The sequence below is a fragment of the Melanostigma gelatinosum genome (assembly GCF_949748355.1).
Source record: "Melanostigma gelatinosum genome assembly, chromosome: 14".
NCBI lineage: Eukaryota > Metazoa > Chordata > Actinopteri > Perciformes > Zoarcidae > Melanostigma > Melanostigma gelatinosum.
Genome location: NC_136647.1, coordinates 18,089,679 through 18,204,133, shown reverse-complemented (window position 1 = coordinate 18,204,133; position 114,455 = coordinate 18,089,679). Strand labels below are relative to the sequence as shown.

The 114,455-nt window shown below is 43.8% G+C and overlaps 2 protein-coding genes across 2 annotated transcripts; both read left to right on the top strand.

Moving 5' to 3' along the window:
• Nucleotides 1-5,053: 5,053 nt before the first annotated feature.
• On the top strand, nt 5,054-52,957 carry atp2a3 (ATPase sarcoplasmic/endoplasmic reticulum Ca2+ transporting 3). The gene is made up of 21 exons (XM_079284172.1): nt 5,054-5,377; nt 19,523-19,540; nt 19,805-19,887; nt 23,742-23,846; nt 24,367-24,505; nt 28,767-28,847; nt 29,066-29,151; nt 29,461-29,925; nt 36,902-36,990; nt 37,769-37,871; nt 39,760-39,891; nt 41,318-41,434; nt 41,564-41,782; nt 42,372-42,707; nt 43,389-43,609; nt 43,715-43,917; nt 44,400-44,485; nt 44,839-44,972; nt 45,606-45,723; nt 48,790-48,907; nt 49,220-52,957. The coding sequence occupies exons 1-21, from the start codon at nt 5,260-5,262 to the stop codon at nt 49,264-49,266; spliced, it is 3,018 nt and encodes a 1,005-aa protein (XP_079140298.1). The 5' UTR covers nt 5,054-5,259; the 3' UTR covers nt 49,267-52,957.
• A 5,675-nt stretch (nt 52,958-58,632) lies between these two features.
• Nucleotides 58,633-112,109, top strand: camkk1a (calcium/calmodulin-dependent protein kinase kinase 1, alpha a). Its single transcript, XM_079283507.1, has 17 exons — nt 58,633-58,816; nt 83,751-84,229; nt 88,476-88,523; nt 90,273-90,326; nt 95,713-95,764; nt 96,446-96,579; nt 100,477-100,513; nt 100,900-100,921; nt 102,513-102,601; nt 104,061-104,260; nt 105,384-105,437; nt 105,693-105,766; nt 107,127-107,214; nt 108,676-108,804; nt 109,620-109,723; nt 110,992-111,039; nt 111,362-112,109. Exons 2-17 carry the CDS (start codon nt 83,804-83,806, stop codon nt 111,432-111,434), a joined length of 1,632 nt encoding a protein of 543 aa, XP_079139633.1. The 5' UTR covers nt 58,633-58,816; nt 83,751-83,803; the 3' UTR covers nt 111,435-112,109.
• Nucleotides 112,110-114,455: the final 2,346 nt, after the last annotated feature.

Genomic DNA, 114,455 nt, shown 5'->3' with positions numbered 1-114,455 from the left:
GATAAGCACATCACATGCTGTACTGTCAAACCTTGTAGAAAATATTCTCAAGCACTCATTTTCAGAATAAAAAATATGGTCAGCCCATTGTATGATCAATCATTTATATTTAGAGGATTTAGCCTCTCACACAAAGGATCAAAACTCATGTAGCAGCATGATGGTAATTTGTAAATGATGGTCCCATTTAGAGTAAAATAGACCATAGAGCAGGGTATGCTTTAGGGTAGGGCTACCTTGTGATTGACAGGTCACTACAGAGCCGTATACGGCGCCCATCACTCCTACACAGTCCAAATATGATAACTTCAGTCACTGGTTGCAAAAAAAACAAGATGGCGACGGCCAAAATGCTAATTCGAGGCTTCAAAACAGTAGTCCTCAAACCAGTGGTGTCACGAAGACAGTCAATGGTCAAACCCTATACGTTCAGGGCATTATGCTCGTTGCAGAGGTCTGGTGAGCTCACTAACTTTCATATGCTGCTGTCACACTCGTCGCTGTGTAAGTTGAGCTGGTCTCCAATGACGAGACCAAGCGCCAACCAGCGTTGTTTCACCCTGTTCCGTTCCATCTGAAGAAGATGTCATTCGCTAGTTCCCAGTAATATTTAACGTCATAACTAAGTCAAAGAGCGCTTGACCAACACTTCAGCGGCTACTCGCCGACAAGCAACTCTTGTCTGTTTTGTTGCTCTTGTCAGTCTTTGTGTGAACACAGCACAGCTCTACACCTCCGGATTTCTTTCATTTTTAAACTTGTAGTCTAGTCGTCACATCTTTTCACAGTAATAGTCCTCCACCTGTAAACAGCTTTTGACTTGTAAAATCGGTAAACAAACTTTAGTTCTGACCAGAAACAAAAATCATGAGCGAGCACTGACCAAACGAGGAGCACCCACTCGGAAAACATCCTCAAAATGGAGCCTTAAGCTTCCCGACTGGCACTCGTTATGATGGAAAGCAGACATCCACGAAAAGAAAATGGAAAGGTTAGAAGTACTGTAGCTCTGTATTTTCAGCGCAAAACACTCCGACTGCTCCTGACGTCTCTTTTCACGCCGCTGCAAGTAATGAGGCAACTTGCCTTGCCAATTGTGCCTAATTAAAGGTGTTTGATCACATCAAAATCTTTCACATGAAAATAATTGTTTCTTTGTGTGACATTGAGGTAATTAAAGTACCTCCTCTACTGTCTTCTGCAGCACACGGATAATCACAAGGTCAGATTTGTCTCCGGCTTTCTGCAAGGGCAGTACTAAGACTGAAGGCTAACCTTCTCCAGCTTTCACTGCATCTTAAATGAGGGAAATTACACAGATGTACTGTACTAATTCTCTCTGATGCTTAAAAGGGTATACCTCTTTAATACCGGGCAGTGAACGCGTTTTACTGCTATTTATAGCACGCTCTGAGAACTGTATTTAAAATATTGAGTTGGTATTGAGACAGCAGACAGTTGTCCCCTGACATAAAACATTTGCCTTCCCTTCCCGGGGCTGACAGGCTGTGTGGCATCCTGCCGCGCCAGACTGTGAAATGATGTGCAGAGCCCCGAACGAGGGAAGAGGGGAAGGAGGAAAGGTGGAAAAGGGGTTTATTAATGGCCAGGCGGCTGGGTGGGGTTTACTTGCCACTTGGGCTGCTTGTCAGGTACAGCTGCTCCAGACTGTGTTTTGTTTTGTTCGACTCACGTCTCCTTGATTCAAAGTCAATGGCAGCAGCAGCTGTTCCCAAAACACCAGCCTCCTGTACAGGCAGCGGAGAGATTTTCAATGCACCGAGCTCTGAAGAAAAAACATTGAATAATCTTGCTTTCATATCAAATGTAAAAAACAACAAACTAAAACAGGTGTGCAGGGAATATCACGTCTTGTCTTAGATGGAGGTGCAGTAGGTTTGTGACGCATCACGTGCAATGTGGAGGGAAATGTCTTCTGTTTTTGTTTTGTTATCATGCTTGGAAGCCCACGGCTCATTTCCCTCATGCAAATGAGAGCTGCGAGCAAAAAGAGGGAAGGCAAATGCTATTGGAAGGCTGACAGCTCGTGTGGAAAATGTTGTGCGACTGGCGCTGAGACCAGCACAGTCCCCCAGTGTGTGCCACTGAGGGGAAAGAAGGAGTGAGCCATAGAGGGGTGGGGGGTCGGGGTGGGGATTTCCTTTTTTCATGTGAGCGTTGGCATTGAAGGGGTTCTCTCAAAAATGTATGTCACCGAGGGGAGGGCTTCCAAACCATGAACAGACACTGAAGACGACAATGTCACTGACCGCGAGCGGCGAGGAGAATCGGTGGAACCTGTGGTTGTAGCCAGTGAGTGCGAGTGTCTGCTGCTGGGACACGAATAGCTGCTGTGAGGTCACATTTTTACAAACTAGAGAAATCTTTTGGATCTGAATATTGACGCATAGGCGAAGATGGAACCTCCAGAGCAAGTGACTTGTGGGCACTTAGCATCCAAGTACTTCATGTAGCCAGCTACCATCCTCCAGACTGCAGTTCTGGAAGTTACGTAAGCTCCAGATATAAATACTTTTTTTTCTTCTTCACTGTGAGAGAAGAGGCCAGCTGTGAGCGAGGACAGAATTGGAGCACCTTGTTCCTTTTATATTGTGTGCACCAACGAGGTCCCAGTCCAGCGCCCGTGATTTCCAACAGTAGACCCATTTCAGCGCGTGCACACTGTGGGGAGATTGTGCCGCAGTAACCTCACACTCAGGATAACGCGACGGAAGAGAAATCTGGAAAACTGGTTTCCTTACTTGCTTTCAGTTTGTTCCAAGTCAAGGTTGACTGAGTAAACTCATTAGACGACTGCCACTTGAACTGCTGATTTCCCCCCTGAGAGCCAACTCCACATGGGGCTCCACACGCATGGAGCATTTTAAATCGTTTAATAAATGAACAATACAGCTGTATGATAGTTTGAGGCAGGCTTTGGGAACCATCATGTTATGAGGATGAGGGTGCAGCTACACAAGCAGCCAAGACACAAAGTAAAGTATCATTCAAAAGCTTAAACCAACAGGATATTAGACAGAGGGAGAGAAGGAGTTCAATTGGATCATAGGCGCAGAGGGCGGGATCACACATTGTGTGACGGATGTATTGGTTGGAAGTTTAGGTGCACACCTTCATGTAGCATGAGGTCACCTTTACCGTTTTCCGCTCAGTGACAGTTTTCCAGGAAGTTGAAGGGATTCAAATGTGAAACAGCCTTGGGCAGTTGAATGCGACTGGTGTCACTCTGAAAGCTGTTGGGTTTTCATCGATGAACAGGAGGTGCAGAGAGAGTATTGTGCATCTATGTGTGATGACTGTGCTGTTTTACTGTCCCATGGATGAATGTTTATGTTTTCTATTTAAAATAACATATTTCTAGTGGAAATCAATTCATTTACTCAAGTACTACACTGATGTACATTTCTTAGCCATTTCTACCTTAGTTGAGTATTTCAATTTCATGCTACTCCAGTACATTGATCTGACTGCTGTATTTAGGTTCTATTCAGGTGAAGAATTTACAGTAAAGCTATGGTAAATTTATAAAATACAATTTTAAATCCCCTTTAAAAAAAAGCAGGTTCTAGTTACTACTACTGCTGCTGCTTCTACCACTTATGCATTGGCAATATTTTTAATAATCACCACAGCTTCCAATTTCGAGTATATACTTTTACTTTTGATTCGTTAAGTGCATCTTACTGTCTGTAGTTATACTCACTATGAGGACACTTTTTAATTCAGGACATTTAATTGTAATGGGAGTATTTTTTGGATGTAAACCATGAAGTAATGATAATATTTTAGCTTGTTTTAATATGTTACACACATAACCGTACACATATGAACGTACCTGTAATTCCTACAGTTAACAATCACTTCCTGGGTCTTGATGTAAGCTGTAGAGTAAAGTCACTGGACTTCCTGGGTTCAGGCCCGGCATCCTCTGAAGCAGTGGTATCCAACCTTGGTTCTTTGGACTCGGAGGCTGTCTCTCAATACCAGGACGGCCCACGATGGACCCGAGAAGGGTGTTCATGTCTCCTTGAGAGAAAGGTCTGCAAGACTGCAAGGACGGAGAACCCATGCTGCCAGAGTTTGATACATTCTGTTTGGTTGCCATCGTGCAGCTCATTCCACCAACGACAGGACAACATCACCGTCTGAGCGTGTTTGCGTCACATTTATTTTGTTTTTACACGGATGCTCATTGTATTCATCCTATTTTCCTGTTCAAGCGCTGCATCCATGTAAATGAGTCAAATAAAAGCACAAGTAATAAAACTATCTCAGGTACATTTCAGGAACTTATTTTTATTTTCAAACATCCCAAGTGAGCTATTACTCTTATCTCTTGAGCGCACGGCTAAACGATGCATGGACAAATTAGCTGATGTGCGAATCACATAAAGTCAAAAACACATTGCAGTGATCACAGGCCATCTTAATGTAAACATTTTCTTTGCGAACTCAACAACGAAGCGGCAATCAAACCCAGTGCTTTCACTCAGTTTGTGTCAGCTCTAAGGACGACTGATTGCTGTCTCTGTAAGCTGCAAATAAGTCAGTCTTATTCGGTCTGTGGTCTGAGAGCAGCTGAAACTGGCCTCATTGATTTAAGCTAATCCTTTGGCAGCTGGCCGCAGGGCTGCTTCCCAAACTCACACTCAAACTATCCTGCCGCTGCACCGCTCTCACATCAACAGCAGGAGTCTGGGTGTTAACGGTGACCTTGAGCAAGGCACTTTGTCTTCGTCGTCGACCCCCCCCCCGTCAGCTCCAGGGGCGCTGATGAGTTGACGTCTATAACCGAGGAGATAATTTCCCCACAGGGAGCAAATAAAACGACGTCACGTAACAGCACAAACACGACGGAGCCGCGTGAGTCCAGTCGTTTAAAAAGGCAGATGTTTGAAGTGGCCGCACGAGGCACAGGTACGGCGTAGCCAATGGGAGCGCGGGGGGGGGGGGGGGGGGTTCTGAACAGCGAAGAGGCGGTCCGCCCCGGCGCAGTGAGCGCACACCTTCAGATGGAGATGAAGTAGCAGCAGGAGCAGCAGCAGCCGAGCAGCAGAGCGACAACAGCGTCTGCGCCGCGGATCCGGAGTGTTTTTTCTTCAGGTGGGGGAACAGGTGACGGAGCGGACCGACAGACACTCTCAGCCGCCTCGACGTGCATCGGTGGAAATTACTGCGGCTTCACCCCCAACCCACCCGCCACAGTAGATGTCGATCATCTAAGGCCAGTCCGCCAAGATGGAAAACGCGCACACTAAATCGGCGACCGAAGTTTTAGACAACTTCGGCGTGAACGAAAACACCGGGCTGACTCTGGAGCAAGTCAAAGTCAACGTGGAGAGATATGGACGGAACGGTGAGTAGCAGCCCTATGTTGTCTGATTCATCCTCATTTTGGGTCAAAAGCTGCTGCGTATATCACGCTGCGCGTATCGATTCGTTTGGCCAGGAAATCCAACTGCTGCCGTTATATTTCAGGCTGCTGCGAATCGTGCGCGTAAAAGAAAACCCTGTTCCCGCTTATGCACAGTCGGAAATGTTAGTGGCACGTTCATTGATGCACACGCCTGTATTTAAATCATTCCTTGCATATCACAACGGTTAAAGTTAGAGACACATCTGGGGGGGGGGGGGGGGGGCACATCGATGCAAATAAAGGCTTATTAATTAAGATCAATTAATTCATCCGACTTATTTAAATTCAGCTCGTCCCCTGAGGTCGCCTCCTGTCAGGTCTCGTTTGAAACTGCAATTGGCATCACCCGCCCCAAGGTGTTGACACAGTGATGTGACATCCCTGGCTGTCATGCATGGGGATCAGGAAGTGCAGAGCAGGCAGGCCGCTGGAGTGGAAGAGGATGTGGCTGTGAGAATGAAACGGATCCTCTTGAACAACCTGTTTTCACTTTCAACAGTTGTTCCCCACACATGGCGTATAGTTTCCGTTTCAAATTACGAGATAACAGAGAGAAGTAGCATGATGTCGAGTCAACTGACATGTTTCGAGTAATGAGGATCACAGAAGAAGTAAACCTCAACTGTCCAAATATCAGTGCAAGTTAAGTTACTTTTGAAGCAGGTGGCTTTCAGGTGAGGATCAAGTTTCTCTTGAGCAGCGGCTCTCACACAGTTCTCTCCCCCCCCCCCCCCCCCCCCTCCCCCCTTACACTGAGCTGGTGATCAATAAGTGTTGTAGTGTTGGGGCCCGGACCACCTGGCATCACCACACCTTTCCCTCCCGGCCTGTCATTTGCATGTGTGGCCAAGCTGCCGAGCAGAGCGGCACATTGTGCCAGTCAAACAGTAGCCCTTTTGTTGCAGCAAGCCGCTCTACCCAGGGGCCTGTGATGACTTCATGGAAACAGAGCAACGTCTTGCCACAAGATAACATCTCTTTCGCTCTTCGCTGTGAACTTCCTGCCTGCCTTGTGCACAGCGCATTACAGATGCATGCCGGAGGGAGGGAACACCCCCCCCCCCCCTCTTTATTTTTTGCCTTCTGAGGGTTATTCACTATAGCTGCTCATCCACGAGCCAAAAACAAAGGGGAAGAAACTGCATGAAATTTGCATTGGTTTGTTTAGTATTTTAGTACATGCCATCGCAGGCTGCTAAAGGTCTCTTTCCCCTCTGATCGCAACCCGCACACCTTGTGTTTTGTTCCAGGGTAGCATCCGTTTCAGAACTGTTTGTACGCTTACCTCTCCCCCACCGGCGCACAATGTTTTGTGTCTCATTACCAGCAGGACCATTAGCCTAAATCAACATGTCCACAAATACAGATCTCCGCTGTGCGTCACAAACACAGTTTGGACACGACAAGGCGGAATCATCACGCTGCTCCGAGGAGTCCGTAGGAGGACGATGTGACGTGTTTTGGCTCACACGTGACAATCCTGGAAAGGTTTCAAGGCGCTCGGTCGGCCTCCAGATATCTTGGATGGATGAGTGGTTTCTAAAAACATCTGGACCGTCTTTTACCACAAAGCAGTGTGTGCGCCGCAGACAGAAGACGGCTGACCTCTTATTCACCCCTTTCATTTAGAGTTTTATTTGTTACCTCATCACAGGAATTGCAAATTTACTGTTGGGAACTACAAGCACCTCAATTTACAAGGCAGTTTATCACTGTGATTGTGAAATAGATGGTTCTGATGTAGTGGAGGAAGTCACAGGCCTCTCTCTCGCTCTCTCTCTCTCTCTCTGTGTGTGGGGGTGCATCAAGAATGTTTGTGGTGTTACAGCTTGTGGTGTTTGATGATTGTGTCCTGTGCACTCACACACCCCAATTTATAAAGCACAGTCCATTCACTTTCAGGAAGGACACATTGTCCTCACGAGCAGTCGGCGTGTTTTTAAAGAGGGGGTTGACCTCTCCAGCGATTCTCAAAGGTGGTGAGGAACAGGTGAGGGGGTGTCTGGGGAGGAAGGGCCTCTTCACAAGAGCCCGTTTCATTTATTGAACCCTCCTTTTTTAAAACGTTTCAGAGACTTTCCTACTTCGTCAGACTTTGAAATATTAAAGTGTAGTTAAATTAGGAAGCATTATTGATCAAAGCATGTCAAATAAATCCCCCCACTTTTTTTTAATTCAAGAGCATTCTTGGTTGGGAAATTGTCCATTTGACACTCCTTTCAGGAGAGGGAGGGCTATTGTGCAACGTATTCTGGTTAAACAACCCAGCGGTGCATGCCGTTGCACCATCAAGATACAGTATCCAATGTTAGATAGCTTTCAGCAGTATCAAAGACCATCTCCACCACAGCCACAAACCAACCCGCATCTTCATCTGTGGTGCACTCTGCACACCAGCTCCACTGAGGCTCTGTCCATCCCGTAGACATCAAGTCATTTGTATTATTTGATTGATTCGATTCTTAGACGAAGTGTGGGCTTGTCTCCCCCCCCCCCCCCCCTTTTTAAGCTACAGAAACCGTTCAACTATCCAAATGTTCAGCTCCTTCAGCTCATCTCTGCTATGACTTTTTCTATTTCTAACTTTTAGACTTTTTGAATTATTAAGCTTTATATTTTCAATGGGAGCTCTATGGAGAATATTTTCAAATCCTCAAACTTCTTCAACTTTCAAATCCTTCAACTTCCTCATACTTTCAGCTACAGACACCATTTCAACTTTCAAATGTTGAGAAAACCCTGAACTATTGCCAACATGATTCAGCTTTTTGATATCTTTTGAACTGCAGCAATTTAACTTTTATGATTTTTCAGCCCTTTTCTGACTTTATAATGGGTGTGTATTGCGCAGCTTAGAGTGCGTGATGTCACCGCTGGAGTGAAGAGCAGCTTGAGATTAAGCCACATTTTTTATACTACAGACACAATTTGTACAGGATCTGTTCTTCAACTCATTCTTCCTCTCAATTATTAATATCGGAGCAATAGGAGCTACGGTTATGGGAGTTTTGATGATTTGTTTGAGAGGTGTTTCCCTGTTTTATCTCCATGAAATGGCTTTAGGCACACAGGTGTTTGCGATTGAGCCAATTAGTGATGTTGATAAACACACAGACTCACAGACACACGCGCACATACACTCCTCTCCCTCTCTCTCTCTCTGTGTCTCTCTCATACAGTCATTCAGGTCTTATGCCGTGTTCACACCGGTCGCGTTGATTTTTTGACGCGCGTCGAGATTACATACAAAGTCTATGCACAGACGCGATGAGACTGGCGCGCCGCGATTTTGCGATGGCGCGTTGGACGCGTTACTGCAGTGCGGTGGACGCGTTGGACGCCGCAAAATCGCCAACGCGCGAGTTGAAATTTTTCAACTTCAGCGACATAATCGCGTGACGCTGTGGCGCGATAGCCTATCAGCGTTGAGTTGCTCCCCCTGTCATCACTGGCTTCCTGCCGTTGTTGAATCAGGAAATAAATCCTGTAGCCGTCTGTGTTCACCCAGAGCGCTACGATACCTCATATCAACAGAGACCGGACCAAACTATGCGTATACATGTGTGTGTGTAAACCATACGGTACAAACAATGAATAGACGCTGCCGTATTTACGTCTACGTGACGTTATTGAGTGCTGGTGGAGCTGCTATGATGTTAGCATAGCCTAGCACCGATCCATCCTTGAGAAGACAAGTAGCCTACAAATCGGCATCATTACGTAGTTATTTCGGAGTCCCTTTTTGTCGGTTTATTGCCATTGAATCACAGCCAAATCAGTTTATTTTGTGTTCCTACAGCTGTAGTAAACAGCGACCGGTGGCTTGCTAGACACAGTGAATACAGCTCGATACAATCCACGGAGCTCCTCTGAACAATATTATGAACCAGACATGACGGCGTTTGGCATTCCGATGTTTGAGGGACTTCCACAACACGTACAAAGCAGCAATTGTCCTTATTCCTTTCACGGTTGACAGTGGAAATAAATGGCGGCCAGATGGAGGCTTCCAGGACGATAAACCACGCCCCCTCTCCGGCGCTACGTGATTTTGCGGCGTTTGGTGTGAACACGACCGGCGGCGCGTTGGACGCGATTGTGCAGTGCGTTGGACGCTTTTTTGCAGTGCGTCAAAAAATCAACGCGACCGGTGTGAACGCAGCATTAGGGATCTTTAGAAGTCTTTCCCCCCTCCTTCACCCCCCCCCCCCCACACACACCATTTCAAAATAAAAGCCCCACAGAATGAATCCTAACTGAAATGCTTGTGATGAGCCTGTCATTTAATAACCGGTTTGTGTTTATCTAACATTATGATTCTGTCTCCTCACCCCACACCCCATTTCAAAATAAAAGCCCCAGAGAGTGAATTCTAACTGAACTGCTTGTGATGAAGCCTGTCATTTAATAACCTCTGTTTATGTGTGTCAAACATGATGATTATGTCTCCTCTCCCCCTCCCTCCCCACCCAGTCCCACCCTTTCAGAATATCAAAATGTTCAGCTCTTTCAGGAGAGGTGTGATATGACTTCATATTTGTAATCTTTCAACTTTTAGAATTATTAAGCTTTTTGCAATTTTTAAAAAATTGGATATCTATTTTCAGCAATGTTTTTGAGATTCCTTTCAGCATTCCAACGCATTTTCAGCAGGAAATGCATTTTCTAGTTGGGTGATGCCATCCTCTGTAAGTTATGCAATGTACCTGCACTTCCCTCACGCTGATTTCTTCCACGAATAATGATTACAACCTCCCCTTGTGGGATCTCGCTCTGTCGTTTCTCTTCCTGTTCTGCAACTCGACTGATTCGCTCCTGCGTTTGAAATACGAGTTGTTCTGCCGTTGCCCCCCCCTCCCCCCCCCCCCTCCTCCCCCCTCCCCCTCCTCCACACGGTGCACATTGCAGCACACTCCTCAAGCCGGGGTTTGTCGGTCTCCACAGCCCTGTCGCACGTTTTGGTCCAGTTGAACTGTGGTAGCAGCATAACAGTTTTTGTGTGGGCTGAAAAAAAAAAAAAAAGGAGAGTTAAGTTGTAGAAAAGTAATTTGAAGTCCTCTGGGTGTTTAGTCACTTCCCTGTCCTTGTGGGATGTGTGTGTGTGTGTGTGTGCCTGCCCAGCCACCTTCAAAGGAGCTGTGATCCTGTTCTAGCTTGTCACTTGTCTTGCCCGCCTCCCTCCCACCTCTGCATCTGTCAGTCACCATCATCATGCCCTTATGGTGAGATGAAGTTGAGTCACCGGGCTCTAACGCGCGGCCGCCTGCCGACCGCAGAGGAAAGGGTTTCAACCCAAAGGTGTACGTGTATGCTGCACTACGTGTCTGAGCTGGTGGCGTACCGCGAACTGAGCATGTAGTCGCCTCAATGCATTCAGAGAAGAAATGTGAGGTAATAACAGTGAGCCGTCACGTGTTTGCGTCTGATGTGTAAACCTGTTCCGCGTCACTTGGACAGGTTTGGCCAAAAGAAGGCGAGTAACAATGAGCCATGGTATAAAACAGCAAATAACATGAAGAGACAAGAACATTATTGTTGGAATGCTGTTAAGCATTCCAACTATTGTTATCCTGTTTCTTTATTGTTGGAATGCTGTTAAGTTCTTCAACTCATTCTTCCTCTCAATTATTAATATCGGAGCAATAGGAGCTACGGTTATGGGAGTTTTGATGATTTGTTTGAGACGTGTTTCCCTGTTTTATCTCTATGAAATGGCTTCAGGCACACAGGTGTTTGCGATTGAGCCAATTAGTGATGTTGATAAACACACAGACTCACAGACACACGTGCACATACACTCATCTCCCTCTCTCTCTCTGTGTCTCTCTCATACAGTCATTCAGGTCTTAGGGATCTTTAGAGGTCTTTCCCCCCTCCAACACACACACACACACACACACACGCCATTTTAAAATAAAAGCCCCACAGAATGAATCCTAACTGAAATGCTTGTGATGAGCCTGCCATTTAATAACCGGTTTGTGTTTATCTAACATTATGATTCTGTCTCCTCTCCCCTTCTCCCCCACACCCCGCACCCCATTTTAAAATAAAAGCCCCACAGAATGAATTCTAACTGAACTGCTTGTGATGAAGCCTGCCATTTAATAACCTCTGTTTATGTGTGTCAAACATGATGATTATGTCTCCTCTCCCCCTCCCTCCCTCCCCCACCCAGTCCCACCCTTTCAAAATAAAAGCCTCATGGATTAACTGTATTTCAACGTTTAGCTCAAAATTAGGCTTTTTTGTTGAAATAATGAATGCTCTTACTAATACTGCGACAACTACTACTACTGCTAATATTTCTATTATTACTACTACTACTACTTCAACTTTTGCTGTTGCTACTATTACTACTACTGCTATTACTACCACTACTATTATTACTTATACCACAACTGCTATTCCTGCTACTACCAGTACTAATACTACTACAGCTATTAGTATGACTGCTACTAGTACTACTGCTACTTCAGAAACTGACTTTACTACTACTACTTATTATACTACTACTGTTATATAAAATACTACGACCACTACTACAGCTATTACTAAGCCTACTGATACTACTTCTTCTAATTACTAATACTTCGACTACAACTTCTACTACTACTGCTACTACAAATATCACTACTGCTACAGCTAGTACTTATTCAAATGCTACTAATACTTCTCTGCTAATAATACTTCTACTACTACAACAAATATCACTACCGCTGGAATTCTTTTAAGCTACAGAAACCGTTCGAATATCAAAATGTTCAGCTCTTTCAGGAGAGGTGTGATATGACTTCATATTTGTAATCTTTCAACTTTTTGAATTATTAAGCTTTTTGCAATTTTGAAAAAATTGGATATCTATTTCCAGCAATGTTTTTGAGATTCATTTCAGCTTTCAGCATTCCAACGCATTTTCAGCAGGAAATGCTTTTTCTAGTTTTCTTTTGATGCTGTTTCCTTCATGATTTCACAGTGAATAATTAAACATGTAATAATGCCAAACTTTGTCATTTATGTCCACATTCTTCTACTTTTCAAATTGTTTTTTTGCTAATAGTATATTCATCTTTTCAAACCAGTCATAAAATCTTCATAATCATAAAATATCTTTTGTTTGTTCAACCTTTAGGACCAGTGTTTGTTTCAAGAGTCCTCCCAGACTAAGACACCATTAACATGTTAAATACCAAAAATTGTGATATTAACTTCATTGAAACTCAAACACAAAATAATGTGTTTGTCTCTCAATACTTTCCAACTTCCACACACAGTGTGTGATACTTATAGTCCCCCTGCTCATTTGTACCTGCAGAAGATGTAAAGCTCTCCAACAGGTCTTAAATGTATAATAAAACATAGACCCTTTGGTTCTCAGCAAACATTACTCAAACAGGAGTAAATGGCGCATTTTATTGGAGAGTTGGGGCATATTTCCAGTTGTGGATGTGGAGCTCTCGTGAGTATTTACAGTTGTGTGGGGAGTAAAGTTAATAGAAGCCGCGGTGCCCAGGTTTGTGGTAATGCTGGAGCACGTGTAACAGTGTGGCTCACTGATGTGTTTTTATCGATTGCACAGAGGGATCAGATGTATCACGCTTTAGCTACACAATGCTAGTTTGTAGACTCGGATTCGTTGTTGGTGTCAACAGACTTATCCTTTAATATAAATTTGAGGAATTTACTTTTGTATATGCACGCTCAAAGTGTAGGTTATGAAAGTAACACCAGCCTTCACAGCGACATGCGTCTAGTGTTAGTGGGTGTATGTGTTGTGCTTTATTTATTTATTCATTTATTTATTTTTTGCCATTTGGAAAATAGTTCCGCAGTTTGAAATCGACACGAGTTGACTGGCCTCCACTGCTGTTGGGCTCAGATTGGTAACGTTGTACTGTACCGGGCATTTGATTGGATACCAGTGTCGCTCTGGTTTCTAAACCTAGAATGAACCCTATAAATAGCATAATGTTAACACGGATATTTCAGCCTGCCGATCCGGGGGATCGGACTATTTTTCACTACGTTCAGCTTCTCCCATTGGCTTAGCAGGTGGCCGGGTGCCATCCTCCCCGCTAGCCTGTTGGGATGTTAAAAGAAAATGGTTCTTCGCACAGCTGTGACCTTAAAGAGGAAGCGCCCCGACGAGATACAAGCTCTGTGCTAATCACCTCATGCATGTCCTGCTCAGTTGACAGGCCCTGTTCCTTTTCCTCTGTAACTCGCCAGCAGAGCTCATCGTACTGTTGACTGCTCAAATGTGGAGCAAAGCGATTATTTTGGGGAGCTTCAGAGTGTTTACTCAAACCTGAATCTAATGTGCAACAAGCAGCAGACTGTGTGCCGTTAGAGACCAGTGAAGTGCAATGTTTGTGGCAAATGGAATTTCTTATCAGATTGACCAAAATGTGTTGATTTCAAGATAAAGTATGTTTCAATAAGATCCGATCTGTGAGAATATGCAGCTCAAATATACATGGCATGCACAGGTAAAATGTCTCAGATGCTCTCACAGGACGAATATGAGAGTGATACAGCGCTTCAATTTCAGCACGAGCTGTTCTCTGCAACCTCACGATGAAAAATCCAGACTTTTTTTAAAAGACATTTCCCCCTGACCACAGCCTGATGACGTCGGAGACGGTCCAGCCAACGGGCAGCCGCAGCAGCCATTGAGCCGAATCTGTTTTTAATTGGCTAGAAAAGATGAAAAATATCCACTTTGAGACTATTCTCTATTTCTGACAGTCTTTCAGAGACGAGCCTCACAACAGAATTTATCTCTATGCAGCTTTGACAGTTGATGTCGTTTCCTCTCTGTGCCCAGCATGGAGAGAAGTACAGGTTGATCAGTTATTTAAACACGCATAGCTGCTGAAATAATCGTAATGAGCAGGATAGCTCACCATTCTTCTTCACTTGGTTTCCCCTGTGCATGCTTATATAATTATTTGCCTCTTTCTGAAATGAAACCATTATTTCCTTTTGTTTGTCAAGAGTATGCAACACCATGCTAAAGTCATCTCCGCTTGGGAGTCTGGATGTAACAGCAGGTTTTAAATATTTGCCGCATGTTTGTTGGGAAAATGTAACTGCAGCTTGAGGCTCATCCTGTTGCAGCGAACTGTGAAATTCGACTGTGGTTTTAAACTGCTTCTTAACTCGTGCGTTGCAAACGCCCGTTCACTTCGTATTACAAAATCAGTAACAAAGAACCTCAAACCTTTTGCGACATTGTAGGCAATAAAAGGCAGCTTTATTTATACAGCACATTGCAAACACAAATTAAATTTCTGTACGTGGCAATCAAAAGCATTAGAATGACATTTACAAACACTAAGCAATTAAATCAATCTGGCATATTGGCAGATACAGATCCCTTTGTTGTTTGATTATAGCAGCTGGTCTAAAAGGCCCCATCCGGCCCAAAAAATCATTTCAACCGCTCGGAAGTCAGTGTAAACCATCAAAAAATTACTTTGTTATAGTCATCATAGTGTTCATTTAAATTATTAGGACATAAAAGATTGGTTTTAATCCATAAAAATACAATCTTGCCATTAGTAGTTTTAATGATTTATTATAAGCTGTTTGGAGCTAAGTGTAAACAGGTTCATCTCTAATATCTATTTATGTTGCTCCTATTTATTGATTTATCTATTAATGTATCTCCTGCAACCAACTAGATTTATTAAAGTTTCTCACAACCACGACATTTTACACATGAACACATCATGATTACGTTATTTACGCAATACCGTTATCAGAGATCGGCGACAAGTAAAGCATGACGGCGATGTACTGATGGCATATTTTACTGAACGATCGTCAGTAGAACTTTATTTCACACTGATTGTTAACCTGAAACTGTAATAAATCGGCGCTTCACACGCGTGCCGAACCGTGAGGAGGACCGATCCGTACGGATCACGCATCGGCAGTGGTCCGTTACACAACTGTTAGCCAGCTAACAGGCTAAACTGAGATGTTTGAACATGGGAAACATTCTACCTGCTAAACATCAGCATGTTAGCATTGTCCTTGTGAGCGTGTTATCATGTCTATGTTGGCATTTATCTCAAACCACCGCTGTCAGCCTCACAGAGCTACTAGCGTGGTTACAAACTCTTGGTTTGCGTCTGAAATTCTCTGCTAACCTGCTGTTTAATACGCTAAAACAAAATGTGAGTTGTGTTTTTAGTCTGTCCCTGACATTAATATGAAACTATATCTGGGGAAACATTACAGTATGCAAAGAGGATACTACGCCGGCATAAATATCCCGCAATGCGGTAACGAGGTCAACTTTTATAATACGTAATGGCGGACAGCTGTAACGTAAATAATGCTTTAGTGTAAGTGAAAGATTTCACTTTGCGAGGCGTAATATAAATTAGTTCAGCTCACGAATCATTGTTTGGTCACATGAGAGTAGCAGTAATTACGGTTCAGTGCGTCCGAAAAGATGCAAAGTATTGTTTCGTCACACAAGTGTGATCGACGGTACACATTGTGGACGCTGCGTTGTTCTTGGTTTGTCTGGTTTTGAGTGCAGCAGCTTTAATCCAGTGTGAGGGGTTTCCGGGCCTGTAATGGCTGGAGAGTAGCTGCATGTCGTTATGCTGCAGAGGAATGATTAGCGACTAGTTGGTACCACTTCCTCCTCTGCTGCAGATATTCAGGGTTAGCGCTCAGAAGTCTGCGGGGCTTCCGAATATAGCCGCTGACACTTGACATGGCTGCGTAGGGCTTCCTCAGAGAAGGGAAGCCTTCCGGCCATCGTACAGACATTTATGTAAATGGCGGAAACATTGACTTTGCCGGCAGACTATAGACGTCTCTTCAGGCAGTTATCTGCAATGCCTTCTGCGTAGCAGAGATAATACGGTTTGGGAGGTCGACTGGGGTGCGTTTATAATTCACATTTGATACGGTTAATGCAGGCAGACCTTCCGGTGGGAGACTACATTAGGAGAGTGAGTGGATACAGGAGGCTGTAGTAGACCATGACATTAGGAGTTTCCATCATGGTATTTATAGGCCTGTTTTACATTCTCATGGTCAGCGGTACCTACGCCTCCCTGCTCACACTTAACCAGTCCGAGTCGGCGCTGCGTCAAGGCCTCGTTGATTGCATTCGTTATTCCTGGTAAATTGTGACAGACACTGTCACTTTACCTCGCTCGCTTTCAAGGAGCCTTCATGAGCCAAGTCGCCATGGTAACTGCTGAAAACTCTCATGTTTGTAGTTCACACAAGAACTCTGGCTTGTTCACACCGCTGAAGCAACGCACTCAGACGTGATGTGTGGTATTTGGGGCCCTGATGGTGCCGGCTGTAATTTGGTAATGGACTCGGTCAGACTAGAGGGAGGAGCGTAATAGGAGCTTGCGGTGAAACATTTCTTTTTATTTTTTTTATTAGCAGATAGTTCGCAGAGAGACAGATTAGCCAGTTTCTGGCTTTTCTTCCTGAACCTCTGGACACAGAAACCAGCTCCCTGCTGTTGTTGGCAACCGTCTCCAGGAAGTGTCTCCCTTCTGCGAGTAAACAAGCGCTTTTGTTCATTGTCCAGTCCGGGAGGGGGGAGGTGGGGGAGCTGCTACGGGGACATAGAGAGAGAGAGAAATGAAGTCAGTATTCAGGAATGTGCCCGGGCAATCCTCTAGTTGACACAGCCCAGATGACTGTGAGGGAATCCTTTGCAGAGGGAAGCCGGGGAACTCCATTCAACACCTCCAGCCCTTTCCCTCCTCCCCCCCCCCCCCCCCTCTTTCCCCTTCTGCCCATCTTGTCCTCTCAGTCATTCCATCTTTGTCTCCAGCATTCGAGTCGCAGCCAGCCTGTCTGCCATAAAAAACATTATACAACCAGGGAGGCTGACAGTAATGGGGAAACAGGCTCATGTCTGACTGGTGGAGCATGGAAAACAGCAGAGCCCACTTCTCCACATTTCTGCTGCTGCTGGCAGAGTGCAGCCAGGAGTCTCCAGACAGCAAGTTTGAAAAGCTCTTCACAACGACTCCTCAGCTATGATTGCGCAGGCCGGGGATGGTCATTCATGGAGACGCTCTCTGCACAAGGATCAGTCTCTCCAAGAAGGTTGTTATATGAGACCAATGATATTACTATCATGTGCAGGTTTGACTTTCAGGGAAAGTTCTGGGCTGAAATCCCTGTATAAGAACCTCCTCTGTTCTTTTAGTAGCTTGTTTGTACTGCAACGATCAGTTTCACTGCCCTGGGTTTTGTTACAAGCCAAATTAGGAAAAGTTATTTCACCTAAAATAAAGATTTGTATTTTTTTTTTTTATCGCCTTCGGGCGAAATTCCCTGATGGCCTTTGCAGTCTTTTGACCACCGAAAAGCTGTGGAACGATTCCAGAAGTCATGATGCCAAACAATCTTATATTTTCCGCCAGTGGCATGAGTAACGTGAGTTTGGAAGGACGCAGCGGGTTCACGTCATGGCCCTGCCTCTCCACAGGCTCACGTTTGATGCTTGTGCAGCGCGGTCTGAACAAAACATGCAGAGAAACACGAGGTTTCCGCTGTTTAAGGAGAGCACCGACGTTTCCACAAGGGAATGATGAAACGAAACACAGACTTTGGCAGCAGACAAATGCCCAAAATTGGGCATTTCGGCTGTATGTTGTCGTCGCTCGTCGAGCTCTTCAGATGTGATGGATGCCGTTTGCTACATTGGGCCTGTTCGGTCGCTGCTTGCCGTTGGACCTGACAAACGCAGTGACTAATCACGCCCCTGTCCCGCTGCGGTGACGCTGATCAACAGCACTTGTCAATTGGAATGTTTTTTTTAGAACATGACTGATGTGTTTTCTACTCGCACCAGTGACTCATGTGTGTGGTGGGTGTTGTGTTCTGCTAATCCAACCAGATAAGATGCTCAGCTTGCCCCCCCCTTCACAAAAAAACAATAAATATACAGCTTTTCCTTTCAAATGACAGATGATGTGAAAGAAACAAGCGGCGTGTTTTGATTCTTGGGTCTGTTTTTGTGGGAACTTGCCCACATACTGATGTAAAGCAAAGAAAAAGGGAGTGTTTACCACTGATTGCTGAGAAATAAACTCCAACGGTTTTAGAGACTGAGGCTGCAGCATGAATGTCAATGACATCACCACAGTTGTGATTAAGGTTGCCTGGACAATCTAAGGAAGGGTCGCTTTATTCTAAAAGCAATTTCAGATAGGGCTCCAACTATTGATTATTTCTAATGTTTTATCTTTCAATTATGTTTTCAATTAATTGACAATTTAAAAAAGAAAAAATAGCCATCACAAGTTCCCAGGACGGGTCTAAGAAACGTCTTCAAGGTGTTGATACACAGTCAATTTTAACTGAACTAATCTGCACGTTCTGACATTTGAGAGACTCGAACCAATGAATGTTTATCTTTTTCTGCTTGATATTATAACTAAATGATTGATTATCAAAATGGTTGCTCATTCTGATTGCGCTGACATACAAAGAAAATATTCCTGGTACAGTATACCATTTAATAGAAAACCTTTGGCAACATAACCTGTTAAGCAAATGGTGATTATTTTTCGTTTAAGTGAGTAATATGAGACTGGAAGATTTTAGGGATTTAACAATTAGTTGACATTAGAACAAATAGTCACATTCATTTGTCAGAAATCGCTTACTTTGATAATTGATTCATTTTCAGTAATTTCGTAACGCAAAATTACCCAAAATCCACAGCTTCCAGTGTCTCAAATGTGACTATTTTCTGTTTTTCTTTGTCTTCTATGGTATGTATGTATGTATGTATGTATGTATGTGTACACACGCACGCACGCACACACACTTTGTCTCGATAGCATACCCTGGTAGTTAAACATGTCAGTAAAGATACAACAGCAGATCATGATCTGAGCGTATTCTCATCATAGCCAAGCAGAACGACTCTGCAGGGCAATTAGTATTGTGTGCATGCATCTCAATGTCAGACTGAGTTCATCAAATGTATTAACTGCTGTTTGTCTTTCTCCTCCACCCTCCTCCCCTCCAACCGCTCCATTCGATTCCTTCACAACCGACGTGGTGTGACACCCACAGAGCTCCCAGCTGAAGAAGGTAAATATTGATTTTTTTCCAATGCTCTTAAGATCCTCCTCCATACGACCCGATTAGGTGTTGAGCCAGGATCTTTTCTTCTTTGTAGATCCAGGGCTAGACTTTGGGAGTGTTTTGTATTGTCTTAACAACTTAAACTACAGTCAACACATCGTATAGATCCTCTTTCACCCTAAAGTATAACGAGTCCTTACAGTAGACGCCTTCAACTTTTCATTGTGTGTGTGCTTGACTCATAAAGTTGTTTGTTTGTGCGTATTTCAGGCAAGTCCCTGTGGGAGCTGGTGGCGGAGCAGTTTGAAGACCTCCTGGTCAGGATCCTGCTGCTAGCTGCCTGCGTCTCCTTTGTAAGTACGACCCAGCGAATTCAAAGATGCCGTTGGCCTTCGTCTTTATTTGTAATCGTGATGTTCTAATGTCCCACTGTGGGGATATGAGACCCAAAATTGGACACTGTCCAGGAAATTGCCACCTAATAGGCTTGCTCCATTAGCTTTAGGCGGCTTTAGTCCCCTATTAGAACACTGCTCAACCTCGTTTGTGGTCCGTTTTCATGTGGAAACCTGCGTATTACAGGCTTGTCAGCCCAGTCTTGGTATGGTTTCAGCGAGGGGAAACGGGCGGCGCACCTCTGCCGAGCTGGAAACAAAACTATCAATCAAAACTCCTGCGCTGCAGCGACCCCGGTTGCAGTCGGAGGGTGGTGGAGGTCTGAAAGGGGTTTGAGTGGTGGAGACTTTTTTTTTTTCTTCTTCATTACAGCACCGGTGTCTCAGGATGGAATTGCTGTTGCTATTTCTGAAAGTAGGAAAATTGCTCTAAAACTGTACATGACACAACACATCTCCTCCAGCCGCTGTCGTGTTAGCAGGCGTGGGCTGTAAGTGCAGGACTTTGGCGTGCGGGCTCCACTTTTCTTCATGTAAAGCGGGCTTAAATAGGTTGTTTATAGTGGAACAAGGTGCCTGTTCCACTGTCTCTCAGACCCCAGCGCTGTACGATGTCGTCGCTGCCTGGAGTGGTTTCAGCTCGGTAACTAAAGCGAGCTTCCTGGTGACCTGATATGACCCAAAATCACATGCACTCCAAAGCAGCTTGTTCTTAATCTCACACATTCTCAGGGTTTGTCTGGTGATACTCCTACAGTCTTCTTTAACCTTCTAATTTTCTATTTGCTCTCTGTTTTGAACGTCACCAGGGAGTGGCACAAGTAGAGAGAACTGCAGTAAACTTGAACCTGGGACTCATTTGACTATTGTTTAGAATATATTCAAAGTGAGCTGATGAAACTCTCCCGCCTCCTTTGCATGACACAAGAGCGGAGTTCATCATCAGACAAAACTGGTCAGGTTAGACTACTTTGTGATGTACAACATGATATAATTTACAGCAATGGGGGGGATTCGCAAACAATTCGGTGAGCTGCATATCATCAATGGTGCCTCAATTTATCACACCAATTATGTCCTTCTATAAATGATCTCTTTTCATGTTGCTGAAGCCACAAGCAGCCCCCTCTCTGGCAGGGCTTCACTCGGGCAGAGCCTCACAGAAAGCCACACCAGCCACCTGAAACAATCCGTGCACTTCCTCCCTTTGAGTTGAAGCAAAAGAGAGGGCCGATCTTTTATTTGGTTTGCCACGTCACTACGTGGAGTCCAGTAGGGGAGTTGGGAGTACAGGAAGGAGCTTAAAAAGTCAATTGACAATTGAATTGGACTTTTAGCCTCCTTTGTTTACAGTTTCATTCTTCAACAGGTGACCTTAAGAGTGTTTATTTCCATTTTGCTGGGCACCGTGCGCTTTTCCAAAACATTCATCTTATAATGGACCATCTGTCTGCACGTTTCTCAGCGTTGAGTTATGTGTGCGGGGTGTGAAGTGTGCAATGTTCAAAGCTATACAGAGAGATTTATTTTGGTAATGATGCTTTGATTTGGAAGAACATTAAATGAGCTTAAGTTTGTCTTGGATGGCCAAACGCAAAGGCAGTTCAATTTCCACCAGATTCCCTCGATGACTCCAAAAACCCAAATGAGATCCCGCTCGTCTCTCCATTTGAATTCCTATTCAGCGTGAAAGTAGCAGTTAGGTATTCAGACTCCTCTCTAAATGTGTGCTGATTGTGTGAAATGTCTTTTGAGCCGTCCTCACTGAGAGGACTGCCATTGTTGCCCTCCAATCTCAGCTGAGTCACGGGAGATTTGCCGTCCTGAATGATGGGGAATGATGAGCTATCGACCGGGCTCTGCCCGAGCTTGACGCACAGCCTGCCGCTCAATACACCTCGGAGACCGTACCCTTTTTTTATTTGATAAGCCCCATCAGATCGTGGAAAAGTAGATCCACGCTATGATCTCCCCTTCTCTCTCTCTGCTGCTTTTGCTGTGCAGTATTTTTAGTTTCAGCGACGAAATGAAAAGAAACAGGCGTCTACGTCATGTCTGTGTTGCAGCGGGCATCTTTTTGTGTTATGATCTTCTAAAGAGTCACTTTAATGCTTGTTATTACAGCAGCTGACATAGTGGCTGCCATCTCCGACACCTTTGACACCTCAGGACCATTAGCATTCAGCTGCCGTCATACTTCATCTGTCTGTAGAGAAATGGCAAAAGTATAGAGTGATTGTATGGTGTATTCTCAGTGGAGATATTATTGGAGCCAGTGCAATATACGAGATTAGGAGCTTTGCTTTTGCCTCTCAATGGCTCTCAATATGGCTACGGCTGAGCCAGCGGCTAACAGTGCTAACGCCGCTAACAGCCGCTAACAGCCGCAAAAGTGCTAACGGAGCTAGCGGCGTTTAATTGAAGGGGAACCGGAGGGTGGGTGCCATGTGTCCATGACACCGCTGTCGATGTGGACACACACACAAAGATTAGACAATTGGTACAATAGTTTGCTGCTATATTAATTACCTTATTGCTTATGTTATTATGTATGCCAGGTTGACTTGACACCTGCCTCTAAAGTAGTTTGGGAATTTGTAGCTTTTTTGGTGCATAACTTTAAAAGCAGCTATAATCAGTTTGTTTACGTTAACAATGGACGATATGACTTATTTTAACTGAAAGTAGCAACAAACTCGCAAAGAGTTATCACCCGACTCAGCAGTTCTGTAGAGCTTCACGGCGTCTTTTCAGCTTCTTGATTTCAGGTTTCCGGACCGCAACTTTTCTGTTTTGATTCTCTGTTCTTGTGGGCCGCAGAAAGCAGCGGTTTACAGCAAAACGTCTCCTCTTTGTGGAGTGCAATTGACCCGTGAGACATGGCTGCCGCCTCTCTAGCTTTGTTTGAGGGTGTGCCTCAATATGATTATTTTAAAGCAGGGGTATTTGACTAGAAATTAATTTCATGTTTGTTGAACTGTCCAAATTCTTGTGGCTGCCTCAATATTTCAGCTGTCGACTGTCTTTTTCAAGCCTCACATCCTGGTACGCAGTCCTCCGAAAAGACACTGCACCACAGAGAGAAGTAGATCTCACACGATCCTTATGTAAATAGAAATTTGTGTGTGATTTTCCTACCGTCCAGGAGCTTTGGTGCACTGGATCTAAACCGTGCTACATGATGGGCTACACGAGAGCTGAGTTCATTTAGAGTAATCCCTCTGATTTTAATATCTCAAAATGATCTCGTTTCCTGCAGGATTTGATTAGTTTTTCTTTCCCCTCTCATTTTAGGCATCATCTTGCTGCTCTAACCTTTTTCTTTTTTGAAAATCTTTTCTGAATAATTTTTTAATTGAATTTCTTTTCCTCATTTTATAAGTAGAATAAATGTAGTAATACAGTCTACTGAGTGAAATGCATAAATGCATTGAACTGCGTCATTTAGTTTTTTTACATTAGTTTTTAGTTTCCTGCTGGATGTGAGATGTGTTGGCTTTTCTTGTAGTGTTTGCAGCCTCTAAACTGTGGGTAAAAATGTACACGGTATTATAACTGTGAAATTTAACACCGTGGGATACCACGACACCGGTGTACCGGTAGACTGTAATGTAATGTAAGTGTAAAACACACTCACTGAAACTGCTGCAGCTTCTCTTTCCAGATTTTCAACGTTCAAGCACTTTTTTTTTTCTCTCCCAAATTGTGTTTCATATCGAGCCATGAAAATGTATTTAACGCAGCCAGCATGGGACTTGAGTTGCAGTACAAAATGTCAGTGTTAATGTTTCGTGTACTGTATGTTCATCTAGGTGTTGGCTCTGTTTGAGGAGGGAGAGGAGACGACCACCGCCTTCGTTGAGCCGATTGTTATTCTTCTGATCCTCATCGCCAACGCTGTTATCGGGGTCTGGCAGGTGAGATGCACTCTTCAGCCCGTGTCTCTGTGCAAAGTGCTTACGCGCATGAGTAACGTTGTTTCTCTCCACGAGCCGTTCACATGGTTACAAGGGCTACCGACACCGTGAAGTCGAAACATTTTATCCTGGCCACCAGCTGTTGGCGGATGCATGGGATTCACCTTTGGAGTCTTGTTACCTGTGTGCTCTGTTTAGAACTTGCACCACGTGCCAACATCCAGACGTCCAAACGACACATTTTCAGTCTCGTCCTCGAGTCCAAACATAAACAAACCAGGGAGCTCATGCAAAGGGCCCATGAGGGAGCATGCATTTTTGATGCAAGTGTCAAAAATGGAGAACCTGGGTGTGTTTTTAAGAGGGTTTCCTTTCTAAAAGCTTTGTCTATTGTTTGCCTTGCATGCTTTTTTTATTTTTATGATTACTCTGAATTAACCTGCTTGACCAATATTAGTTGCCAATTTACCGAGAGGTTTCAAAATTGTCCTCTCTCGCTTCGTCACATCTCCCTGCGCAGGAGCGGAATGCCGAGAATGCCATCGAGGCCCTGAAAGAGTACGAGCCAGAGATGGGGAAGGTGTACCGCATGAACCGCAAGGCTGTCCAGCGGATCAAAGCCAGAGAGATCGTCCCAGGAGACATAGTGGAGGTGGCAGGTAAGCTGCGGCCGCCGCTCCCAGCAGCCCCGATCTTACCGTCTCTCACCCAGACTAATTCACACTTTGTCCACCTCCGGTGGACTCTCGCTGCTGTCACAGAGCTGCCTGCGCGGCGCTGCCACCGCCACTGACATGCACACACTCGCGCAGCCTTTGCCACCCATTCATGAGTCTGGAAACACTATTAGAATAACTCAAACTGGATTACATAAGAGTATTTTCTCTGGATTTGCAGGTGCCAGCGCTGAAATCCAGTTTTGTGTGTGAGGTTCTGTGTAAGTGGCTGTGGTCACCACTTGTATTTAAGGCCCAGTTTAATTTTCCACAGCTTCCCCCCCCCCCCCCCCCTTTTTTCCCCTTTGCTTTCCATGCTCTCTGTCTCACCACCTGGACGTTGCTGAATGTTTGTCAGCTCCCTCCACGTTACACACACACGCACACACACACTCCCCCTACTGTAAACTCACCCGTGTGTGGGCAACCTCATCTAAAAATAGTCCTGTTGTCACTCTGGTTCCAGAACATCTGTGTGTGTGTGTGTGTGTGTGCGCTGGAGTTAACGTGCGAGTGCAACAACGTTCGCCATCAACATGCCTGTTTTTTGTGTTTTTTGATGAGAGGGTAATCCTCTGGTCGCATGGTTGGCGAATCGTCTCAGACAGCTCGGGGGACGCCTGGGAAAGCGGGGAGAGCCCTAGATGTGTGTGAGAGAGATCAGAGCTCATTCATAATCACGGCACGGAGAGGACGGAGAGAGATTATACATGCTGCATTGGTTACAGTGACGCCTTGGCGCTGTTGGATTTAAAAAAATGAAATCATCCGACCAAGTAACTACCACGGAGGGCTCCTCACACCGACTCCCTCTTACGTTTACCAAATTGTTTCCCCTCCAGAGAGTCTAACTGACATTACTTTCTTGGGAAGAAACTACACAGTGTGTGTGTGTGTGTGTGTGTGTGTGTGTGTGACAGGTAGCACTTCCCTGGAATTTTGGGCTTGTTATGGCCGGTGTCCTCAGCCAGACAAGCCCGCACAGGTAGCGAGCTCCAAAATGTATGCTCAAGAATCCCTTTATAGTCTGACCTAAACTCAGATATGTTATCGTGAACTTTAAAGGTTTAGGATGATCGAGAGACGGCACTTGTCTATTGTTGGCATTGTGCACTCTATTTTCAATGTACAGCATCGTCTGTCTGATATTTCCTTTTGCAGACAGAGATGGCTGGACACGTACGTGCGACACTTTCTGCTGAAGACAATAGTTAACGCTATTTCAGATCATTCCAAGCCCAGAATGCATTTCCAGTCAAAGTTTACTATGAGAGGAGGTATGATAGAGGTGCCGTGCACACTGCTGCATTTATTTGTAAACTACAGACTGGCATGCATCAAGCTCTTCGTTCGTTCTGTGTGACATAACGTTGTTGCGTTGCAGTTTTAAACGGGAGTAAACGGCTTAGAAAAATGTGTCAGATCGTCAAGCACACCCTCCTGTTTGAAGCATGTAGGGATACGGCGACTAAGAGAACGTATTAATATTTTCCTGATTTCTCAGGCGTTCCAGTCACTCAGATTAGCCTGAGGTTATTCCATGAGAACTGCACACTAGGGGGTAAAATAAACTGTATAAAGAGCTGTCGGAAAAGGACTCTGTTCACCACAAGTGCCTTTGAGGGGAGAAAAGAACATAAATGTATTTACAGACGTTTCCACTGCTGCTGCCTTCTTGGCGGCACGCTGCCGGCGATGCCAGCCACGCTTACAACGCAGTTGTGATTTGCACCTCCACTGGAACTTTGCTGGTTAGGGAGTGACTACAGCGGTCAGGAACTCTTGGAGGGTTTACACAGGACCTGAAGAGATGGAAACCTGCACCGAGCCATTCCCACTCACGAGTCACGGTTAGCCTGCACGTGAACGAAGACCTCTCTGCCAGGATATGATGCAGAGAATTTGTTGTAAGTCCAGTTTTACCAAATGGAAGGAGAACTCCGGCTGGCCACGCCAGCTGACCTCATTTGTTTTGATCAAATTAGCATGTGCCGCATTTCCATTTCATTCATTCTGAGGCAGATGCTAATAATAAGAAAATTCTTCTTCTTGCTCCAAAGCATGACAAATGTCTGATGTTTTAAAGTCTGTTCATCTGAAGTCAACGCGGCTGTGGTAGGATGCGTTTCTCTTCCAGCAGATGGGAGTCAGTGGGAGGCCCGTGGCAGAAAGTGGACGGGGGAGCAGGAGACTGTGGGTAGGCGTTTGAACAGCCTCTCTCTTCCTGCCTTTGGCGAGTCCTGCTACTGTGAACCTGTAGCCCCCGGCCATCTCCCACACAAACACGGCTCACACTCTCCCCCTCCGCCTCTCACACTCTCGTTCTCTCACAACTCATGGGTGTCAAGACGGAGAGATGTGGAGGAACATGGACGTTGGAAGCACTGGCTAATTCAGGGACACGCGGTGCGGCCTCGTCTTCATCACTCCGTCTCTTTCACCATCTCCGTCCCGTCAGGATGGACCCCCAAGGTCACAGAACGTCGAGCGGCTGTCAAGAGAAGATGATGGAGCTCTGAGAGAAGCGGCGAAAGATCAAGGAAGAAACGCTCTGAAGCTTACCAGTGTGAGATCACGTTGAAAAGTTTTCACTGTGAAGTGGACTGGTACGGAAGAAATACGTGAGGGGTGAGGTGGGGGCAGGAATTCAACAAGATATCCAGCCATATTCATGCTGAAAAGCCACAGTAGATTATTTGTCATGGTCTACTGTGCTGGAAAGAAACAAGTGAAGAATATCTCACCTGTTTGGCGCAATTTCCCACTCCTCTGCTCTGAGATCATTTTCAATGGCTACATCAAACCATCCATTCTTCACAAGCTCTCTCAGTCCTGCCATTATTATATCATTTCCATGAAACGTTCATTGTCTGGCTCTAATAAAGAGGAAGCAATAACTTTTTTTTGTTTTGGAGCATTGGAGACTTATAATGGTCCGGCTATGAAATATGGGTTTAATCTACGGATTTAGTAATAAGCAGACAGTGAGACCGTGGCAGCGAAGATGAAATGCAGGCTTCAACTGCAGTGTATGTGTGACGTATGTAAGGAAGTGGTGTATCACAGGAACACAGAGTCAAGCGAGAACAAAGAGTTCATTTTTTTTTTTTTTTAAGGCAATGTGACTCCATCAAGGTTCTATTGAGCCATTGTTTACCTGCAGCTTGAGCTCCAACCAGCTGACGTGTCTGCCCAAGGATTTATTGTTTGAACACGGACATTGGATATGGTGTAACTAAGTGTTCACCTGCTGCTACACTCACAAGCACAGTTGGGCTTCCCTGAGGGACAAACCATAGTAGAAGTGCATCTTCTCCTACTAGCTAGGATGGTCTTCTGGTCATTGTAAGCCATGCTAGCTGTATGGCTCTATGGATGGTAATGTCGGCCCGTCGGTACGTCCACCACTTTGTTCCGGACTGAAATATCTCAACACCCATTGAAAATTTGGTCCAGATATTTAAGGTCCCTAGTGGATAATAACTTGATCACCTGACTTTACCACATCCTAAATTGTACTGTGAGCTAAGTGCTAATGTTAGTATGCTAACATGTTAAAACTAACGTGTTATTTAACATGGTAAAACGTATACCTGCTAAACATCAGCATGTTAGCATTGTTTTTGTGAACATGTTAGCATGCTGGTGTTAGCATTTAGCTCAAAGCAGCGCTGCCACAGAAAGCTTGTTGAACTTAAAGGGCCAGTGTGTAGTATTTTGCAGCATCCAGCGGTGTGCAAATTGCAACCTACTGAAACTTCTCCTTTGTGCGAAGCATGTAGAACGAAGTTCTAAGCCACGAAAAACACAACTCATTTTCAGGTGATTATACACTGAAGAAAACATACTTATCAATATTGTATTCCATATCTGCGAATGGAACCCCCAGTCTCATTGACTTGAAATGAATCACACATGTCCAGCTCAATGTGTTTACATTTTTTTGAAAAACACATTTTCAGAAATCTGCTCCCTGTCAGATTGTTGTCTTACAAAGTTTCTTCTAAGATATTGATGAATGAACTTCAAAAGGTCATGGCTCAGCCCAAAACCTGCGACCTGCGGCTATGATTTTTAGCATTTGAGCTGCTTCTTTCTGTTGAACGAACAAGGGCTTGAACCCAGAATGACCGCTTGCGGCTGTATCTAATGTAATATCTTTTTGTAATCCCAGCCATTTTTAATTTTTTTCTTGTTTCATCAGTTGGTGACAAGGTGCCTGCTGACATCAGAGTGACCTCTATTAAGTCCACCACCCTGCGAGTGGACCAGTCCATCCTCACAGGTATTTCACCATCTCTCTCTCGTCAGACATCAATCAAGCATCTTTATGCACTTTGTTTAAGTTATACACTTTGTTTAAGTTCGTGTCTGTGTTGGTTTTTCCTACCCCTTTAGACTTTAAACTTTGTTTGGCTCCGTCCTTGTCGAACCATCACATTGTTGGTCGTATAATCACCTGTGGCAATTCCAGATCTAATCCTGTGCAATCTTTCCTTTTAGGAGAGTCTGTGTCCATCATCAAACACACAGACCCGGTTCCTGATCCCAGGGCTGTCAACCAAGACAAAAAGAACATGCTGTTTTCTGTAAGCGCATCCCCCTGCAGCTCGCAGAGTCATGTTTATCGTCCGCCTTCATATCGGAGATTGATGTCTTTATTGGCACAGCTATACAACCCTGACGTTTAGTAGCGTCGTTGAACTTAATGCTTTCTCAGAAAGGTTACGTCCCTTCTCTGGCGATGTAAAGGCAGCGTAATGTACGCATGTTTGATTCATTGCCGTTTGAAGGAAACTCTTCTGTGCTGCGAATGACTTGCAATATTTTTCACAGATTCTTTCTGCTTCACTTTCCAGCACTTATTTCTCCCCCTCGTCTTCTTCTTCCTTCCTCAGGGCACAAACATTGCAGCGGGCCGCGCCATAGGTGTGGTCATTGCAACCGGCGTCTCCACAGAGATCGGTAAGATCCGTAATCAGATGGCAGCTACGGAGCAGGAGAAGACGCCGCTGCAGCAGAAGCTGGACGAATTTGGGCAGCAGCTCTCTAAGGTCATCTCCCTGATCTGCGTGGCCGTGTGGGTCATCAACATCGGCCACTTCGGGGACCCCGTCCACGGCGGCTCCTGGGTCAGAGGGGCCATCTATTACTTCAAGATAGCCGTGGCCCTGGCTGTGGCCGCCATCCCTGAGGGCCTTCCCGCTGTCATCACCACCTGCCTGGCCCTCGGCACGCGTCGCATGGCCAAGAAGAACGCCATCGTTCGCAGCCTGCCATCGGTGGAGACGCTGGGCTGCACCTCTGTCATCTGCTCCGACAAGACGGGCACCCTCACCACCAACCAGATGTCTGTCTGCAGAGTAAGTGGCGACGCTTTTGTTTTTTTTTGTTTTTTTTGACTGCTGGTCATGCAGTTTTGCATTCATTCAGCTCAATTAGTATTTCATATCCACATCCTGTCGTTTCATTGCCTCTCCATAAAAAGCTTCTGGGAATTTGTACTTGAGTCAGCGCGGAGCAGGGGAATTCTGGAAAATCCTTGTGGTGTTGTAAAGTTCTCCTCTGTTTGGCCGGTTTGAGATCACGGCTTGTGGAGCAGCACAGGCTGGCATGAGCCGGCAGCTCCAGTATATTACCTGATCCGCTCACACAAGCACAGTGAAGGCTTTCCAAAATGTCACATGGCCTGAATAAACACAATACAAGGATCCATATCCTGAACTGTCCTGTAGGTTTCAGTGTATGAATAGTGGCTATATAATTACATTAGACGACACGCACTGAAAGGTCTTATCCACAACTACTCGCTGGTGGTTTTGTGGCACATGGCCTCACCCTTTCCTTTGTCTGTTGTTGTGTGTGTTGCCTGCAAGCCGTCTTTGCTCCAAATGCAGAGTAAATGCCAGCGCTGCTGTTTGCCTTGGCTCCTGTTCAGGGCTTTAGCGCTACACGCACCCCCACACCCACACACCCACACACCCGCACCCCCACGCACGCGCACACCCCCACACACACACACCCGCACCCACACACACCCACGCGCACACACACACACCCACGCACGCGCGCACACACGCACACACACACACACCCCCACCCCTAATCTCCGTTAACACCTCTTGTCCTTACTTCCTTGATCTCACCCCAGCTAATGACCTCAGACGTTCTGGTGGCCATAATTAAAGCCATGTTCCATCAAAGATAGAAAATCTGGAATGTAGTTTATGTATTACTACAAGGAGTTATTAATATTGTTAAAATTCGGACAGTTGTTATTAGGTTTTTATTAATCGCAGTCTTGCTCTAGAAGGTGCTAGGATTTACCACATGTAAACCCAACCTGAACCCGACGAGCATAAATAAATCTTGAAAAAAGAGAGAGCCGATGCGAATAGACCCGAGGATAACTGGACCCAATCCAAAGTTGACACGAACAGCTTCGAAGGAGTGTAATATTGTCCTAAGAATGAATGTCAAGTCATAGGAAATTTGTCTTTAAAAGCAAATTTATATATTTGTAATGATGTTTCTGTTTTCCACCTCCTTCACCAACAACAAAACATTCTGCAGCCAACTTTGGAAGTGACATAAAAATTTTGTTAAAGGCAAAATGTGTTTCAAAACACTATTTCAAATCAAATGTTTAGGTGCTGCAGATATGTCCTGGCCAACATATCATATTCTATTGAATTGAGAAAACGTCCCCGCAAAAGTCAAACCAAAATCATTTCAATGGGTTTTTAGAATAATGTAATCAAGTGATTGTGATGAAGAAAATCATTTTTATTTTATTTATCGCAATACTTTTTTTCACATTAATTTAGCCCTAATCAGAGCTGATACTCTGGTATTAATCGACATATTACTAAACCAACCCAATTAGCCTGAAGATTAACTTGGACCAGGTCCACCTCCGGTTCCAAGTCTGATCCTGGTTCATCAGAGCCCATGAAGACAAACGTGACAAATTAACTTGATAATGGTTATTGCTAAAACGTGGTGGTTGTTTTTTTTAAAGTAATATAGTCCTGATATTCAAAGTTTATGCAGAGGCTGCATGTCGTTTGGACATAACTTCCTATAAAAACCAGTAGAAACAATATTTTGACTTCTGTCTGTGTATCCATTTTATTTTCTCACTGTCTCAAAATGGAGTTGGCATCCGAGGACTGTGCACTTCCTGTACGGCAGGCGCTCTCGCGGTATAAACGCCCCTCCCTCCCTTTTGCTGTTTGATGACGCGGAGTGTCTGCTCGACTCATGCGTAGCGGCAGGGAGTTCCCTCCAGCAGGAGGGACACGGAGCAGTGATCTCACCACAACCCCGAAACCCTCCCAGACAGAAAAAGAGCAACGGCAGGCTGACGCTGGCAAATATTGACCTTCTGCTTCCACCTGCACTCCCCGGCCTGCTGCTCTCAGCTCTCTGGTGGAAGATAAGGGGGGAGGGGGAGGCTCATACTCTAACAAAGACAAATCAAACTTCCACTTTGCAGTTGTTGTTTTTTGTCATGGTGTTTCCCGGAGATAAGTCATTTTTGTGGTTGCATAGCTCGTCCCTCTTCGTGTTCGTTCTATGCTTGGACGGCTGTGTTTGCTCTGTTTTTTTTTAATGCATCAAGGTTTAAATACCCACATGAACGTTTGCCCAGGCTTATCCATCTGTGCTTATTCTTGGACTGGTCTCCAGCCAGAGGCCCTGACAGCACCATGTGTCTCCCCTGCCTCGGGGCTATCCCCATATCTGCAGGAGTTCCAGGGATTCCCCCTCCGTATCCTGACTTCCCTTTTCCACACGCACACACACACACACACACACACACCACTCCCCCGACACAAGCTCAGAGGAAGTGAGTAGAAGAATATAAACTTGTGCCACTAGCACTGAGTCACATGGCTCACACTGTGCCGTGTTTCCTTGGAGACCACAGCGGATCAGTTATGGAGGGCAAAGTGACCACGGATGAAAGAACAACCCTATTTTATTTCATAGGCCCTGCTTTGTGTGTGTGCTGTACGTGCTTTAGTAGAAGTTGTTTGGTCCCTGAGTCGTTATTGTCGATCTGTTATGGAGCGAGAGCGTGTCAAGCCTGATGACCTTTGTGAAATTAGGATTTGAGCAGAAGGGTGAGGTTGTTTAAAAGTTCCTTAAAGGGACAGTCCATCGCAAAATGCGACGAAAAATCAGTGAGTGGAAATCTGGTGATTGACTCTCCTCCAACCAAATACCAACACAACAGAACAGCTGGTGCAGGCAAACAAACACGTTGTTTCAGACACAAGTCAGGCGCTATAATGGGCCTTTTTCCATTATGCCACGAGTGTGTGTGTGTGTGTGTGTGCAGTTTTCCACACAACAGCAGGTCACAGTAAATGTGGTTACCTTGCCTGCAGCTCTTCACCTAACGGCTCATTGTGGCTGCTGCTGGCTGTCCCACTGCTCCCTGGGATGTTTAACTCTGTCACAAATGACCATGTCCTGTGTAGACATGTTTTTGATGAACAATGGTGGTCAGCACAAACCTCCATCACAAATACGTTATGTTTTCTGTGACTGCTTCACACAAAAGATTTTTCACAAACCATGTTTCACCGGTTTTATGTTTTTAATGTGTTTTAGCAGGGAAAACGCAGTGCTGAGCCTGCTGTATTTCCAAAGTTAGTTTGGTTCGTTGATTAAGCACAAGCAAGAATATGTATCATGTAATATTAATATCCGTGTAAATATTTAAACAATCCAACCTCTGTTTTGACACAGGGTCGCTCAATTAATGTCTCTATAAATGCAGGAATTTAGCGAGCGGTCGATTGCCTGAAGGCTCTTACCGGCTCCAGTTTGGTAGCTTCCAGCTCTGGTACTAGGGCTGGGCGATAAATCGATTTAATCGATTAATTCGAATGTGTGCTTTAAGGCGATGTGTTTTATTGAAAATCGAGAAAATCGCCCCCACCCCTCCCCCCCGTTGGGTTCCCGTAGTAGAGTGCGCGCGCATTGTTTACAAACTAAAACAATGTCACCGCCGCCGCCGCCGCCACCTCACAACAACAACCCAGCATTTTGGAGACATTCACCAACTGTACTCCGCATGAGAAGAAGAGTGCCCGGTGGAAAGCCATCACGGATGCAGTCGCGATGTATATCGCAAAAGATATGGTGCCCATATACACCGTGGAAAAGCCGGGGTTTATTCACCGTCTCAAAGCTTTGGACCACAGGTACGTGCTACCAAGCCGTAAACATTTTTCTGACGTTGCCTTGCCTCGGCTGTACAATAGTACACGCCAAAGGATCTCTGCGGAGCTGGAGGGGATGTCATTCTACTCCGCAACAACTGACCTGTGGTCCAGCAGGTTGACCCAGACACCGATCCACTTGACTGGTGGAAGCGTCACCAACTTAACTTTCCAAGGCTAAGTACTTTAGCAAAGAAATACCTCTCTGTGCCAGCTACAAGTGCCCCCTCTGAGAGGCTTTTCAGTGTGTGGGGGGGGGGGGGCATTGTTACATGCCACCGTGCATGCCTGAAGCCAGAGGTAGTAGACAGGCTTGTCTTCCTGGCAAAAAATATTTAGAAAAAACATGCACTACTGTTTAATACTGTTGGTTATGTTGTGAATGCACTTGATTTTGTTTACATGCACTTATTTACTGTGCAAAATATGTTATGTTGATGTTAGATCAGATGTTGCACTTTTGAAAATGTGAATGTTAAAGGGTCATATACATTTTATTTCATGCTGTGTTTGTATCAGTGTATTCAGTTAGAAAAGCTTACTGTAAAAAGTTACATTTGCACAGTTGTTTACAATGGAAGGCTACTATTTAATGCCATTTAATGTTATGTTTAATTTAATTTTATATTTAAATGATTCAGGCAAACAAAAGAGTGACCAAATACTTTTTGTATACTACAGGCACCTTTCTACAATGTTCAGGTTTTGTTTGCACTTTATTTTTATCAACCTACTTGGGAAAATCATCACAAAATAAAAGAAAAAAATGTTTTCAACAGCTTCTGTCATCTGCAAAAAATTTTGGGGGAAAAAAATCGATTTAAATCGTGAATCGGATTTTTTGTAAAAAAATCGGAGATTTTTTTTTTAGGCCATATCGCCCAGCCCTATCTGGTACTGTGTTGGGCAGAGAGGCTGATTTAAATGGCATCAATGATGCTGGGTTACATGCATGCTTTGTTTTCTGTGAATCCCTTGTGCATACTTCACCGCTACAAAAACTACTGCAGTATATGAAGTTGTTCTTATTTATTTATTTTAACAGAAGGGGAATCAAATTGTTGGCTATATAATTGAATAAGCTACCACTTCAAATCTCCCTCTCGAGAGTGCCATTGTTTCCTGCAGTTAAAGAAGGAAAATGTTGAGGTCAAAAATTACAACTGCAAAATTGCATGTTTTCACAAAAGCTATAATCTCACAGGCTGTAATCATGATTTAGCATGACCACGATTGACACTCGACTACATCAGGACACTAAATGCAGTAACCCTGTTGCCGCAGTGAGTTAGAAATAATTACTCCATTAAAAGGCTAAAACCTACCCTTTAGGCTGATGTGTTAGAGGGACGACGGCTAGCTCTCATCTCAAGTCTGCCATCGATTTTGTGTTCCTTTTTAAATTGGTGGAGGCTGGAGAGTCAGTCGCGCACACACACACACACACTCTGAAGGAGGAAACCAAGTTTAACCAAATGACTGCTTCATTAATTATTCAGTCAGTTAATGGAGTCTCCAACAGAGTTAAGCTAGGTCACAGAGATGTTTCCCCTCGTGTGTGTGTGTTTTTACTCTTTGCAGGACTTTAGTGTCAAGTTATTAAAAAAAACAAGTATTGTTAAAAAAAATGGAGGTCAAGGGCAGTCTTTAAGTTAGTTGTGATTATGTATGCCATTCAGATAAGGTGTGTAGAGGCACAGAGGCCTTGGACTGTGAATTGTGATGTCTCTCATTCTTATAAACCACCAACCACACTGCTTCCCTTTTATTGATATTGGTATTACCAGTGCATCATCCTTCCTTGGGGAATTTCAGGAAAAAGAGTAACCAACGAAGCAAAACTCCAGCTTTTTACCTCCTCTGACTACTTTGTTTCGATGATGAAGCTCTGCATGAAGACGTGTGAGCAGTGCTACTCCCATGTCACCTGCGTGTTTGTAAGAAATCACGGGGGAAGTAGTGACAATACAGCGACTGCTGGAAAAGCAGATTTCCTTTTGAGTCACCGGCCGTAGCTTGACCTCGACCTCCCCAGTGACCCCTTTTTACAGCCTGCAGAGTACTTCCTGTTTGATTTTCGTAATGCCTCACTCACAACCTTTAATTTATCCGTACGAGCACGTAGTAGTTGGTAGTAAGGCAAGAATAATTGCTCTTTTGTTCCATGCATCCAGCTCCTTGGCAGGGATGCTGCCATGGCAGTAAATCAATTTTGATGGCTCGAGTTGTACTAACAATCTCCACTACAATTCCACGTTGGCATACTGTGAAAACTAAGGTGTTAAATTACCTCTTTGAGCAGCTCAAGGACATTCCCACACCTTAAGAGCTGCCCGCCACCACAACAACCGCTTTCAAATGAATAGTTCGATGATTAACCCCTCGCCCAGGGATTATGTAACTTTTAAAAGAACAAATAACTCATTATTTCTTCTACAAATGAAAATTCATGAGCAATGATATGCTCCCTTGTTGTTTCCACCACAGCCTTACTGGTCCGCTGCAGCTTGTTTTAGCTCGCATCACCAAACTTTCTTGTAGCGTTTACCATTCTTCCATAATTGTTACTTGTGGCCACAGTGGGAAGGTCACAGCAGTCCCACTTCACGTCTAGTTCTCTTCCCTCCCCCCCCCCCCCCACACACACAGTATGACAGCACCATATAAATATCATAAAGATGTTTTTTTATGAATTGTAGCTTTAATTGAGTTGCTTATTGAGGGAAATATTCAACTCACGATGCCATGATTTTGTAGGTACACCAATTACACAAAATGTAAATATTCCGATAGTCCTATTATTCATTGTATACATACATGGTAAGTCCCAATCTATAATATTTGGCCTTCTAAATTACAGACATACATTTATACTGGAAGAGTTATTGATGAAAAGTAAGACATGTATTTGTCTGCTTTGATAGTTAATCCACTGGTAGGTTGAAGATGGTTGTAGGCAATAAAGGACCGGTTTCCTTTTTAAAATACGTTTTACTGTCATTATTAATGTGACTTTGACTATTTGAGTTCCTGCACCGCAGGTTTAACCAATAAGCTGAATAAGCAACGACACTGACTCCGGTTTTCTTTTTCTCCTCTCCAGATGTTTGTTGCAGACAAGGTGGAAGCTTCAAGCTGCAACCTCCACGAGTTCTCCATCACTGGTTCTACATATGCCCCTGAGGGACAGATGTGAGTGTCACACTTTCAACACGTATGACTTGCATCCTCCCCAACTCCTTCATTCTATGAAACATGTCCGAGTACCAAAAAAATGTACGTTGAACTGGAAGAACCCCCACACCCTCTTTCCTCTCATCCTGGCTCTGATAAAAAGCCATGGTCCAATGATTCTCCAAAAAATATTCTAGCTGTGCTTTGTGTTGCTATGGCAATGTCTGCAATAACCGAGGAAATAGTTAAACCCTAGATGTTGTTTTGTGTATAGTACTTGTGTTTTTTTTCAATTTTGTCGTGATTTTTTTTTGATCTCCGCCAAATCAGAATGCGTTTTTCTATCTTAGTAAATGTGCATCTGTGGAGGAATATAGGTAGGCGGCCAGTCATCAGGCAGGCGAGGGATTCTACTAGTCATTGTGTTTGCGTGTTTATTTAGCTGTTCGGTGAGTACAGTGTTCTGACTCTGCATGAACCTGTTGATTTCATAACAGCAGAGTGTGGGTAATTGTGTGGGAGCTTCGCTAGCAATGGTTGCAGTCTCTACTGGGAAGGGATCCACAGTTGTCATGTAATCCGCACTGCTCGTCAGGAACAGTTACACACACACACACACACACACTGTTTACTACCGAACAACCAGTGTTTCTTCAGTGAACTTTGGAATGCTAAACAATTGAACTGTCTCCCCCACTCATAAATATTGATTTGGTTATTGTGTCTGAGGTGTAGCGAACTGTGAAATGTTTTTTGCTGTTGTGATTGACGTGTGTGTGTGTGTGTGTCCTTCCAGACTGAAAGGAGACAGGCCCATCCAGTGCGGAGACTATGATGGACTTTTGGAGTTGGCCACTGTGTGCGCTATGTGCAATGACTCATCACTGGACTACAATGAGGTCATTGACACACACACACACACACACACACACACACACACACACACGTGCTTCTATCTTTGTGAGGACCCTAAATGACATGCCTGTCCTTACTCCAACACCTTAAAACTAAGTCGTATTCCTCTTACACACCTTTGAAGAAGTGAAAATGTCCTCTTTCCAAAAATCTGTCTCACTATGTAATAAGCACAAGACACACACACATAATTGTATAATTTGTTTCCTCTATTCCTGATGTGATTTTAGGTTTCTATGCAAATCCAACTCATGTGACACATACAGCATTGTGTTTCTGTGCAAAGGCCCTCATGCATTGACAGTATGTAGACACACACACTGCAACCACTCCATAAATGGAATACACGCGCATTACTAAAAGTAATTGTTGGAATGCTGTTAAGCATTCTCTCTCACTCACTCACTCACTCACTCACTCACTCACTCACTCACTCACTCACACTTCAAAACAAAAGCCCCACAGAATGAATCCTAACTGAAATGCTTGTGATGAGCCTGTAATTTAATAACCTCTGTTTATGTGTGTCAAACATTATGATTATGTCTCCTCTCCCCCTCCCTTTAAACTTTAATCTTTCAACTTTTTGAATTATTAAGCTTTTTGCAATTAGTTTTTGAATTAGATATCTATTTTCAGCAATGTTTTTGAGATTAATTTTTCAGAGATTCCAACGCATTTTCAGCAGGAAATGCTTTTTCTAGTTCCACTATTTCTTCCGTCCCCCTTTTTTTTGAAACTCCTTCTTCATTTTTTTAGCTACAGAAACCGTTCAACTATCAAAATGTTCAGCTCCTTCAGCTCATCTCTGCTATGACTTTTTCTATTTCTAACCTTTAAACTTTTTGAATTATTAAGCTTTTTGCAACTTTGTTTTGAATGGGTTTCTATGGAGAAATCCTCTTAAACTTCTTCAACTTTCAAATCCTTCAACTTCCTCATACTTTCAGCTACAGACACCATTTCAACTTTCAAATGTTGAGAAAACCCTCAACTATTGCAACATTATTCAGCTTTTTGATATCTTTTAAACTTTTTGAACTGTCTCATTTTAAGATTTATGACTTTCAGTCTTTTACTGACTTTATAATGGGTGTGTATTGCGCAGCTTAGAGTGCGTGATGTCGCCGCTAGAGTGAAGAGCAGCTTGAGATTCTTGTGAAAAAAACATTTGTGTTTTGCCACCGTGTCCACAATCTTCACTCTTCATGCATAATTTCTGGATGTAGAAGTAGCTAATCTTGTCCTTGTCGTAGAAAAATTAGGAAAACCAACTTTCTGCTCCATAGAGACCAATGTTAAATTTTGCTTCAAAAACATCTTCCACAGAACACGGTACCCCATTTCTATGTCTTTTCTAGTTCTCTTCTCTCCTTCAGCTGAGCTAATTTTACTCAGACGTATGATCTTTCTCTCTGGTTTGCTGGATTGCTTTTCTCACCTCTTTGTCATCACCATGGTATCCTGGTAACCGCGCTGAGAAGCAAGGCCAGCGATGAGGCACTTTTCCACTCTCGTACATCCTCCCAGACTAACTACTATATCGGTTCGGGTAACCGGTCGTTTTGTATAAAGGCCCTGCGGAGTGATAGATCAAAGTGTGCTCAACCAGGAGAGAGAGGGCAGCGAGGTGTTTTATTGCAGAGTCACACCAACAAATGATGTATAGTACGCCATTACTGGTCCACTTTGCATGTATGGAGTTTGCAGAGGTGAATGCTCTCAGAATGTTTGTTTAGACGAGCTTCTTCAAGAGGGTTGTTCACATTTAACAATGGAGGCTGTTTCTTCTCATGTTTGATCTAAAATGTGTCATAAAGGGGTCTGACATCTATAAACGGCATGTGTTGATGCATTTCTCTTCTCTCGTAGGTCAAAGGGGTTTATGAGAAGGTGGGTGAAGCCACAGAGACTGCTCTCACAACCCTGGTGGAGAAGATGAACGTCTTCAAGACGGACCTGTCCGGGCTCAGCAAGGTGGAACGCGCCGGTGCCTGTAACTCGGTAAGCTTCGTGTGGAGATGTGCGTGTGACCTCGCAGTGTGGTGCATGTCTGTGTTAAAAAGGAACTCCAGGGGCGCACCCGGTAGACGCCACACCATGTACTAAGTCCTTAACGCAGGCCCCGGTTAGAATCCGACCCACTGCCCCCTCTGGCCCAACTGTCAGCGGTCAAGTTGTATTATGGGTAATGTAGGCGCCAAGTTTTGACCAGAAAGAAAAAATGTGTAGAATAAACGAGACAATATCTCTGGTTCTGCATCAGTTTTGCTCAAACTTTCTTGCCGGTGTTTTAGGGAGTGCGACGCTAACTCTGTGGAGTCGTCGTTTAATGTCCGATCAATGCTTCATGAGGCGTTACAACCGTCTGATCAGTGCAGTACTCATCTTCATCCATTCATCTACAGTGAGCATGCTTCAATGTAGTCTCGCATAGCTAGCTCGCTAGCTCCGACTAACTCGCTATCTCAGATAGCGGAAGGGGGAGGAGCATCTGCAGCCAATGGCAGGCCCACACCCACAGGCAACATCCGACGAGTCAGACCAGCTTCAACTTGTGAGAGAGACTGTAATTGCTCTGCTCATTATGCCATACATACGCTGCCTGGTTGTGGGGATGACATAATGACCTGGCGTGCCCCCTGGTTATTATAATTTGTTCCAGATTATTTAAGCATCGTGTTATTTATAATGAGTTGCAATGAGTCAGCTAGCTCAGGCTTCCAGTGTCTTTACTCGAGGGCTGTTTAATCAAGCTCCAGGTTGTTGATGGGCACATGTTTGACATCAGGGAGTGAACCTGTGAGTGTTTGCTTATGAGTTAAAACAGATCCAAAGACGGCAGGCCTTCCCGCGCATTGCTTTGAGTGTCGGTACATTTTGCACAAAGCTAAAGAGGAGAGGTTTGACAGATTTCAGCGCGTCCGTCACCTGTTTGAAGTCTGGCAGAGTGTGTGTGCATCTCAGTCATGGTGTTAACCTTTCAGCCTTTTAATGTGTAGTGGGATCAGCACAGACTGTGAACTAGAGAGACATCTGCTGGTGGAACAGAACGTGACATTAAACGCAGATGATGCAGTATGTCATCAATGTGTTTCTAGGCTGAGTTGAGTTCCTTCCAGTTAGCCTCTTGCTATTATTTTCGACATACTTCCAGCTGTTGTCGCTAGCCGTCCTCAGCCAGGTCTACATTATCACCGTGTGTTGTTGTACAGAGACATCTGAGGCGGCAGCCAGACATCCAGACAAGGTGGTTGAGTGCTCGGTCTAAAGTGGTGTCTTTCAGCTGTCAGTAGTTCAGCCAAACCTCTCAGTCAGCCACTGGCTGCCCACGAATACAGCTACTTAGCTCAAGCGCTGCCTCTTCGTCACTTTTTTTTCTTCTCATTTCTCCTCTTTTCTGAATCTCTCTTTTTTTTTCATCCATCAGGTGATCAAGCAGTTGATGAAGAAAGAGTTCACCCTGGAGTTCTCCCGTGACCGCAAGTCCATGTCTGTCTACTGCACCCCTGTCAAGCCGGGCTCCCAGAGCAAGATGTTCATCAAGGCAAGAATGAATGACATGCTCTCTCTCACACACACACACACACACACACACACGCTTCTTATTGCTTCCACACGCCGGCGTCGCTGCTTGACGTTCTTCTCTTGTGTGCAATGTGGTTCCTCCTCACAGGGCGCCCCAGAGAGCGTGATCGAGCGCTGTCTGTACCTGCGGGTGGGAACAGGGAAGGTGACGCTGACGCCAGCCATGCGCGACCAGCTGCTGTCCAAGATCAGGGACTATGGGACGGGCAGAGACACCCTGCGCTGCCTGGCCCTGGCCACTCACGACACCCCGCCGCGCAAAGAGGATATGGACTTGGAGAATTCAAACAAGTTTGTAGACTATGAGGTAAAGCAGATGTTTGTCTCAGGGATCCAATTTGTTCTAATAAGCTCTTATTCAGGTCATATAGAGTAAAACACACTGGATTTAAAAAATGTTTGCATTGTTAAATGTGATTTTGCGTGAGGTTTCCTTACTTCTGCAACAGAACTGATAGGTTTCACTTGGGCTCCGTGTTAATTAGCGAGCTTCAGAGGTGCTGCTAGGCAGATTCCCCGTGTTTCCAGTCTTTATGCTCAACTAAGCTAACGGTCTTCTGGCTGGAGCTTCACATTTAACAGACAGACGTGAGAGTCGTATTGCTCTAACTCTCAGCTAGATGTCAAACTGTTCCTTTAAAGTCCTCTTTGCTACTGTCTGTCTTTCGTTTAAATCGGAGCAGTGATTAAATCTCTATCCACTGAAAGCATAAAGCTTTTGCACTTGGTTCTTCTTCCCTGATACGATAGAAACTAATCCGTTTGATGTTTTCTGCAGCAATACAAATAAAAAGAGGTGAATTCCATTTCCGTGGGACTGAGGGGAGATTCTGTTTTCAGATATCGTCACGTGCGACCTAATCCCCCTCTACTTTTCTCTCCCTGTTCACAATCAGTTGGGTCTCACATTTGTCGGCTGCGTGGGCATGCTGGACCCGCCCAGGAAGGAGGTGAACGGCGCGATAAAGCTCTGCAACGAGGCGGGCATACGCGTCATCATGATCACGGGGGACAACAAGGGCACGGCCGTGGCCATCTGCAGACGAATTGGCATCTTCGGCGAGGACGAGGAGGTTACGGGGAAGGCCTACACGGGCCGCGAGTTCGACGACCTCCCGCTGGAGGCCCAGAGGGAGGCCGTGAAACGGGCGCGATGCTTCGCCCGCGTCGAGCCGGCCCACAAGACTAAGATCGTCGGATACCTGCAGGCGTTCGATGAGATTACTGCCATGGTGAGGAGAAGAACACCCCCTTTCAACTTGTCTCTGCTTCCTACGAATCCACACATTGTATATTTCCTTTGTGACATGGTCCTCATTCTTTCATCTGTGTTATGTGAATGACTTGTGGAGAAATGCGTTAGAGGAGGCCGGTGAGGCGTGACATGTTTCAGGTGACTGCGAGGCTGCTCTCTCAGACACTGCTATCAAAAGCTGTCATCTCGGGATCGCTCTGCTGCTTCCTATCTGACACACGTCTCAGAAGAGGGGTTGATCCGAGGGAGGGAGGCTGCAATATCACCATTTGCCTGTCAGAGTAACCGGAGCAGGCTTGAGCCCCTCCAGGCGCTGCCGTGACAGATTGATGCACTTGCTCCGCTTTTGCTTTACCCTGTCTGGATCTGAAACGATGAGACTTTGCACAGTGAGATAGTAGTTTGCTTTCAGTCATCGTTAGTTTGTTCAACTAATCTCTGTTTTAAAGAATAACCTCCCCTACATTTGTAAAGTGGACTCAATATCAAGCTGAAGCAGTTTAGCTTACTTGAACTTTTATCCTTCGAAGAAGTTTCTTCAGCTTTTTGCTCCCCGAGAATATTCTCTTGTTGTTAAAGTAACTAGGAATTTTACAAAAATCCTGTGAGTCGGGTTTTCCGATGCATCTATGACAGAGGCATTTCTTTCTCGTCGCAGACGGGAGATGGTGTGAACGACGCCCCGGCCCTGAAGAAAGCGGAGATCGGCATCGCCATGGGCTCCGGCACAGCGGTGGCCAAGTCCGCGTCTGAGATGGTGCTGTCGGACGATAACTTCTCCACCATAGTGGCCGCCGTGGAGGAGGGCAGAGCCATCTACAACAACATGAAGCAGTTCATCAGATACCTCATCTCCTCTAACGTGGGAGAAGTAGTCTGGTGAGGAACACACACATGCGCGCACACACACACACACACACTGAGACGCTTGTCTTCACCTTCAGTCGGCTGATGCGTGTGTTTCTCCTCGCTGTCCGTCTCCAGCATCTTCCTGACTGCCATCCTGGGTCTCCCCGAGGCTTTGATTCCAGTCCAGCTGCTGTGGGTGAACCTGGTGACCGACGGCCTGCCGGCCACCGCCCTGGGCTTTAACCCCCCAGACCTGGACATCATGGACAAACCCCCCCGCAACGCCAAGGAGCCTCTCATCTCTGGCTGGCTCTTCTTCAGATATATGGCCATTGGAGGTAGCGTTAGCTCAATGTGTGATCACGTCAGGTGTATAGACGCGTTTGCAGTCTACAATTGAGGATGGGTCGAACAAAAGTTGCAATATTTTCCTTTTTCAATGTTTAGAATAAAAGGAGACCTGCTGAGACGCGTGAAGTTACTGTTTAGAAGTGCCTTTTTCTACTTGAATATTTTACGCGGCAATTCCAAAACGGCCGAGATGCGGAAAACTGATGAGAGCGGCCGATTTGAATTAAGTTTCACTTTTGTTTATCAATGCACATGTTCAACAGGCATGGACACTCGGATCATAAATAATTCAGCACTGGGCACGTTCAATACAGGGTTTTGGAACCCGTCCCTACCTCTAGGCAACGCTTCGTTGGTGTTTGTCCATCAACTCAACTGACTGGGTTGGTGGTCGAAGGTCACTTGGCTGGCTAGCTGGTGGAGGCTTACAACCGCGAGGCGCTGATTGTAGTTTTTGTTTGTCCTGTAGGATATGTGGGTCTTGGAACCGTGGGTGCTGCCACGTGGTGGTACCTGTTTGATGGAGAAGGCCCACAAGTGTCTTTCTATCAGCTGGTGAGTTACAAACCGTCGCTCTGCTCCATCTGTCTTCCTTAGTTTGTCTCAGAATGTAGTTTTTAGTTTTTCTGTTATATTTTGATATGCACCCCATTCCAGCTTTCTGGAGACGGCAATGTTTGGCGATCCCAGTGGTGTACAGAAATAGAAAGGAACGTAAGACCCATGTGGTGCGATTGCACTCGGGGTGGGGGACGAAGGCCATGGTTCCCCCATCAGATCTGAGCTCCATCAAACCAGGTCACAGGGGTCCCGGAGACTTCCTGCCGACACACACTCAAGCGCAGACGCTCGCTCACACACACACACTCTTAATCCTGCTCCGTCTCTCTCTCTCTCTCGCTCTACAGAGACACTTCATGCAGTGTACCGAGGACAACCCCATGTTCCAGGGCGTGGACTGCGAGGTGTTTGAATCCCGCTACCCCACAACCATGGCCCTGTCCGTGCTGGTCACCATCGAAATGTTCAACTCTCTCAACAGGTCAGTCGTCCTCTGCTGCGATGACGCCACAAATGCTCCATAAATGTCAGATATTTGGTAAAAAGGAGACACTGTCGTCCAACAGACATCACTCCCCTTTGGGATGGAACCACCCGGCCGTTGGGGGGCTAACAGCACGGTTTCCATAAATCAACATACTTCTTTTTTTTTTTTTTTTTTTTTTAACTCCTGAATCACTTAGTGTGGCTGTTTGTAATGCCTGTGTATTTTATAGTCTGCTGTTGGTGAATGTGGCAGAGGAATCAGCCACACATCTTAAGAAATGCTCATGGAGCAAGTCGGTCACCGGCTCCCTATAGAAACGCATGGTAGTGTCTCATTTAGGAAAGAATCTGAGAGAGGGAAGGTTCAAATGAAGAGCTGCCTGACTGGTGAAAATGTTATCCCCGACCAAGACAGTGAGTTTACACATGCCATCACCCATATAAGGAGGCAGACTTGTTGTTACGATGCATTTAGTGACAAATTGAATGTCTTTAGTCGTAATGTGGTTGCAACCTTGAAACAGTGTGAGCTTGCCAGAGTCCTCATTTGATCTTTGCAACGTGATGAAACAACTTCCATGCGAGTCCCTCAACATGTTTTGATCTAATCTATCTTTTACTCCGCCAGTTTGTCTGAGAACCAGTCCCTGCTCAGGATGCCTCCCTGGGTCAATATTTGGCTGCTGGGAGCAATCATCCTCTCCCTCTCCCTCCACTTCTTAATCCTCTACGTCGAGCCTCTGCCGGTAAGTGTTCATCCGCAGAGACACCAGCGAGCCTGCTGTTGATCTATTGGGTGTTGCTGCTAATCACACACATCATGGTCCAGATGATAGATTCTTCTTGACAGTGTTGTGTTTCTAATGGCAAGCTATACTATGAGATAAGAGTACAGTGGCCCCTGAAAGCGCAACGCACTGCAACCTGAGAGACACACATTCAGACAGACCGAATACTGAGAACACAACCAAATGCAAGTTGCACATCCCAAGTCTCTTAACTGCATCCCCGGTTCCCTCACTTGCGTCCTTTCCTTGCGTCTTAGTCCCTCCCACAAGGGATGCATGGAGAGACGCAAGGAAACCATGCGAGGAGAGAGGAAACGAGGAAATAGTTTTTTAAGAGATGAGACGTCCTTTCCTCAGTTGTGCTGTTTCTGATGACGGCGGCCGCTGATCACAGCTGTGATCAGATGTCAGTCTGCTTTAACAGCTGGGGAGACTTTTGAGAAGTTTGTGTCTGTACACATGATCGTTGTCCTTAATAATAGTAACTAATAATGCTAATACCTAATAGACACACCGTTTATCAGCGCAGAATCGATTTCTATCAGGCGGAATGCGTTTGACTTATTTATGAATTAATTGCGTCTGTACCGATTGAGATTGTGACGTCATTATTAATTAACCCAGATTATGGTTTCTCTTGAACACGGATTCATTGATTAGGCTCAATGTTTCAGGTTAAAGTGAAATGTTATAACTCATCAATCCCGACGCTCGGGAATGATCAGCCTCACGTGACTGAATGAAATGATGATGAATGATGTAAAAAGCTCTCTCTGACTTTATTAGTATCCATAATAAAAGTTATTGAGGGAAATATCAGATCATGAAAAGACAAATCTTTCGAAGAAATGATGAAAGTAGTTTGTGGTCCTTTTTTTTTGTTCAGACTACAATGAACATTGATTTAAACCAGACTGAATCAGAAAACTAATCAAATATAAAACTAGAGTTTAATCTGATCTGTGTTCACTCTGGTATGAAACTCCAGTCGGTCCGATCGGCTGCAGCGTCCAATCACATGACTGATGAACAAGGAGGGGGCGTGTCAGCCGTTAAAACACTTCTGTTCTCGTGCGTCCTCGCTCACGGCTCCTCGTAGATCCCTCCTCGCTCCTCCTCCCAGAAATAAGAGCTTTGGGACGGCCGTCAATATGGCGGCGCAGAACAACTTCCGGTTCAATCGAGGAGCGAGGAAATGACGAATAATAGACTTGGGATGTACCTAGGGCTGGGCGATAAATCGATTTAATCGATTAATTCGAATGTGTGCTTTAAGGCGATGTGTTTTATTGAAAATCGAGAAAATCGCCCCCACCCCTCCCCCCCGTTGGGTTCCCGTAGTAGAGTGCGCGCGCATTGTTTACAAACTAAAACAATGTCACCGCCGCCGCCGCCGCCACCTCACAACAACAACCCAGCATTTTGGAGACATTCACCAACTGTACTCCGCATGAGAAGAAGAGTGCCCGGTGGAAAGCCATCACGGATGCAGTCGCGATGTATATCGCAAAAGATATGGTGCCCATATACACCGTGGAAAAGCCGGGGTTTATTCACCGTCTCAAAGCTTTGGACCACAGGTACGTGCTACCAAGCCGTAAACATTTTTCTGACGTTGCCTTGCCTCGGCTGTACAATAGTACACGCCAAAGGATCTCTGCGGAGCTGGAGGGGATGTCATTCTACTCCGCAACAACTGACCTGTGGTCCAGCAGGTTGACCCAGACACCGATCCACTTGACTGGTGGAAGCGTCACCAACTTAACTTTCCAAGGCTAAGTACTTTAGCAAAGAAATACCTCTCTGTGCCAGCTACAAGTGCCCCCTCTGAGAGGCTTTTCAGTGTGTGGGGGGGCATTGTTACATGCCACCGTGCATGCCTGAAGCCAGAGGTAGTAGACAGGCTTGTCTTCCTGGCAAAAAATATTTAGAAAAAACATGCACTACTGTTTAATACTGTTGGTTATGTTGTGAATGCACTTGATTTTGTTTACATGCACTTATTTACTGTGCAAAATATGTTATGTTGATGTTAGATCAGATGTTGCACTTTTGAAAATGTGAATGTTAAAGGGTCATATACATTTTATTTCATGCTGTGTTTGTATCAGTGTATTCAGTTAGAAAAGCTTACTGTAAAAAGTTACATTTGCACAGTTGTTTACAATGGAAGGCTACTATTTAATGCCATTTAATGTTATGTTTAATTTAATTTTATATTTAAATGATTCAGGCAAACAAAAGAGTGACCAAATACTTTTTGTATACTACAGGCACCTTTCTACAATGTTCAGGTTTTGTTTGCACTTTATTTTTATCAACCTACTTGGGAAAATCATCACAAAATAAAAGAAAAAAATGTTTTCAACAGCTTCTGTCATCTGCAAAAAATTTTGGGGGAAAAAAATCGATTTAAATCGTGAATCGGATTTTTTGTAAAAAAATCGGAGATTTTTTTTTTAGGCCATATCGCCCAGCCCTAGATGTACCCCAGGTGTCACCAAGCATGTCCGTCCCTTTTTAGTGTCCCCTGAAAACATATTTTCTGTTGCGTTTCTAAATGCTGCACGTGTTTTCTTCATTTGCTTGTGTTTATTTTCATTAAGGAATACTTGACTAAATGAATGACCATGTAGATCTCAATTACTCTCCCCATTGGTTTTCTCTCATACCTCACCATACGGTGAATAGGATTACACGATCACAGAATAGGATCGTGAACGTATGTTTTGATATAGTTAGACGCCATTAACTCCAATTTGATTCAACATTTTTTTGTTTTAACCGTTCTTTGGATTCTTTGTTCACCGTGAAGGCGTGAGAGAAAAACATTGTCTTCAAGAATTCAAGGTAGCGCAGCGTGAGCATCTGTTATACAAAAGGTTCTTTTGTGGGTGAAGTACTCCTTCTAGTTGCATTGCGTTTGAACTATCAGGGCCACGAGAGAGAAAAGGCTTCATTGCATTTCATTGTCCTGATGCATTGATGACTGAGTTTCTGACAGTTATTGCCTCTGCCCTTCAGTTGATCTTCCAGGTGACCCCACTGCACTGGTACCAGTGGATCGTGGTCCTGAAGATTTCCTTCCCAGTCATCCTCCTGGACGAGGCACTGAAATACATCTCCAGGAACCATCTAGAAGGTATGTGGAGCCTCTTTGGGCCACTTCAACCCACAGAAATGTGTGTGTGTGTGTGTGTGTGGAATGAGTATGAAATGTAAACTCAGTGAATGTTGAGATGATCTGATTTTGACTGACGAGTCGCTCTCTGATCTTTTTTTCTCTCCTGCACTTCTAATTCAGCCGAAGCTCTTTTTATCTCACCTTCTGTGAAAGGGTACTCTATTTCCAACCTCTTCATGCCTCCTTCCCTCTCCTTTTAGAAAGAGCTATAGACTGATCTCTCTTTTTACTACGTCTTCTAAATGATGTTTGTTTTTAAATCCCCGGCAGGTGACGAGGAGAAGAAATACCGGAGGAGGTGGCAGGAGCTGAACTAAGACCGCTCCCTCAACACACTCGCACACTTAGACACACGCCTACCCTCTTCCCCTTTAGGAGCTAGAAACCTTTCCTCTCCCCCTGTCCTCATCCCCCAACTCCTGCATGGCCCAAAAAAATGACACCACTAGCAATGAGCAGGGCTCGCATGAGAGCAAGTGCGCAAGAAAGAGTCTCATGCACGTTTTCCAGCGAGCATGGCTTTGTAAGAGTGAGTAAATGAGCTGTGTGTGTGTGTGTGTGTGTGTGTGTGTGCGTGTGTGTGCATGCATGCAGGCCTGTCCTTATCGTTGCAAGAAACATCTGCAGAAAAGAAGGAAAAAAGAACTGCCCAGGGCTCTTGCTTTTTTTCTTTTTTAAAGATTTCTGCTCGTTGTTTTTTTGGCTGTACAGTACAAAGGAGAGGGGACGGGGGTTGAGAACATCGGGAGGGGAGAGGAGAGGGAGGGAAATTATGAATTAACACAGAGACCAAAAGAGAGATTGAGAGGCCTGTCGTGGAGAAGAGACCGGTGTTCACACCTGCAGAGGAAGAGCGTCAGCAGGAATGTGGAAGGTGAAAACTAGTTGTGTTTTTTTTCCCCGCCCGAGTGTGCGTCCACACAAACATTACATCTGAGGTACCGCCCAGGCTTCTGCCACCCACACCACTACCGGCAGTGACTTCCGGTCTAGCTCCGCCTTATCGGCACAACAAAATTGTAACTATGGCCAGTTTGTCACAGCGCTGCTCCTTCGTGGCCCCTCGTCTTCACTCTCCCCTTGATCGCGTTTTTATTCCAGTCTTGCTTTCGCTTCCTCTCTCTCTCTTTTCGAAAACGTCATCAGGCTCCCGAGTTGGAGATGTCGCTCCGCCTCAAGGTGTGACTAGCTTTACGCTGCTTGGCCGCTTCCTTCGCCTCTTGCATTCGAGGAGCTGAGGTCAGCTCACTGATTTGGCAAACGTATAAATATGTCAAACGGCAACCGAACCAGCATATCAGTAGTCGTCAGCCAGTCCACCCAGCTGGTCCTGTTAAGCCTCACTTTAACGGCCATCTGCTGTCAAACTTTAGCTGTCAAACATCTAAACTAAAGGCAGATCGGGGCAGGAAGATGACGCTCTGACATTTTGTGCATAATAATTGTCTTGGAGTCTCGTGTTGTTGATCTACCCTTTTTAATTGAATCAGTTATTCCGTACCCTGGACCAGTGTTTGTGTGTGTGTGTGTGTGTTTGTATGTGTGTGCGCATATAGCCTTACTTGAATTTGGACTTGATAGTCGACAAATCGCACAGATAATGCAGGTAAAGTAAGTGATGGCAAGTAAACGGCTCGACTCTGTCAGTCTCACTTGGTCATGAATCATTGATGCGTTGAGCACGTTCCGCGTCCATGCCTGACTCAGCCCACTGCACCTCCACATTGAACATGTGGTGGACATGAATGTGTTTCTGCCAGCCCCCATCACTCTCACTCATATGTGGCCCAACAGTGAGATCCTTGGTTCAAGGTCTAAAGGATTCTGAATGTCCCCCTGGTCTGAGGCATGTTTAATAGGAAAGACTTTTTTTTTTCTTTTTTTTTGTGCTTCGCTCGCCGCTCCCTCAGCTCCTCCTGCTCTCTATCAGTGCTTCAGCGACTCACTTTGGTATTGTTTTATAACGACTAAATAGTAATGTATTTGACTGAATGAACGTGCGCGGTTTGGATTGTGTCTAAGTCTTAATTATGGGTTTTTGTGTTGGGTCCCTGGGGCTCTGCGGACTGGGTTCAGTGGTGTCTTTGGTCTCTCGTTGCGTCCACATGGGACAGAGGAGAGTGTGCACATTCAAACAAAAATAATCCCGCTGGGTCAAAAACAGCTCAAAGGAATTTGATAAAGCCACGAGATCTTGACACGATGTGCAGATCTTTCTTGCCTTCGCACCAGTGTGACATAGAAGAGCATGGTTTCGAATCATCAACATTAATGACCAATCTGCTACTGCTCACAAGACTGTATGTAGTTGTATTCATCTCTTTTGTTGCCTGGTGATATTTAATTTCTTACTCCAGAGGATAACTAGCCAAACCTTAGATGGCGTGACCTCATCGAGTGCAGATATTTCCAGTGCAACATGCTCTCTGGAGCCATTCTTGGAAATGTATGGTAGGAAATCACTCGCTTAAAAGGGACATGTCATGGACAACTCTCTCGGTGCTTGTGCACACGCATTTGGGTATCCGGAGTTTCTGCCAACACACAAGCTGTGAAATAAAATAGTTTTTTGTGGACTGTGTAGAGCAGAAGACATGTGATTCAACAAGCCATTCCCATGTCACATGCAGGCTCGTTACAATGTATCCGAGTATCTCCATCCACGGCTTGATGACTATACCTTTGCAAAGATGTGCCATATTTTTTTCGCAAGCCAATCAGAGCGAACTGGGCTTTGTTTGGGAGGGCGTTCTTAAAGAGACAGGCGCCGGAACGGAGCGTTTAAGTCTAAGGGTGAATGCAGCTATATTCAGATGGACACTATGGCAAAAAGAATGTGTTTTTTTTAACATTAAAGCACATAAACATGTTCTGGCAGAAGACTGAAATACAAATATGAACTTGGAAATGAACATGATATGTCCCCTTTAAGTAGACGTTGACCAAGCCAATTGAGAGAAAGTACCCTATAAAGACATCACCGGGTTGAAAACCACTCCTGATGACAGTGTGAGAAGATTTAAGGGTGGAATATTCCTTCTAAAAGTATTCCAGAAGCTGGATTTTTGTCTGTAATTCATGGCGTATTTGTTTCACCACCATGCGAATGTGGCACCCCTGTCCAGACCAGCAGACCACTTGTCCCAGGTCTCCATGGCTCTGTAACATGTTGGCACTCTGGCCACCGGGCGCTATAGGTCTGTATAGCCTTGTTATTTACTACTGAATCCTCAGCTCTGTACAGAAGATGAGAATATGATCGCATGGCACCTTGTTACTGTAATAATAACCTATACAGAATATAATATTACATTTTTTTTGATAACTTACATCAGTGGAACTTACTTACCAACAACACACAGACCTGCGAGAAACTTTTTTTTTATTTTTCTTTGAGCACATGGTATCTAAGGATCTCCTTTTACTTGTTATTGTTTTATAGAATAGAGGTTGTTTCTTCAGTTTTCCCCATTTGGTTTTTACAGTTGCTGGGGTTTTGTCTTTTACTGTAGGGGAAAAAAGAATATGACGTTAATCGTGTTTAAGATAGACAAGAATCATGCTTACGCTAATTAATGACCATGACGCTGATCATTTCAGTGATGGTTATCCGGTGCGAGAATGTTCAAGAATTTGTGAATGGACTGTCTGGTTTACACTGAGCGATAAGCAGTGATGGATTATGAAGTTTTATGACTGTACATTGAAGGGCTTAATGTGGATGCAGGCTCTGGAGACCCCCGAGAATCCGTTTGGGTCTCACGGCTCCTCTAGAATGGCACTTTAAGTCCAACAACCACCTTTACTGACCGTGAACAAGTGATCAGCCGCATATGAATAACATCTTTTTCTGTCTGTAGAGACAAGTAAACGGTCTCTAGAGCCCGAGTTCACCTCTGAGAAATAAAAAAGGATTCTCTGTATTGCCTTGTTAATATTGATTGTGGACACATAATTTTATAAATGACAAAGATGTGGAAATAAAGATAATTTATCTTGTTATTTATTCAGAGGTTGTGTTCTTTTTTTAAATTTACTGTATTAGATCTGAGAATATGAAACTGTACCGAAAAGTGTTTTTCTCACAAGAGCACAAAGATTTAGTCAGTTCAGTGTGTGCGCGTGTGGTGCGTGCGTGTGTGGTGCGTGCGTGTGTGGTGCGTGCGTGTGTGGTGCGTGCGTGCGTGTGTGTGTGTGTGTGGGGCGCACTGGCACTGATCGACCCCAGACAATTGCACTCAATAGGGCAATGTTTCTATGCAACTGGGCTCTCCATCAAGCTTTAGCAATAATCATTGCACAGAAGAGCAAGACACAGACGCATCACTCAGGAGGTTGTTCTGCACATCTGTGGCAAAGAATATAGAAAACATATTTACATTATACTCGACAAGAACATATGAAATCCTTTGAATTGATTCAGTAGACTGGGTTAGAAACTAGCACGGAGAAGAAAAAGAATGGATTAATGGAACGTAATATATTACCTCTCCATAAGAGTCTAAAGTGCAAACTAGCAATGAGCTGATATTCAAAACTATACAATCAGCAAAATAACATACGGGTATTGAACAGGAAAATACTACAACAACTCTATAATTAAGATCCCAGACAGCGCAATCAAATAGTCCCCTCAGACCTGCAAACATTAGGTGGTGATGAACAGAACTGTATATAATGAGAACAAAAGTGTAATGAGTTCTGCTGCATGTGCTTCTCTTTCATTAGCATCAGCCCACACCAGCTGTGATACTCCGACATCTCCAATAAGTGGAGCTGGGTTTGTCTCGATTTAACTTTATGACGACAAACGTTAAGAATTTGCCTTGGTGAGCTCATACTGACAACAGTCCCCACATCATACTACAGTAATGATAAAACCACTGTGTACATAAGAACACATTAAAGATGATACTGTACCTTTAAATCCCAGGAGGTTTGCAAATCAGAAGTCAAATATCAAACAAGGTCAAATGTGCAAAACATCAGAGATAATTACTGAGAAACTGAAAACAAGCATGAAAGCACCTCAGGGAATGTACTTGTTCTAACGGGTTTAAAACAAGAGTACAGGGTATGACTCATCTGATCGCGTTACTAAGTCACCAGAAAAATAACAGTGTGGGCACTGATGCTTTTCAACCAGCAGGGGGGGGTGTTGCACCACCTTTCCTGTGTATGAAGCTGTAAGGTCATGTAAGGATGTAACCCATCCTCTAGAAGAAGGGGTGGGAACTGGTTTTGTTGCGTAACGAATGATCCACTCGAGGAGTGTCGGGGTCAAATGATCCGTCTCCACTCGCCTGTCTGGCGACCACCTACCCACGCAGCCTGGAAGTGCTTCGTCACGGTTTCCCTCAGATCTCTCACATGTGAGAGTGACACAGACACACACCCTCTCCGGGGGAAGCTCCTGGAGAGAAGCTGGGAATCCCAAGAGCTGCAGGGGAAGTGGAAGAAGATCTCATTAGTACGAGCCCGATAGTTTCCACCCTGAGCCTCAGAGGGATGCAGGATGGAGGGAAGTCAGCAGGGGCCGAGTCCCAGTGAAGCACACACACACACACACACACACACACACACACACACGTGGCTGCTGAGAAGACACAATGATGAAGGTGTTGGGATAGAGTAGGGTTGTCTTTTTTGCCTACTTTTGCCTGAACTATTAGGATGCAGAGTGTCCTGTGATTGCATTGGGTGCTCTGCTGAAGTCACTGCAACACATCAGGACAGTGGAAGCATAGAAAGTCCCTCCTGTGATGAGGGTTATTCGTGGATGAGTACTTCTTTCTATATTTATACTAAGATGAAAGACAGAAATGATTTGAAATGAATTGATGAAACGCAACAAAACACCTTAATGCTCCCGGTCTTTGTGCAGGTTAGAAATGACACACACACACAACACTTTGCTTTTCTGATTGTTGATGATGAATTGTTTACCTTTGTAAAAGACAGGTTGAAAATAAGTCACTGCTGTCAAACCAGAATAAAGCTCTGACACAAAGCAGGAGTCCCAGGTCTTAGCCAATGATCTTGCTCATGCACTATAGACATGCATTAGACTCTGCCTTGTACGCACACAGTGTGTCGGCTGGATGACACTACGGCTCACGCTGTGCAGCGGGCTCTGTGAGGACACACGTGGAAAAGTGCCTTGAGACAGAAAAGTTTGGAAAAATACTTGAAATTTTGGGGGTGGTTGTGCTGCGAGGGAGGACACCCTGCCCCCCTATCCCGCGGTGTCAGCCCGCATTGTGCCGTGAGGCTGAAGCTGTTGCCAAGACACTGAGTAAACTTGAAATGGATTTCCCCCACGGCTGCTTAGGAAAGGGAAAGTTGCCTCCTCTCAGAGGCCGCAGCGCCACTCGAACCACTGTCTCGTGTGCTATGCGGTGTTTACAGCGACTGCAGGTTGAAGCCATTTGTGAATGTACATTTACTCAAGTACTGTATGACGTACTTGTATACTAAGTTATACTTCCACATACATGCAGTGCAGTTAGTTACTTTACAAGTAAAAATACTGTACATACAAAACATATGAAGATCTTGTGAAATAAGAGGATTTGTTATATATTATACGACTCAATATCTAGTTAGTTGTTTGTCAATTAATCAATTCGAAGATGTATTGGCAACTGTTTTGATATGATCTTTCATGCAAAAATGCCAGACGTTTGAACGTTCCTTCTCAAACGCAAGGATTTGCTGCGTTTCTTTGTAATTATTATCATTATCATTATTATTATTAGTACTATGTTTTTACTTTTCTGAAGTTTCACAATGCAAAAAAATCACACAATCAATTTAACGATTTATATAAAATATCTAAAAAATTCCATTTTACTTAAAGATACAAAACAATAAAAACAATGCACAAAAAAAAAGATAACTGATCAAAAAGTTAGCTCCACTTAATCCAAATACAACACAAACGTACTTTTGGTTCAGTGATATTTTCACTGGAGGCATCTTACTTGTAACAGAATGTTTTTACGGCGTGGTATTGGTGCTTTTACTTCAGTGAAAGATCTGAATACTTCCTCCTCCACTGGTTAAAGTCTACAGCCTGCCCGTGAACAAATACATTGTGTTAGTTCGATTATTCAAAATCATACTGTTATAGTATCAACGTTTCTCTGTTACGAACTCAATGAACACACAGTGAGAGTATTCAGAAGGGGGATGGCGGTTTTGGGGGATTAGAGGAAGAGATAAGGATTATGAAAAGTATTTTATTTAAAGAGACCGAATCATGTGGACACTGGCCTAGAAACGTTAGCATGAGTTAGTTTACTGTTGACATTCAGTCCATCCTCCAGTATAGTGTTCCTGTTTTCACCGCATGTCACAATCATCAGTTATACGTGCTGTAGAGAATGTGTCTCATGTGTAAACTTCAGAACACTCAGTAAAGGATGTTGTATGTTCAGAAATAGTTTCCTTGAAGTGGTCAACTATGGACTGTACTCCATATAGCAAGCAATATTAACCCGGTCTGGACCACTTGCTTGTGTGGACTACTGTTGAATATGAATGTGGGGAGAACTATGTCTGTCGGGACTTTAGCTTCCAAATGCCAAAACCTGTCAGGGAGACTCTATGCAACACGAGACTGCAGTAAAAATTTACATTATAAATCCCCACAAGGCCGACATGTTTCATATTCATATCTGGATATCTGGACTCAGGATGTTCCTGGGTGATCAATAAAGCTTTAGTCCCCCTCCACTCAATAGTGTAAGTTCACGGTCACTTCACCTGGATGTGTCACTGTCCAAAATGATGGATGTGCAGTGGTGTTAAGTGATGTTCCCAGTGCATGCTATAGGCAAGGCAAGGCAAGGCAAGTTTATTTGTACAGCACATTTCAACAACAAGGTAATTCAAAGTGCGTCACATAAAACCATTAAAAGCATCAAAACATAAGGCAAAAGAAAAGGAGATTTAAAAACAATTAAAGAAACAGTGTAAGAAATAAAATGCAGAAATGCAGGAAATTGATTAATATATTAATTGAACGTGGTTCAATTAAAGGCAGCAGCAAACAGAAAAGTCTTCAATCTTGATTAATTTAAAATTGATTTAAATATAGTTACCAGTTATGAAGCACATGATCAAATAGAGATTTGCCATTGCATATCTGTAAATGACAAAAAAATGAATGATTCATTTAATTTAATATTTTTACATTGTTTATTTCCAATTGTTTATTTGTTTATGTGAAAATACATATTTATATTGTTTTTATCGCTACTGACTATTTTACCCTACACCCCCAAAAACAACAAAACAACATGATGGAGATATGTTTGTCTTTTTATAAGGAAATATTACAAATGGCACTGCTTTTTATTTCATGAGAATTCTTGTTTGAACACAAGCTTGAAAGTAACCATGAAACGCATCTGTCTACACTTCTGATGATGTGCTGACTTTAAGTTCAACGCTGTTATCACATTCATCTGTTTCTCTTTACTCGCCTTGTGAGTGTGAACGTCCAATATTAAACTTACATACAATGGTTACATATATTATTACATTATTATATTGTGGAAAAATGAAACTCCCAGAGGGAAAATAGACTGTGATTTTAAGAAGTTTGAACTACTTAAATGAATTGTAAGGCACACATCATTATTCTCTATGTACAAAATAAACTAAATCTATTTGTAACGAGGACTTACGACCTAAAAGCATGAAGGACGATTGAAAAATAGAATAGTCCTCTGAGACATCTGTCATTCAACTTTTAAAAGGCAGTGTATGTACCGTATACTCTCTATTTGTATATCATGCTTAAGGAGTCTCGTACATAGAAGAATACCATCAACGTGATTATTTCTCTTATATCTCAATCTCCATTATCTGTGGCTCCGCTCAGCCGCTCAGTAGCTCTGAGGTGTAAATGTATGAGAAGGTGAGGTGCAGGAAAATATCCCTTTTGAGGGAAATAACAGGTTCGTCTTCTGCTACGGTAAATGTACAGTTGATGAATTTATTGCCCAACATGTTCAGTCGGCTACAGTGGAGCCAGTAATTACACGGTTACCCTCTGCAGTCACAGATGACCGTTCTGCTTATCTTCACGAATTACTGAGACGTTCGTTTGAATTGTCTCAATCGGGAGATGAGAGAAACACGGCCAGCAGGGGCGCTATTTGCACTTTTGCTTTCATTAAATCCACTGTTGCTGAATCCGATGTCTAATAGAGGAGCAGTGTTGGTACCACGTGTGGTGCCCGTAGTATTGAAGAGTGGTCGTATTTTGTCTATGTGTGATGCTGTATTTTACCATTTAAATAAAAAATGTTTAAATCATGGCACGGCGTGCCGCGGGAACAGGGCGGGTCTTAGGACCCGTGGATTCATTTCTTGTCGAACAATAAAAGTTGGGTTTATCCGTGTGCTCTCGACGTGCTTCAATGCAGTCTCAAAGTGAGTGCGTGCGTATGTGCGCGCGCGCGTTTGTGTGTGTGCGTGACCAGCCCCCTTCTTCTCCTGCAGCGTGCATATTGCAGTGGTGCAACTACAGCCAGCTGTGCGGGCGGTGTGCAAACATTCAGCCGCTGGGTTTACTCTGCGGCTTCACAGCAGACCAGAGGCGGGTAGTATCGGCTGGTCCGTCCGTGTTTTTCCCGGAAGAGAGGGGTGTGCCACATGGGACACATCTCAGGTCAGCAGCTGATTCCTGCCGCACTTCTCACGCAGAAGCCCTGCACGGACGCCTCACCCCGCGAGCCCGTGCTGATAATCGGCTGTGAGTGAAGTGGATCAAAGAGGCGCCGCGAGTCCGAACCGGGACGCCCCTTCTGGATCCCTCTTGACTGGAACCGCCGCTTCCGAGGGGCTCAAACACGGGTGAGTGAAACTTTAAAGATCGTTTCATCTCAAGTGCATCGCTGTTGTTAGTCATGGATGGTTCGCAATGGGGGGGTATAGGGGAAGTGTAGCTCTGCTCGTGCAATGCAGATGGAGCTCACCGCACGTGTTTCATCGCCGTGGTTTATTGTTGTTCAGTGAATCGCTCATCGGAGGACACATATGGACTCTTCTGCAGTTGCACTGGAATTCTTTTTTTTTTACCACTTTACACGCACGCGGGCACGCACTTTGGACCGTGAAATTGGACGCTGCACTGAAATGCACGCCGATAAGTTGACATTACTCTGTCATGCACCTGTGCTGAGCTGCTGCCTCACACCCCGTTGTGCTTTACAAACTGGGGACCCTGGGTCCCTCCAGGGACCTCTTGAGGCGAACGAAGTGGTCCCCTATGATGTCTTCTAGTTTCTAGGAATTAGTCCAGGGACAGTGCTTTGATCACAGGTTTCCCTTTCTGACCCATTGGCCTATTCATGTGAGCCTGTGTATATCTTTTTTATTTTTTTAAATTTATAATCTTATTGCAATAAACTCATGAATTAGTACATCCACATAATGTCCAAACTGTATTTGCAATTATTACTATTATTGTTGTCCTTTATACACTCAGTAATGCAAATAAAAAATAAATATATTTCATATTCATGTTTGTACACGTACATAAACATGTATGATAACAAATATCTATATGTGCATACATTTATGCATGCGTCCTGATACATTCACATTTATATATGAACAAAAAGGGTTGTTAATGAAGACAACCGGACAATACTGTTACAATACAATAATTCAGTTTTTGATATTGTCAATTGGACATCTTTTGGGTTAGAAGGACAATGAAGAAATGAGCACGATTCAATATGTTCAACATTTTGGTGACACAATGATTAAACAATTGAAATAAAAGCTGACATCTGTAATAATTAGAATCGGGGTTTGTTGCAGCATGTTTAGGGAGCCCTGGTGTAAGGTTACCTGTCGGTATGATTGTGCTAATAACTGTATAGTTGGTGTTTTGATACGGTCTATTTTGTGAAATCCTGTGACAGCAGAAAGTCACTCGGCGTTTCTCTGTTCTAAGGCCCCCGAAAGAATGGAAGATGGTTTCACCGCTCTGAAGTGACTTTGTGTCTAATTTAAACGAGCGATGGCTTCATCGTGTCGCCCTCAAGTGGTGCTTATTTTAGCCTGTTCACAAGTCGTTTTTTTTTTTTTTTTTTGAAAAACATCAAGTACATGAACGACATGCGACGAATAACTGCCCGCTTTTGTTCTCAAGCATCGAGTCTGTGTAGTGTCCGCTCTGCGAGGAGAAAAGCATTTTCACTGTCTTCTTCAGCGGCCGGTATTTACAATTTGGGTTTTGCTGAATGTGCTGGAGACTATGTGTGTGTTATTGCTGAGCAGTTCAACTTCCCCTCTTGTGCCATCATGTTTTGTATGCAACTTTATGAGCCCTAAATGCCGGGAAGGCAGAAAAGGGACTGCGGCTCACTGTATGACGGGCTTGTGTCAGGACATCGAGCGAGATTAAATGCTTTTCCGATCCTTGCGACCCATGCATCATGTTGCTGCTTGGCATTTGGTCCTGTTGTACCAGGGCAATTGTTGAATCTTGCGGCAAAATTGTGGTTTGTCTAGATATGTGTATAGAACATACCATTAACAACAACAAAATGTTCCTAGAAATTTTTGTCTTTTGATGGAGAAGGGGCAATCTGACTGAACGTGTGCTGTCTCGAGTCATTTTGACTCGTGTCTGCATCTCTACTGGTTTGCATGGTGTTAATTAGCCCCTCCAGCATCACTTCTGCTTCTCTTGTCCACTTTTTTTTCTCTTGTTGCTGAGTGTACTGACAGCTGTAACTCTTCTTCACGTGGGCCTTTGGTAATCATCCCGGAGCTGGGACCCAGCTCCTGGAAAAAGAGGACATGTGAGCAGCTCGCGGCTCCTTCAGCCCCTCTCGGAAATCACTTGAATGAGGCAAGGGACGTAAATCAGCATTGTGTGTGTGTGTGTGTGTCCTTGTGTGAATGTGTGCAGGTTTATGTGTTCTTACTAGAGTCTTCAATTAATGTCATGAAACATTTAACACCGAGGCCTGGACGTCATCCACCCATGTTATGTCAGGCAGCTCGTCTGCTCCTCGACTGGTCTGTGGCTGGTGAACACTGCTGTGTCGTGCTGCTTCTCTTATTGCAACAGTTTGTCCATTTCCGCTCCTTATACCAATTGGTCGTGATCACTAAATCACTGTAGAGCTACGTACAATCTGCAGGAAGTGCTTTTCTTTTATATAGCCAAACCAAAACACCCTTATAGAGTGGTCTCGTGTGACGTCACAGTTTAGCTGTCGGCCATGTTGGAGTACACACAAAGCCACTGGCATGCACGGCTGAGTCGCATAACCTATCGATCATGGTGAACTTTTGTGCTGTCTTTGGTTGTGGCAGCAGAGCTGATAGAGACAAGAAATCATTCTTTCATTTGCCAGCGGTCATTACACATCAAGGAAATGACACAAAGGAACTATCCAAGCGACGTCGCGAGAAATGGCTGTCACGCATCTCTCGAGATATAAAGGAATGGAATTTGGCGTACACTAGAGTATGTGCGGATCACTTTATAAGTGGTCAGTGATTTTATTTACAAATTCGTTTGTGAACAGTATTTAATAAAGGAAATATAAATTAAACTTGGACATGAGAAGGTTACCGAAGCTTCATCGGCCCGTGACAGCAGTCGGTGCCAGAGACGTGTCGAGCGTGTACAACAGGCGAAACACAGAGATGCAGCCTCAGCATTGCTTGATATGAGTTTAACGTCAGATCATGCATATGACAGCCCACCAGCAGCAGAGGATGAGGACGAGGATAAGAATAACCAAGCCAACCAGACAGACCTCGGTGGGGCCACGATTGCAGCAATGCAAGCTGAGATGCAGCGCCGACTCTCGGAAAATCAGAATTTGAAAAAGGAACTTTCCGATGAACGATCCATGTTTGATTCAGAATTTTTCGAAAATAATGATGAGATAAAAAAGTGAGATATTATACTGGACTGCCGGACTTCTCAACCCTGCAAATTCTATACCATTTTATAGAACCACATCCCATATTCTACTTGTGTAAGGACTGGGGGTGTTCACGAGATACGTGTAGATGTTGGCGTAGTTTACCGATGGAAGATAAGTAGGATCGGCACTGAAACGATCTGCACTCATCGTATAGGGATCCAAGTTACCAATAACCTTCAATTTGGCCAGGTAGCGAACCTTTGATGCACTATCCAGTGATTCAAAGTATGGTATTTTCGCCGCACTTCCTTGTTTACTCGCCGCCATGTAGGATCTGTATGTACTCCAACATGGCGGACAGACCTCGTAACTAAGGAGATCGTGACGTCGGTGAGACCACTCTATATTTGTTCAGTGTGTAATTTATGGATGTATCCCTCAAGTGATCGTCATCAGTGGGCTGTGTGTGTGTGTGTTGTGTGTTGTGTGGTTGACCATGAATACAAATGGCCAAGCACTCAGAATGGATGGAAATTGAAATCAGAGCATGGCCTTGACTAACAGGGATGAGGCATTAGAAGGGTTTGATGCTTTGACATACATCCATTAAAAGTATGACTGTACTAAAAGGCAGCCTAGGATTATTTAAAAGTAAACATGAAGTCAGTTTCATTTTTCTTTTGTTTTTGGAGACACCAAGCTTAAAGGTTCTCTAGTCTATACGATATTCAGAGCATTAAATTCAGCAGCAAATACCTTTTGCTTACGTAAAGATATAGTGGAGTAATATCTACCTGAGCAGAGAATGACGTCACTAACCCTCTGTGGTGTTATCCGAGCTTCTCTGTTCCTTATTGACAGAGCTTGGCCGGCTGCGCTTGCCTTTTGGTGCTTGTGAGCGTGCCCCATTGGCTAGCTCACTGCCGCTCATGCGGAGGGTATACAGCTGATAACGGCGTTCCGATCAACGGCATCCTCGCAGAAGCGTAGCACCTAACCTCCTGTCCCCCTCTCAGGCAAAACACTGTTGTTGATATTTGCTCTGACAGCGATATTTGCACTGTTCGCTTTATTTGCTCTGTTCGCGTTATTTGCACTGTTGGCGTTATTTGCACTGTTGCCGTTATTTGCACTGTTGGCGTTATTTGCATTGTTAGCGTTATTTTCTCTGTTTGCGTTATTTGCACTGTTGGCGTTATTTGCATTGTTAGCGTTATTTTCTCTGTTTGCGTTATTTACTCTGTTTGCGTGATTTACTCTGTTCGCGTTATTTGCATTGTTAGCGTTATTTGCTCTGTTTGCGTGATTTACTCTGTTTGCGTTATTTACTCTGTTCGCGTTATTTTCACTGTTAGCGTTATTGGCTCTGTTAGCGTTATTTGCACCATTAGCTGTGAGCCACCAGCTCAGCCTTCACCATGGTGAGAGCTGTGAGGAGGCAATAGATATCCCATGATTTTCATATTGAGCACCTTTTAATGAGATATTTAGAGATAGAAACATTTGCAGGAAAGCGGTGTAATCACTTTAACTGAGTAGTTCCCCTCAGAGATGTAGGACAACTTGTAATGTGTGACTGAACTGTTTTTTCCAGACTCAAGTGTTAAGACGCTCAATCTCGTGGAATCCACAGTGATGACCTCTTTATTTGATGTCTGACAGACTTTCATATCACAGCTGTGGGAGTTTCTGTTACTAAGCTGGTACTGTCAGCACTGCGGCCACCACCTCCTCTGTGCTGTCAGCCTTCAATCCCTTGAAGTTCTCCAGGTGTGCTTGTGGAATCGTTCCAGAGTGATCTTTCACGACGCTTTAACACAAAGTTAACAGTAACACAGGCAAGCGTTTCACCTGTGTTGCAGGGACTGGTAGAAAGCAGGTTCAGAATAATGTGTAATGCATGTCATTGTTTGTGAAGGGGTGTTTATCTTCCATTTTGTTTTTGTGTATTAGAGAATAAATTGATGCACCATTTGAGTGAGCTAAAGCACCTTATGTTTTGTAGCACATTTTCAAATCAGTCTTCAGTTCATCATCTCAATCCAGTCCTTGAGATGTGTCCCTGCCCTGTGATCTTGTTACAGGAACACTCTATTACTGATATTTAAAAAATGTTACAAGGTCAGTTTACTTGTTCTGTTGACTTCTACTCATCCTGCAAAAACTGTTGTAGAATGACGTCTGTGGCTCTGGGAGGAGCTTTCCAACGTCTGAGACTTGGAGACAACAGATAGAAATAAATAGAAAGCCTGAATTATAAACTGGCGGTGTCGACTTTGAAAGACGTAAAGCAGTTTACCCGTCTTAACACCCCAAAAAAATTATTATCCAAGTGCATTGTGGGAAATGTAGTGCCCAGTGTTTTGGGTTCTTCACCCATACTATGGAATAAAAAGTCTGGGAACCTTGGCTTCTGCTCCATGGATTTTGTGTGGCGATGTCGGTCTGCCAGTCCACCACTTTGGTCGAGACTAAAATAATTATTGGATGAATTGGCATGTTCAGACACATTGTCCTGTGTATCAGTCTTGCCTCTTCAGGTATCATTGATGCAGCTATTCTGTACTTGGGGAAAGAAACCGTGAAACAGGAAATTAAAATAAGACATGTCTTTTAAAAAAAATCTTTTATTGTGGCAACATCAGAACGCAACTGTCCAGTCGGAGCAGATTATGTAAATAAACTCAGCAGACAGGCCAGAGACTGCCCACTACTTGTTGTCTGTATATGTTACTGCAGCGTTAGTCTTAATAATTTCCCCTAACTATTACTACGTAATAATTACTCCTTTAAATAGAGCCTTCGGATTGTGCCAGAGTCTCTCACCAACTCTTTCTTGCTTCCCAGCTCTGAGGCAGCGTGCACCCCATAAATTGTGTCCAGATTGGACACAAATCAGGCCTTCACTTAAACAGCACATGCTGTCCACAAAATATCACAAAATATAAAACGACCTAAGTAAGACATTCAGTTGAGTTGCTGTCAGACACCAACATTTGTAAGGGGGCACTTTTACTGTACTGTTATGCAATATATTTCAATACATGTATGTGTGTGAATATAAAAAAAAAATATATATATATATATATATATATACTCATCAAATAGAGAGTATATAGACGGTACATACACTGCCATTCAAAAGTTGAATTGGGTACAGTCGGATGTCTCAGAGGACTATTCTATTTTGCAGTCATCCTTCATGCTTTTAGATTGTAAGTCCCTGTTACGAATGGATGTCATTTAGTATGAAGGGTTCATTTTGTACATTGAGAACAAAACGCTGCACAATGGTTCAGCCAGACTGACAATGAAAAGGGCAGCGAGAGAAAGACAAAGATCCCTCATGAGCAACAGTTGATAAAGATGGCAGAAATCACCAGTCAGTGAAAAAATAAAGTGGAAGCATAGCATCAAAATGTGTGCAGAATTTAAATACGAGCCGCTTCCAGTTTCAGTGTCAAGTGTACAATAATAGACCTTTTAAGAGGCAGCGTGTTGCTTTAGCAAAGCTCTTCTTTCTTCACTATTCAGAAGGTTAGTGTTGGGTGAGCACTGTGGGAGCTGGGCCAGGGAATCTCAGCTGAACATATCACAGTTTACACCTATTAAATCCAACCACTTGGTAGACTGCAGAGGGCCCAGAGAAAAACCTACGAGAAAAAAACAGTACACTAAACATTTAGAGCACAATTGCACCATTGTCATTCAAACCCAGCGAGGCATTCACAGCTCCTGGACTATGTCAATGCCATCAGAGACTGGACGGCAGAAAACTGCTTACAACTCAATGACTCTAAGACGGAGGTTCTAGTTATTGCTCCAGAGGAGTTTGTCCCCATGATCAGGCAGATTATTAGTCCACTCTCCTCTGCTGCCCATTGCAACCTGCGCAATCTTGGGATTTTCTTTGATCGATCCATGTCGTTTGACCCTCATGTTAAGCAGCTGTCCAGGTCATGTTTCTTCCATCTAAGAAATATCAGTAAACTGAGATCTGCAGTATCAACACCTGAATTAGAGATGATCATACACACATTTATCTCTTCACGCATTGACTACTGCAACTCACTTTTTACATCACTCAGTGCATCTGCTCTTAACCGTCTGCAGGTCATCCAAAACGCTGCCGCCAGATTACTCACCAGAACAAATCGACGGTCTCACATCACCCCCGTACTCCGATCTCTCCACTGGCTCCCTGTAGCATCTAGGATACACTTCAAAATTCTCACCATCACTTACAGAGCACTTCACGGTCAGGCTCCGACTTATGTAGCTGATCTACTTCGCCCCTATTCACCCGCCCGCACTCTCAGGTCAAATGCTCTAGGTCTTCTGTCAGTCCCACGCACACGATTTAAGAGCCGTAGTGACCGAGCCTTTGAGGCAGTGGCCCCGAGGCTCTGGAATGCTCTGCCTGCAACTCTACGCCTCGCAGATACTGTGGATACTTTTAAAAGCCAGCTAAAAACCCACCTGTTTAGGCTGGCGTTTGAGTAAAAGTAAACCCATGTCCTAGACCTGCTCTTAAAATATGTTTTACATTTTTATTTTATTTTTTATTATTTTTTATTTTTCTCTGTGTATGTAATTTATTGACCCGAGGGTCACATTGTGTTTTTTATGCTTTTAACTTTCTGCTCTGTTAAGCACTTTGTGATGTTATGTCTGTGAAAAGCACGATATAAATAAATTTCATTCATTCATTCATTCATTGTGGATCAATAATGATGGAAGGTCTCGAACGCTTTTCTGGACTGGAAAACCAATTCCGAATTGCCAATAGAGAATATCAGAGTATAATGCTAAAGTAACGTGGTAAACATCAGCCTGTTAGCATTATTGTGGGTATGCTAGCGTGCTGAAGTTAGCAATTAGCACAGAGCACCGCTGTGGCTACTGTAAGTACGACCTAACAGACCGGCTAGCATGGCTTTAGACTCATAGTTTCATCAATTTCACTCAAATGTCGGCCACGTTAATAGAAACATAATTATGACACCAGTATTTCCGGGTGTTTGTAGAGGGCGGATACGTGAATACATTCCCAGGTCCTTATTAGATGGCGATGTGCCAGGCGCACAACCCCATCTTCACATTAGCCCTCATTATTCAGAGCACGGCCAGCGAGGACTCTGGGGGTTCTCAGATCTGTGAGTTCACCTCATCCAAGCACTTCTCCCCCGTTCTCATTAGCCTGTGTGTGTTGGTGATATCAGCGTAAATGAGACCCCCGCTGGGAACCTACACCAGTTCATGTCTTCTATCAGAACATCGGCCCTAAGAAGGTGGAAGTCAAACCAGAATCTTTAGCAAAGATGAAGACAAAGAAGAAATCCATTAACGTGGTCCTGTTGTTGTTTGACCAACCTGCAGGGTTAAGGTTGCCACTGAAGCTTCAAACTGTATTTTATATCAATAGTATTTAATAGATACTTTCATTGTTGCCCTGCCACCTTTAACGCTGAATATCTAACAGTTCCAAGACAAGTACATCCTAAATTGTCTTAAAGGAGCCGTGTGTAAGTTTTAGGGGCATCCAGTGGTGTGATGCAGATTGCATCCATCTGGGTTGCCCTCCGCTCACCCCTCCCTGTCTACACGTGTCGGAGAACTACGGTGCCCTTATAGGGATAGTTATCTTTAGGATTTTATTCCTACGAGGAGTTTCTCTTGTCAATACTCTGTTCAAGACTAAATACATAAAGCAGCAACAGTAAAGTCTCTATATAAAGTCATTCATATCTCATTGGAAACAAATAAAAAATGTCAATAAAATAAATAACATTTCTTTTTTATAAAGTAGTTTATAAAGTATAAAGGACGCAGAGGTCTGTTAGTGTCAGTCATTCAGCCTGTCCTCTGTCATCCTGGCTGCTTTGTCTCAGCTCTTAACAAAAAAAAAAGTAAGATAAACAGACTACAGACTGACAGCTTCTGTTTCAGCTTGTTTGACCGATCTTTAGTGCTCGCGTAAACATAGCGGCGGTGGATGAGAGGCTGCGGACGGAGCATTGAATTAGGTTTCACATTCGTTTACATGTTGGTGCTTGTTGAACAGATGTATTGTCTTTTTACTCAGCAACGAGCGTAGTTGGCGTTAACTCAAGTATCCTTCACCTGACCTGGTTCAATTAATCTCCCAAAATGTTGCACATGGTTCCTTGAAGGTGTCAAAGCTCAATGCCTTTTCTAAATGCCCTGAAGATGTTATTCCGCTGCGAGTTCCCAGAGCCCTGCTGTTATTTCCGTGTGGCCGGTGAGCTAACTGAAATAATTGATGGCTGGTTGAGTTTGTGCTGTCCAGAAGTCGTCCACACACTCTGGCACCAGCTTTTCCTCTGTGGGCCCTCGTCACAGTGGACACAGTGGGGTTTACTGTAGACAGCCAAAGTCCTTTCTACTTCCCAGGTTACCATCTGTTCTACATCATTTCATTCCCCTCTGGAGAGGGATGACAACGTGCAGAAATATATTGACATTTTTATCTTGAATAATAAATGGTTAAAAATAGCAAATACTTGACGTGAATGCCCACACTCGTGGAGGCTTTTTGTAGTTTGCCACCCAACCCACATGTGGCAGCTATATGTTACGTAATGAGGTATGTATTACATTCGCTGTGTTTACATCCGATTCGAGGGTGGACTTAATTGTGCGATACAATGACCAGGTGTGTGTTGCAAACAACAGTGTGTGCACACTCTAGCTTCTATATATAAGGGATAGATTCGTTCCATGTCCATGCAGCTGAACGTGTCACCATTGTGGAGTTGGCATCGGCAAGGACAGTGTATTACTTTGTAATGTGCCGACTCCTACGCACAGCAATTGTCATGTGTATTTATATTCTGTATTGCTGCTATTTGTGTGTGCATGCTAGCAGCACGGCTCTAGAGGTAACGATGTCGGTCGGCCCAACTCGTCGCCGGCCCAGACTGAAATATCTTCTAGCTATTAATTTTAGTATGTTCGTTCGTGGTCCCCAGAGGATGAACTCTAAGGAATTTGGCGATGCCCTAGCACCGCCAACATGTTGACATTCATGGTTTTGAGATATTTTTAAATATCTCTGTCGGATGAATTACCATGATGATTCAGACATTCATGTTCTCCTCAGGATGAATTGAAATAAGATTTGGTTATCCCCATAACTTTTCATATAACGCCGTCATCATCTTGTCCAAGGACACGTCAGCATGCGGACGGGAGCAGCTGAGGATACAACAAAATGAAATTCGCATGGGGACCATATTATCATTTGAATGAGGGAAATAGTACATGTATGGCTTTTATGGGTCCACATTGTTTGCACGTCTGGCCCTTGGACTGTCAAATCCTAAACAGTGCAAAATCCTGGATTAAACCTCAACATGCTTTGTCAGATGTAGTGAGTAACTCTTTTGTTGAGACCGGGATGGACAGTTTATTGTATCTCTCGTCCCTGAAGAATGTGGGTTTTATTTTCTGTCCGTGTTTATATGGCGAGCTGGGAACAATCAGTTCAGGGTTGGTGACATGTAAAAGGATGCTGGTCCCTGCTACCGCCACCCAGACCCACACTTCCTTTGTTTGGTGTCCACAATCGATGGAACTATATATATGTTGTGGCCTGTAAGTAGCTGGCAAATCTTAACGTTAATTTAACATCTATCTCTCCAGTACACCCTGTGCCCTGACAAAAACAAAAAAATCACAAATTGCTGACGTTTGAAAAAAGCTTTTCCGTCTCTACCTCTATAAATCGTGTGTGCAGTCTTTGTGGAGGAGGCTCTGGCAGATTGTCTACCAATGCTTAGCAGTGCCAGAGTTGCAGGAGGAGGAATCGGCTCTCCAGGCGCCAAAGGCAGCGCTGTGATTTCAGTTAGTTCTGCCAGCTAAAGAGAAGGAGCTTAAACCCCCGCTCAGATGCCCGCTGACAGTACTTCAGTGTCCCTACATTGCAAAGCGGTACTATTTCTGCTCAGGTTTTCATGCAATAGGTCGGTAGAAATATCCCTCTGATGATGGAACTGCACGAAAGAGCAGAGGCTGGTAGTCTTTCTGACGAAATCCTGGAGGAGTGAGAAGCAGAATCTGACCCTGGGCCAGCTGACACCAGCGCTCTCCTTTTGAGAAAAATACCTATTTTAGTGAGCAAACCATTCCTCATACCCCATCCAGTTCTGAAGAATCGACCAAGCTCATATCCCCTCCCCTCCCCTGGCTCTAGCATCTATATTTCTCTTTGTAGCTTGCACCAGGCTGGAGAATGAGAGGCTCTTTAATACTGCTGCCATCATTATTGATGAAGGGAGAAAGAGGCTCACAGCTCAGAGGGCTCAAATGGTTGTATTTTCCACAAATAATATGGCCCTTAAAAACACCAACAAAAAATCATCTCAACCAGTTGTCTGTTCTCTTTGATCCTCTGCGGTCTGTGTATGTGCAAATTTGAATAAAATTGCCTGGAACTTATGATTATGTTCGTTGTCGAATAATTTGCAGGTTATTTTCTCAATTGTTTAGTCTACAACATATCAGAAATTAGTGAAAAATATCCATCCTCGCTTCTTTGACTCCAAGATGAAGTGTTCAAATGACTTGTTCCTTCCGACCAAAAGATTAAAAGCCAAACATATTTAGTTTAAACTTAAATTAGAGAAAAGCGGCAAATCTTGATATTTTAGAGGCTGAAAAACAGCATTGTCTTGGGGCATTTATGCCTAAAAAAACGTAGAAATGAATTAATGAAATTAAATTAGCTTTGCTGCACCATGTGCAAATTAATCATCAAGACTAAGTATGTATCAATGCCCTTTGTGCTCGAATGTTGACCTGGAAACTTTTATTACATCAATAAATATATGTTTATGACTTGGCGCTGTCACAACTCATAATAAGAAGTGTGGATGAGGGTGTTTTAACCAAATAATCATGATATAACGGTGCTCTGTCTTCAGCGAGGAACATTTTTTAGGATGAGTCACCAAAGGGCTGCTGGGATAAACATCTGCTCCTTCTGTTAATCCCAGCAGCCTGTTAATGCTGATGCCTCTGCAGTCCTCTGCCTCTGACCTTTCCCCAAACAAAGACCACAACCTGAAGTCTGATTTAGTTTCTGAGAGGTTTGTTTTTTCCAATTGCTTTTTGTTTGTTTGTGCACATTTAGGAACCTGCTCCGAAGAGATAAGAGCTAGAAAAAAAATCTAATTTTGTTTTGGTGTTTAAATGCTTAGAGAGCCAGATAAGCCAGAGGAAAGAACTGTTCCTCCTCTTCTTCAGTGATGACTCTCTGAAATACAGTCCAGGAAGCAGCTCAGCCGCTGCAGAAAGCAGTGACGCTCCAACAAGACTAATATCAATTCTAAAACTAAGTCACAGAAGAAAATAAGCCAGATCACTATCGACTACAGTGTTTGTTAACTTTAAATTCATTTCCAAAACTCAGCAAGTGTAATTATCTCAGTAACTGTGTTCATGAGATCATTTTCTACAGGCCGTGAGCCGTGAACGTCAGCCATGCTGCCGTTTTAGAAAACCTACACTGTGATCTGCACCTGCACGACCTCACACAGTGAGGGCACACCCGTTAGAACGCAAACACACACACACACACACACACACACACACACATAAAGACGGAGGGTAAAACACCTGCAGCTATGTGCTGTGTAAGGAGGACATCTGGGTTCACTTAGTGCGTCACTTTGGATCATCCTGACAGTGTGTGTGTGGTGAAACAAACAACAAATGTCAAACGGTAAATACTGGACACACTTTTTTATGTATTTTAACTGGAAAATATTGTCGACCATAAAATCTACAAAGCACAAGAAGGGGAGCCTGCACGACCGGTGGAAGTTGTGTCTTTATTGACAGTGTGTTTGTTTTAGTTTTGAGACTGTTTTGGATTCCTATCCAAATGTTTTGGTTTGCGTCTTTTGCCATGTTAGCGCCGTGGATCTGGGCATGGCAAGGTCCGTCGGTCAGTCCACCACTTTGGTCCAGACTGAAATATCTCAACAGCTATTTGATGACTGCCATTAAAATTCTGTACAGACATTCATGGTACCCAGAGGATGTGCACAGCATTGTCATTGTGAGCATGTTGCCATGCTCACAATGACAATTGACAATGACAATAACATTTAGCGTGAACATTACCGCACAGTCTCACAGAGCTACTAGCACGGCTGGACCACAGACTGGATATAAGAAGTGGACGTAGTCATCGTGACGTCACTCATTTGTTTGTGGACCGCCGTTATGAAGCTTCGAGTTCTTAGATTTCACCGTCGCCATCTTGAAATGCAACCGATGAAGAAAAGTTGCCATATTTGGACTGCGGATGAGTGACGTAGACATGCCGGATACGGGTCTGGTAGCGGCAGCAACCTGTCAATCACAGTCAGCCCGCCCTAAAACATACTCTGCTTTATGGTCTACTTGACTCTTAAATCAAGTGAGAAGTAGAGTCAATTTCTCATAGACTTCTATACAACCAGACTTCACATTGCAACCGGAGGATTCACCCCTTGCTGGTCAGTAGAGGGAATACTTCTGCATCGGCTTCACTCGGCAGAACCGCTTGGGCAGGACACACTCCTTTTAATATCCAGATTTAAAAGAAAGAAAAGTACCATGAGCGTTTAAGAATTAGGTTCAGCACTTGCTCATAAAGTATGCAGTCATATTGAGTCTGTAATAAAGAGTGGAAGCTGGACTTGTTATCTGGCTGCAGCTCACCAGAGCGAATTAGAGTAAGCTGCAGCAGGTTTCCTAACAGCGGTGAAAAGAAGGGATGGAGATCACGGAGGGATATTCTGCCTCTGAGGGATTTAGAGGAAACTGAGTATCACTCCCAACGGAACAGATAGATGGATTCTCATTTACAGAGTAATCCTCTGCAGGTTCACATCATCACAGATTTCTGGAACCGTGGTATTGAAAGCGCTGAATGGGGATTTTGATGGTCGATGGAAGATGGGCTGCACTGTGTTCATCTTCTATATTAACCCTTTCAGCCTCTCTTGCTATCCCTTCCGGCCTGGGCGGCACTAACTCCCTCTAACAATAGAGGATCAGCTAGTAGCAGGTCCAGCTACTCGATCACTGGTGGGTGGAGCCACCACCAAGGGCCTGGCCCGCTCCACCTGAACAGATAAGAGCCTCATGTTTCTATTGGATCATGAACCGGTCTGTCCTTGTTAGACGAACCTTGTCAGGCGACATTTCTAGGATTCCTGGAAGGTCAGCCATGCTGGAAGCTGCCGACTCATTGTCAGTGTCTGAGTAGAGGAGAAATAATTGGCTCACCCAACTTGCCAGTTTGCATTCCTATATCCTGTTTAATCCTGCTTACTATTGCATGAGGCAGCCAACCTCAGACAGGGTGGCCCTGGATTTGGTTGGGGATTGTCCCGAAGTGTATTTCTGTCTAGTCAGATTGATCGGCGCTCTTGGAGCCTGTGCCCAGTGTCTAGCCTGGGGGAGCCCGTTTCCTCAATCACGCCACATTGATTGGCTATACAAGACTGGCTTTAATAGGTTTACTGCTACAGCGCGCTGTCTCGTACAGCACCTTGTTAATCCTGTGGATTGAATTAAAGAGTTCCAGCGATTAATCTGTAACGGGTGTAAACACAGGAAAGTGTTTTGTACCGGGATTACCTGCAATTACGGTGTTTGTTCCTGTGTGTTTTAAAGCTAGATTTCGTGGAGGTGGTTTTGTTGACAGACATGAACTTCTTTTTCACAAAAACAGACATACTTGCACATGATTGTAGCATCACAATGACTGAATGCTCAATTAAGTACAGAGTAACTATAGTGGTATGCCTTACAGTGTGCTTTTGGCAGTATACAACATGTCATCAACAGTTCCTTCAAATTCAACAACAAAATACATTGTTGGTCCAGGACCTTCAAAACGTGATCTCTGGTCCAAAGCCCCCATCGACAGCACGATGTTGCCGTTTCAAAAATAAAATGGGGAACTCACCAATTTTACACATCAAAGTCTGTTTACAGGTGTTTGTTATTTTTCAGCACAAAAACCACTTGGTTAGGTTCAGGGAAACATTGTGGTTTGGGTTAAGATTACAACCTTTTTAAGGTTAAGGGACCCTTGATGTTACGGTTACAATGATAACCACTTTGCTACGGGTAGGAACGACCTTAGTCTAGAGCAGGGATTCCCAAAGTGGGGTGCGCGCACCCCTGGGGGTGCGCGAGCTGCCTCTAGGGGGTGCGCGAGAGGAAAAGTGTAATGGCGGTCTGATGGTGTAATAATATTAAATATTTAAAAAAAATGTAATTTTAATTTAAAAACTGTCAGGTGGGACATCTGAAGCTATCAGTGGTAAAAGAGGAGAGGGACAGAGAGAGAGAGAGGAATCGGAGGCGAGGGGAACGGAGAGGTGCGTTGGGGAGAGACCGGGAGAAGAAATCGAGCCAGAGTCAGAGGAAGATGAGACGGAGGAGACCGAAAAGGAGGAAGGGATAGCACAGACAAATCGGGATCACATCGGCCCATCGCGGAGTCAAGGTGAAAAAAGAGGAAACGAGAGTGAGCATCAGACTGGGAAAAAAAGAGGAAATATGATGAAAAGTATGTGTGTCTGGGCTTCACTTGGATTGGCAACGCAGATTCCCCAAAGCCACAGTGCGTGGTGTGCAGTGAGGTTCTGGCTAACAGTCTGAAGCCCTTATTTACGTCGCCACCTGGACACCAAGCATGCCAGTGCAAGTCAAAAGCCCCTTACATTGTTTATATCGAAATTGGAGGAGTTACAAAACAGCCCAAAACAACTGCAGTCTCATTCATGTGTTGGGTCTATAAATGACGCACTACGGGCTTCATATCTGGTTACAGAATAGCGAGAAAGGGGCTACCGCACACAATCGCCGAAGACGTGAGCTTGCCAGCTGCCAGAGAGATGGTGGAATGTATGATTGGAGAGAAAGAAGCAAAATAGTTGGACATGATCCCGGTGTCCAACAACACTGTGTCGCCGCATCGATGCTTTGTCCGAAGACATCCTGGCTGCATTAGTCGCTCATTAATTGTAAATTAAATGTGATAATCTGCCTCTGAGCCTGTGCGTGTGTGCTCGCATCCGTATTGCTCTTTAAAAGTGACGCCTTGTGTCACTGAAAGTTATTGAAACTTTGTTGCAGTGTTTCAGGGCGTTTTCACACCTTCAGTTCGTTTGCTTTGTTGCAGTTGCTCCTTTGTTCGGTTTGTGTTCACACTGCAACATTTAACAGCGGACTAAATATTGTAAACAAATGCCACGCGCGAGCAAACTGTTCTCTCATTGGTCCGATTCTTATGCGGCTATGAAGGCTTAAAAGGCTCTGTTGCTTCTTTTTTTTTTTTTTTATTAAGGGGGGGGGGGTGCGCGAACCTGGTCGGGATGTAGAAGGGGGTGCGCGGCCTAAAAAGTTTGGGAACCGCTGGTCTAGAGAAAGGTCTGTCTCCACACATCATTCTGCTATAGGGGAAAAAAAGCTCTGGCTTGTTTGTATTGTAATCACAATTGTCTTGGGCAGCACTTGGCACAGGATCCAGTGTCAGTCTGCAACTGGCTAGGGTTAAAATAAATCAACATTGACTGTCGGTAGAAAACAGGAAGCGGTCCCAAAGGCCCATGTTTTATTGTAGCCCTGTAATAACACGATACTACATGTTTACAAGTAACAAGGTTCATGTATTGTCGTTAACAGGTTTGCGCTACATAGAAATTGAGAAGTTGTATCGAGAAATGCGCATACAAATTTGAAAAAGAAACATGGCTACCGTTTCGTCCTTTGCTCAACATAGACAAAAGAGATTTGCTACAGCTGCTGGAGGTCAGGAACGTCAACAACCGACGCTCTTGAAGAGCAGTCAACTAACAAACACCAATCACAACTTACTTTTCATTGAAACATTCATGTTTTTAAAGCAAAATAAATAATTTGAAATTAACTAAATTTGGAATATTTTACGTATTTCCAATCTATTGTTTACTGTGTTTTTTCTTTTGACTTTGTTCAAAGACTAAGTTAATTTCAAGGGTCAAAGGTCACTTTCAGGATGATGTGTTTTTTATCAGTAAGGGGATCGCCACTGTGCTCTTGGGGCTGTAGTCTGCTGGCGGGTGTGATGTGACTTTGTTGTTGCCCCTAAGAATAAGTCGTCTTTGACATAAAAAATATTCACCAGCGTTCGTGGTGCTGAGAGTTTCCCTTGATCACAGTTGATATTTGATTGCTGAGTTCTCTCACCGTCTCCAGAGGCCCTTAAGATGCTTCACACACTGCTCCATATGAATGATGCTCACTCAGTCAAAGATGATAAGGCACAATCACTGTGTGCTACCACAACAGGAGGAACATGGGAAAAGCTAATTCTGTGACGTGTGTGTGTGTGTGTGGGCGCGTGTGTGGGCGCGCGCGCCCGTGTGGGTCGGTTGAGTGGGCAGTTGTGCACAAAAGCTTTGCAAATCCAAGCAGCGGTACCGTAGGCTCGCTCTATCATCCATCAAGAGCAGCCAGTTCCCTCTCCTGCATGTTTTCTTCCTCGGCAGTTAATGTGACCTTTGTTTAAGTCAGATGAGATGCGACCGGCGGAGGAGAGGGCCTGATCAACCTGTGGGCCGAGGGAGAGCGGAGCAGCAGGAAATAAAAACCTCTTTAGTCTAAGAGCTATTATTACGATTGACATTAAAATGACACGTGTTGGTTTTGACTGATTGTGGCCTGTAATAATAAAAAATAATAAGAGCTCGTGAGAATGGTGTCTGTAGTCCATAAAACCCTGCAGTTAAATGCGTGTTGTCTTTATTGAAAACAAACCAGATGCTCACTGCCGAAAATAACTATATTAGTTGATTTCCACCCAGCCAAGACTGTGAAATACTGCATGGGGAGCACTGAATCCTTGTTATTTAGTAATTGCCTTTAAAAGTTCTCTCATTAAAAAAGCATATCGTGATATGTGCAGGTTCTCCTCCGTAAGACTCTATACTGGTCAAGCTGTGACTCTAATGTGCTTAAATGTTCTATTTAGTAGATTTCATTGTGCAAATGAGGTTAACTTAAAGCAGTGCTCTTTATTTGGACACACAATTATTCCTGACATTTGTTCTTTAATTTAAATGTGTTTTTTTGAAGCTGGGAAAAGTGAATATAAAGCAGTGTATAGCCAGCGAGTGCAGTGTAGCGTTGAAGTCTATCGTAATGGTCCCTCTGGCCCTGAAATCAACTTTTGATCATCAAGATGCAAATGGCAGCCTTCAGAGAGCCAGGCATAACGGAACGGATCACACAGAGATCGAACAGTCTGACGTGTGCTCACTGTCTCAGCATGAGTAGGACTGTACATGTTCTTGGTCTTCTCTGTGATGCGCGGGGTGGGGTGTCAAGGCTAAGATCGGCTGATCAGCTGACATGTGGTAACTGTATACTACCTTGGAGTTTGGTTTCCAGGTCCATTTATAATAACAGTGCACTGTCCCACTTGGCTGAATAACGACGCTAACGGAGGTTGCATTGAGTTACATTGTGCTGCATTCAAGATCCAATTCGTGAAAATCATGATGTGTGCAAATGTGGCATCACTGTTTGAAAACTTCTATTTGTCCAATACTTTGGAAAATACCAGAACTAGTGACACTCTCATCAATCTAGCCTGTACTTTTTGTTTTGCGCTAACTAGCAAATGTTAGCATGCTAATACCCATGTAAGTATTTGCATTATTTAACACAAATAATGTCATAAGTTTAGCAGTATTTGGTCATAAACCAAAGTATTGGTCAAATTAAAACCTGACGATGGCGCTAAATGAAAAGGCGAGAAACGTTTTTGGAGAGAAACTTGAATTGAATAAAGTTGATGGAGATGTTTCCACATCAATATAAAATCGATATTAGAGAGGGAATTATGACCTGTTTTTAACGGATCTGTACTCGGTATCGGCCGACACCCAAGTTCAGGGATCAGAATCGGTATCAGGAATGGAAAAATAATATTGAGACATCTCTACTTTAAATCCATCAGTCAATGTTTTTTTAACAACACAATCACAATCGTCTCCTAACCTTAACCAGGTGTCAGCTATGGTAACCATGACCATGCAGCCCTCTAACCTTAACAAAGCATTTCAAGCCAAAGCAGGATCATCCCCGTGGCTAACTAAACCTAAAACACAGGGTTGTCACGTCATAAAACATTCTCATTTTTCAACAGTTTTTGAAGGGACAGATAATGATGTTGAGAAACCGCTTCTATTAGTGTCTCTAGAAGGCGTAGAGCAGAGGTAGCCAACACCCTCGGAACAGGCCGCGGGGCAGCAACTCGTAGGTGGCGGGGGTAGAGGCGAGGCAACGCAGTACGACCGAAAAGGCCCAGACTAGAGGTTTGAACGCAGGCGACCAAAGACGCTCGCGTGCCTCGGAGGGTTGGATCCCCCTCGGATATAGACGAGACTTTCTTCGTGGAGAAAAAGGTACCCAAAAAAAAGGCCGGTGACTACAGACTACAGGCCGACATGCAGGCTTCATTGCACAATGCAAAGTTGACCCAGATTTCCCAAAATGTGGTGATTAGTACCAATGTAATAGGATTCATTTAAAGAGTTGATTTTTTTAATTCTACATAACTGATCATATGTAGAAACATTGGGACAGAGTTCATGATTTGTTCAAAAATGTTACGAAGGTCGTGGTTAGTGAAGATATGACAGTTAATGATTTCATAAACGTTTTTAGAAATGATCATTTTTGCAAAAAATAAAACAGGTGCGATTTTGAACAAAATACACAATCATTGTTAATTATTGTGAGGAATAATTAACATTGACATGTGATCAGTCGCTTCACATATATTATTGTTGTTAAAAGGTGATCTGTGCAACTTTGTTATTCATGAAGTTTGTATCAAACACCCTTGAAGTAGCTCTCCGTTTCAAAAAGGTTGGTGACCCCTGGCGTAGAGGGATGACATATTATGATCTTTAAAGTAGAGGACTTGTTATTTTCTAAATCGATTCCTCGTTTGGTTTGTGAAACAACAGAAAACGGTGAAAAATGTCCATCATGGTCCATGGTGAACCGATTATCAAAATAGTTGATAACTAATCAGTGTTAAGTGAGAGAATGTATCCTTCCTCATTACTTGTTACACAAGCATCATATCTTAAAAAAAGGATACAAGAAACATGTTCATGTGTCCAAAAAACCCCATAATTTCAGTGCTGATTGTCTTCCAATCACATCGTTGTAATCAGTGAACAATCAGAGTTGATTGCTTTTGATCCAGCTGAGCGAGGAGGTGCACCTCGCCTGAACTATTCCGCTTCAAAGCTGATAATAAGTTGGGATGCAAGAGAAGACGGCGAAGAAGACATTCACTGCAGAGCACCAGGTGTATGATTTCCACACAAAGCCGTGCCCTCGGCTGTCGACATCTCTCTACGCTGCAGTTACGTGCATAAACACTGTGTTTCAGAATGCAAATCACTGGTCTGCAAGGTCAGCCGCTTGTGTTGGCTACACCCGGAGGTTTTCAGCTCTCTGTGGAATATACACTGGTGCTTTGCTTGTTCTTTGCACTTTGTCAAGGAGGCCAGAGGAGGTAAAGACAAACATCAGGACCAAGATGAATGAACAACAAGTTTTCTTCGGGTGCATTAGGCTTCAGGCTGCTCGGCTTTTTTTGATTCTGATTTTTGAGCCACGGACGTCTGTTTGCTGTCTAGCGCTCACAACAACATGATGACTGAGACAAATAAAAGCCAGGTTAAGAGTGAAAGTGGTTCACTAATGGAGCCAAATGGAATCATTTGTTCGCCCTCTGCAGCCCACTCACTCCTCTTACTGTAATTGGCTCCGCTGCAGCTTCTCCATCCAAACCAGTTGAACGATGGCAGCTGTTGAAAGCACTTCATATTCAGATGTGGTTTTCAAGCTTCTCCCTGGTTCAATCAATCCATTTCCTTTCCCCTCTGTGTATACTGTGCGACATCTTTAATGAGATAAACAAACTGAGGCGCCCATGTGAAGTGTATAAATGATAAAAGTGGTGAACTTTGTTTGAAAAACATCTGAATTATCTGGCCGTGTTCCTTTGTGAAGAGAGTTTGATCGTGCAGATAAAACCGTCGAGCATTTTGACTTTATTCAACGACCCAGAAGTAATTTATTTAAACAGCTCTGGCAGTGGCAAAAATGAAGATACGAATATACCTCGTAATCCTGAATGGATGAGTATAGGAGCATTAGTGGGAGATGGCAGATGTGTGATTACTGGATAAGGATACGAGTGTGTGGATTTCCTGGTTGTGGATATCAAGGTTAAAATGAAATCAACATTAATCCTCTTCCAGTATCTTTTGACACTGCTGAAGCTTCAAATATCGCTTGTTGCAGCTTTTATACAAAGACATTTAATAGTTTTACGATGCATGGTCCTTGGCTTAGTCTGACAATATGTCAAGTCACAGTTTGCAGTTATGTAACATGAAGAGGGCAAAAACAGAGATGTTCCGACACCATTTTTTCCGTCTCCATACTGATTTATTTGATTACCTGAACCTGCGTATCAGCAGACATTGAGTACCGATCCAATACCTGTACATAAAAAAAAAAAAAAAAGTTAAACTGGTCATAATTCTCTCATTTTTATATTGTTGTTTTTATTGAGGTTTCTTGCCACAAACAACATTTCACAAGATTACATTTGAACACATTATGATAATAACGTAGTCATTTACTCTGGCAAAATTCTAACTTTTACTCAATGGCCCTTCAAAATGTAACTCACTGCTACGTCCGTGTGTTAGCTGTTAACTCCTTTATTTAGCTCGACAGGACCGTGCTTGCCCACCAGCTGCTAACAGCTAACTGCTAACATTAACTAGCTCTCCTCTTGCTGATTTCAACATGGATTTGTTTTTTGTGAAATGAGCTGATGCATGATCACGTGATATCTGATTGGTGCATAGACTTGCGTACTTGCCAGTACCAGATCCAGCATTCTAGGCTGTATTGGAGGCCTTCCAGACACTGGTATCGGTGTCATAACAGCTCGAGGCAAAAGGGTTTGATTTAATCTCAAACATTGACGATGATGGATGAATGCAGTGAAAAAGAATTGAACCTAATTACAAAAAGTAGGCATAATGACAACGTGTGGTTACCTGCTTCTGCAAACAAATACAAGTCTGAAATTGGTGACCAGACCACTGCTGCTCCTCGGACTCCTACCAGGATGTATTGCTCAGCGGGCTGAATGCTGCTGCAGTGGAGAGCAACCCGTTTCAGGAGACAGATAATCACCAGTTGCGATAAGAATTAGCAGAATATGACGTCTCCTTTTTCCATTTAGTATTTTCAAATGAGTCGGGAGTCGAACAATGAATTCCCCCTCGCTGCTGGCAGTTGAAAAGCTTTTTCCTGCACTCGCAATTTACATCGATTTCATGACAGCCATCTGAAGTGTGTGTGTGTGTGTGTGTGTGTGTGGACAACCAGTGAGCTTGAATGGTGAATTCGTTGATATTTGTGTCATCAAACAGTTACTGATTAAACCTACCAGTTTATTGTCTCATTGGTGTTAGTAGTGATATTACAGGTGACATGTCTGCACTCCTTTATGCCGGTAAATCAAACGTTTTTACCAAGTTCAGTTTTTGTGCTTCAGTTCCTCATGTCTTTGTTATAACATACGTGCTGGCCCGTCACAAACCTGTTTTCAAAATATTACTTCAACTACTACTACTATTCACGTTCCCCTCAGGATGAGTTGGTGATCCTTTTCACTTTTCATTCTAGTGAGTGGAGGGGTACTCAGCCGGTTACAATCTGCAACCACACCGCTAGAGGCATCCAAATCCTACAACCTGTCCCTTTAAGATATTTCAGTCTGGACTGTCCGATCGACAACATTAGGCTCGTATGAGATGAGCCCGGCCTGATTCATGACTGTTAGATTAGTGTCCAACTTGATCCTAGATTGCTCTGACGCCATGCACACGTGGGCAACGTTGCCTTCACGAGATCGAGGCGCCAACAAACACCACGTTTTGTAGAAAATCTGTGGAAGTCTAGATCTCAAAACATGTTGTGTGGCTCGAACGAGCCTCATGCCATCCCTAGAGCTACGCGACCATGGCACAGACTGTGAGACGCTGCATTTGGCATGGAGCCACGGCTGTGCAAACGGATGAACGAGTGTGACCCACCTGGACAAAGTGGAACACTGATATTTTCGTAGTTGAAGCTCTACCTTCCTGACACACTTCAGGAATAGCATAACATGGCCCATTTACTGACCACCTCTTGTCAAATGTCCACAGGACTGACTTTGTGCTTGGCAGAAGAAAACAGCCTCTTGATTCCGACTGTTGCGTGGATGGAGGCCTGTTTGAGCGCCCTGTGCTTGTCCTTGGATGGGCGGGCTTCAGCTCAATTTGCATATCTGTGTTCTTCCATCTGCAGAACAAAACCTGAACCAGATGTACGAGAGAGCTTTGATCTTCCCCGTCTGTGTCAATCCGCCGCTGACTTGATTTTCATTCGAGATGAAAGAGACACGGCACAATAAATAAATCCCGCTTAAATGTCTGGGTGTATGTGTGCACACAGTACAATCAGTTGTGTGCTTTTCTTTGTGTGTGTCAGTCCATCCGCAAGCATTTCATGGGCATGCAGGGAGCTGTGAGCACAGGCAGGAGCCAGAATTAGCTCTGCAGCATTTGGGTTGGGGTTTTATCCGGGGGACATTTATTCCAATTTAAGAGCGCATGTCTGCTGTAAGTAACTGGACCCACCAGACCCCCCACAGAGAGAGAGAGGGCATTTCCTCTGTTTTCTGACTGCATGATTAAACTCAAGTCTCACAGGTGCTCTCGCTGCAGGAAATGGCCAGCCGGACATAGAATAGATAGAATTCAACGGTTTTCATTTCTATGGCATTCATTCTCTGTTGGTATTTGCTCATGTTCTACAAAGGGTTTGACCTGAGCCGAGCCACGCTGCAATGATAGCAAGCACATCCCATCCATACAGGGTTAAGCCAGTATTGTTGGGCTACAACAATCAAATAATCTTTGACTTTTGAAAATGTAACACGGCCTTAAACACCACAGAAAGACATTTCAGCTAAACCATGGGGATTAGGTGGAGCAATATTCACTATACCAACTTATTATTACACCGCTTTTTACCATAAGGAGGACATTTGTGGTTTTCAGTGAAATATCTCAACCCTGAAATTTGGTTTGGACTAGGGATGCATCAATCCGACTTTTTCATTCCCAATACTGTTAGTTAAAATAATGGTATCCGATACCAGATCGGCCTATTGTCACAGATACCTGATCAAGCTAGTTGAGTCTGTATCGTACCAATAGCAGATATCCGTATTTGTTGGTGCATCTCTAGTACAAACATGTACTGATGACATGTACTTATGTTCCCACTAGGCTGAATTATAACAACTAAGCGTTCATTCAGTGCCGTCATCAGGTCCTAATGTGTGCAGTTTGTTTTGGTTTATGACCAAATGTGCATTCCCATCAGCTTCAGCTTTGTGATTCGTGCTAATTAGACAAAGTTAGCACATAAGTATTATACCTGCTAGAATCACGTTAACGTCGTCATTGTGAGTATGCTAGCATGGTGGCCTTAGCATTTAGCTTGAAGCCAGTATATCCACACAGAAACAGGACCATCGCTGTGTTCTTGTAATTATGTGAGAAAAAAACAAACAATGCGTGAATCCGGTCAAGTTTGACAAGAATTTTAAATCAAGATGAGTGTTGGAAATGATTTCTCTTGATCGAAATGTGTCGATATTGTACAACAACTGCTCTTCCTGCAGCTGACTGAGCTCACAGCCTGTCTTTCTTTCTTTCCAGCTCTGGTGGAACGCTGAGCGTGGCGACTGGAGGCTGGCGCTCGGGTCACGTTGATGCTGGTGGGCGATCCCCGGTACTCTCCTGCGCCCCCACCCGCCATGGCAATGAGCAGTGACCCTGGCCGCGAGAGGCCGGACCCCGACTCTGACAAACAGACCGGCAGTCTCTCGGAAATCATGGCTGCCATGACGATGGAAGACTCGGACGGCTCCGCCGCCAACGGCGTGAGGAACGGCGGGGCTCAGCAGGACGGGGCTCAGCAGGACGGGGCTCAGCAGGACGGGGCTCAGCAGGACGGGGCTCAGGCCAAGAGGACCCGTGCGTTGCGGCCTCACCTGACTGGGAGGAAGCTCTCGCTGCAGGAGAGAGGCACGTACCGGGCGTCGTCGGGCCCCGGAGGAGGATACATGCACGTGTCCCCTCGTGTGGCTCGCAGGCCCACCGTGGACTCTAAACGCGTGTCCATATCAGACGCCCAGGTGAGGAAGTGATTTTAATTATTCATATTAAATGATAATAAATAACCATCTACAAGGCCTTCAGCTGCACACAAAATGATTCTGGTCACACTGTTCAAAGATGAGTCATCTAGGAGGGGAAGTGTAGGAAAATCCAACCTTCTTCCACCGTACACACATACTCTCTAAGATGACCGTCACCTGCAATCCACCAAGCTGAGAGAAAGCAGCTCTGTTGCGCTTACGAGAGCAGTTGTCGTAATTGGATACGAGCACCGTATCGCTCAAGATCTGTGCATTATCACCAGGAACAGAAGGCCAGCGGACAACATGACAGGGAGAGCGAAGCGTGAGCCGGTTCTCACACACTAGTCTCCCATTAGCACCCATCATGCAAACATCCGGCCTCATCATCCCAGCTGCTGTCACAGATGTGCAGCCCGTATATATTACTCCACGCTCTGCAGTGCGAGAGCATTTTGTTGCCGAGATCACCTTTGACCGTTTCATCAGACAGACATGAAATGCCTTCTGGCCAGCACCGCTAATGAAGTGAGAGGGGGGCAGTGGAGCAGCTATTGATTTGTCCGGGTAATCATTTGGAGCGTTTCTACTCGTTTCCCTGTGTACACATCTGCCTGTTTGTGTGAATGATGAGAAATTTGACAGAACATTGGTGACAGGTAATCCCTTTTTTATTGTATTTTAGATACTGTGGTTTCAGATTTAGTTTGTTTTCAGGCTTGTACACGGTCACCTCTTGTCGTCTTGCATTTGTTTACTGCACCTCCAGTAAAAGGAGATGGAGTTCCCACCTGCTTTATCGCCTGCTTTCCCAGGGTTTGAGGGAGGCAAGAGTGACGGACACACCGTATCAAAACTGCAGATGTGTTGGATGCAAACCCATTGGTTTTGAAACATCTCGGTAAAAGGCTGTAGTTGAAAAACACTGGCATATTTAGAGAGATGTTGATTAATGTGCATTGTCTTTGTAAGTAAATAAATTAACTTTTGGCATACATTCTAACAATTACAATTAAAGCTCCCGGACTCTTTTTGTCTGCTTACTGCAACAGAGGATTGTGTAAGTAATGAACATTGTGTCTTATTAACTTTTTAGATTGTGGAATATTGTTTTGTGGTTAGGGTTTCGTTATTCAGCACTCGGCAGTTAACGAGCACCTTGAAGGAATTTTCTTTTACATTTTGGGAGATTTGCTTTCCAAGCACCCCAAAAGAACCTTTATTAACACCGTAATGTTGCCAGGCAACCAGTGGAGACTCCTGGGGGTCACTGTGTCCGGCCACAAAATCGTCCCGCATGTAGTCCCACAACTTCCTGTTTTTACATTTAGGTTTTTGTATGGAACAAACGACCAATATATAAAATGTTTTAGTGAGCTTCAGAGGGGGCGGCACATCGATGACAGAACCCGGCTAGCTTTTGTGCTACGCTAAGCTAACCAGCTGCTTCATATTTAGTGTATAAACATCAGAGAGGTATTGATCCTCTAACTAAGCAGGTGAATCAGCATTTGTTTGTCTATGAATTATTACTTAAAACTGTACCTATGGAGATCAATAATGATGAGTGCCATTACTCAGACAGCATTTGGAAACGTGTAGCTGCAAACCTGCATCTCGTTGTGCTTCCCCATGAAAACGAAGAGGACCATGCCGCTGCGGGTGACAGCCAGATCTCCATTTTCCTCCGACTTTTTCCAATTCAGACTGAGCATTAAATATTCATGACAGCTGCCAGGATGTGGAACCCCTCTGAATTTAACAGACTGCTGCCACAGACTCGCAGACCTGCCATTGTGTCCTCTCCTATCTGAAAATGGAGTTGCAGCTTCCTGCACTGAACCGTGAAACGGAACTCGTGTCGCTTGAGTTTCCCCAGCTCTCGCTGGATCTACAGTATGACACAGCAGAGAGAGAGAGAGAGAAGCATTTCTTGCATGCAAAAACATCCGTTATGACTGACATTTTGAGTGCGTTCTGTTACTTAATACAGCAGCAGTTACCACAATGGAGAAATATATCAGAATTGCCACACATGCATGTTTTCATGCTTGTGTGTGTTACTTTTATCTCCCCACCATCAATATCGACATAAAAATATCCTCCCTGACAATTTGGGAAGTCCCGTACTGAGCCACATGAGGAAACACGAAGTGTGTATATATAGCTCATATAATGGTTTAATTAAAGCGCCGAAGCTTCTTGCTCCCTTTGTTTTCTCTGTGCGTTGCATGGAACTCTTTGGGTTCTCACTCCTGACCTTCTCATCGCATTAGTTTTGGCCTGTCACTCTGTTTTGTACACATGCATGTAATGTGAATATCTTTTCTGTCCCCTCGTGAAGCGGGGTGCATTTTTAGAACATTTTTGCTTCTCCTTTTTGTGGGTTAAAGTGTTTTTAAAAAGCACACAAAAATACAATATGATTTGTGTCAAAACAGGATATCAAGTCACATTTATTGATGTAGCCATTAATCATAGGGATCTACAGCACCCAGTTGTTGTTTTTTCAAATCGATTTTTGCAGGCCCCCCCCCCTGCTCATTTGTATTTACGGCCACTCTGTATTACACCAACATGGAAAAAGGAATAGAAATGGCGGTAATGATGTAGGAAACAAATTGACAGTGTGAGCTGTGAGTGTTAGAGCTCGCAATGATGAGTCTCTTTTGGAAGTTTCCTCTGAAAAGCTCACACGGTCTTGTACTTTGTATCCGTTAAGTCCGACTAATTGTGTGTTAAAATAAGCAGCGGCGGAAGAAATTTGAGGATTGGTAACTTCGTCAGCCCCGCGGGCAAAGATGAGTGTCGCTGTCTGTTTGTCTTCAGTGCATTAGCACAGTAAAGGATGTGCTTATAGAACTAAATACGTGCGTGTCCCTTTGATATTTCGTCTTTAAGTAAACAGCCATCTTTCCTCCCAAGGACATTTTGCACCGTTCTATCAAAATTCATGTTAAAATGACAAGTTGAGGAAACGACTTCACACTTCGAGGCTTTAAGTACTGTCAAACACAAGTTCCCGTTTTATTACATACTTCCTGAGGCTCATTATTCGCCATTAGAAGGAAATTCATGGCCATTGATTTTGGACGCCACCGTGGCAGTGATGCATTTGTTGTGCACTGATATTGATCATAGCTGAGTGATGGATGGGGAGGTGTGGGTGGAGAGTTTGGTACGGATCAGACACGGTGCAGGACAGAGTGTTATGTGAAGGGAATAGGGGAGATGAGAGGTGTGTGTGTGTGTTGCATACTGAGGGAAAGACTGCAGGGCTGCACTGGTAGCTGACCGGGAGAGCCCCTCTAAAGATGTATCGTGGCCCAGTGAAGCGCCTTCTTATTTAAGCGTATTTAAGGCTTTTCTGCACGGCCCTCCTTAGCCATGGGTCCTGACCGAGTATTAACTGCAGTGCGGCGCCTTCTGGGCATGTGCTGGCAAACTGTGAACCCAGTGAAGGAAGCCCTCTCAGACAATCCCTCCTACTGCTCTTTTCTTTGGATTCTCCCCATTTGCCTTTTCCTTAATCCTTCGCCGCCCTATTTTCTTTATTCTCTTCGTCTCCTTTTCAACCAATCAAATTGATCCTTTTCTCAAAGTTCTTCCCCTGCTTCGCCTACCATAACCGGCGTATTATGTAACCAACTACATAATGTTGTATTTCCTAAAATACCTTGCCTGGTGGCGAGTGAAGTCCGGTACTACGCCACAGCAGTTTGTTACATCTGTGTTCTCTGACCTCCTCCCTCGCTTTAAAACACATCCCAGTATCAAGCCTCAGGCACTGGTTCTGCTCACACACAGACATAGACCTCAGCACACCTCTGTGAAATGCCCCCCCCCCGGTCCTGCTGTGGTGTGCTCTCGTCTGCCGTGCCCCTGGCTGACTCTGTGCTGTAGCAGTGGTTGCTATGGAACTGCAAATCACCCATTTAAGCAGCAGCACTCTAATGGATTTTTCAGACAGTAAACAAACTACAGACTGCGTCGTTGCCTACATCTCAGAAATAAATGACTCTCTCCACACACACACACACACACACACACACACACACACACACACACACACACACACACACACACACACACACTGGGGACATTTGTTCCTGTACCAAAAAGGCGGCCATATTTCTCTTTGCTTCATGTGATGGAAGTGTTCCGTCATGTTGTGTTTTTTTTGTTTGTTTTTTCAATGAATTAGTTCCTCATGTCCACGCCTTTTCTCTCCCCTCCCTCACAGGACTGTATCCAGTTGAACCAGTATAAGCTGAAGAGTGAGATTGGAAAGGTAAGTTGGTTTAACTTGGAGAGCTCTTAGGAAAACAGCAGCAGCTTTGAGGGGATTGACCCTCCGCTCAATTGATCTGTTAAGTGAGAAAAATCACATTCGCAGCACGTCAATACTAAAAGTTGTGAGTTCTCTTCATTATATTGCTTGATTCTCACATTTCACAAGTAAAATATATTAATAATAAAATGTACAACGTAGGAAAGAGGGCTTGTTTTTGGAACTGTTCAGGTGAAAACCACCTGGGAAGTGTAAGAATCTGGTGATACGATATGTTTCATGATACAGGGTGCAACGATTCAATTTGGTGATATTGCGATATGTACGTGCTTTGAGCTAAATGCTAACATCAGCATGCTAACATGCTGACAGTCACAATGACAACATGTTGATGTTAAATGTTCTATATACGGGACTCGGAGCATTAATATAGCAGCAAGTAACTGGTAGCTCTGCTAGCACTGTTGCCGTTGTTTGCACAGTTCGTGCTGTTGGCAGAGTTAGCTGTTGGCAGAGTTAGCTGTTAGCAGAGTTAGCTGTTAGCAGAGTTAGCTGTTAGCAGCCGGCTCCATGTTGAGGGGAGTTCAAACCTCGTGGTGGTGCCTGATGAAAAGTCTGGGGATCACCAAAGTCATTCGGATTCATCCTCTGCGGACTATGAATGTCAGTACAAAATTGCAGAGCAATTCATCGAACAGAGATATTATACCTCGAGCATGGCTACCAAAGACCAAACGTCTCAGATGGACAAAAACGCTCGATTGGATATCGAAAGGAGGAGGAAATAAGAAACGCAAAATCCAAAGTGTGCGATATAACTAATGTTGTATGCTGCAGAATTTCAGACTTCACTGGCGACACCTAGCTGCAGCGTTACTAAACCTGTCAGCACACTTTGACACTCTGAGGATAAACAGTTTTGTGGTTAACACATGGGGGAATTCACTGTGGCAGCAACCGAGATGAAGATTGAAGAAACTGGCAAATTGAAAAGGGCGAAGTGCTGTTTTTAGATTATCGAACAGCAGTCAAAGGGCCTTTTAACAGCAGACATATTGATGGATAAAGCAGTAGATTTTAAAGAGAGGAAAAACGAATATCAGATGGAGATTTATATGTTCAAATGTTCAAGTTTGTTTTCAGAAATGAAGCCGTGATATCAAACCCTCTCTACTCGAAAACCATGTCACGAGTTAACGACCTACAGGGGAAACACGAATGCTTTTGATTTGTGACATTTATAAAACCTTGTCACCTAAGTTTGTGTGCTTACTAAAGCTCACAAATGGCTTTTTGTCCATCCACACGGCCACTTTCTTCTAATCCGTAGACACTTACCATCAGCCAGCTGGCAAATTTGGCTGTAAAAGACATCAAAGGGGATACAACTCGCTTTAATTCATTTCTGTGAGTGTTCTGTTTGGCTTATTTGTTTGCACTTATCAAGAGAGGAAATCATGCTTGGAAAAAAATAAGGATTATGATTGCAAGCACAAACATCCTGGGGGTGTGTGTGTGTGTGTGTGTGGGAGGAGCCATTCTGTGCTGCCAAAGAATAAAAAATGTTGTTTTTGAATGGAAACTGCTGCCTTCAAGACATTCTGTCAGTCTGTTTCTCAAAGTGATGCCTTTGTTATCAGCTTTCATCTTTTTAGTCCGGAGCTGAACCACAAAACGTACTGACCTAAGTGTTACTGTGAACGAGTGTGTCCACATGAGAAAATGAACCTGTCTGTCGTTGCATTGCAGGGCTCCTACGGTGTGGTTAAACTCGCCTACAATGAGGATGACGACAAGCATTACGTAAGTCAACGCAATCGCTTCACATTTCAGCAACTTCTCTGTGATTAGCAGTCCTTCTGCCACACAGCCACAGCTCTCCTCCGACTCTTCATCAAGCCTCTCGGCCTCTATTGTCTCCACAGAAGAGCTTCACACGAGTGCTAGTTCTTTTTTTCCCACATGGTTGTTTGCTGTGAGTTCCATCCCCTCAAATTGCATCAGTTGCCTTGGACGAAACTTGGGAAATGAAAGTGGCTTCTGGTGCCACTTAAAGTGCATCCGAGACTCTGTTATGTGTCTTCAAAGCGGTGCTGCTGGTGCTTCGTGTGCCGGGTATGGCTGCTTTGAGGTCAGTTCTCGAGAGACAGTCTGGATATGAGCCGGCCCGCTGATAAGAGGTCATTTTAGGCGTTTCCATCGAGGGGATTTGCCATGCACACTCGGCCCCTCCAATTGTAAGCCGTTTTTTATGTTTGAACACACCTAAGCCGCCCTGAACAGTAACAAGAATACAAGTGTTTGGATGAGTCATGTCGACGAAAGCTGCCAGCCCTGGTTGGGTTGAAGATGTACTTTTGAAGTGGAGCCAGGAAGAGCTAGGAGCTGAACGCAAGCCGGTATAGAAAACGCCAGCTTGTAAAATGGGCCGAACGGTAAACAACAGGAGTTTATGTAAGGACACAGACGAGCCCTGTAACATGAGCAAAATGTTATAACAAGGGACTTTTTATATAGACTCTACTCTCTGGTGGAATAATAACATGCGGCTGATGGCGACCTGTCCGAGAAATTGCATTTTAACAATTGCCAGCAGTAAAAACATCTTGTAAGAAACATAAAGATGCCCGGTTTGCCCTTTTTTATCACCATGAAGTGGAGACCATCACGTCTGGCAAATGTTAACTGACAATGTCTTTTCAGATTTCCTATTTATTGTTATGTTTCGGCCCCTCACGGCTCTGGATTAAGGTGAGGGAAAGACCATGGTCTTGGTTTACCCAACATGTTAAACCATATTCGTTCCGTAGCCTTAAAGGGGCACCCCTCTGATTATTTACATGGTTTAATAATGGTTTATTGGCACCTGACCGGAGAATTGAGAACTGTTTATCGAGATGTGCCCAACTCCTTGTATTCACATGTATCATGTATCGAAACGCATATTCATTTACATTTTATTTTTTGGGGGATTTCCTAGAATTTAGGTTAAAATTTGCGCTACCATGACAAAAGTGCTTTGCTTTGTTCACCCACCGTCCATTCAGACCTCCTCTAGTGCGCGGTACACAAACCTTAACTCTTCCCACACTATGAAAAAAGGTTTCCCTTTAAAATCACCAAAACTTATCAGCAGTATATAAACATATTTTCTCAGAGACAGGTGCAAACAGAGCCTCAGAGATTTTCCTTTCGTCAGAATCACCGAGTCTGAAACCACAGAATCCTGAACATTAAAAAGCGTATGTCCAGTGCAACACATTTTTCCTCCTCCTCCATCCGTCCCATCTGCCCTCAGTGTCTCTGTGTGTGCAGACGTATATAAAGCCCTCATGTTTGCTGTGCGCTTAGGTTTCCTTGTCATGCGCCTTAGTTCCTGGTCTGTGCGGAATGAAGCGTTCTTGTTGACACTGAAGGTAAACGTTACCTTCCGGGACAAACTGCGGCTTATTGCAGGCCGGCTCAAATGACAGCGGAAATAACAATGACAGGAATCAGGAGAGGAGCAGATGAGTAATGACGGCATGGAAGGGTGATTCCATTTCCTGGTCTCACACAAAACTGATTGGATATCTGCACGCCGAGCATCTGCAGCGCACACATGCCAGACTGAAGGAATATGATCTCTAGTTCAGCTGTATGTACCTGGTACACATCGGCTTTCTTTCTTAAAAATATATAATGAGGATTATTAAGTCGAAATTACCATTTTAAAATGATGTATTTTCACATTAAGTTGTAGCACTTAATGGTGATGCCAGGTTCTCAACCTACCAATGAAAACACTGATGAATAGTTACAATATGTTGATAATGCAACCATGGTCAGTTTTAAAGGTGCTACATTTGATTTTCAGAGCATTAATACAGAAGAAAACAACTGTTTACAATAAAGATCTAATGGAGTAATGTCTACCTCAGCAGAGGATGAAGTCGCTCTCGCTGTGTGTTGTTAGCTGAGCTTCTCTGCGCTCTGTTTGCGTAGCTGGACTGGCCTGTGCGTGCATTTTAGTGTATTTGTCTGGTAGTCTTCATTGTTAGTGGCGGAGTCCGTCATTCCCACACTGATGAGCTTTGTTTGCTCTAATTGGCATAAGCTAAGTGACCTGAGGAGATTAATTACGCCATAATGTCAACACTAGGAAAGAAAAGGTTAGCTCACAAACTACAATTTTTTGGGTGTAACATTCTTGATTTTCATCTCTGAGCAAACTTGAGGCGCAGCGCAGAAGTCTTTTTTACTCCAGAGGACTTGTTTGTTGACAGAGTTGAGTGCTGAATAATTCAGAAATGGCACCGTGAGGGAACAATATGGGGACTGACATCATTCTTAAACTTTTTTATATGACACCTCCTACAAAATAAAGGTCCTGCTGTCATACTTTTGGCAGCTTTTGATCATCACCACATACCACTCACCAATACCTCCTCAGCAGAGCTGAACTCGCATAACCTCTTATATTGTGGTTTCCACGGTTATTGCCATACTTTGTTTAAAAGCAAAATGAAGTCATTCCCAATTTCATGTTTGGTGAAATGCATTTACTGTGAGTAAAACTGCAATGAGACACCTTCTCCTACCCACACTCAGAATTTTAGCTTTTGCGATGACGGCTATTTACTGGAGCTTCACCATCAATGCCAGATTCTGGAATGAACTCTGGTGTGAATAATGTAATTGTCTGAGTATAGAGACATGATCGTTACAATCGCAATGGCTGCAATAATTCTGAATATTAATCTCTGGATATTATATTTTTAACTGTTTGATCACTGTGGCTGAGTCATCTACCAACCTCCCACAAGTCTGAACACACACACACACACACCCCCACACACACGCACACACACACAATGGAAACTGTACAGCCAAGGATTCTTGCCAAACCTGGTTTCTGTCTTAAAAAGAAACTGGTTCCTCTTTTGCATAACCAATTCCTGGTAACGACACACACATACACACACACACACACACACACACACACACACATGCACACACATGCACGCACATGCACACACACATGCACACACACACAGACAGAGCTGTCCTTTATAAACGGATTCATGCTCTTTTCCATGAGAGATTTAGTTGCCTCAGACTCAGGCCTTTACTCCTGACCTTTTTAAAAAAAAATTTAAAAAAGCATAATTGTTGGACTGCTGTTCAGCATTCCAACTATTGTTCTTCGAATCTTTAATTGTTATCCTGTTTGTTTATTCCACTATTTCTTCCGTCCCCCCCATTTTTCATTGGAACTCTTCTTCTTCATTTTTTAAGCTACAGAAACCGTTCAACTATCAAAATGTTCAGCTCCTTCAGCTCATCTCTGCTATGACTTTTTCTATTTCTAACCTTTAAACTTTTTGAATTATTAAGCTTTTAGCCACTTTATTTTTGAATGGGATCTCTATGGAGAATATTTTCAAATCCTCTTAAACTTCTTCAACTTTCAAATCCTTCAACTTCCTCATACTTTCAGCTACAGACACCATTTCAACTTTCAAATGTTGAGAAAACCCTGACCTATTGCCACATGATTCCGACTTTTAGAGGACCCCCCCACACACACACACACACCCACCCACCCCATTTTAAAATAAAAGCCGCACACACATGATTTGTTGCAGCTGTTACGTGTTGCAGCTCGGCCAATCAGATATGAGTATTCTGATAAGTTTCCTGATTCTAGTGACATTTACACACACCGCGACACAAGAGGGAGAGGCGAGGAAAGACATGGCAGAGCAGGAAAATCGTCATGTAAGCTGGAAAAGATAAAACATAGTACAATCTCCAAATGAGAAAGTTTGCCAGAGATATCAGTCTCTCTCTCTCTCTCACTAATTCTTTCTTCTCACTAATTCTTTCTTCTCACTAATTCTCTCTCTCTCTCCCTATCTGTGTCTCTCTCTCATACAGTCATTCAGGTCTTAGAGACTTTTAGAGGACCCCCACACCCACACGCACACACCCCATTTCAAAATAAAAGCCCCAAAGAGTGAATTCCAATTGAAATGCTTGTGATGAAGCCAGGCATTTAATAACCTCTGTTTATGTGTGTCAGACATTATGATTATGTCTCCTCTCCCCCTTTCCCCCCCACCCAGCACCACCCTTTCAAAATAAAAGCCCCATGGATCAACTGTATTTAAACAAGCTCAAAATGAGGCTTTTTTGTTAAAAAAATGAATGCTCCTACTAATACTGCGACTACTACTGCTGCTGCTAAGATAGTATTACTACTACTGCTACTACTACTTCCACTATAACTTTTGCTGTTGCTACTATTACTGCTACTGCTATTACTGCTACCATCAATATTATTACTACCACTACTGCTATTACTACCACTACTACTATTACTTATTCGACAACTGCTACTACTACTGCTGCTATTCATGCTACTAAAAGTAGTAATACTACTACAGCTATTAGTATGACTGCTACTAGTACTACTACTACTGCTACATCTTCTACTGCCATTACTAGTACTACTACTACTACTACTGTGATATTAAATACTACGACCAATACTACAGCTATTACTATGACTACTGACACTACGTCTTCTACTACTTCTTCTAATTACGAATACTTCTACTACTGCAACTTCTACTACTACTACAAATATCACTACTACTACTACTAGTACTTATTCTAATGCTACTAATACTTCTACGAATAATAATTATACTACAACTTATACGACTACAAATATCACCGCTGATGATTTTTTTAAGCCACAGAAACTGTTCAAATATCAAAATGTTCAGCTCTTTCAGGAGAGGTGTGATATGACTTTTCATATTTGTAATATTTAAACTTTTTGAATTGTTAAGCTTTTTGCAATTTGTTTTTGAATTGGATATCTATTTTCAGCAATGTTTTTGCGATTAATTTCAGTTTTCAGCATTCCAACGCATTTTCAGCAGGAAATGCTTTTTCTAGTTACACATATATTCATCCATTGACTTTAAAACGTTCGTGAAGGCACATGTGAGAACACTGTACATTCACATTTCATGTACATTTATAATACAGGTCTATTTTATTCTTTGGACCTGCTTTCAGCTCCTAGTTTTCTTTTGTTTTTTGTTGTCAATCATTGCTTGATGCACGGCTTCTCTTCACTGTTAATACGAGCTGCATGTGAACACGCTGTGATCAAACTCATGTTCCTCTTTCCTAGGCCATGAAGTTGGTGTCCAAGAAGAAGTTAATGAAGCAGTGTGGTTTCCCACGTAAGTCCTTCTTCTATTCTCCGAAACAGACACTGGCCGTACGAGCGTTTACAAAAGACGTTAACTAGGAAGTTACCTAATCTTACAAACACTGAAGGTGTGTGTGTGTCATGTTGGGTTGAATGTCGGTTAATGGCAGCATTTGGCAGCTGCAAAAGCACATTGACATGTGATCTTTGCAGCATGAGAGAACTAACAGAGCTTGTAACAAGTTAAATCATTCATCATGTAAAAGGGAACAGGTTTCCCAAAAGACAAAGAACGAACACATTTCCTAAACTTCTCGAGGGGCTACTAGTTAAATATGTATAGATCCGCTGATGCCAAATACCCACAATGATTACACATCACACAAGCAAACCACAACCATAATACTCACAAACACCCTGCCATGTGTTCAGATCATCATGTTTAATGATTGCTCCAATCAAGGAGGGCGGCCGTGGCTCATTGGGTAGAGAGGGTCCTGTGCCAAAGTGTCCCTGAGCAAGACACTGAACCCCTAACTGCTGCCCGGGCACTTTTCAGCAGCCCACTGCTCCCAATAAGCTAGGGATGGGCTAAATGCAGAGGTTACATTTCATGTATATGTACAATGTATGTGATCACTATAATACATTTCATTAAAAAATGTGAATCACTTATCAAAGTTGCATGTGTGATCTGTGTGGCGGTCTGCAGGTCGCCCACCGCCAAGGGGACCCAAGGCGGCCCAAGGAGAGCAGCCCAAAATCTTAGGACCCCTGGAGAGAGTCTACCAAGAGATTGCCATCCTTAAAAAACTGGACCATGTCAACATTGTCAAGCTGGTGGAGGTGAGAGCATCTCTATCCTCTGAGCGCTGGTTTTTATGTTGAACATGAAACAGTAAATGGTTGCTGCCTTCGCATTCAGAGACCAACCAATGAATTAGTCGTATTGATACTAGACTTGAAGTACCAGTGTGTAGGATTTAGTGGCATCGAGCACTAAGGTTGCAGATTGCAAACGTATGCTGCCGCTTCAATATAAGAGCACAAACGGCCCTGCCTACAGCCAGTGTTTGCTTCGTCCCTTGGAGGCTGCTGTAGAAACATGGCAGTCCCCCTGTGGAAGAGAACCCGCTCCTTATGTATACTGTATGAAGGGCTCATTATAACTTCATAAAAACGCAACTATTCGTAGTTTCAGGCGATAATACAGTCATGAAAACACAATTGTGAATATTATATTCCTTTTGGTGCTAATAGTTCCCCCAAAATGCTGCACACTGGTCCTTCAACGGCCCATTAATGCTGGGAAGTGTTCAAATTAGATATGGTAATATTTTCTTGCTTGTGTTGCCTATTTTTTATTAATCAGTCAATTTTGACTCGATAAGAGCTCATTCAGGGTTCTTTGAAAAAGTATTTTTGGACCGGGATAAGAATAAGCCCGAAGCAGTTTTTAGACATGCTACTGTACCAGCGGAGCACTAGGGATGACATCATGATGCGGCATTGACCAACAAAAAGCCTGCTCTAAAGTCAGTGGTGCAGTACTGTCCTGCACTATTCGGATAGTAAGATGTGCCTACGCTCTGCTTGTAACACACACAGGGACACGCAGCAGCACTCCTCCTCAGTTAAATAGGCTGTCGGTGCATTTGCTCAGATGCTATCAATTGAAGTTGTTGATGGGACAGAAGATTGGGAGACGGCAGAGACATAGGGTCCACCGGCCAAAGACCACATATCTTTCCCTTCCATTTAAAAAAAATTAGGAGTTAAATAAGAAATGTCATCTTGCGATGAGGAAATGTGCCATTTCATAATAATTTGTCTGATAACAGCATGTGGACATCCACAACAGGCTTAAATCCATTGTGGTCAGGATTATCCACTGTTTCTTCAGATAACCTTTCTTGCTGTGTACCCTGACTTCCGCTATGTATTTATGTCGTGTCAGTTTCTATCAGACCAAAAAAGGTGGCTAAACCCTGTGCTGCCAGGAAACAGGTGGGAGAAAAGAGATTAACCCTCCAGCACATCCATCACACTTCTATCACTGGACCTCTCATGATGTTTATGCCACATATTCTGGGGGGGGGAAACAAATCTTCCGCTCTGTAAATAGATTGTTAGTTTGACAACAGCCAACGCTCTCAAACTTGGGTCGAGCTGGGGAATTGCTACAGCGGCGGTTGTTTATGAAAGCTGATTTTCGAGACGTGACTCAAGATGCCCTGAGCTCCTTTGTGATATCATATGAGTGTTTTCTTCATCTTGGGCAGATGGCGGGGGGGGGGGGGGAGTCTACCTCAGGGAGCCAGTCGGTAGGAGAAGTGTCTGGCTTGCTCTTGCGTTGAGAGAGTGCTGAGCACTGCTCCCGTGTGCTCGCTGCAGCAGTGAGGACACACACACACACACACACACACACACTCATCTTTTCCCTCCTTTGTCCGCCCCCACTCTCATAATGGGCATGTGTAAGTGGGCAATGGGAAAAAACCTGCTCCATCTCTCTCTGTTCATCCGTTTAAATGTGCTGTGCTGGGTTTCCAAACTGATTCCTGTGAGACTGCATTCCGGTCCGTCTCATTAAGAATATACTTTTGAAACATGAAAGCCCACGCCGACAGATTCAACCTGATGACATTGACATGGTCCTTTGTCACAGAGCGTTGGGACGAGATCGACCACCATACTCGCCAAGGCAGTTGTTTTGAGAGTAGACACTTTAAAGTCCCAAGTATGTCAAGAAACCCTTTTAATGCATCTCAGGAGCTGCATTAGTCATTAGAACAGCTCCAACAACTACGAGCCTACTCATGGTTTGCACTTTGCACTCAACAGTTGATTTACCGTTAATAGCTTTTTGCGCTTTAAAAAAAACAATGGTGCAAAAAGAACAGTTGTATGTCTTACTGCATGAGACCGTATGAACAAGTATTCAGCTGTTGAATGTTTCATGGCCACGTTGAAACGGACGTGAGTGAAAAGTCTTCAGAGGAGATATCCTGTCCTGGTTTTCCCGCTACTCTGTGTCCTTGGCAGATGTTTTTAGGAAAATCAACTTCCCAGTACGAACAATTAAGTAGCCCTTATTTAAATCATTAGGTCCTAAAAGTTGTAAAATGTAGTTGACCGGATTGTTTTAAAAGTAGCGAGTTTACAAGCTCATTTTAAACCAATAAAAAGTAATGAATCATCATCAGATGGTAGTCATCGGGTTCAGAGATTGCATTCTTTTACTAACCACACGGACTGTTCAACCTGCATTCAACCAAAAACTGCTTCAACGTGATTGGTCAATACTACTCAGACTACAAACTGAAGCACGAGAGTTTGAGATACCAACATGTTGTTCCGTCGACTGCAGATTCTGCATATGAATGTAGAATCTGTTTATGGAAATTAATTTCTTTCTCCAGATTTTTTTAAAATCATTTTCAAACTTGTATTAATGAATTCATTAAACTACACACTGTACAACCTGTTTTCACAGTAGTACTCCCTGAGACCTCTAAACAGACTGTACGTCCATGGTTATGCTAGTAGTGGCTAATGTAGCCTCAAGCTAGCAGCTCGGGGCTAGCTCATCTGTCTTCAGACTGGACTACTGTAACGGTGTGTTTACAGGTCTCTGTAAAAAGTCTGTCAGAAAGCTGCAGCTGATTCAGAACGCTGCAGCTCGAGTCCTCACCAGGAGGGTGGATCACATCACTCCAGTTCTGATGTCTTTGCACTGGCTTCCTGTCCAACAAAGAATTGACTTTAAAATCCTGCTGTTGGTTTACAAAGCACTGATTGGTTTAGGGCCAAAATACATCTCTGATCTGCTGCTACCTTATGAACCATCCCGACCCCTCAGGTCGTCTGGGACCGGTCTACTTTCTGTTCCCAGAGTCAGAACTAAACATGGAGAAGCAGCGTTCAGTTTTTCTGCTCCACATATCTGGAACAAAGTCCCAGAAAGCTGCAGGTCTGCTGAGACCCTCAGCTCATTTAAATCAAGATTGAAGACCTTTCTGTTTGCTGCTGCCTTTAATTGAACCACATTCAATTAATATATTAATCAATTTCCTGCATTTCTGCATTTTACTACTGCATTTTATTTCTTGCACTGTTTTTTAATGTTTTAATGAATGTTCTTAATTGTTTTTAAATCTCCTTTTCTTTTGCCTTATGTTTTGATGCTTTTAATGGTTTTATGTGAAGCACTTTGAATTACCTTGTTGTTGAAATGTGCTGTACAAATAAACTTGCCTTGCCTTGCCTTGCCTTTAGGAGGGTTTTTGTGTCAAGATCTAGTTTTGAATCCAGGAAGTGTCCATCACTTTTAAAACTGTGCACATTGAACAGAGAGCCAGATGAATTGGGGCTAAAAAGGGCCCAAAAGCTCACTTTGGCCCCAGGGCAAAACCGGCCAACTGCAGAGTTGTGAATTTGCACAACCTCCCAAAGCCGGTGTTTTAAATCACAGCTCTCACCAATGTCCTAACTGTTGAGAATTACAAGCAGCTTACATATGAGAACAAAGAAAAGCCCAAAAGGTAATTTTCAAACGTTGTTTTGAAAGTATCAAAGGCGCTATCATCACGACTCCTTCCTGTAACTCTGCTCAGTCCTTGATAAGCAAGATAAGACTTACTCGCTGTCAGCTTCTTAACTGATACCGACAAGAATTAGCACATGTTGTTTTTTACATTTGCAAGTGGAAAGTGTTCACTCATGTTAATGTTGCTGTTGCAGGTGCTGGATGATCCAGCGGAGGACAACCTTCACATGGGTACGCAAACCATATCTTCTTTGTCCAAATCTTCCGCCCTAGTTTCACCCTCTCTCAGCCTTTGGCACTCGGCACATATGCCACCAATAAGTGTTCATATGACTTGTTCATAATTCAGATCATCTCTTGTTTCCTTCCACACCACCTCAGGGCTCACGCATTATGCAAAAAAAAATAATCTTCCATCAGCAGTGCCAGGTCACAGTGCCAAGTCACAGCCTGTATTAGTGTGGAGCGTCAAACTCTTCATGCTCTGAGTGCTGCTGTGTTCATGATAATAATGTGGCGCTGGGGTTGACACCTCAGCGCCACATTATTATCATGAATGAATGAACAAATGCATTGTGTGGTCTTACGCGTCCTTTCTTATTGCCTTTTTCTGACAGTGTTTGATCTGATGCCTAAGGGGTGAGTAGACAACATGTCCTTTTTGAAAAAAAATTAATATATATATATATATATTCCATCATCGCCCCGAGCTGCCACAGTGCAGGTGTTTGTTCCGTCCCCGGCTTCAAAGGGAATCGTAACGTTCTTTGGTTTTCACGGTTATTACTAGTGCCGGTAGTCCGTGTACGTGATTCATGTCCTGATGCACGAGCTGTTCCTTCCTACACAAAAGAAATTAAATAAAAAATAAGCGAATTCTGATGATCTGCATCTTTTTGTTAGCGAATGGAGGTGGGAGGGGGTAGCTGGTATCATTTCGTATATTTGCATAAATTAGTGATGTCTACCTTTTGTACTATTTAGTGACTTCTTCATAATGAGAGTTTTTGCTGATGTTTTGGATCGGTTGGATGAAACAAGCTATTTGAAGACGTTACCTCGCGATCTGGGAAATTGTTATGGCCATTTTTTATTTATTAAGACATTGTGCGGACTAAAGGATTCGTGAATGATTCGAAAAGTTACAACACTCTATTGTATCCCCTGCTATTTAGCATTTATACGCCCTGTATAAACAATCAATTCGTGATTTTTAATTACAAGCAATTATTAAATTTTCTGTAACACGTTTAAAATGGCAAATAGCGATCAGCTAAAAAATATCGTATCGTTCATCAAGAATTTTGTTTGTCAAAAAACGTAAGAAAGAAAACAAACTACAATTGAATACTTTGTAATGAAACATGAAGTGAAATTTTGAATTGTTTCGACACATCTAGTCCTCTGTGATCGTCCTCATTAACTTGTAGATTTGTGTTTGTGACGCAACCACTAACACGTAAATAATAAAAAGTTTAATATTGTTGGATAATATACATTTTCTACATAGGAGGAGTTTTATTAATATACACTTAACGTGTCTTTATATCTGCTTGCAGATATTTACGCTAAATAGGGTGTGGGGTTGAAATTCTGAACCAAAAAGACAACCAAGAGATTCATCTTTGATGGAGATCATCATGAATTGGCAGCCCTGAACTCTTTTGGTGTTACACCACTGTTCTAATTGTCTGCTGCATGTGTATGTATACCGACCAAATATCAGCTCCTCTTGGTACCACAAGGTTGTGATGGATATTTTAAATTTTTAAACGGCAAACTCCTGCAAAACAGAATTGTTGGATCAGATCCCTGCTGTTTTTAACGGCATCAGCTCTGCTCTGATCACTATCTCGGGATAGTTTAACCGTAATTCCCTTTTAATCACAATCGAACCAGCGAACTGCTGCACAGAATAATACTATTGATGGAGGTGAAGAAAGCTGTATCCGTGCAGAACAGCGAGTCCTGTTCACTCATCCAAACATATAACAAGTTGTTTTGGGCTGCTGTTGGGTTTGGGATCGATACAAAGAAGATAAAGATTGTCTGTATCACGGTATTTGAGTATCTGCGATGTTTGATCAGGATGTCTCAGATGCATATCTGCATTTGAATGTCTTAACATTTGGAATTTAAATTCCCATGCAAATGACAGAACAACTGACGCACATAATGGATTGTCTGCCTCGCTGTGTGTGTTTGTTTTCTCCGGTGCGTGCCTTTGCAGTCCAGTGATGGAAGTGCCCACAGACAATCCTTTGACAGAAGAGCAGGCGAGGTTATACTTCAGAGACATCATCCTGGGCATAGAGTACCGTAAGTATCTCATGCAGAACAAGGCCTGTCCTTGAGTCTTTGAACCGCATCTGTGAAGCGTTTAACAGACACTGATTTATGCATTTGTAGCTATGAATTCCCTGGTTCCCCACTCACAGCTAAAAGGCCACATGCTAGTTTTTGGGGTGTTCCTAGCGGCCAGGAAAGCATTGGATATTCCATTTCTACAGATATCCCTCTTTATCATACCCCATTATGAAACTCAAAGTATAAAAGCAGGAACATTTGGAACACTGTGTCCCGCCTTAAAAACATAAATGGTTGCGTTCTCTAATCGAATGGAACAAAATGTTCTTGACCCTCTGTTCCCATGGCCCTGCACATTTCTGCCGTCCACCTCATCAGCATCGAGCCTCTGCTCAGTGAAAGCTGTGTCCTCATTTGCTGTAGATCCATTCCACCTGGCTATGGGCCTAATGATTAGGGGTCAACGCTGAGGTCTCTGAGCTGGTCCGTCTTAAAAACAAGGCTACAGAGAATCACAATCATGACATTCATCGGTTGTTTTTCACCTGTAAAGGCAGTATAGGCTTTTAGTTTTTGCACACGGCGGTGTTTGAGTGCTTCCACCTCATGAGTCGTAGGTCTCTGTTGAGGCTCAGCTAAGTTTCCAGATGAAAAGCTGTTTCCTACCACTTAGCTGTTTTTTGCCGACCCTCTTGAAAAACACAACCTGTGGATTGGAGTGTACAGAAGTAATGTTTTACAGTAAGAATGAATTTACGAACTACAAACCACAGCATCAAATTAATGTCAATTTACTCACCAAGAATTTCTGAAATGATGAAGTAATCATTAAAACTCAACTCATGAAATGTTATTTTATGAGTTTTCATACTTTATAGTCATGAGCTGAGTTTTAACAATTTCTTTAATTCTTATATATGTATTCACAATTTATTCATATGACTATTATTTTTAAATTGCCGATTAATTTAGTTGAACACTTAAAGGCTGCTTCATAAACCCCCAAAGTAGTCAAAGTCTCTAATAAGTGCAGCATGTCTTCTAAAGCCTAAATGAGCTTACATTTGAGCTCATTTGCCAGACAGTAGGTCATTGAGGTTGTGTGTTTCTAATTTAAGTGTTATTAGTGCTGCTGACAACGTTTAATTATCTCGGCTTTTAATAAGTCAAGTGCCTCATGTTTTAATAAGACCTCCTCAGACAAGTGGGCCCCACTTATCCAGTCAGGGAAGTGTCCATGGCTTAGCTCCAGATAGCTGTTCAGTACATCTCAAAGCCGTAACACTTGCTGTCTAAGCTGAGCTTAGGTTCAGTGTTCGCATCATTCCTTTTGGTCAAAGCAACAGTTTATGAACTGGCATAATAGTTGTTTTTTTTATCCCCTCTGCCGTTAAAGGTCCAGGAAAAAACAAAATCATCTGGATGCTGTTTGTCTGTAGTTCTAAAAGTGTTTACCTCCTCTTACCCTCAGTGCACTACCAGAAGATTGTCCACCGGGACATCAAGCCCTCTAACTTGCTCCTGGGGGACGACGGCCATGTGAAGATAGCGGACTTTGGGGTCAGCAACCAGTTTGAGGGCAACGACGCTATGCTGTCCAGCACTGCTGGCACTCCTGCGTTCATGGCACCGGAGACCCTTTCAGACGCGCGGAAGAGCTTCAGCGGAAAAGTGAGTTGACTCTCCAACCATGCGTCCATGCGGTGAGCGTGCCCGGGTCTGAAGACCTGTGATGACAGCAGCTGCTGGTGTCGGTCTAAGCCGGAGACCTCATGATTGGAAAATGAGAACCATTAAAACCCAAGATGAGCTTTCAGACCTTTGCCGGCCTGCTAATCCATGGAGCAAATTGTCATTGTCAGTCCTTTCCCCTGTGTGGGTGAGCTGGTATTAATAACCAGGAAGCCAGTACAGCAGCTGAGCACAAAACCATTACCGGCGTCAAGAAATGGAATAAGGCTATCGGCTTTACACACCTCGTATTGATTCGGGAATGTTTCACACCATTATACGGTTCCTACTTTTACAGTCAAGCGACGATCAGTCGCCTTTGTCAAGGATCACCCGCTACTCTTCCATAACGACTGCATTGATTTCCACCTGCCTCTACAACAAATTTCTTTGCAAAATGACAAGAATAGAATCTTTGATTGCGGACAGAAAGGATGTTGGAGCGGTTCAAGTGCCTGTGGAAATCGATGCAGTCCTATTCGTCACGTGTTCCCCCTGATATGGATTTGTTCATGCCATGCTCCAGAGAGCCTTTGTGTCCATTATTCACCAACATTTGTGATGTTTTTCTTTTTTCTGTGGTGTAAATCAGCAGCGAAATATCAAATACCTGACACTATTATGCCACTTCAACCCATGTCGTCAGTCCCAGTAGTCCATCAGAACATGGCAGTCACGCAGCACCTCGTCTCACAGCTAAAGGTCTGTGGCATTGTGATAGATAACGCCGGCTCAGAGGGCTAGTTTCATAATTTCATATCTATCAAGGAACATAAATGGATTCCTCAGGAGAGCTATTCATCCAGGGAGAGCGTGATGGATCGCTGCAGTGCATCTGTTACCTGATCACACACATCCATTTACAAGGTATCTTGATGGTAGACGCTCCCCCCCAAATATACAAACAACCTTAAATTATCCCATAAATCACTGTAGGCAATCTGCATTGGTTTAGGTCGACACGTTAGTTTGTGCAACGAGGTGTTTTGATCCCAAGATGTATGTTTTTCAGCCTGTTTGCCATCATGTTGCAATTAATGTCACTGCTGGCACTTTCTTAAAGGCGCTGGACGTGTGGGCCATGGGGGTCACTCTCTACTGTTTCGTCTTTGGCAAGGCAAGTCTGCACATTTTCTTTGTTTTCTTTCATCTGGTCCACTAAAGGTAGCAGCAAAGGCTGGGCAACAGGAACACGATCTATTTGTTTATGTTTGATGAACAGCCGTCTAGTCGAGCCGTCTCATTTATTCTAGCGATGCTAGGAGCTGATTAGCGCTGATATTTGTCTTGGTTGTCTTTCGGGGTACATATTTTCCCTGCCACTGTTCCTTCCTTGTTTTTCTCACTTGTCTTTCCTCTCCTCCACCTGCAGTGCCCATTTATTGACGAGTACATATTGGCTTTGCACAACAAGATAAGGACCAGGCTTGTGGATTTCCCAGAAACGTAAGTCCATCCCCTGCATCTTTGCCTCTCCTCCACGTTATTAAAAGAGACAGCAGCGATGTCTCAGCCACCTCCAGTGCACAGTAATCATCGCCTTCGCCCGTTTGCTATCTTCTTAACTGCATCTCAGTCGCAAAGCCATTTTCCTCTTTTCTTTCAGTTTCAAATTGCATCGGCGCAGCAGCCAGTATGACACACAGTAAATGTCCTCCGTGTATCATCAAAACAAGCAAGGAAAAAGCTCATTTGTGGGTTGCCTCCTCAATCTGCACTTTGCCTGAATGGTCAACATGGAAGTAGTTTTTTGAGTGAATAACGCTAGAATAGACAAATAAAGATCGTAAAACAGGAAGTCTGGCAGCGGTGATGGACTGAGGGAAAGCACTGGTGAAGTGTAAACGCAGCACATGTGAAAGGGCTATGAGTGGCAGTGGGAGTGTGTGTAAGGACAGGGAGTCATGTTGTCAGTGAGAAGTGTCTTCCCCCAGTGGGCTCAAGAGACTCTAAGACTGTTCAAGAAGAGGGCGATGCTTAATGGACGAACTTTCCCCTCCAGAGTATCACATCGCCTGATGGAATCATCTCCACAGTGCACCGATCAATGACCGTAAGCTGCACCCTGTCGTCAGCGCTGAGGGCCGTCATACTGGAGGTGTAGTGCATCGAGCTCACGTAAACCTATTTTAGTCAGACACCAATGACCTCCAGTCATCAGTTTATCAGTGTCAGGGAAAGTGCGTCTTCATGAACGTGGTAAACTCAGTTCTTGGTGATACACAGGTTACAGGTCACTGTTTGAAATGTTTCCGAGCACTGACTTCAATTGCATTTGTAGCTCTTTAAGTCCGAGCAGGACAAAATGGCCCATAACCCAGTGATCCCAACCTTGTTTTACTGAACCCCCTCAATGATGTCCACCTTTTTTGAACCATTTACTTGTATTCCTTTATTTTTAGCGAACTATTTCTAATGTTAAGCCATTCATTTTAAGGATTTTAACCATTTGTCTTTTACTTTTAGCTATTTTAACTGTTACTTTCAGTTAACCATTTCAACAGTTTTTGCAGTACCTTTAGCTAACTGTTCTGCTGCTAGCCTCTCTGCGTGCTTGCTCACGATTTTCTATTTTTCACTCTCAACTGTTCAGATGTTGCAGCTGACTTAATAGGAGGACATATTTCATATTTTTTCAAATTAGTTGAGCAGCTGGAGCTACTGCACAATCTTCCTACGTATCTCCAAACCATGGTTGTCCCTGGTTGAGAATCGCTGCTATGAATTGTGTTCAGTTACTTCAAAAGCCAATTGTTTTCTCCATCAACAACTCCATTCTCAAGTCTTTGTTCTGTGTTTTGCGCAGGCCAAAGATCAGTGAAGAGCTGCGGACCCTGGTCTTGCGGATGCTGGACAAGAACCCAGACACCAGGATCACCATCCCTGAGATCAAGGTAACTACGCAGAGGTTTGTTCAGGTTGACGTATTTACACGAGGGTTAAGTCGGCACGATGAAACCCTTTTGTCCCTGTGGAGGACTGCGTTAACACTGAGTCAGTGATACAGGGGGAGGTCCAGGACCGGCCATGACAGGACCCCACTCCCCACGGTGTTTCCATGACACAATTGAATCATGCCTCAGTGAGTCATTTTCTCACCAGAGACTCTGTGTTTATGGAACAAGAGATAATTAGGCATCACGCTTAACCTTGTGCACACACACACACACACATCTCTTACTTGACAAAAGTTAGAAAATGCAGCTTATTAAAAAGAGGTGTTTTGGTCACAATTTAATTTGCTAACATTACATTTTAATTGAATTTAAAGGTAAACATGTTTTAGCCCCTGTGCTACACGGTGCATAGAAAATACACAGCCTGTTACATACTTTACAAATTTGAATTCAAGTTCTGGTAAAACAAATAAACGCGCAGAGCTTGGGTGTTTTCTGATTGTGGGAACTTTTGACTGGGATGTTAAAAGAAAAGTGACCTCTTTCAATGATCATGTCTGAAGGAGCAGCCACACCATTTGGGATGTTGATGGTTGATTAATTGTGTTTGAATTTCTAGCGTGTACCTTTTTTGTCATCTTTGAAGTCCTGTATGTCAAAGCTTCCCAACGAGCACTTGAATGCATCACGATGTATGCTGCTATTTTAATTAAGGGATAAGTCTGGAGACGTGTTTCGTATTGTCAACCTATCAAAAGACCAAAAACGTCAAAGAACTGATCCTACTAGTATAAACACACCAGTGAGCCATAGAGTGCTGCAGGTATGAGTCAGCGGTTTTACACTTCCGGTTCCCTCGTCTCATGACATGTTCGTTCATTCCTATGACGATAGAAACTGTAGTTTATCTCGCGTCAATCCCAGAAACGGTGTCTTTCTGTTGTGAATGATCACATGAGCACCAAGTCCAGGATGGAGAATAGTTCCCAGCGAATGCATTTTCGACTCTTGTTTGAGTAATGTTTGCTGAAAATGATACGTTTGACAAAAAGAAACTCCGGCTTGTTGGTCACCGTGATAGATTGTGTGTCTCCGGCTACTTTTAAATCTTTACAGTTGGGTTTTAGTAGCACAACAACATAAATCAAAGCAGATGGCTGGTTGGCAGAAAATGCTCATGTATGAATCAATAATAGTGTAAAATATGCACACTGTGCAGTCGCCCTTTGGAATATTTTAAAACATGTCACAATGGACTCAATGGAGCGGAGAGCCAGACTTCCTGCAAAGATGCTGCAAACTTCTGTGGATCCTGTGTGTGTGTGTGTGTGTGTGTGTGTGTGTGTGTGTGTGTGTGTGTGTGTGTGTGTGTGTGTGTGTGTGTGTGTGTGTGTGTGTGTGTGTGTGTGTGTGTGTGTGTGTGTGTGTGTGTGTGCGTGCGTGCGCGTGTGCGTGTAGATGGACCAGTGGGTGACCCAGGGAGGCACGGAGCCCTTGCCTCTGGAGGAGGAGCACTGCTCTGTGGTGGAGGTGACAGAGGAGGAAATCCAGAACTCCGTCAAGTTTGTTCCCAGCCTCTCTGCCGTGGTAAGGAACCCTGAGCGTTCGCCGGGTGCTTTTGTGTCAAGTGAAGCGAGGCTGCTCCCTAACAACTGCAGTCCTCTGTTAGCCATGATGGTGACAAAACACTGCAACATAGTGATTTTACTTCTTAGAGGGCAGCCTTGGTCGCAAGGACAAAGGCTGCCCTCTAAGAAGTAAAATCACTATGTTGCAAAAAGAAGTTGATGCCCCAGTCGTAAAGGTGTGTATTCCTTTTAAAGCTTTTCTTTGGGTTTGACCGCCTTATCAGTCCACTTTTACAGAACGGTGAGGTTCAAACCCTTTCATTCACATGAACCCCAACGCCCACTGCAAAGAAACAACTTCCCTGAATGGGGGAAATCCAGATTCGACATCATCCGGCTCCATAAATGCTCTCATGTGGCACCGATTTGGAAACAAACTCACATAGTTGCATCTACAGGCACGCACAGCATTGCAGCGCCTATTAAAGGGTACATCTGAAATATTAATGCCATCGATCTGGATCTATAGCACACTGTATACACTAGACTGTTAACAAGCCAATGAGCCCTGAGGTTAGAACATTCTCACACCCCAGTGATGGCTTCTACATGGACGTGTATGAAGTTAGCAAGATATATACCAGCCATGCAAAAGTGCAATAACAAACATTGTCAATATAGGATTTATTAAGTGTTATCTGTCCGACATTATGGTTTGCTTCAACCCCCGTGTGCAAGCCTCCCACTGGATCCCCTCTGCTCTGTCCTCCGTGCAGAACCACAGCGGCGCTTTAGCACATCGTCCCAACGGTCCTGTGCTTGTGAATGTTTCAGATCTTGGTGAGAGCCATGCTGAGGAAGCGCTCCTTCAGCAACCCCTTCGAGTGTCCGAGCAGGAGAGAGGAGAGGTCCATGTCTGCGCCTGGCAGCCTGCTCATGTAAGCATTCGCCGTCCTAACGGTCATCCACGTCCAGACACCCCTCGAGCACGTAATACCTGTATATCTCATCCGGGAAGATAAAAAAAAAAACACAACCATGAGATTGCTTGAGACTCTGACACAGACCGGTACTTCACACCTGTCTCTCCTCGTCTGCTGTATCAGGTTAACTAACATTCAGCCCCGCAGCAGCTGCTTTGCGTTGCCATAGCACCATAATTCATTCTTTCATCGTCAGCAGCGAAGCTTCCAGCTTTTATAAGTGTTTCTTTTGTGTGTTGCATCCAGCTTTCAAAGGTAGAGGGAGTCAGAGTGACAGAGAATAATGGAGATCTATACCGGTGCCTCAGGCTGACCTTGAGTTTTCTGTAACACGGATTGAACGCATCACTGGGGGGGGAAACAAAACGGGCAATCGTCTTGACCCGTCGTGCAATTCCAACATGAACAGTACAGCCAATGGCCAAGCTGGAGCATCTGTAGCTGTGCCGTGCTGTGCAGCGGGTGCCGTTGGGACAGTGGTCTGTGTTACGTGTCCGGCAGACTTTGTCGTGGTGAGTGTAGCGCTGAACGGGGAGGAGGCGGCTCTAGCGTCCCGTTGTGAGGGGTTCTGTTAAATGATTTCTCCGCGATCGAGGCCGAGGGTTGCACTGTTGCACTGTCGGCAGTCAGAGAAGGTGAAGGTGTTTCCAGAGGACGCGAAGGGAGTTTGAGACAACACTGCCCCCTGCTGGAGAATGGAGGGAGAAAAACTCAACTCAACTGAAATGTTTCGTCCGTTTGGTCTTGATCTTCAAGTCACCATGAATTATCAACCTCATTGATTAATAGGAGAACTAAAAAACGAACCGATATGGCTCACACGTAGCATTTTACTGTCTGTTTCAACCGCTTTCATTTTGACCTGATTTGTAAAATTGGTGAAGAGCCCCTTTAAAAGTTAAGTTTTTAAAAAAGTACAAAGATGATTTTGTATTTTTTCTTGCTTTTTTTGTCTGAGCAGTCAAAGTCCTAAAATATTAGATTTATATCGGTATGAAGTGGAAAAACGAATCAAAATTGATCATTGATTATTGGACTGTTGGTTGATCAATTTGCTGGTCGTTTCTGCACTAATCTCAAAGCCACACGTACATGTAGCACTTTCAGGTTGAGGAGGTGAAGTGTGTTGCCTTTGACCCTCCCCCTGCCCTGAGGTGACCTTTGCCCTCTCACCTGTGACCTTTTTTTTTTTTCCACCCATCTTTTCTCCCACTGTGCTGCAGGGACTCTTGGCCCTTCCGGCCCACTTTAAAACTGCACCCCTCTCTCAGGTAACACTTTGTGCAGCACAGTCTGACACGCTGTCTGTCCAACATCTACCAGCCGCCGCGCCCATCATCATCATCTTAGACTCCTCCCATCATGACAAGTGATGGAGCAGCCTGACCCTTCGCCGGCTGTCACCTCCCCCAAAGCTCCCTCATCTCCCTGCCGCTGTCATTTAATGGCGTCTTTTAACATTCATCATGTGACAAAAAAAAACGCTTCTCTGGTTTTGCTGCATTTGGAGAGATGAAGCACGGCCTTAATAGTACCATCATTTAGATATCCAGGAGTGCTCATATTGACCGCTGTCTCTCTATCTTGTTGCAGGAAGAGCAGCACGGGAGACGGACCCAGAGACGGAGAGCTGGAGGACCTGCACGAAGACGAGCCGTCCTCCTGAGTCTTTCCACAGAGCTTTGTCATCCACACGTTCCCTTCAAATCAGTGACACGCTACAGGCCTTTTTTTAATTTAATTTTTCACGTCATTAATATTGTACATAGAGGTCTCGAGATGTCGTCGGTGTTCTCACAGCCCTGTCCTCGTGTCCGTGCCATCGGCAGCTTTTACTTTGGAGCTGAAGTCCTTCCTGCGCCGCCTTCACAGTCCTCAGGCCCGGGTGGGTGAACTTCTCTGACAGGAAGGCAGTCGGCAGTCGAAGGGCCATCGCACGGAACGGACAGCGACTTTGCCACGCTCGAGCACATTTCAAAGTGACTTTCGCCGCTGTGTAATGTGCAATTATTTCCGTGTTCAAAGTCATTTCACGCTCTCGTTTGTCTGCTGATTCCTGCTCTCTAGTCGTCTCCTTTCTGTCATTTCTTACCGTGCCATTTGATTCGATGTGAAGTAATTGCGAGAGAAACTGGAGGTTGTGTGAATGTTGTGTGAACGGACTGAACCAAAATCAAAAGGTCCGTGGACTACTGCGATGGCCTGTACCTTAAATACTTCCTTTTACAAATGAGAATGTATTATTATACAACAGTCTTGGATGCAGAGCACATGTGAAGGCATGAATGATGTCATTGTCCAAGATAAACCTCAATGAGTGCTCTTTCACAAGAAATTGAAAAACTCCGAAGGGGAAGGGGAGGTCAAAAAAGGGGGAGCATTGTATAAAGGGGGAGGGAGGTAGAGCAGCGGAAGGTCTTTATTTTGTAACGCCCCAAATTGATATTTCAGTATTCCCTTTGCAGACTTATTAAAAACAAAGGGAATCAAATTGTCTCAAACAATGGTTCAGGTGTGCACAGCGGGTCATAAAGGTGAGCTTTGTCTTATGGGAGGGACAACAGTCCTGTCACTGTTTAAGACTCATTTTTCCCCGATCATGTTATCCGCCCAAAAGTCCTTTTCTGATGGCTAGATGTGTCGTATATGAAGTAGGCTGGTGTTATAGTTCAATTTCACTCTTTTATGTTTGCCATCAATTTGGGAATCGTTAATTCCAGTTCAAATGTTTGCAAACTGTGAAAATGATTATAGTAGTTGTATTTTTTATATTTACGAGAAGTACAGTTATGCAACATAAATTGGATTGAATCTAAATGAGATTTCAGCCCCTCAAGCTCTTGAGAAATCAAGCAGAAGGCCCATAATACAATATGCTGCCGATAATCAGTCCCTATAGATAACTAGCTTGTTAGCATTCCAATCCGGTGAGATCACACATGTTGGTGATGAATGACAAATTATTATACTTTTTTTTTTTTTTAATATAGTTCAGCCATTTGTTTGCCATTCAAGGTGGTAAAAAGAAGGCCAAATCTGTGGGCTGTTTCATCTCCGCCGACTCAAATCAATGAGAACATTTCCGCCTCCTCTGCAGCTCTGCCTCAGATAAATGTTTGCATAACTCCATTTTGATTCTGTTCCCGCTGCCCAAGAGAGAGAGAGAGAGAGAGAGGTTGGTCCAATGTCAATGAGCAAGCCTGCCACACACTGTGGATGATCATGCCGGGGAATGCAGAAGCGTTCTAACTTTGTATGTGATTGTTCAGTAAGAGTCTTAATGTGTATAGGATGATGAATTCCTATCTGAAATGTTGTATATGCAGTTTGCAATGAAGGGCCATTCATTTACTGATGTAGCTCCTTCTCTGCTGAGGATGGTGTCAGTGGAAGGAGGCACTGAGGGCTGTTCCAGCTGAAGAATTACACACATGAGTGTGGTGGACGTTCGTCTTTGTTGCCGGTGCAATGTTGTTGTCGTCTTTGTCGTTGGTGCATTCCTATCATTCCCCTGCTTTTATCTGTGTTTTAGTTGACCTTGTTGGGAAAAAAACTAAAATACTGCTTATATTTAAATATTTGCACTTTTCCACTTCCAGATACAAATTAAAGTTTCACTACTGGTACCTGCCAGCTGTTTAAAATTGTATTGTAGATGATCAAGGAAAAAACCTGTGGTTCACCTGTAAAAGACCATGTTAACTGTGTATCCGTCTGTCCTCAGTCTCCTGTGCGTTTGATAATCATTCTGCATGTGGCAGCATTGCTACTTTTGTTTTTTGAGATTTTTTTTTATAAACTTTTTATTTTTGCTGTACCTCTTTCTCCCGCCTGTGACACAATGCTGCTACAGCTGCAGTGGCGAGACGTTTTCTTCGTGTTCAACATTCATCCAAAGCTTCATTCATCCAAGGCCACGCCCATTTCCAGCTAGAGACTACGTGTCATTTTGTCAGTTTTGTAAACATACTCGTCAGCTCTTTTTATTAGCTGTGACTACATTTGAATGACATCTGCACTGTATCAACTCTGATTGCGCATGCCAAATTGTATTGCATTTTTCCCAAAGGTGGTATTGATACACTGAAATGGTCATAACTTAAAGCACCTGTCTGACGTTCTTTCAATGCTGCAAAGTTCTTTTTGTGGAGGAGTCCCCGACACTTCACATACTTGATGCTCTCGAAAAATACAGCACAATCATTTAGATACAGATCTGAGTCCAGACACAAATGAAATACAAATATAAAACTGTGCATTCTTGACTTTTTCTCGCTTAGTTTCCTTCAGTGTAGTGACACAAAGAACAAAACTCATCAATGAGTGTGGTCACACCGCAGGAAGTGATGAATGGAATAATGTCTCATGTCAGATCATCATTCCATCCAAAGGAGTGTGGGAGAGCGAGTTTGTACGCGATCTGATCGCTGGTGTGTGTGTGTGTGTGTGTGTGTGCGTGGGTGGGTGTGTGTGTGTGTGTGTTAAAGGTGCCTGCCGTCTCGTGCATTTCTCTGAATGTCCTCGCGTCGCTCGTACAGAAACAGAAGCATGGCACGTCGCTATTGAATGCAGTTGTTACAATGTAAATATGTACCAATATATATATATATAAAGAAGCTATTTTTTGCATGCTTTTTAGACATAATCAAAGAATAAAAAAAGCACCTGAATTCTCTCGACATGTTGC

Coding starts and splice junctions, on each gene's coding strand:
- atp2a3 (XM_079284172.1), top strand. CDS start 5,260: ATGGAAAACGCGCACACTAAATCGGCGACCGAAGTTTTAGACAACTTC. Junction 28,848..29,065: donor GGACCAGTCCATCCTCACAG/GTATTTCACCAT, acceptor CTTTCCTTTTAG/GAGAGTCTGTGTCCATCATC. Junction 48,908..49,219: donor CTCCAGGAACCATCTAGAAG/GTATGTGGAGCC, acceptor AATCCCCGGCAG/GTGACGAGGAGAAGAAATAC.
- camkk1a (XM_079283507.1), top strand. CDS start 83,804: ATGCTGGTGGGCGATCCCCGGTACTCTCCTGCGCCCCCACCCGCCATG. Junction 90,327..95,712: donor AGGATGACGACAAGCATTAC/GTAAGTCAACGC, acceptor CCTCTTTCCTAG/GCCATGAAGTTGGTGTCCAA. Junction 107,215..108,675: donor TCACCATCCCTGAGATCAAG/GTAACTACGCAG, acceptor GTGTGCGTGTAG/ATGGACCAGTGGGTGACCCA.